The sequence below is a fragment of the Odocoileus virginianus genome, chromosome 12 (genome assembly GCF_023699985.2).
Source record: "Odocoileus virginianus isolate 20LAN1187 ecotype Illinois chromosome 12, Ovbor_1.2, whole genome shotgun sequence".
NCBI classification, from domain to species: domain Eukaryota; kingdom Metazoa; phylum Chordata; class Mammalia; order Artiodactyla; family Cervidae; genus Odocoileus; species Odocoileus virginianus.
In genome coordinates this window covers 37,924,435-38,068,613 of record NC_069685.1, presented here as the reverse complement: position 1 = coordinate 38,068,613, position 144,179 = coordinate 37,924,435, and the positions used below count along the sequence as shown (strand labels likewise).

At 38.1% G+C, this 144,179-nt stretch overlaps 1 protein-coding gene across 2 annotated transcripts; it reads right to left on the bottom strand.

The window, feature by feature from the left end:
• Positions 1-76,863: 76,863 nt before the first annotated feature.
• Positions 76,864-143,909, bottom strand: GASK1B (golgi associated kinase 1B). 2 transcript variants are annotated; one of them, XM_070474935.1, is made up of 5 exons: positions 143,711-143,909; positions 141,371-142,514; positions 119,448-119,662; positions 83,897-84,123; positions 76,864-80,718 (listed from the first exon to the last, which is right to left on the bottom strand). In XM_070474935.1, exons 2-5 carry the CDS (start codon positions 142,278-142,280, stop codon positions 80,511-80,513), a joined length of 1,560 nt encoding a protein of 519 aa, XP_070331036.1. In that variant the 5' UTR covers positions 142,281-142,514; positions 143,711-143,909; the 3' UTR covers positions 76,864-80,510. The 2 variants fall into 2 exon arrangements, with proteins under 2 accessions (XP_070331036.1, XP_070331035.1); XM_070474934.1 differs by lacking the exon at positions 143,711-143,909 and adding an exon at positions 143,218-143,460.
• Positions 143,910-144,179: the final 270 nt, after the last annotated feature.

Sequence of the window (144,179 nt, the reverse complement as noted above, 5' to 3'; positions counted from 1 at the left end):
CATGTCCATTGAGTCATAATGCCATCGAACCATCTCATGCTCTGTCAACCCCTTATTCTTCGCCTTTCATCTTTCCCAACATCAGGGCCTTTTCTAATGAATCAGCTCTTTGTTTTAGGTGGCCCAAGTATTGAAGCTTCAGCTTCTGCATCAGTCTTTGTGATGAATATTCAAGATTGATTTCCTTTAGGATTGATTGGTTGGATCTCCTTGCAGTCCAAGGGACTCTCGAGTCTTCTCCAACACCACAGTTTGGAAGCACCAGTTCTTCGGTGCTCAGCCTGCTTTCTGGTCCAACTCTCACATCCATACATGACTACGGGAAAAACCATAGCTTTGACTATATGAACATTTGTCATCAAAGTAATGTGTCTGCTTTTCAATACGCTGTCTAGGTGTGTCTACACTTGCTTTTCTTCCAAGGTGCAAGCATCTTTTAATTTCATGGCTGCAGTTACCACCTTTAGTGATTTTGGAGCCCAAGAAAATAAAAAGCCTGTCACTCTTTCCATTTTTTCCCTATCTATTTGCCATGAAGTAATGTAAAGTAATGCTCAAAATTCTCCAAGCCAGGCTTCAGCAATACGTGAACCAAGAACTTCCAGATGTTCAAGCTGGTTTTAGAAAAGGCAGAGGAACCAGAGATCAAATTGCCAACATCCGCTGGGTCATCAAAAAAGCAAGAGAGTTCCAGAAAAACATCTATTTCTGCTTTATTGACTATGCCAAAGCCTTCGACTGTGTGGATCACAATAAACTGTGGAAAATTCTGAAAGAGATGGGAATACCAGACCACCTGACCTGCCTCTTGAGAAACCTGTATGCAGGTGAGGAAGCAACAGTTAGAACTGGACATGGAACAACAGACTGGTTCCAAATAGGAAAAGGAGTGCATCAAGGCTGCATATTGTCACCCTACGTATTTAACTTATATGCAGAGTACATCATGAGAAATGCTGGACTGGAAGAAGCACAAGCTGGAATCAAGATTGCTGGGAGAAATATCAATAACCTCAGATATGCAGATGACACCACCCTTATGGCAGAGAGTGAAGAGGAACTGAAAAGCCTCTTGATGAACGTGAAAGAGGAGAGTGAAAAAGTTGGCTTAAAGTTTAACATTCAGAAAACTAAGATCATGGCATCTGATCCCATCACCTCATGGGAAATAGATGGGGAGACAGTGGAAATAGTGTCAGACTTTATTTTTGGGGGCTCCAAAATCACTGCAAATGGTGATTGTAGCCATGAAATTAAAAGATGCTTACTCCTTGGAAGGAAAGTTATGAACAACCTAGACAGCATATTAAAAAATAGAGACATTACTTTGCCAACAGAAGTCCATCTACTCAAGGTTATGGTTTTTCCAGTGGTCATGTATGGATGTGAGAGTTGGACTGTGAAGAAAGCTGAGCACTGAAAAATTGATGCTTTTGAACTGCGGTGTTGGAGAAGACTCTTGAGAGTCCCTTGGACTGCAAGGAGATCCAACCAGTCCATCCTAAAGGAGAACAGTCCTGGGTGTTCATTGGAAGGCCTGATATTGAAGCTGAAACTCCAGTACTTTGGCCACCTCATGTGAAGAGTTGGCTCATTGGAAAAGACCCTGATGCTGGGAATGATTGAAGATGGGAGGAGAAGGGGACGACAGAGGATGAGATGGCTGGATGGCATCACCGATTCAATGGGCATGAGTCTGAGTAAACTCCGGGAATTTATGATGGGCAGGGAGGCCTGGCGCCCTGCGATTCATGGGGTCGCAAAGAGTCGGACATGACTGAGCGACTGAACTGAACTGAACTGAACTGAATGTGACCAAATGCCATGATCCTAGTTTTTCAAATTTTGAGTTTTAAGCCAGGTTTTTCACTCCCTTCTTTCACCTTAATTAAGAGGTTCTTTAGTTCCTCTTCACTTTCTGCCATAAGGATAGTGTATATACCCTGCAGAATGTACCCTGCAGAAACACCTGAAATGATTTTTACATAGGAAATTATTTTCTTGCTATACTTATCTGTTAGCAAATAATCCAGTGACAACTAGGCATACCTATCTAAAGGAAACAGATTAAATATACTATAGGATAATTACATATGTGAAGATTTTTTTAACTGAAGATTTTTAATACCCTGGTATGGAAAATTCTCCAAGATACATAGATAAGGAAAAGGAAAAAAACAAAAACATAGTAAAGATACATGACAGTATCATATACTTTATTTAGGGACATAATGAAATACATTTGTATTTGCCTATATTTGCATAGAGAGACACTAGAAAGTTATACAAGAACATATAAAACATGTTTCCTAAAGAAATTCAATTGAACAAGTTGTTCAATGCAGGGCAGTCAGGGACAGGAGTGATGAATACCTACATGTATATCTTTGGTATATCATTTGGATTTTTTAATTCCATGAATGTACTACAAACTTTAAAATTTTTTTATTTCAATATGTATAAAATATTTTCTCAAACCTTAGAATATTATAGGATTAGTACACAGCAAGTACTTAATGAATATTTGTTGAGTACATTAGAATAAAAACGATCTGTTCCATAAACAAATGGAAGGAAGAAAAGAAAGGTTAAGGAGAAGTAGATAAGCAAGAGAGGGAGGGAGGGATAAATTCCACTTGACTTTTGTGTTCACACTTTCTATTTTTATTTGAGGTTAATTTTAAACATAACATTTGTTGTCTTATCAGTAAGCATTTCATCTGAGGGCCAACAAAGTTTGTTTAAGCAATGCTGTTCAAACCAAGACACATTATATCCTTTTATGAATACATATTGTGAAAGTATGAGATCCTGCTCAATATATATACCCACTATGCATATAAATATGTTAAGTGCTTCATTAGAAAGAAAATTTAAGGTGGCATGCACTATTCCTTAATTTAGAATTTTCCATCAGAATAAAACTTGACTGAAATTTTCCAAATTGGTTTCCAAGAGTTGTATTTCTGTTCAACTTGGCTGAATGTTTGATTTATCTCAGCCTCATTTTTCATGTAATGCCTTAAGAGCATATTCAAAATGCATTTCATTTTTCAGATTGGCACTATGTATGTATGTATGTAGAGAGCAGAATAATTATATTTTTATTACTAATACTAAAAATGTTACCAATGATAAAAAAAAAAAGTACATTTCAGACAGTATAATACAGTTTGAGAGATTCAAACAGTGAAAAATTAGGCATTTTGGAGAAGGTAGGGAATTTCATGTGTATCTGATCCCAGTTGTGAATCTTTGCTCAGGGTTAATTTCAATAAGTAGTTCCTGACTGAGCTGTAATCACACATTTTCAAATAACTGTTAACTGTATCTAGCCACGGATTTGGAAGGCTCTGAGTACAAAGGGTAGAAGTCTGTTCTACAGACAACACCCTGCTCAGAGAATATGCATGGAATGGTTCTAAGTATGGCAAGCAGTATGGCAACATTCAGACCCAAAGCATGAGTGTGATGGGGCGGGATGGTGGTGGGCTCTTGATATATTGTCCTACAGGATGTCATCATCACGTAGACAGGTTGACCGTGTGACTTCCTTTCTTCTCCTTTCCCACCAGGAGTGTTTACTGTGGTGTCTTGGACCTGACCAGTTATTGTACATTGGATATATGCAAGGCAAATAGCTTTTATTTTCATGTCTTTGCATTTAGAGATGCCACACCAAGACTTCACAGACACACCCCCGGCATCACCCCGTGAAGTGGAGACAAAGCACATCACCAGAGACCTGAGCTTGATGCAGTGTCTGGATTTGGCTGGTTTCCCTGAGAAATGCTAGATTGTTTTTTGTTAGAGTATAAATGATTTACAGTGTCATGTTCGTTTCTTCTGTACAGTGAAGTGAACCAGCTAAGTGTGTATGAGTCGTCGCTGAGTCATGTCTGACTCTTTGCAACCCCATGGGCTATATCCTGCCAGGCTCCTCTGTCCATGAACTTTCCCAGGCAAGAACAGTGGAGTGGGCCATTGCCCCCTCCAGGGATCTACCAGGCTCAGAGATGGACCCTGTGTCTTCTGCATCTCCCACATTGGCAGGCATCTACCGCATTACTCAGTGGTAATCTTATACCACTGAGTCACCTGAGAATCAGCTATACCTATACATATAACATACCCCCTCCCTCTTGAGCATCCCACCCTCCTCTCTAAGTCATCACAGTGCACCAAGTTAAGCGATTTGTACTATATAACAGCTTCCCACTAGCTAGCTATTTTACAATTGCTAGTGTATATATGTCAATGCTACTCTCTCCATTCACCCCATCTTCGCTTCCCCCCACTGGGTCCACATGTCCATTCTCTTGTCTGTATCTCTATTCCTGAGAAGTGTTAGATTTTTAATATTGATCTTTACCAATGAGCAAATGAGGAAAAGGTACCAAGGTCAGACTATTATTTTTCACTTAAATATCAAATAATGACACTGTGGTCCCTTATACCTTGAGGTGTCATCATGGTGGTGATACCAAGGAAAGCCAGGTATTGTTAAAATGTCCCATCTATGCAAGTTTCAGTCTATATCTGAAAAGGAATGGAGAACAGTGCATTTTCCCTGTTTATATCCAGTAGAGACAGCTATCTGCCTCCCTTTTTGAAAGAGGGAGAAAAAATATATAACTTCTACTCCTTTGAGAAGTGATGACAAGGATTCTGGATTCTTACCCTGAACTTTTGAAATGTAAATACATCTTTCCAAGGTCAGATAAACACTGAATGTCTCCTGCTTTCATGACCTAGAGATGTTGCCAAGTTCTGGACTTCATAGGTTTTGGAATGTAAATAGCTAAAGAGAGAGAGCTCTCCAGTCTTTCTGGCACCTTGGGACTTAACCTAGAATCCTAATCCAAATTGCCACCAATCTAACTCTCATAATATGTGAGGACTCACATGCTTCCAGGAAAAATAAAAGCAAACAGTTCCTATCTTTGTGTCCTATATGTTTCCTTGTCTCAGAAGGCTAGGGCTTTTTTATGGAAGCACTGAGAAATCTAGGAAGTTGTTTTCCCTCATAAGAAGGAGAATGTTTGTTTTTAAACAGGATGGAGACTATACACTCAAAATATTTGACACCAATATTCCAGGCAGGCATAATCATCAGTAGTGCTCACTAATATTTTTATTACTATTTCTGCTCTCTTCTTTCAGGCATGTGGTAAAATTGTGCTTAATTGACCTTTGAGGTTGGAATAGTTGTGTCAGCCAATAGTATAAGAGTGAGAGACTGTGTATCTTTTGCAGGTGGAAAGCTTAAAAAAATCACTCTTCCCTAAATGATAGACTCTCTGATACCCACATTCTTTAGTGAAGATGATGTGGCATAGAGCCCAAAGCATATATGTAATGAACATAAAACTAAACCCTGATTTTTAGGTCATTGAGATTTGGTGGTTGCTTGTTACACAGCATCTATGGAACTACCCTTTCTGATATGTACACATATAAAGTAATTGAAAAACACCATTGATCTAAAATTCTAGAGGTTGATGTGCTTTGAGCTGTTTTCTTCTCTGAGATATGTCACTCCCTCCCTGTAAAAGGCATGAAACGCTCAAGAATTCAATGTTACAGAGAATAGAACTCTGGTGTCAGCAACAACCCATGAACTCTGATTCATCTTCTATCAAAATATAGTAGATATTAAAGTTAACAGGATTGAATTCTGCGAGATGCTTATGTCCACTAATTTCCATGTATACATGTATATAGTATATGTTAACTTCTCTGTTAAGAAATCTGCTTAGCTTAAGAAAGTAAACATTAGTTCATCTACATGAAAAATGTGGTAACACATATCTTTAATTTTTTTAGATACGATAGAAACTGATTTCAACATACCAGAGATTGGATTTGAAGAACCCAAAGAATACTTTCATGTTTTTTTTTAATATTCTTCAAACAAGATCATTCCAAAAGAAAGGTCTAAACATTTTTTAGATAAAAAAAAATTGTTTTCTATAGTTTATTTAGTGAAGACTCTGTTTGTTTTCCACATTAATCCTTAGAATTCCTATGGGTGAGTTTTATTTACTGTCTTATGAGGTCCTACAGGAAATGAATCAAAAGAATCCTCTTGAGTAGCAAAATCCTCTTGAGTAGCTGGAATCCACAGACTATCAGGGCAATTGAAGAATAGTGCTATATTAATAAATTGTATTCATGATACAGTCTAACTGGAAGCCAGGAAATAAATTGAGTGATAAGTTTAACTTCTTATTCTCTAATCTCAGATTTTAAAATAGGTATCTTTCATTTTAAGGAACAGTTTCACTAAAGAGAACAACAGGTAATCAACCATTATACATCTGAATTTGCAGTGGAAAGAAACAGAGTTATTGCCTCTAAAATTATGCTTATTAAAGGTCTTAAGATAAAAAATGCACACAAAGTAGGCAATTATTTATATAATTCAGCACACAAAAAAGATATTTCAAAAGAGATACCCAACACCCGAATTTGAGGCTTCTCGCTTTACAATATCACTATCAACCATTATTGTGCCTTTTTTTCTTTGAAATGAAACAAACCGTTATCTTCTTCTTGACAGTATCGACAAAGTAAGTAAGTTTTGTCACTTTTACCTCCATCCAGTAATAAAAAGTTCTATGTGAGATTGTGTATGCTGTAATTTTTGGTTAAATTACTCTTTTTCAGAATCATTATTTTTATATTTTTAAATTTTTTCTGAATGCATAATACACAGTGCCTAAAAATAATTTTATTAAAATTAATGACACACACAAAAAATAAATTTTTCTACTTAGAATTGCTACCAAGTCCAAGTTCATACTACTTGCCACAAGAAAGTGTAGAAAGTCACTCAGTTGTGTTCAACTTTTTGAGACCCCATGGACTATACCATGGAATTCTCCAGGCCAGAATACTGGAGTAGATAGCCGTTCTTTTCTCCAGGGGATCTTCCCAACCCAGGGATCAAACCCAGGTCTCCTGCATTACAGGCAGATTCTTTACCATCTGAGTCACCAGGAAAGCCCGCTTGCCATAGGACAGGCCAATACATAGATGAATTGTCAGGGCAAGGAACAGAGACTTCGCTCGGGGGCCAGAAGGCTGGGGAGATGGCAGACTCATGTCCCAAAAAACCATCTTGCCTGACTTACAATTCAGACTTCTTTTATACTAACAAGGAGTAGGCAGTGTGACTGGCTATTACAAACTTCTTGGCAACAGAATCCTTTGTTCTTGCAACCATCCACATAGTTCAGGTCACCCGTTCCTGTAAAACTCCAACAAGGCAAATGTTATTCTCTGTTCTACAACTTGTTATCTCTATACGGATGGGAAAATGTATACTTTTAAAGGTCAAATTTGGGAGACAGAGTCTTGAGAATGAGCTACGTGGTGTGTTTCAGGCCATAAGCAACATTATTTCACAAAGATGCAGAGCCAGCAGGACTGAGCACAGGCAACAGGGCACAAGAGTTAGAAGGAAAAGAATGGATCCAATATGGAGTCAGACTTGTTCTAAAACAACTTTTAACAAGAATTATGACGTTTTCTAAAAGTGTTGATATATCACTTCAATAGTTTTCAGGTTTGGTTTTGGTTTGTGAATGAAGTCGCTCAGTTATGTCTGACTCTTTGCGACCCCATGGACTGTAGCCTACCAGGCTCCTCCATCCATGGGATTTTCCAGCAAGAATACTGGGGTGGGCTGCTATTTCCTTCTCCCGGGGATCTTCCCAACCCAGGGATTGAACCAGAGTCTCCTGCATTGTAGGCAGACGCTTTACCATCTGAGCCACCAGGTTTTGGTTTAAATTGGCCTTTTTTATTAATCCAGGGATTAAAGAATTCCTCTCCTCAAGAAGAGGAAAAGTAGATTTTAAAAAAATTGAAAAAATACACTTGGTCAAAGACATATCTATTCTTAGAGATGCAAATTTGGAGAAATTTTTGATTTTTTGTCTTCAATATACCATTTATTACTATCTCTAAGATCTTTATTTTAATGCAAGTCAAGACCAATTTGTCTTAACAGATACATTTAGAGGTAAAATAAGATTTAGGAATATTAATGCATTAAGTTTTTTCAGTATTTATTTCCACTTTTATTTAATCACCACAAAAACCATGTCCTGGATTAATTGAATAAAAGAGTGACATGATTGAATTCTTCTGTTTATGTCTATGTGATTAGTATCCCCTTGGTTCAGTGTTCTAAAACATCTTTACTCAGACCTAACTGGACCTGCTCTCATGCAATAGAAAGGACAACCTGCTGAAGAAGTGCTGGGTGTTGACAACTAAAAAATCATAATGTATCAAATCACATAAATATGCTACATATGTAAAAGCTATTGGATTTGGGAGTAACAAAGACAATCCGGATATTAGCATGAACCTCATCTTTAATTTTTAACTAGTCTAGCTCAGACCAAAAATATAGAAGGAGGAATTTGGTGTTTGCTCTGGAAAGATGAGGGACCGTGTACAGCAAGGATGACTGGAGACGGACAAATGAGATCCTCCCTAAAACAGCTGATCCTTCCGAATCAACTTTGCTGTTTTAAAAAAGGAAGAGAGAAAAAAAAAAACTTTCACCTTTCCGCCTGAGGCTGAGACTGACAGAAGGAAATAGCTGCCATCCTAGAAAACTCTGTTATATAGCTGTCAAAACCTAAGAAACAGCTGTTTAAACTCTAAATCATCCTCAAGAATGAGAAGGCTTGGCTAGATATATATTTAGCCATTCCAAATATGTAATTTGGAAACATTTATTTAGCCTCTTGAGGCCTCTGTTACATGATCAGAGATTAAACCAAAAAATTTATAGTACTTTAATTCTCTAAGTAGGTGTTTGGACAAAATACTCTATTAAATGTCTTTCTTAAATGAGAATTTTGATTTATAATGCATGAGGAAGCAAGGTTTTGCTTTTCTTTAGTATTTAAGCTGGACTTTTCTTTTTTGAGTCTCAGGAAAATGGGTGAGGACAGACATCAGTTTGAGGCCCAACTTGCCCAACTGTGGTTCCCACAGGAACTTTTGAGGAAGAATTCCATCCCTCATCCTGGATGCTCAGTGAATCAACTCCACCAAGAGCCCTGGGATTCTAGAGGAAGTTTTGCAATGATTCTCTGAGGTTTTGGCCCTAAAGAAGAAATCAGGAATTTTAAGAGTTTTGACATATTATGTATCATTTTGTCCCCATTCAACCGTAAGTTTAAAAAAAAAAAATGCTGTTCAGAAGAAATTTTTCCCAAATACCCGGCACTGAATGCAGCATGGAGACCTCATAAGGGACTTTTTAAAAGAGTGGCTATGCAGAGACCCATCCCTAAAATGAGCTCACAATATCTCAGTTAAGTAAAATAAATGACCAGTGTGAGTTCGATGCATGAAGCAGGTCACCCAAAGCTGGTGCTCTGGGACAAACCAGAGGGATAGGGTAGGAAGGGAGATAGAAGGGGGTTCAGGATTAGGGGGATGTACATATTCCCATGGCCAAATCATGTTGATGTGTGGCAAAAATCATTACAACATTCAGTTATCCTCCAATTAAAATTAATTAATTAATTAATTTTAAAAAAACTCAGGGGGAGGGGAGAATTTTAAGGTCATCCAACACTTTCACATTCCAGGCACCTGGGACCCCATTTCCTCATAACAAAACTGTACCCTCAACTTTCTCAGGAACTTTATATATTTTAAGTCATTCCTGGTGACATCATCCACACAGAATAGAAGGTTTATAATAAGAAAAGAGAATAAATCTGTCCTCTCATCCATCTTCTTCTCACTATTCCCTGAACCAACAACAAAACAATTTGGGTGACATTTCAGAAAAGGAATCTGACAAGGCCTGTTTCATTTTAAAACAGTAGCTATTGAAGCTATTTCCTCAGACTTAAGCATCATGATGCTATGTTGCTTTCCTTTCACGGAAGAGAGGCTAACACTGCTTGTTTGTATTTTTAATCTACCAAGTCATATCTCTGGAAAAAAAAAAAACTGTTGAAATAATGGATGTGAAAATATCTGAAATGGTGCCTGGCACTTAGAAGCCAGTGAATAAGTGTATTTTATAAAGAATAACTGACATGATTAAATTTACTTGTAAAGACAAAAACCTTTATTTAACCAATTTATACATTTTAAACTGTTGGGCTTCCCAAACCTGGGGTTACATCAAAGTCATCTGGAGACTTAAAAAACAGTACCATGTTTTGCTTAAAGCAAATGACCTTTGCCCTCATCTTCACACAAAGTCAACTCTGATTTCCGCTTGGCTGGGAAGACCAGCTGCTGAGAGTCAAGGCTTTGTAATATCATTGGAACTTTACATCCACTTCCATAAAAGAATATGAAAAAAGTGACATATTTTGCTTCTAATCCTGATGGTAAAATTATATATAACTTTTACAGTAACTCTTTCCTAAGAATTGTCTTCAAATCCTGTAGAAAATTAAAATATTTTCAAATACATTCCTCCTTGTTCCACAATTTTTTTATCTTAAATACAATTGCAATAAATTAAATGTGTTTCTATTTCCAATAATTTGTTCAGGAACAAACTACAAGTTTGCATAAAGACCTTATGAGACCCCAGCATTATTATAAACATGAACCTTAAATTATTCAGTCATTCACCTGTGAAATCTAATCTCTGAGGATGACGTTCCAACTTCAAGTATAACTCAATGAATAAAAAAATAAAATATAGCCTACCCTGAATTATATTTCATAAACTGACTACTCATCAACATTAACAATTTCACTAAGATAAATAATTATATAGAGGGGACAAAGGACATGCAATAAAAATATTTGGCATACTGGGCTTCTACTTCTCTATTAGCTTCTATATTTTTCTATGACAGAAAGTCTTCCTGTGTTATTTCAGAGATGGTCAGATGCCAGAGAGGGCTCTATGTGCTGACTGGTTTTAAGGCCACCAAACAATGATCTGTGTGATGTGATTCAAGTAGGCCAAACAGTCCGGGATGCCCTTCCAAAAACCTCGCATGTGCTGACTGATGCTAGACTCTCTGGACTGTTTTATCCCCTAGATAAGAACTTCTTAGCTGGGGTGTCTTTCAGTGTTTTAAAATACTCTATTTAAAAATACAGATGTCCAGGCCCCATCCAGAAGTACGGAATCCAAATATTGGGGGGTTGTGAAAACTTTGATCTGTACTAAATACCAAACCCTCTGTCCCTCCGACCCATGTCCTTAGCAGAACTCTCACCTAAAATCATTTTCAAGAATCTGTATTTTGGTGTGAATTACCTGGAAGCATGTCTTGAGGAGGTAAAGAAGAGAAGCATCCATCAGTACTACTGTAGGAAGACTATGATACAAATTTCAGAAAAACGTAGACTGATCTCATGTGTTAGATCTAGCAGAAATTTACAAGAAAATGAAACACTACCAGAGTTAACAAGGCCTCAGATTATCAATTTTTTACAAAGAAACTATAAAACAAGAAAGTTCCATAATAGTTTGAAAAACTTAAAAAAATTGCACACCACAGGAAAAATAAGAGTCAGTCAAAAAATTAGGAAAAGGCCCCTTGCCCAGAAATGGACAAGAATTAATATATATAGAGAGAAATATTTTACAATGCTTTGAACATTCATGAAGTACTTTCACATATTCTATATCATTTGCACATCAAAACAACCCTATTGTTTGTATAACTAGGTTTAAGTAGATTATGATTCACACTATATTAGGGATGAATAGCAGTAGTGGTAGTAGTATGTGTGTGCTCAGTCAAGTCCAACTCTTTGGAGACCCATGAACTGTAGCCTGCCAGGATTCTCTGTCCATGAAATTTTCCAGGCAAGAATACTGAAGTGGGTTGTCATTTCCTTCTCCGGGGAACCTTCCCGACCCAGGGATTGAACCCACATCTTTTGCATTTCCTGCATTGGCAGGCAGTTGTTTGTTTTTTTGGTTTTTTTTAACCAACTATACCACCTGGGAAGCTCATATTTCAGATATGGAAACTCAAAGAGGTTAACTGGGTTTGCCAAGGTCCTATCACCAGGATCTAAGAGTCTGTGCTTGAATCTGTTCGCCTAAAATCTGAATGCCAAAGAATTGATGCTTTTGAACTGTGGTGTTGGAGAAGACTCTTGAGTGTCCCTTGGACTGCAAGGAGATCCAACCAGTCCATCCTAAAGGAGATCAGTCCTGGGTGTTCATTGGAAGGACTGATGTTGAAGCTGAACCTCCAATAGTTTGGCCACTTGATGTGAAGAGCTGACTCATTTGAAAAGACCCTGATGCTGGGAAAGATTGAGGGTGGGAGAAGGGGACGACAGAGATGAGATGGTTGGATGGCATCACCGACTTGGTGGACATGAGTTTGGGTGAACTCCAGGAGTTGGTGATGGACAGGGAGGCCTGGCATGCTGTGGTTCATGGGGTCACAAAGAGTCAGACACAACTGAGCAACTGAACTGAATTGAGTGAATCACAGCATTCCCTGGAAAATAAGTAAAATTTGATCAATTAAGATAATTTTCCTGTCACTGCAATCTAACAAAATATATGAGCTATGTCTTTCTCAAAGAAAAAACATTTTTCTTGGGTCTCTCATCAAACCCAGAGGATCATCTTACTAAGTGTTTCTTAGTTAAATTCCCAACTTTTGTTAGTGGCTTCGAGAATTTTGGATTCTCTTCTGAAATTCTTTGCTATTCAAAGAACTCCCCCAGGAGTCTGAGGGTTATGTCAAACCCCCTCCTACTGCTTCCACATCATTACAGCATAAGAAACATCTATTTGACTAATGTCATTCAGTGTCCCAAATTTATCTAGGAGTTCCTTTATGTGCAATCTGTGTCTGGCAGAGGTGAGATCAAGGTCAAAGTACAATATTCACATTCCTTTTTATGTTCTGGTTTCTCTCTCTCCATCTTTTGTTCTCAACAGTCTAGTAAAATATCTATTGACTGTGTTATCTTTACAAAGAACTTTTTGTTTAATTGATTTCCTCTAAAGTTTTTCTCTTTTGTTGATTTCTACCTTGATTTTATTATTTCCATCTTCCTCTTATTGGCACTGGATTGGCTGCTCTTAGCTTTCTAACTTCTTAAGGTGAAAGCTGAGACTGTTGATCTTAGCTCTTTCTCCCTTTTTACTATAAGTATTTAAAGTTACAAATTTTCCTCTAAGCACAGACTTTTTTCTGTTGTTTATTTCCAATTTAATTCATCCATTTAAAGTTATTAAAAATTGTTTTATGACCTAGCCTGGGGTCTACCCTGGAGGATGAGTCACATGCAGTGAAACTGTACTGTTGAGTGAAAGTCCTCTATAAATTAGGTCAAGTTGAATGATAGGGTCATTTTAGTCTTCTGTATCCTTATTGCTTTTTTTTCTGGTTGCCTTGTGATTACTACAAGAGGAGTATTGAAATCTCCAACTAAGATTGTTGAGTTGTCTATTTCTCTTATGAATATATAAGATTTTCCTCAATTTATTTAGGGACTCCATTTAAATGCATTTACAGTTGTTAAATCCTCATGGCGTATTGGCTACTTTATCAATAGGAAATGTCCCTTTCTGTCTTTAGCAATATTTCTTAAAGCCAATGTTGATACTAATATAGCTACTTCAGATTATTTATAGTTTCAGTTTGAATGGTATATCATTTTGTCATCATTTGCTTTCAGTTATTTATTTCTTTGGCTATAAATAAAATATTTATTTTATAGAAAGCTTTCTTATTCACTTTAGCAATCCCTGCCTTTTGATTGAAATGCTTAGTCTATTTACATTTAAAATGATTATTGTTAGGGTTGGATTTACATTTTGCTATTTTTTTTTACACATTTCATATCTTTTTTGTTTCTCTTTATCTGCCTTCCTTTGTGATAAACAAGCATGATTAGTTTACCATATTCACTTTCTCTATTGATTTTTAGCTTTATATGTAAACACACACAGAATATTTATTCATTGACTCTATTTTTCTTCATCAACACTTTGAATATGTCATTCTATCCTGCCTGTTGGGCTCCATTGTCTCTCATAAGCAGTCAGTTCTTAATCATATTATTGACAACCATTTGTTTTATGGCTTTCAAGATTTTCTCTTTGCCTTTGTCTTTCAGCAATTTGACAATGTTTAATCGTGGTTTTTTGTGTTTATATTACTTAAGCTTATATTACTTAGGTTTCATCAGTATCTGTGATCTCTTGGATTCTATTTTCACCAAATTTGGCAAGTTTTAGCCATTACTTCATTTTTTTTTTTCCTGTTTCTTTTACTATCTCCTAGTTGGAGACAGGAGACAGCTGGGATTCATAGCTGGAATGTGTCATATTTTTCTCTTCACTATTCTTCAGTCTGTTTTCTATTGTCAAAATTGGCTATTTTTAATTGATCTAATTCATGTTCACAGTGATTCCTTATTCCACCAACTCAAATCTGTTCTTGATTTTACCATTCCATTTGTTGTAATAATTGACTCTAGATTTTATTTTCTCTATTGATATTTTATATTTACTAACTTGTTATCCTAATTTATTTTTACTCTTCAAATTGTGTCCTTTAATTCTTTGAACATATTTTAATGGCTGAATTGAAGTCTTTGCTAAATCCATTAAATTGACCCTTTCAGGAGCAGTTTCTATGGACAGCTTCTGCTTCTGGAACTGAGTATAAACCATGCTTTACTACTTCTTGGTATGTCCCATAGTTTTGTTTGAAATCATACATTTTAGATGATTTATTGTATCAGCTCTATAGAAAATCCCTTTTTATTTTTATGAGGGTTACTGTCTGGATTTAACCTCAGAATCTACCTGCTCCATGATACACAATCAGATATCTCTGCTCAGGTCTTCCATCCAATGTTTGTTTTTCAACTTTCCCCGATGTTACCTCCTGTACCTACATAACTAAGAACTGAGTTAATGCTCTGAACAAAACTTTTACTCGAATACCTCAAACACACATGGTTTCTACCCTTAGCCTGTGGTTTAGGAAATGGATTCAAATTCACAGCCTGTTCTCAAGTCTCTCCAAGCTTACTTTTGTATGCTAGCTTTCCTTTTGTGTGTTTGATAGTTCTGTTTTGTTTTGTTCTGTCAGATCTCTTCTGCACACACATAGCTCCCACTCAGCCAGTGGACATGGGAATTGCTTATTTTAGCACTTCCAAGACTCCTTCATTTCCAGAATCTACCCATGAAATGTCTGGCTGGGATGTATTTCCTGCCCATTCCCACTTGAGTCTATCACCACTATTAATCAGCAAAGTAGGGGATTTTACCTCCAACTCTAAATTGAAATTGAGTCAGTCTGCCACAGGTTTTTTCACCCAGTCAACTCTTGTGAAACTAGAGCTCTTGCTATCCAAACACAGGCTGGGGGATGGGTGAGGGGGTGAGCAGTCCAGTGATTGCCAGAGACTCCTAATGTCCTTACCCAAAGCTCTCACTGACTTTTAGCAATTAATACTTCTCAAAATGTTATCTGCTTTTGATCAATTTCCAGTGCCTTTATTGTTTTTGGCAATTTAGTATGGTTTTATAATCTGTTTGTGGAGGTGAATTGCCAATCTATTCATACAGCTATTATCCCATTGATGTGTCAATCTGCAAAAGGCAAAATCATAGAGACAAAAAATAAGTCAGTGGCTTCCAGGCACTGAAGTGGGATGGAGAAAATTCCTGACTACAAAGGAGGTACCACATAAGCTATTGGGGTGATGGAAATGTTCTAGATCTTCACTTTAATTTGGTCACATGCTACATGTATTTGTCAAAACTCATAATACTGCACAATGAATTTTACTAAAGGTAATTTATGCCTTAGGAAACTTGGTTTTACAATAACAATAATACAGTCTGTGGAGTCACACAACCCAGGTTCAATTCCCAATTCTGCCTGTGAATACAAGTGACCTAGGACAAGCTACTTAACCTCTGTTTCATATCTCAACTTTGCCTAGTAAGTATGATAATTATAATAGTTTCCTATTGCTGCCAGAACAAATTGCCATCTCCTTAGTGGTTTACAACAACACAAACATATAACTATACACTCTTGGAGTTCAGAAGCTCAAAATGGACCCCACTGGGCTAAAATTAAGGTGTTGACAGGGCTGAGTCCTTCCTGAGTCTCAAGAGGAGAATCTTCCTCCTTGCCTTTTACAGCTTCCAGGGGTTGTATGCATCATGTGGCTCTTCTTGCATCTGCAAAGTGCACAAAAGAGCATCTTCATATTTCTCTGTGACTCTGACATGCTGCCTCTTTCCTCCACATTTAATAACCTGTAAGGAAAAGAATATTACATATACATTATTTTTCAGGATATATATATATATATATATATATATATATATATATATATATAGTGTTGGCCAAAAAGTTCCTTTGTCTTTTAAATAAAAATAAACAGCATATTGTTCATTTTCACCAATAACTTTATTGAACAATGTATTCACTGTTTTGTCCCACTACCTTCTGCTATTTTTTCAGGCAACTTTGTAATTTCATCTTCCCAAAAATTTCTATCTTTTTAAACACAGTTCCAGCTGCCTTTAACAGTCTTCCAGGGAGCTGAAATGTTTTTCCACTAAGTGAATTTTGTAAAGACCAAAATAAATGTAAATTCTAATGTGCCATGTCTGGTGAATACAGCGGATGAATCAGAACTTCCCAGCCAAGCAATAGCAAGTTTTGCCTGGTCATCAAAGAAATATGTGGTCTTGCATTATTCTGATGGAACATTATAGGCTTTCTGTTGACTAATGGGTCACTTTCATCAAGTGCTGCTGTCAGTTTGTCTAAGTGGGAGCAGTACTTGTTAGAATTAATTGCTTGGTTTTCCAGCAGGAGCTCATAATAGAGGACTCCCTTCCAATCCACATACATAGCATCACCTTCTTTGGGTGAAAATCTGCCTTTAGTGTTTTGGTGGTGGTTCATTTCACTTGCTCCGTGATCTATTCCATTGAACATTGTGGTATAGTATCCACTTTTCATCACCCATCACAATTTGGTTTAAATGCAGAATGCTTTTTTTTCATGGTACATTCTCCATACACTCCACAAAATTTTTCTTTTTGTATTTCAATTGAATTTTTATCTTTCTTGATATAATAAAGCATATTATGCTGAAAATGTTGCTTTTTTATTCCATGTTCAAGATTAAAGTGGCTACATGAAATTCACCAATTTTTATGTCTTTTTTAATGCATGCTGATATGACAACTGTCACATTTAAATCATTGTGCAGTACACCTGAGACTAGCAAGACATTGTAAATCAGCTATACTTCAATAAATAAAATTCAGAAAGAAAGAACACTGGTGGTTATGCTGGGCCCACTAAATTTTCCAGCATAATGTCCTTAATTTAAGAGCTGATTAATATCATTAATTCCATCTAAAACCATGCCTCTTGCCATGTAATATTTCATGTAACACAACATATTCACAGGTTCTGGGGATTGAGAACTGGACAACCTTGGGATGCCTACTGCAGTAATAGTAGCTACCTCCTGGGTTTGTTGTGAAGATGAAGTGAGTTGTAAATGAAAACATCTAGAACCAAACCAGCACATAACAAATACTCAGTAATCATCAATTCTATCATTATTACCATTGTCACTATCCAGCTCCTGATGTTGGTGCTGGGCATGGAGTAGGCAGAGAATGTGAGAAGAGGTGGGGATGCACAGATCCACACAATCCCACCATGCACTCAGCAGAACTGAATGTGGAAATGTCAGTATAGCAACTTTCATCTCAAGGCAAGAGTAGCTATTTAGCCTGCATCCCTTTTGCCTTCTGTCCTCATGTCAGACCTATACACAAGCAGATCCCAGTACAATTTAGCTCACTGAGTGTATGAGGGAGAGAAAATTTTAAATCCTATCTAATTTCCAGATCTTCAGGCCAAGGTGAGTAAATTGCGTATCATGAACTGATTCTCAGAATTCCATAAAACTCAATGTAAATGCTGTTAATGGATCCAAAGACACAAATCCACTCTCAGGCCCTGTGAAGTCCTGTGTTAGACCCAGCAGATTGCATCATTCTCAAGCTTGTGGAGACTTGCAAACTGAAACAGGAGGAAGCTAACTATATTTCTCAAATTTCTAAGAGGGTGGTTAGAATAAAATCATTATTCTCTGTATTCATGTGTGCTCAGTCACTTCAGTCATGTCCAGCTCTTTGTGACCTATGGACTGTAGACCACCAGGCTCCTCTGTCCATGGGATTCTCCAGGCAAGAACACTGGAGTGGGTTGCCATAGCCTCCTCCAGGGAATCTTCCTAACTCAGGAATCAAACACACATTTCCTGTGTCTCCTGCATTGCAGGCAGGTTCTTTACCCACTGAGCCACCTGCGAAGCCCAATATCTGTATAAGGATATGCAAACCAGCTAATCAAAAGAGACCTAAAAGATTCAGACTTAGTTTATTCATTTCTATATTATTGCTGTTTCATGAAATAAATTTTTCAGATGGAAAAATGTATTTCTCTTGTATTTATTTATCACCCTATCATGTTAGGTAGATGCATTTTTATTTATTAATTATATAGAGCCACATCAAAGTAACTGAGTACGTTAAGGTTAATTTGGCTCAGTAAAATTGATTATTCAAAATGTATTTGGCATAAGGAAGTAACTTCTGAAAGAAATGCAAGTTCACACCAGACTAGCAAATTTTGAGGGAACATGTTATACAACTAAAACATTATACAAAAGAAAATCTATATTTTAAATGTCACATTAATACTTAAAAGATTAAGTAAAATAAATCAAGAAACTTTTTCTCTTGATAGGATATAAAAAATAAACTTATGGCAAGTAAGTGGAACTAATAAATATAAAAGTAGACTTTAATGGATTAAAAATTTTAGATTAATAGAATAAAAATACATTAAGAATAATTTTCTTTAAAACATAGAAAATATTTAAACCATTAATCATTGAAACAAGAAAAAAGTAAAATATGAATACAAAACATTGAAATGTTTTTGTGAACAGTAACCATGGACAGAGAAAACACTCGAAGAATAATGAGAGAATATTTTGCTCACTACTCTGCTCAATGACAATGAGAACTTATAGGAAATAAATTATCTGAGTATATAAATTAAAATTAAAGCCTGAAACAGTATAAAATATTGCCAGACCAATTACTCTAGAATATGTTGCTATAAAGCTATTCTTTCCAAAATTCAAATGTTCAATTTCACCAGGATTTCTACCAAACTTGTAAGGAAAAACTCACCACAATGCAATCATACTCTTCAAAAAAAAAATTAATAAAACAGGGGAAAGAATGTAAAAAGCCCAAAAACTCTTTAAGAAATAAGAATAATATATACTCGGAGCACAGAACAACAACAGAAAAGGAAAGCTGAGAACTTACTCTCAATGAATATTATAATTGTAAAAATAAAACCAGATTCCAAAAAGCAAGTTAATATAATAATACAGCTTATGAATTGTTATTTATTCTAAGAATGTAAAGATTCTTAAATGCTAGTATATATATTTCTATAAATTTGAAGATGGAGGAAACAATAAATAAAAGTCATATAAATGACCTTTATATGCACTTCTGAAAGGGCATTAACAAGAAACTAAAGTATTTGTTATCTTAGACATTTAAGTTACTTGTAAAAATCATACTTAATTAAGAAACATTAGCAGCATTTAATTGAAATAAAAATAAAACAAATATATATTTTATCATCATTTTAAATAACATTGTTTTGAAAATACTAGTTCAGTTAGATCACAGAAGAAAAGAAATATGGACATTTCAAATTTTATTATCATTATATTTAGGTTATATTATTGTTTTCTAAGGGAAAAGAATAAAGAAACAGCTGAAAAAATTATAAGCAATAAAAGCATTTACCAAATTTCAGTGAAAAATTAAATATATAGAAATCAATCATCTTCACATCACCAAATAACTGCCATTTGGAAGAGATAATTCATTTGAAATTAAACAAAAGAAGCAAAATATCTAGGGATAAACTTAAGAAACCTACAAGATGAACATAAGCAAAATTTTAAATGCTACTCAAGAATTCAAATTTAGAAAAGGCATTCTAAATTCAAATTTAGAAAAAGCAGAAGAATCAAATTGCCAGCATCCATTGGATCATAAAAAAAGCAAGAGAGTTCCAGAAAAACATCTACTTCTGCTTTATTGACTGTGCCAAAGCGTTTGACTGTGGATCTCAATAAACTAGAAAATTCTTAAAGAGATGGGAATACCAGATCACCTTACCTACCTCATGAGGAATCTGTATGCAGGTCAAGAAGCAACAGTTAGAGCCAGACATGGAACAATGGGCTAGTTCTAGATTGGGAAAGGTGTACATCAAGGCTGTATATTGTCTCCCTGTTTATTTAACTTATATACAGAGTACATCATGCAAAATGCTGGGCTGGATGAAGCACAAGCTGGAATCAAGATTGCCAGGAGAAATATCAATAACCTCAGAAATGCAAATGACACAACTCCTATGGTGGAAACTGAAGAAGAACTAAAGAGCTTCTTGTTGAAAGTGAAAGAAGAGAGTGGAAAAGCTGGCTTAAAACTCAATATTCAAAAAACTCAGATCATGGCATCTGGTCCCATCACTTTATGGCATAGAGATGGGGAAACAATGGAAACAGTGACATATTTTATTTTAGCGGGCTCCAAAATCACTGCAGATGGTGATTGCAGCCATGAAATTAAAAGACGCTTGCTCCTTGGAAGAAAAGCTATGACCAACTAAGAGAGCATATTAAAAAGCAGAGACATTACTTTGCCAACAAAAGTCCATGTAATCAAAGCTATGGTTTTTCCTATAGTCATGCATGGAATCGAGAGTTGGACTCTAAAGAAGGCTGAGCACCGAAGAATTGATGCTTTTGAACTGCGGTGTTGGAGAAGACTCTTGAGAGTCCCTTGGACTGCAAGGAGATCCAACCAGTCAATCCTAAAGAAAATCAGTCCTGAATATTTGTTGGAAGGACTGATGCTGAAAGCTAAAGCTCCAATACTTTGACCACCTGATGCAAAGAACTGACTCATTGGAAAAGATCCTGATGCTGGGAAGATTGAAGGCAGGAGAAGGGGACAACAGAGGATGAGATGGTTGGATGGCATCACTGACTCAATGGACATGAGTTTGAGCAAGTTCTGGGGGTTCATTATGGTCATTGAAGCCTGGTGTGCTGCAGTTCAAGAGGTCACAAAGAGCCTGACATAACTGAGTGATTGAACTGAAAGAATTCTAAAAGAAATGTGAACAATTGTAAAGTAAGAGTTATTGTTAAAGAGAAAGACTTCACATAATAAGATGTTAATTCTCTTCATATAACTTCTAAATTTTTTAAGATTACAATACAAAACACAATAGTCATTTCTTTGGGAACTAACACAGCTCTAAATTTCATAATGAAAATTAATAAGAATATAACACCAAAGGTATGATCCATGAAGATACATATAATAAACTGGTCTTCATTAAAATCAAAAACTTCTACTTTGCAAAAGACAATGTCAAGAGAGTGAGAAGACAAGACTCAAATGGAAGAAAACATTTTCGGAAGATATTTGATAAAGAACTGGTACACATAATATACAAAGAACTCTTGAAACTCAGCAATAAGGATACAAACAGCCTACTTAACAATTGGGCTAAAATCCTTAACAGATATCTCACCAAGGAACACATACTAATAGCAGATAAGAATACAACAAGATGCTTCTATATCATCAAGGAAATGCAAATTAAAATAATGAGGTACTACTGCATACCTATTAGAAAGGCCAAAAGCCAGAGCATTGACAACACCAAATGCTGGTGAGAGTGTGAAGCAACAGGGACTTTGATCCATTGGTGATGAGAATGCTTCTTTGTCTCATCAGGACAAAGGCTTTAGGGAGAGAAAATTACACGTGTCAGCCTTGGGGCTTAAGTTAAGATCCACTGAGGAATTCTTGACTAAGGAAAGAACCAGCAAACTTGGAGATGGGTCAGTTTGGGTGTTTTGAAATCACCAAAACATAAGCACAAAGAGAAAGTAAGTAATAGAACAAAAAAAGCATCAAAGAGCTGTGAGGCAAAGTCAAATCACCTACATACTTATAACTGGAGACTCAGCAAGAGAATAGGCAGAGTACAAGACAGAACAAATATTTGAAAATATAATGGCTATAATTTCCAAAAGTAATAAAAGATACCAAAATTGAGAGTTAAGAGGATAAGAGAACCCAAAGCAGGATACAAACTTATAAACCACATACAGAGATATCACACACAACTGCTGAAAAAGATAAGAAAATGTAGAGGGTAGCAGAGGAAGGAAAGACCCACCATGCATCAGGGGACAGTGATGAAAATTACTACTTCCTCCCATCAGAAACCATGTAAGTGAGAAGATAACCAGTGGTATCGTTAAAATTCTGAAGAAGAAAAAAAAGAAAAATCTTCTGTCCCAGGTATCTCTACCTGTAACAAATATTTCTCAGAGATGAAGTTTAAAGGCTTTTTCAAACACTGAAGTGAAAGTTGCTCATTCATGTCTGACTCTTTGCGACCCAATGTACTCTACAGTCCATGGAATTCTCCAGGCCAGAATACTGGAGTGGGCAGCCTTCCCCTTTGCCAGGGGATCTTCCCAACCCAGGGATCGAACCCAGGTCTCTCGCTTGGCAGGTGGATTCTTTACCAGCTGAGCCACCAGGGAAGCCCAAGAATACTGGAGTGGGGAGCCTATCCCTTCTCCAGGGGATCTTCCTAGCCCAGGAATTGAACCAGGGTCTCCTACACTGCAGGCGGATTCTTTACCAAATGAGCTATCAGGGAAGCCCTTCAGAGACTAAATGTGATAGGAAAAGATTGCCTGAGTGATCACTGAAGAATAGCTAGCTACCCTAGCCTTAAATGTTTTCATCAGAGCAGAAAAATGTCCCAGATCATTGGCCTAAGCTTCTACCTTTAGAAACTAGGAAAAGAAAAGCAAGTGAAATCCACAGTAAGCAAAAGGGAGAGAATAATACAAGCAGAGAATAAATCAATTATATTTAAAAGGGAAAAAAAACACTGGAAACAAATCAGTGACACCAAAAGCTGATTAAAAAGTGATTAATAAAATTAATAAAACTCTGGCCAAACTGATGAAGAAAAAAGATGTGAAAAAAACAATATCCAGATTCTACTAAAATAAAGTGAAAAGGAAAGTGCAATCATGTAACTAGATTGCACTACAAGCAACACAGACATGAAATAAAATGTGTGTAGTAGGAATACAAGTTGTCAAATTATGGAATGGAAAAAGAAAGAACCTTAAGAACTGACAGTGCTAAATGGATCAATATGGTTATATATGGAACCAAGAAGTATGAGAATAATGGTGATTATTTAAGAAACAATGTCCAAAAAATGGGAAATTTATTGAGAAAAATTGATTTGTACTGTTATTCTCATAATCACACAACTGAAATTTTGATATCTTAAGTGTATGAAAATGTGAAATGTAACACTGTAAAAGTTAAGTGTAAAAATGTATCACCTATTAAAAGGTGAAATATTGTTGAATATGAATACATCAAAATTAAGGATTTTTGCTTTACAGAGAAAGTTTGAGAGAACATATGGCCTCGGGGGATTGCAAGAAAGAAAAAAACAAAAAATTACAAGACAATGTTATCTAGAATATGAGAGTCTTTTACAAGTTTGGGAAACATAGATTGCATCCCAAGTTATAACAAAAAGGTGACATATGTGAGTAGGAAGTGAAATTTCTCAGACTGAGAACCAGATGCCGGTGTTTCAATCTCCCTAAAGAGGAGAGTGAAAAAGTTGGCTTAAAGCTCAACATTCAGAAAACTAACATCATGGCATCTGGCCCCATCACTCACGGGAAATAGATGGGGAGACAGTGGAAACAGTGTCAGACTTTAATTATTTGGGCTCCAAAATCACTGCAGATGGTGTCTGCAGCCATGAAATTAAAAGACGCTTACTCCTTGGAAGGAAAGTTATGACCAACCTAGATAGCATATTAAAAAGCAGAGACATTACTTTGCCAACAAAGGTCCATCTGGTCAAGGCTATGGTTTTTCCAGTGGTCATGTATGGATGTGAGAGTTGGACTGTGAAGAAAGCTGAGTGCCAAAAAATTGATGCTTTTGAACTGTGGTGTTGGAGAAGACTCTTAAGAGTCCCTTGGACTGCAAGGAAATCCAATCAGTCCATCCTGAAGGAGATGAGTCCTGGGTGTGCAATGGAAGGACTGATGCTGAAGCTGAAACTCCAATACTTTGGCCACCTCACGCGAAGAGTTGACTCACTGGAAAAGACCCTGATGCTGGGAGGGATTTGGGGCAGGAGGAGAAGGGGACGACAGAGGATGAGATGGCTGGATGGCATCACTGACTCGATGGACATGAGTTTGAGTAAACTCCGGGAGTTTGTGATGGACAGGGAGGCCTGGCGTGCTGCAATTCATAGGGTCACGAAGAGTCGGACACAACTGAGTGACTGAACTGAACTGAACTGAATCATCAGCGAAATGCAAAGTTAAATCATTATTTATCACTTTACATCCATCACATTAAAATAATTACAAAGCTGTATGATACCAAATGCTGAGAAGGATGTGAGAAAATAAGAACCTCCTGTGTTTCAGGCAGAACTATAACCAGGCAAAACTAATGTGAAGAAAATCTGAGAACATAGTAACTGTGAGGATGGTCCAACAATGCTAGCTCTCGATGTAGAAGAACTCATATACAGGTGTACTGAAGTGTGTGTGCATATGTTTATTACAGAATTACTTGTGATCACAAAACTTGGATACATCCTATGTGTCAATTTCTGAGGAGTAAATTAGGAAAAAGTCATAGACATGTGAAAAAAGATCATTAGGGAAAAATCATAGATGTGAAAAAAGATCATGCAGCATTTCAGAAACCAGTGCCAATGAACCACATTATAGAACAATAACAATACCATTAATGCAATTTCTAAATACACACAAGCACACTAAAAACTATTTCACAGTTTACAAAAATACACACATATTCAAGGAAAAACACCACACACACTAGTAATGGCTATGGTGGAGGAGAGTGAGGAAATGCACTTGATGATCAAAAACAAAGGAAAAGAAAAAAAAGAATAATAAGGGAGACTCATACAGACCAATAATATATTCTAGTGCACCAAATAATGTAACCTCTGTATTTGAGCTCTGTCCACACATGTATACACACACAACACCCACATACTTACACAGACATATGTACACAAAAAAAGTGAAACACAAAGCCAGAACATTTGACAACATGTTGGTATGAGAACTGGTTAAAAATATTATGGCACATTCATGCACTGGCATGTTATGAAGCTGTTAAAAATAATGAAGTGCTGATAGGAATCAATCTCAAAGGTTTACTGTTGAGGTAGCATAGCAAAGTTCCAAACTATGTGAAGAGCATGGTACCACTTGTTTTATCTAAAAGAATATATAAGTCAGTGCTTGCACATACACAGACTGGCCCTGGAAGGAGAGAGGAGAAAATGGTAATGGTGATTGTTTCCAGGGAAGATACATAGCCAACTGACAGCATTGGAATGGGAAGTTTACATATTATGGCATATCATTTACCTTAAATTCTGCAGTCTATTTGCAATTCTAATTCAAACAAGTAAATAAACAGCACTGTTAATGAAAACTTACACCAATAAAATAATTGTCTGCTTTGAAATCAGCAATAAGCTTATCATAGGCTAAATTATTGCCAAAAGTAAAAGCTAAATATTTGTGATACATATTTTGATTAAGGTGACAGATGAGAAAAACAGAAATAGGACTTCTATGAAGTCAGAAAATTTCAAAAATATCCATGCTTAATCTAAAATTTGTTACATACTCAGACACAACTGTCTTTATCCATATCTGCAACTCTGTGTTTTGATATTTGCTGTATCATGATCTTTGGAAGTAAAGCTATGCTTCTGATGAGTCAGCCTCTATTTAGAAGTCAGAATAACTAGTAGGATGGTAACAGTCCTTTTTGGGCTTCCCAGGTGGCCTAGTGGTAAGAATCTACCTGCCAAGCAAGAGATGTGGGTTTGATCCCTGGGTTGGGAGGATCCCCTGGAGAAGGAAATGACAACCCACTCCAGTATTCTGCCTGGGAAATTCCATGGACAGAGGAGTCTGGCAGGCTATAGTCCATGGTACACAAAGAGTTGGACACAACTTAGCAACTAAACAACAACAATCTCTTTTAGGGCACACACAACAGCACCTTCACATTTCAATGGTGAAGGATCCCTAGATGCTAAAAGGTTCAAAGCAGTCCCCATGAGAAATCTGTATGCAGGTCAGGAAGCAACAGTTAGAACTGGACATGGAACAACAGATTGGTTCCAAAGAGGAAAAGGAGTACGTCAAGGTTGTATATTGTCACCCTACTTATTTAACTAATATGCAGAGTACATCATGAGAAACGCTGGGCTGGAAGAAGTAAAAGCTGGAATCAAGATTGCTGGGAGAAATATCAATAACCTCAGATATGCAGATGACACCACCCTTATGGCAGAAAGTGAAGAAGAGCCTCTTGATGAAAATGAAAGAGGAGAGTGAAAAAGTTGGCTTAAAGCTCAACATTCAGAAAACTAGGATCATGGCATCTGGTCCCATCACTTCATGGCAAATAGATGGGGAAACAGTGGAAACAGTGGCTGACTTTATTTTTCTGGGCTCCAAAATCACTGCAGATGGTGACTGCAGCCATGAAATTAAAAGACGCTTGCTCCTTGGAAGGAAAGTTATGACCAACCTAGATAGCATATTAAAAAGCAGAGACATTACTTTGCCAACAAAGGTCCATCTAGTCAAGGCTGTGGTTTTTCCAGTGGTCATGCATGGATGTGAGAGTTGGGTTATAAAGAAAGCTGAGCGCCGAAGAATTGATGCTTTTGAACTGTGGTGTTGGAGAAGACTCTTGAGAGTCCCTTGGACTGCAAGGAGATCCAACCAGTCCATCCAAAAGGAGATCAGTTCTGAGTGTTCATTGGAAGAAGTGATGCTGAAGCTGAAACTCCAGTATTTTGGCCACCTCATGCAAAGAGTTGACTCATTGGAAAAGACCCTGATGCTGAGAAAGATTGAGGGCAGGAGGAGAAGGGGACGACAGAGGATGAGATGGTTGGATGGCATCACTGACTTAATGGACATGGATTTGGATGGACTCTGGGAGTTGGTGATGAACAGGGAGGCCTGACGTGCTGCGGTTCATGGGGTTGCAAAGAGTCGGACACGACTGAGTGACTGAACTGAACTGAACTGATGATAACCCGAAACACATGGATCTGCAGATGTACTGGGACCTGTCCTGTGAAAGGACCTTCCTGGTGTGAGAACCAGTTTCAATTCTTGGCTCTCTCTGGAGTACTTTTGTTCAGAGCTTCACTTTAATCTCAAAAGCCATTCACTTAAATCCTTCTTGATATGTTACTCAATGCTCTCTGATACAATTTCAGACTTCTATCAACTTGTACTCAACTTGCACTCTGAATTGTTCAACTGAGAGTAATTTCTTTCCTAAATCTCTCTATTCACCTCACTTAACTGATAGAGGCCATTCTACAAAAACTTTATAAGAACATTTTATATTTCTAGAGTTGACTCTTTAATTAGGGAAGGTATGGAAGTCTGCTTTTACTCAGGACCTGGACACTGACTTGTCTTGAACATATCATGATCTTGTTGAAACAATGATATGTGCTCTTATGAAAGAGTACAGAAAGAATAAGAAAAAAAAATGCAGAATAATGCTAATGCAGATTCATCTTTCCCCAGAGCTGGCTCCCAAAGAATTAAAAGTATTAGAAAGAGCAACTAAATATTCAGCTAAAAAATGAACATTGTCTTTAACCTTCAAATGTTAGTAAGACATTCAAATACTCCTTTGCTTAATAATTGACAAAGCAGTTGCTAACAGGACAATAACTAGAAATGTGATTTGATTTATAGAATATAGAGAAACAACACCATTAACTTCAGTAACATCTTCAAAAGTAAATACTCCCATATGTTTGGATAGATAAGTTGAAAACACAATGTTATTACCAACCTTTACATATAAGGGAAACAATAAAAATTAAAACATAGCCAGAGAAACAGGAGTGAGTAATTATTAATTTTGCTTCCACATGTAAGAGAGTTAAGACAATCTGTTGTGCTCTTTGTTTGGATTTTTTCCTTGTTGTTTATCTGTTTTATTTCATTTTATTTGGGATATAGTTATTTGACAGCATTGTGTTAGTTTCTGGTGTACAACAAAGTGGATCAACTATGTGTATACATATATCCTCTCCTTCTCGGACCCTCCTCCTTCCCATAAACCTATCCCATCCATTTAGATCATCACAGGCCACCAAGCTGAGCTCCCTGCACGATATAGCATAAATGACACTAAAAGACAGCCCACAGAAAAGTGGGAAAATATTTGCAAGCAAAACAACTGACAAGGTACTAATCTCCAAAATATATAAACAGCTCATAAAACTCAATATCAAAAAAAACCCTAACAACCCAAGCAAAAAAAATGAGCAGAAGACCTAAACAGACATTTCTTTAAAGAAGACATACAGATGACTAAGGAGTATGAAAAGAGGCTCAACATCACTAATTGTTAGAGAAATGCAGATCAAAACTACAGTGAGGCATCACCTCACACAGGTCAGAAAGGCCACCATCAAAAAATCTATAAAGAATAAACGCTGAAGAGAGTGTGGGGAAAGGGAACCCTTCTCCACTGTTTGTGGCAGTGTAGACTGATGCAGCTACTATGGAGGACAGTATGGAATTTCCTTAAAAAAAAAAATCATATGTTTGATTTTTAACTGTGATTTGTTTCAGACATCAGGAAACTTTTCCTATACAGGGACAGATAGTAAATATTTGAGACTGCGTAACCAAATTGGTCTCTGTGATAGGAACACAGCTCTGCCATTGGCGTGTCATAGACAACAGGTTAATGATTGGACATGGCTGTGTACAAATAAAGCTTTATTTACAGGAGAGAAGCCTGGCTGGATTGGTTTGCAGTGTGTGGTAATTTGCCTACCACTGATCCATGTGATAGACATAACAGATCCATAAATGTGTACTGAGAAGCAAATATAATTCAGAGTTTCAAATCTCATCAGCATGTGTCTTTTGTGACTTCATGAATTCACCTATCTAATATCTAACTTGACATCATTTTGTTACTATACATTCACCTTGCTTTCCCCTTGGATTCACATTAATGATAAATGGTAGAATTGGTGTATCCTTTAATCTTTTTTATTTCACAATTTATTTTCTGGCCTAAGGTGAAGATCTCACAAAGAAAACCATATTGTTTTTGCAAATATTTTTCATTATTCTAATACTGTTAATGGCTATCAAAAAGAATGTTGCTATGAACAAGGGGGTGATGATATCTTTTCCAGTTAGTATTTTATTTCCTTGACGTATTCCTAAAGTGGAATTGCTTGATCACATGGTAGTTCTATTTTTAGTTTTTGAGGAAACTCCATGCTGTTTTCCGCAATAACATCACAATTTATATTCCCAATAACAATGCACAAGGGTTCCTTTTCCTCCACATTTCTGTGAGCAATTGTTATTTGTTGTCCATTTTGATAATAGCTATTTTAACAGGGATGAGGTGATATCTCATTGTGGTTTTAATGTGCATTTTCCTAATGACTTGTGATGCTGAGCATTTTTTTAGAAATCAGTTGGCCTTTTATGTATCTTCTTTTGAGAGATATATATTTAGGTTCTTTGTGTATTTTTAATTTGTGTTATTTATTTTTTTGTTTTTTTTTTTCCTGCTGTGGAGTATATGAGTTATGTATAACCCCTATCAGATATCAGTTCAGTTCAGTTCAGTTGCTCAGTCATGTCCAACTCTTTGCGACTCCATGAACCACAGCTCGCCAGGCCTCCCTGTCTATCACCAACTCCCAGAGTCTACCCAAACCCATGTCCATTGAGTCGGTGATGCCATCAACCATCTCATCTTTTGTTATTCCCTTCTCCTCCTGCCCTCAATCTTTCCCAGAATCAGGGTCTTTTCAAATGAGTCAGTTCTTCGCATCAGGTAGCCAAAGTATTAGAGTTTCGGCTTCAACATCAGTCCTTCCAATAAACACCCAGGACTGATCTCCTTTAGGACGGACTGGTTAGATCTTCTTGCAGTCCCAGGGGCTCTCAAGAGTCTTCTCCAACACCACAGTTCAAAAGCATCAATTCTTCTGCACTCAGCTTTCTTTATAGTCCAACTGTCACATCCATATATGACCACTGGAAAAACCATAGCCTCGACTAGATGGACCTTTGTTGGCAAGGTAATGTCTCTGCTTTTTTTTTTTCCTTTCATTTATTTTTATTAGCTGGAGGCTAATTACTTTACAATATTGTAGTGGTTTCTGCCATATATTGACATATGCTGTCTAGGTTGGTCATAACTTTCCTTCCAAGGAATAAGCGTCTTTGAATTTCATGGCTGCAATCACCATCTGCAGTGATTTTGGAGCCCAGAAAAATAAAGTCAGCCACTGTTTCCACTGTTTCCCCATCTATTTGCCATGAAGTGATGGGGCTGGATGCCATGATCTTAGTTTTCTGAATGTTGAGCTTTAAGCCAAATTTTTCACTCTCCTCTTTCACTTTCATAAAGAGGCTCTTTAGTTCTTCACTTTCTGCCATAAGGGTGGTGTCATGTGCATATCTGAGGTTATTGATATGATTGGCAAATATTTTTTTCTCATTTCACAGACTATCTTTGCACTTTGTTGATGGTTTCTTTTCTTAAGGCTTTTTAATCCTAGCACATGTGATACATAGAAGCTGTCTAACTCATAAGATAGTGAGTAGTATTGTACATACTCAACACAAATACATGCTAGTTTTATTCTACTCTATTTCTTCACCATTTATAACAAATAGCAGTCTCTATGCTATTATTATGCAGTTACAAAAGTTTTCTCTATGACCAGTATGGCTAATGAACAGATCTAGATGGCTAAGGGATATATTTAGAGAATTTTATTAGACAGCTTATATATTGAATAATATTTATGGGAAAATATATTTTAAATAGCAGAATAACAATTTGCCTCAGTACACCATTCTTAAAACTCTGTCCCTTCTAGATGACTGCAAAATAATTGATGAAGAGCAGAAATTTCAGTCATGCTTATATAATACAATATTCCCAAGTGCCTTATTATTATTAACAAAATTTATTCTTTTAAATTCTCAGAAGCAGTTGGAGTTGCTAATAATACAGTCGACCCTTGAGCAATGCGGGAATTAGAGACACCAACCCCTGTGCAGTCCAAAATCTGAGTATAACTTAATTTACAGTCAGCCTCCACACCAAGAGTTCTAAATCCCTGGATTCAGCCAGAAAAAATCAGCACATAAGTGGATCCACGTAGTTCAAACCCATGTGCATTTTGCAGCAACAAAGATGGGCTCCCAGGGACTATAATGATGTCTACAAAATCAGATAAATTGTTAATGATAGAATCTAAATTAGAAACCAAATACTCTTCCTTTCTTGTTGGCTGTACAATCTAATTCCAGAGGTTAATAGTCCTTAGATAGTAATATCAAGACATTAATATAAATCATATCAGGTAAGACAATAATGTCAATGATATCACATAATACACACCACAAATATGGTTCTACACATAACACATCGAGCGGTCAAACTGTTCTGACCAGGGTTCTTGGCTTCCATAATCAATAGAAATTGACTAGAGGTCAGAGAAAAAATCCTGGCAAGGCTTTATTGAGGCCCCTCCTGCAGCAGGGTGGAGCAAGAACAAGCAATGTGTTCCCTTGCTTGTTCCCTGAGGGGGGTGGTGAGCTGGTCCCTTAAATGGGGGAGGGTAGGGGTGTGTCCAGGGGTCAGGCCTGAGGGGCAGGTTAGGTTGTTTGCCCACCCCTCTGGTCGTGTTGTGCAAAGAGTATGCACAGTACCCTGCTTTTGCTCCCAACACCCAGTTTTTGCTCCAGGCTCCTCAGAGGTAGCAGTTGGGCTTTTATCTTTTTGTATATTTTGGGTCCAGAATTTGCCCCAACTGCACATATGAGCAGTTACTTTTAGTCCCTCGTAGTTTCTTTGTGTTTTGTTGCTGGAGGAGAGGTGTGTTCAGGTGCAAGCTTTGCAGCGAAGGGTCCCGGATTCCAGCCTGTCCCATCTCAAGGGGTGAGGAGGAGACTTAATTCAGAAAAGCTGTATTGGGGCACAGTTTGAAAGGTCAGAGTAGAAAGGCTGTAAACATACTCAAGAAAAGATCTTTTTTTGAAAGGCCTTGCACTTCCCTGGTGGCTCAGTGGTAAAGAATCTACCTGCCAATGCAGAAGACATTGGTTCAATCCCTAGGTCAGAAAGATCCCTGGAGAAGGAAATGGCAACCCACTCCAGTATTCTTGCCTGAAAAATCCCATGGACAGGAACCTGGCTACAGTCCACGGAGTCGCAAAGAGTCCGGTAGAACTGAGCATGCAGAGAAATAAGACCTGGTTTTTAAAATACAAGGCTGACAAAAATGAGACTGGCCCTGAAGAGTGGGTGAGGACCCGAAGAGGCAGGGCTCCTCTGCCTCTATGTATCCTGGAGGGAGCTGGAGCCAGCATCGTGACTTCTCCCCAAAGGGAGCCAAGGGGGCTTGTCCTGTTCGTCCTTTCTGAAAACTCTGGGGCCTCAATCTTCTAACTGGAGAAAAGCAAAACTTGTTTACAGCTCCTACTGCCTCTTGGGCAAAGGGGCAATGCCATGGGTATCTACCTACCGCCGCCCCCCACTCCCAACCTGATTTGTTTCGTCCCAAGAAAAGACAAATAGTTTGCCATTGTTTGGGGACTTGTTCCTAACAATTAGGAATTCTTGTAAAAGCCATCTTCTCTCTCAGTAAAGAGAATCATTTCTCTTTCAAACAAGGTTTTGCATTTTCTGTGCATAACTGTTTGTTAGAAACAAGAGAAAATATTTCCTCTACATGTACAACAGGAAAACTATATGAAGAGAAAAACAAAATCTATTCTCCATGGAAAGAATTCTGGTAACAATAGAAGCTTGAGTCCTTTCCAGAAAAATTGTGTGTATGTGTGTTTTTCCCATGAACAGGGGTGACAGTTGGACACTGACCCATGTTAAATCCACTTACATTATCAGGTATTACTCAGGTCTTACAGAAAGAAAACCAGGAAAACTCAATAGGCAGAGTTCTTTATAGACACCATGATACAACATTACAAAATGCCTTTAGAAGACTATTGTCTTTCCAAAGGCTAGACTTTTAAGTAGTTCCGTGCAGCTATGTAGAATATAAAACCCAGACTTCATGTTTCAGCCTGGCTTCTGGTTTGACAATGAGGAAGTCTAAAGCCTCAGGGCTTCCCAGGTGGTGCTAGTGGTAAAGAATCCACCTGCAATGCAGGAGACGTAAGAGTAGCAGGTTCAATCCCAGGGTCAGGAAGATCCCTTGGAGAAGGGACTGGCTACCGACTCCAGTATTCTTGCATGGAAAATCCCATGGATAGAGGAGCCCAGTGATTTACAGTCCACAGGGTGGCAGAGTCTGACACTACTGAAGTGATTTAGCACACATACACAAGCCTAAAGCATCACCCTTGTTTGCCGCAACCCTACATGTGAAGCTCAAAACAGAAAATATGGCTCTGTGTGAAAGAAATAAAATGAAACTACAGAGCAAACTGTTCCTGCAACACCCAGTCCATACAGCATTCTATGTGACTCTACATGGATTGATTGATAGATTTGATATGCTGTTGATTTTCAATGTTGTATTACTTTCAAGTGTATGGCAAAATGATTCAGTTATGCACACACACATATTCTTTTTCAGATTCTTTTTCCTTATAGGTTATTACAAGCTATTGAGCTAGTGAGCATAGTACCCTGTCCAATACAGTAGGTCCTTATTGGTTATTTATTTTATACATAGTAGTGTGTATCTGGGCTTCCCTTGTGGCTCAGCTGGTAAAGAATCGGCCTGCAAAGCGGGAGACCTGGGTTCAATCTCTGGGTTGGGAAGATTCCCCTGGAGAAGGGAAAGGCTACCCTCTCCAGTATTCTGGCCTAGAGAATTCCATGGACTGTATAGTCCATGGCATTGCAAAGAGTTGGGCAGGACTGAGCGACTTTCACTTTCTTTTCACTTTCAGTAAGTATCTACTAATCCCAAACTCTTAATTAATCCCCCTTTGGTAAACATAAGTTCTCAGCGTCTGTGAGTCTGTTTTGCAAATAAGTTCATTTGTATCTTTTTTCAAGATTCTATATATAAGTGATATCACTTTACATTTGTCTTTCACTATCTGACTTATTTTACTTAGTACAACAACCTCCAGGGCCACCCATATTGCTTCAAATGGCATCATTTCATTCTTTTTATGACTGAGTGATAGTCCACATGGATTTATGTTATCACACTGTGTTGTGCTCCTCCTCACGTGGCTAGAACACCAACGACTCAAACTCACTAGTCTACACCAAATCATTCCGCTCCCCGCCACCCAAAACTACACCTTCTTTTGTTTTATACTTTTGATAATAACAGTATACTCCAAGGCTATAAAACCTTGTTGCATACTCGCCTTCCCCTGCTCATCCTCCAGGTTCAGACCATCACTGTCTACTCCTCTAGCCATGATCCTCATTCAGACTTTCAACATCTCTCACCTGGAAAATCACAATAACATCCTTATTTGGTCTGCCAATCTCTACTGTCTCCCCTTCTTATTTTCTCCTTCACACAGTGGCCACAGTCTTAGGTTTGATAATATTAATTCTCTGTTTGGAAATTCATCACTGCTAATACCATTTCCTTGGCAAATCAGGTTTGGCTTTTTCTAAGGTACTTTTAAGCAATGTAGAAGGAAAGAAGGAAAGAGGTAAAAACAAAAACACTGGAAAGAATAAAAGTATCTCAAAATCTACAAACTATGTTTACTTCAAATTTGGCCTTGTTTTTTACTTCTGTATGTTTAATGAACCTATTGTACAAAACATTCCTATTTAGGGAAATAAGAAAACATATATGTATCTGCTTATTTTTACAAAAATAACCAAGAAAATAATAAATCTGAAACTAATATAATTAGTTAGTTACAAGGGATAAAACACAGATTAGATTGAAATCAACTTTTCTGAATTTTCTAACCATACTTGGTTTTATAAGAGAATATCTTTGTTCTTATGAAGTACTTATAATATTAACAGATAAAGGAGTATGGCATAGTCTGCCTACTCTCAAATGGTTCAGATTAAAAAAAAAAAGAAACCAGTTTGTATATGTACGTGTGTGTGAGAGAAAGAGACAGACAGACAGGCAGAGTCAGAGAAAGATCAAGAGAGAAAAACCTATTTTACAAGATGTTAAAAACTGGTCAATCAAGGTCAAAGAGTCATTCTTTTTTACTGACAGAATATCTATTAATTATTGCTTCTGAGGACCAATCAGAAGACCTTCCAGGTCACAATATCTATTTCTCAATACCAAAGGACTAGGAAGCATGCTATTTCTGTGTCAGGAAAGACTGTCAATGAGTGAAATTCCTCATCTGTGACCATGGGTTTTAGCATAGGTTTAGTGAGTGGTTACTTTTTGCATATTTTCTCTTTTGTAGATGTGTATCAGACAGTTAATTCTTACTCTACTTTCAGCTTTATTGCCCAGTCTCTCATGTAGCCTGTTCTTGTGAAATGAATATTTCTGGGCTTAAATTTTCTCATCTGCCAAATAGGAACAGTTGAGTAATCACTAGATTACATCTTGAAGGTCCTTTACCCCTAAAAATCTCTTTTATATTTCACTTCCTCAATTTTCTAATTCCAAATGAATTTCATTATCTCTCGCACAGCATTTCTGTCTCCCTAGGGAAGAAAAAGCAATGCATTCATGGCCATGATTAAGGTGAAGTGAGGTTTGTTGTCATGCTTGTTCTTTCCTACATAATTTTAGCTTCTTAATTGAGCCCAGAATTGAAAGAAGCTTAGTATAATCAGGATTTCAAGAATACTAACTCATGCCTAAGATTGCTTGCATTCTTACAAATAAAATTATTGAAATAGTTGATTTGTTGCCAGTGGAATGCTTTTGATTTTTATTACTTCTTAGCAGTGGCTTTGTAGAATCACTGTTACACAGGTTTGCTGCAGCGCTAACTTGGCATCGGCTAAATATATCCAGCATCAGGAAGGAATGATGTGCAAGACCAATGTTTTATAGTTGGAAACAATTCTTCCCACTGTAACCAATGTCTGTTTGTTTTGTAAATCATTGGCTAAATTGTGTAAAAGGCAAATGTATTTCCTCTTCCCTTTCTTTCCCAAGAATCTGAAAGGAACTAAAGCAAATGAAGCTGAGAAGTAGGCTTGTGACCTCTGACAGGTACTGGGTCTAGCTGGAATTCCAGGGAGAGAGAATTGAAAGAGAAAAGGGATCACAGGCCATGTTCCAATAGTTGAAACCCTATGGGAGGTCTGTGTCCAAGGATTTGATCGTCCTTTCATCGTGACACTCACAAACACTCTCAGCCATAATAGAGAGCCTACTTTAGGGGAAAAAAAATTAATATGTAAGAATATGATAAGAAAAGCCAGGAAGATAACCTGGTGTTTACCTCCTAGGTCCCTGAGTTTGCACTGCTTGGGAACACGATGATCTCTGCCAACCCTAAGGAGGCCATCAGGAAGATGCTGGTGACAAGGACCAAGCTAACTGCTACGAAGATGACCAAGATCCCTGGTCCACTGAGCCCTGTGGACAAGCCACCACAGCCTTCGACAATCCCTCTGCAGTCCCCTGTCCCAAACATACCCCCTCCTGCCAGATCTGAGGGTCTGGAAGGAACCCAGCTGGAGGGCAAGCCCATCACCCCACTTGCCAAAGCCTCCCTTGCCCACCTTTCTCCCTGCTGGCTCTGAATCTTCCAGTTCCTCTTGGGGTGAAGCAGACCAAGCCCATCCCAAGTTCCCCAGTTTGGGGTAGCCTTTAATTTATAAAGTATACAATTACATTGATACTATTAAATAAAATCAATGTTACATATTAGAATTAGGCTAAACAGAATGGAAATCACTTTTTTTAAGTCAGTGAAAGCTCACCAACTAAAAAATAGCCTTAGTTCACTCATTCAATAAACATATATTAAGTATTTATTACATCTCAAATTCTGTGGTCCATAAGACAGGTCCCTATGCTCAGGAAGCTCACAGGTAAAACATTGAAGGAAAAATTTTATACTTTAAATACTAATTTTTTTAAATAAAAAGATATTTTAAAAAATAAAAAGGAAAGAAGTAAAAAAAAAAAGTTTAAAAAAATCAAAAAAAGAGATTAATTTTATGGTGGTTGAAATTTTTAACTTGTGTTTTGTGAAAGACAGATTTATTTAAATGATAAAAATGCCAAGAATATAATTTAAACTTTTTACCCAATTACAAGTGATATTATTCTTGAAGACCCTTTGAGAATAGCCTTGAGAACTATACTAATAATACTTTTCCTAATCATTTTTTGAGTATTATTGTTTATACTGTCCTTTACTTTGCCACTTTACAGAGAGTGTCCATGTTAAAAATCAAACATGTATTTCCAGGGATCTGCAGAATCAATACATTAGAAATTGGTCTTTTGCAGAAAATATTTTTATTTCCTGCTATAACATTCAGCTCACTTCAAGTTTTCAAGGTTCAGACACCGAGCTGGCATTGACAACATTGTTAATCTTCCCTCACAGACATTCAGGAAAATTACCAAAACAGGGTAGGAAAAAGTTAGAGTCATTTTATAAATGACTTCTATTCAAACAATATTGTCATTGTCTAAACGCCAAGGTCTCCTTGGAATTACAAAATTTTCTTGATAACAGGCCCTACTGTTTGTCAAGCAATAAGCAGTTTTGACTTTTCAAAATATGCTCTATGTGTTTTTTCCTAAGAAATTTTATCTTTGAAGGAGAAGATAGCATTATTTTAAAATTAATGCTTAATAAAATTATTTTGCTAAGATTGATTTTTAAATAAATGTAAAACCATATTGATACTTTTATATAATAATCAATGCTATATAATAGGCTGATGTAGAACAGACTCTATATTAAAAGTAGAAATCATTTTTTTAAGTCAGTTAAAACTCACCAGTTAAAATATAGCTTTAAGGAAATCTCCCTCATTAACTTTTTAAAAAAACCTTTAACTCAACCATAAAATGGCAACCCAATCAAAAATGAGGCAAAGAATCTAAATAGGCATTTCTCCGAAAAGGATTTGCAGTAGTTACTAAACACATGAAAAGATGGTCGCCTCATTAGCCATCAGGGAAATTCAAGTCAACACTGGAAGATACCCCTACCCTGCCTCCACCAGGATGACTAACATCTTCGTATAGTGTAGCCTATATGGCTTTCATATAGTGGAGCCACTTTGGAAATACATTTTTAAATTTTTATTTAAATATTAAGTTATTAGGGTTAGCATTGTCTAATACTGGTGTTAAAGTACTGCAATTAGAATTCTATTACCAAAAATATTGGAATAGCCCCATATTCCTGGATAAAATTTTAAATACATTACTAATAATAGTATAAGTTTAAATATTTAAATAAAATGAGTAGTATGAATTAGAGAAATTAAGTAAATTAAATTAGTAAAATAAATTAAATTAATAAATTAAATAAATAAAATGAATATTTTAAATGCTTGATGGAAATACTGTGGCTTTGCCCCTGCTTAGCTTCGGACACAACTGAAGTGACTTAGCAGCAGCAGCAGCAGCTTCCTTACAAGTTTGCTGTAAAGAAAATGGAAGGAAAATTAATTTCATTCCAAAAGTCGTTTACGAAGCAGGGGAACATCTTCAGCCAGATATATTGTTGACTGCATGTTTTTTGTTTTGTTTTGTTGCAGCTTCACACTGAATACAGTGTTGGAAGGAGAATGATCACTTCTGAGACAGGACATGTAACTTTCCAGTACTACCACAGAGCTGTCTGAAAGAGGACACAGAGGAATTTGCAAAAAGCAATTGCGATAGATAAAACAAAAATTAGAAGCTCATCGGTAAACTGAAAGAACCAAAACCAACAAAAGCAAATTGGGTGCTGAATTTTAGGGGGAAAGACTCTGAAATTATCCCACAAAACACACACAAAAGAAGCACACACACACACAAATGGCTCATGAAGGCATTTATTTCATTAAAATTTGCTTCATCAAAGACCACGAATCATTCACACTTAACTCATGGAGAGTTTCCATGGAGACACAAAATGCCCAACATGGAAACAACTTTTATATGTTCTTAACCCATACAATGGCCAAAACAGTCTAGAATCGTAGTGGCAGCTCAAGATAAAACAGCCACAAGCAATTCCATAGAAAAATCACTTTATTAACAATAAAGAAACAATAAATCACACTATTCTAAGGCAACAGACAGCAAATTCTGAAACATTAATGAGTTGCTGTACCAAATGACATGTCCATATTTCTTAAAGTATAGACTATTGATAAAACTGTTTCTTTCCTTTAATACATTTTGTATGAATCTCTGTGGCTGAACAAAACCAACTCTAGCTGTTGCTATGGTATGTATTCAGCACACACTTCTTACAGAAGAGTTTGTGAAGCTAAATTTATGTGAAGACATTTTTGTTTACGTGTTTGGCAATACACACAAGGGATAAAAAGTATGATTACAGGGCACAGATGAAATGCTATTTGACTCCAGTTACTCATAACCTGTGTTAAATAATCACTACTGCCCTCCACACATCCCTCCTCTTATATTTAGTGGAAAGAAAATTGCAGGGCTATTTTGTGCCACCAACATAGCCCTTCCTAGATGAGAGGATTACTACAACATCTTGCTTTATCTCTGGATTTCTCTAGCCTATTTTCCCTTTCTACATTGGAAAGAAAAGACATACTTAAAGATGGCTTCTATGAATTGACACACCACAGTTCTCTTTACTCCCAACCTGTCTCTGATGTTGTTTAGTCACCAAGTAGCATCCAACTCTTTTGCAAACCCAAGGACCGTAGCCAGACAGGCTCCTCTGTCCATGGAATTCTCCAGGCAAGAATACTAGAGTGGGTTGCCACCTCCTTCTCCATTGTCTCTAATGCTCCTGACTAAATTAAGAACTAAAATACTGCTTTATTTCCTTGTAGGAGTCTCGGTTTTAACATTATGAGTAGGTAGAACTTAATGGTTTCTTGCATGAACTTCAGAGGACTAGAATTACGAAAAAACCTTGCATTTTCCCCTCCAGTATTCTATTGTGCTAAATATAATCAGGATTGTCTATGTCTCTATCTTTATTAATTAGAAAAGTAGTGTGTTAGGGAAATTAAAATGGAAGATGTCTTGTTCAGGCCTCAGAAGCAGAACAGGCCTGTGACCTGCTTCTGATCTGCCTGGATTCCATGCCTGCCCCCAAGTACAGAAGTCAGGCAGTACTTTAGACAATGAAAGGAATGTGTCCCTGGCCTCTTCTGAGTCCCTGAGGGCCTGGCTAACCACCTCCCCCAGTGGGTCTAAGACGTCTTAAGACTCATTAGGTGAAACAAACAGCATTTAAAAAAAAAGAACAGAGCTATATTTTCAGAGGAACAAACTGATGATGATATCAGTTCATGGTCTGGTTATAAAAAGGAGCCCCCAAAACTGCAATATGAACTCTCACCCATGTGGTGGATGTACTGAACAGGACTCTTTCCCAACTGGGACTCCAGATTGCTGTTAATGAGGGACTTCCCAGTGCTATCCCAATTTGGTGATGTATATGCTGTTACTTCTCTTTATTATTTGTATTTCTGTTCTTTTAATGACTGTATATTGAACTTAAGTCAAATAATCCTCTATTAAATATTGAAATCATTTATTTGTGAGTAACGAGTGGTTTCTATTGTTAGTAAATCCTTGGAACCTAAAACAAAAGTAAAACTTTGGACAAAATACATTAATTTCAATTCTATTACTTATTACTTTGTACATATCAAATGTTGGATTTTTTAATATAAAAGCTGATCAATCATATAAAATATCTTTAATAGAGTTGTTGAATGTAGGCACATTCTTTTAATCAGTTTTGTCAATTTTCTTCATCCAAAAGATAATTATTGGGTTGAATTTTTTCTTAGAGATTGTTGTACTATCCATTGATTTCAATGACAAAGAAATTTAGGAGCAACAAAAGAAACAGTAGGGCTGCATTTTAAGAATAAGAATAAAAAGAGAATTAAAAATCATAACCAAGTGGAAAAAAAATTCATGAAAGGGAGAAGATGAAAAACAAAACCATAGAAGATGAGAAGAAAGCCCCTGATTGTGAGAATTAGAGTTGAAAATTTTAAGACTGATACAGGAAATATTTTTATTTAGATATTATATTAATATTTAATAATTGCAGGCATGTTACTTTTTAACACACCTTTTAAGACTTCTCAGGTGTAAACGCATTGCAGATGATGATTGCAGCCATGAAATTAAAAGGTGCTTACTCCTTGGAGGGAAAGTTATGGCCAACCTAGATAGCATATTAAAAAGCAGAGACATTACTTTGCCAACAATGGTCCGTCTAATCAAGACAATGGTTTTTCCAGTGGTCCTGTATGGATGTGAGATTTGGACTATAATGAAAGCTGAGCACAGAAGAATTGATGCTTTTGAACTGTGGTGTTGGAGAAGACTTGAGAGTTCCTTGGACTGCAAGGAGATCCAACCAGTCCATCCTAAAGGGGATTAGTGTTCATTGAAAGGACTGATGTTGAAGCTGAAACTCCAATATTTCAGCCACCTGATGCAAAGAACTGACCCATTTGAAAAGACCCTGATGCTGGGAAAGATTGAGGGCAGGAGGAGAAAGGGACGACAGAGGGTGAGTTCTTTGGATGGCATCACTGACTGGATGGACATGGGTTTGGGTGGACTCTGGGAACTGGTGATGGACAGGGAGGCCTGGCATGCTGCAGTTCATGGGGTCACAAAGAGTCGGACAGGACTGAGCGACTGAACTGAACTGAACTGATGCACACTGATTGCTCCAGCTCCTGTTTATTACAAATCAAGCTTCCATCAATATTTATGGACAAGTTTTTGAGTAATTTTCTGAATAAATGACTAGAAGCAAAATGGCTGGATCATGTGATTGATAGCTGTATGCTTATTAAAGATATTGCCAAATTGTTTTTTAAAGTGGTTGTATCACTTTACATTTCTGTCACCAGTTTATTGGGTCCTATTTCTCCACATCTTTGTTCACATTTGGTGTGGTCAGTCTTTTAAGTTTTTGTTATTTTTGCAGAGTCTACAGTGACATCCCATTGTGGTTTTAGTTTTCATTTGCCTGATAAAAAACGTATTTTTACCTGGAAAATCCCACGGACAGAGGAGCCTGATAGGCTACAGTCCATGGAGTTGCAAATGAGTCAGACACAACTTAGTGACTAAACAACAACAATAATTAATGAGTTAATTATTATTAACAACAATCATTTTTGTGTGTTTGCTTATTGAAAGTCACTCAGTCCTGACCAACTCTTTGCGACTCCATGGACTGTCCATGGAATTCTCCAGGCCAGAATACTGGAGTGGGTAGCCATTCCTTTCTCCAGGGAATCTTCCCAACCCAGGGATCAAACCCAAGTCTCCCACATTATGGGGAGAGTCTTTACCAGCTGAGCCTCCAGGGAAGCCCAAGAATACTGGAGTGAGTAGCCCATTCCTTCTCCAGTGAATCTTTCTGACCCAGGAGTCAAACTGGGATCTCCTGCATTGCAGGCAGATTCTTTACCATCTGAGCTACCAGGAAATCCCATTTGCTTTTTTGCTATTTGTAAATCGTCTTTTGTGAAGCGACTCTTCAGATCTTTTGCCTATTTTTATGGGTTGGTTCTTGTTTTATACTTACTGAGTTTTGAGAGAATTTTACATATTGTGTGTACAAGTCTGAATTTTCTCTTGGTATATGGCTTATTTTTTCATTCTCTTGAATGTCTTTTGAAGAGGAGTTTTTCTCTTTTATTTTTTAATATTGAAAGACCAATTTGTCAGTTTGCTCTTTTGCAGATTATGCTTTTGGTAGTGCATCGAAGATATTTTTGCTTAACACAAAATCACAAAGATTTTACCCTATGTTTACATTTAGAATTATTACCATTTTAGGTTTGATATTTATATCTATAATCCATTTTAAACTATTTTTTTATGGTATGATTAAAGGATTTTGCTTTTTGTTTTTGTATGTAAATACTCCACTGTTCCAGAATCAGTTGTTGAAAATACTATCCTTTTTTCATGGAATTTATTTCACCTTTTTAAAAAAAATCCAGTGTCCCTATACATGTGAGTCTGTGTCTGGACCTCTGTTCTTTTAATTGATCTATTTGTCTATCTCAATAGCAATGCCACATTACTCGATTGTTGTGGTTTTATTAAAGGTCTTGAAATCAGTTAGAGTTAGTCCGGTAAATTTGTTCTTTTAAAAAGTTGGCTTTTCAATAGCTTTGATATTCTAAATCCTTGGTATTTCTTTATGAATTTTAGAATCAGCTTGCCAGTATTTACAAATCACTTGCTGAGGTTTGATTGGGACGTATTTTGTGACTGAGAATATGAGTGATCTTGGTAAACCTTCCACGTGCAGTTGAAAAAAGGCATATTAGTCTGTTGTTGGGTAGAGTGTCTTATATTAAGGTTTTCATCAAGCCTAGAAATGTTTTGGCCATTATTTCTGCAGATGTTTTTCCTGACCCTACACCTCTCTCCATCAGGAACTGGAATACATGAGACTCCTTGAAGTTTTCCTACAGCCTACTGGTGTTTTCATTTAATTTTTTTTCTCTCTGCTTTTTATTTTGTATGGTTCCTGCTACCATAACTTTAAATTCACTGATTTTTTTTTCTTCTGTGATGTCTAATCTGTTGTTAGTTCCATCTAATGTATTTTTGTGTCATACTTTGAAGCTTTAGCCTCTAAAATTTTGAATTTGGTCTTTTTCTACTGAACACATTAAACATATGGAAAACAGTTGTAACTATTTCCGGGTTCATTTTTGCTAATTATAACATCTATGGCAGTTCTGGGTTGCTTTGGCTTTTCTGATTATTTTCTTCACTATGCATAATGTTTTCCAACTTCTTTGCATGGCTTCTAAGCTTCAATTCAATAACAAACATGGTATAACATATATACTCTACTATGTATAAAAATAGATAAACAACAAGGACCTACTACGAAGCACACGGAACTATACTCAGTATTTTGTAGTAACCTATAAGGAAAAATAATATGAAAAAATATATATATATTAGTTAAACACTGTACTATATACATGAGACTAACACAACATTGTAAACCAACTACACCTCTTTAAAAATTAATCTTAAAAAAATTAAGAGAAAGAAAAACTAAGAGAATAATAAGCAGTGAATTTTGCTTTTTGGGGGTTTTATTTTAGTATGCAATTAAGTACTTGGAAATAATTAAAGCTTTTTGATCTTGCCTTTCTGGTTTTTTAGGCAGCTCTAGAGAGCTGCTCAGTCTAAGACTAATAATTTCCTGCTCCTCAGGCAAGACCTACCTTGAATTATGAGTTTTTCCAGTCTGGCTACTGGAAACAGGCACTATTCCCAGGCTGTGTGCCAGTCACTGTTCCCGCTAGCAGTTTTGGTTGGTTGCTTTCTCAGGCTTGGACAGTTCATCCTTCCTCTGCACTGGCCAGTGCTCTGATGAAACCTCCAGGAGGATCTAGTCTTTAGATCTCCAGGGAGCAAACTGTGCAGCTCTCTTGTTTTGGGTTGGGGGCGAGGGGCTTCTCTGATGGCTCAGTGGTAAAGAATCCACCTGCAATACTGGAGACATGAGTTTGATCCCCAGGTCGGGAAGATGCCATGGAAGAGGAAAGGGCAACCCACTCCAGTATTCTTGGCTGGAGAATCCCATGGACAGAGGAGCTTGATGGGCTACAGTCAATAGATTTGTAGAGTCAAACACCACTGATCAACTGAGCAACACTTGTTTCCAAGGGCTCTGTCCTGGGAACTCCAGCCTCCTTTGTCTCCCCAGATGGAGACTCAGGTCCAACTGTTACAGGAGTCTCCTGGGCTCCACGTAAGTTCCCTTCTTCCCCATGGGACAACCTGGGGCACTAATGAAGGGAAATGAATAACAGGTATCACTTTCTTTGTTTCTTTTGAGGATCATTAGGCTTTGAGTCTGATAACCAGTGTCTTGCAAACTCTCTTTACATACTGTCTGGATTTTTGATTTTGTGTTTTTATCAAGCAGGAGGGTGTTTTCAGTCTCTGATACTATATCTTATGCAAAAGAGGAAATTATCCCTTACCTTAAAAAAAAAATACTAAAGGAACTAAGGAAAAAGTATGAGATAGTTAAAGAGAAAGCAGGAAAGGCTGAAACTGTCCTCTTCCTAACTTTTGATAATGTTCAGTAACTGATAGATTTCTGTTGCGGCTGCCAGAAATTATCATAAACAACACAATTTTATTATGTATATTTCTGTAGATCCAAATTCTGACACAGATCTCAGTGAGCTAAAATCAATTTCGTTCTGGAGGCTTTATGAGAGAATCCATTTCCTTGCCTTTTCCAGCTGCTAAAGACCACCCACACTCTTCAGCTCATCACTTCTTGCTCCATCTTCCAAGACAGCAAATTTGCACCTCTCTGACAGTTTTTCTGGAGTCCTAGCTCTCTCTGACCACAGCAGGGAGAGATTCTCTGCCTTTCAGGACCCTTGTAGTTACACCAGGCCACCTAGATAATCCAGCCTACTCTCAACAACCTCAAGATCCTTAACATGATCACCTCTGCCCTTTGTGTTAATCGATGCTGGCTGCAGGCATTGCAGTTTTTGATGCATCTCATCAATTTGCTGAGCATACTTCTCAGATGTAATGGTTTCACCAGGATTCAGAAAGCTGTAGTGGATCAGACCAGCAGCAGACCACCAAACAGTGGCCAGGACTTTTTTGGTGCAAGTTTGGCTTTGGGAAGTGCTTTGGAGCTTCTTTTCAGTCCAACCACTGAGCAGGTCATTGCCAGTTATATAAAACCCACTTTTCATTGCAGATCATGATCTGATCAAGAAATGGTTCTTTGTTGTTGCATAGAATAAGAGAAAATGACATTCAAAATGATGATTTTTTGATTTGCAGTCAGCTCAAGAGGCACCCATTTATAAAGCATTGTCATTTTTCAATTTGCTTCAAATGCCCAACAACTATAGGATGATCAATGTTGAGTTCTTTGGCAACTTCTTATATAGTTGTAAGAGGATCAGCTTCAATGATTGCTCTCATTTGCTTCTTGTCAACTTCTGATGGCCTGCCACTATGCTCTTCATCTTCGAGGCTCTTGTCTCCTTTGCAAAACTTGAACCACCCCTGCCCTGTACATTCTTTAGCAGTTTCTGGGCCAAATGCATCGTTGATGTTGCAAGTTGTCTCCTCTGCTTTATGACCCATTTTGAACTTAAATAAGAAAATTGCTCAAATTTGCTTTTGGTCTAACAACATTTCTATAGTCTAAAATAGATATAAAGTTAGCAATAAGTAATAAATCATTAGCAAAAAGAAAAAACATAAAGCAAGAAAAGTGCATTAAAATGATGTATAACATAACCACATTTATATAAGAATATATTCCAATATCAAATGACAAGGCTGAACAATGCAAAACCACAATTACTTCTGCATCAACCCAAATAAAATATTCACAACATTTAAGGAGTAGGAGATAGATATCTTTAGGGAAATCATTATTCTGCCTACCACAACTAAGGTTTGGTAACTTAAATTTTACTATTCTATTCATTTTAAGCAATGAGAATGAAATTCACAGAAATCTTTTTAAAAACATTCAGTCAAATTCAAAGTTTTAAGAAGAGAAATTTGCCTGTTATTCCTTTCTACTCGGTTGATGAAAAAATTAACTGGACAGACTGCTTTTCTGTACAACCCACTGGTAAACTCTCCTTTATTGACTGACAATACTGGCTTTTTCTCAGTTACCTATATTAAAATAGTGAAGTCTCACGTGCAATGAGTTATATATATAGATTGTGTGTGTGTGTGTGTGTGTATTTCTCTGTATTTTTATATTGTGTGATATACGTGTGTATGTGGCTGTGGTTATTGTTCAGTGGCTAAGTCGTGTCCAGCTCTTTAATCCCATGGACTACAGAATGCCAGGCTTCCCTGTCCTTCTCAATCTCCCAGAGTTTGCTCAAATTCATGCTCATTGAGTCAGCGCCGCTATCTAACCATCTCATCCCCTTCCACCCTCTTCTCCTTTTGCCTTCAATCTTTTCCAGCATCAGAGTCTTTTCCAGTAAGTTATATATGTGTGTGTATGTTTGTGTGTGTGTGTGTGTACATACAAACACACACGCACACACATATATATAGATATATATATTTCAGGGTTGACTCTTCCTTCTTAGCATTCACACCCAAGACTCTTCTCTAAAATTATTTTTTGTATTGGTTAATAATATTACTTTGAAACTAATTTCATCAGTAATATCAGTAATGTAACAATAGCCAATGTTTATTATGCAGTTGCCATAAGCCAAACACTTGATTTAACCTAAATAATTCCTTTGGCATATGATTTGAAGAGTTTAGAAATGAAGCAGAGAAAAAAAAAAAAAAAGAAAGAAATGAAGCAGAGAGAAGATAATTCATGTTATGTTTCTGAAATACTTTTCATGGAGGTCAGATCAAAGACAGGACAATCTGACTCCTGAGTCTGCATGTTGATACCTAATGTCACAGAATTTTAAATTCCTGGAAGACAGAGATCATGCCTAAATATTTTGTTTACTCTTTCAAAGAATCTGGTGCACTGCTTGCTAGTCCTTAAACATACAAGACTGCCTGATCAAGTAATACTTATTCCTTTTATGTCTTTAATAATTAAGCAATCTAGAAAGTTTCGGTATCCCTATGGGGCTCCCCTGATTTCCATGGGAGGCAGTGAATGAGGAAGAGGTGATGGAGTATATAACTACCACTACATGTTGGGACAACAGACAAACAATGTTACATGGTTGCTAATGAGAGCCTGTTCACCACACTTCTTTTTTTTTTTTTTTTGAGGAGCCTCATGATGGCGCATTGAAATCTGTCATTCTTTGCCTCCACAATCACACATTTGTACACCTGAATCTGGAATTCTAGGCATGATTCCTGTCTTTTCATCTTAAAATAATCAAACTTTGACATTGTTTTCACCAGAATGGCAGAAAGCAGAGAGTCACAAAGTTCAGAAACTGTTGAACCTGAGGGAAGTTGTGAAGAGCTTCTAAACATAGGAGGGAAAAAATACTCCCTTTCTGGTGATCAGTGAGAACACTGAGCTCAAGGCCAGAGTCCTCAGGTTTCTCAAAACTTGGTTTCCCTCGGTGACGAAGGAAGTATCGAGCTGGCCAAAATGTTCATTCGGGTTGCTCCGTAAGCTGTTATGAGAATATCCCAAATGAAGCTTAAAAACCCAAGCAAACTTTTTGGCCAACTCAATAGTTTAGCTGACTTCTGAGTTTTTGCTTTGTTTTTTTTTTTTTTTCCTATTTCTTGGCTTTATTTTAAGCCCATCACCCAGGACAAGATGGCTTGGAAGAAGTTTCCTACGTATACTGGTTTCCTGGGTGGCCATAACAGATGATCACAAACTGGATAAATTAATGTAACAGAAACATTGTCTCATGGTTCTGGAGGCCCTTAGTCTGCCATCAGGGTGTTCGCAGAGTTGGCTCCTCCTGAGAGCTCTGACAGGGACGCTCCTTCATGCCTCTCTGCCAGCCTCTGGTCCTAGCCAAGCATTCCTGGTTCCTTGGCTTGTGGGTAGTTCCTGCCAGTCTCTGCTTCCATCCTAATAGCATTCTCCTGTGTGTCTGCATCTGTGCCCAAGAGCCTCTCTTCATATAAGGACACCAGTCACATTAGATTATGATCCACCATCATGACCTTGTCTTAACCTGATTAAATCTACAAAGACTATTTCCAAGAAGGATCCAATTCACAGGTGCTAGAGATTAGGATTTCAACAAATCTTTTGGAGAGGACACAATTTAACCCATAATACTGCCCTACCTGTTGAAGAATTTACATGTCAAGAGTCACTTAAGCCAAGATCCTGTTTCGGTCTGATTGTTAAGACACTTTATGAAATTCATTGATTTGATCATGTATCACTTATATGTACAATCTAAAAAGAAAAGATTCAAATGAACTTATTTACAAAACAAAAGTAGACTCACAGATTTATAAAAAATTTATGGTTGCCTAAAGGGAAAGAGGAAAGGAATAAATTAGGAGTTTGGGGTTAACAGATACACACTATTATATATAAAATAGACATAACCAATAAGAACCTACTTACTGTGTAACAAAGGGAACTATACTCAATATTTTATAATAGCCTATAAGGGAAAAGCATCTGCAAAAGAATACACACACACACACATATTAATATATGTTGTTGTTGTTTAGTCATTAAGTGGTCTCTGACTCTTTTGCAACCCCAAGGACTGTAGCCCACTAGGCTCCTCTGTCCATGGGCTCTCCAGGAAAGAATACTAGGGTGGGTTGTCATTTCCTTTTCCAAGGGATCTTCCCAACCCAGGGATCGAACCCACGTCTCCTGCATTGCAGGCAGATTCTTTACCACTGAGCCACCCAGGAAGCCCATATATGTATAACTGAGTGACTTTGATGTACACTTGAATTTAACAACATTGTAAATCAATAGGTATTGATTTCAATAAATATTGAATATCAATAAATATTGAATATCAATGTAAAAATATCAATAAATATTGAATTCAATAAAAATTAAGTTAACTTAAAAGTTATTATAGAAGAAAAGAACTCAGTGTTTGGTTTCACTCTGAAGATCACTCAGGTGTCAAAGCCTTCATAGAAATCAAAGAAAATTCAAACACTGGCCATTGAAATATGAAATGTATAATCATCCATTCCATACATCATGTGTGGTAATAATACATAGTGCTACTTATGAATCATTTATCAATCACATAAAGCTTGTATTCCTTTTCCTCTTGTCCTCTGTGGATACCTCCAGGTTCACCTACATCTGATTCAACAGCTATTTAATCAGGCGGTATTTAAGGATTATTTAATACTATTTAAAGCAAAGTGATACAGATACACACAAACATATATATAGTTGTTGTGTTTTTTTACATTCTCATCTGTGTTGTGCAGAGTCACTCAGTCATGTCCAACTCTTTGAGATCCCATGGACTGTAGCCCGCCAAGCTCCTCTGTCCATGGGGATTCTTCAGGCAAGAATACTGGAGTGGGTTGCTTTGCCCTTCTCTCGGGGATCTTACCAAACCAGGGATCAAGCCCAGGTCTTCCACATCACAGGTGGATTCTTTACCAGCTGAGTTATCTGGGAAACCCACATTCTCTTCTATTTACGAGATATACAGTCTAATCCCCTGTATGGTACAGTAGGTTCTTGTTATTTATCTGTTATATATATAGTTATGTGTATCTGTTAATCCCAAACTCCTAAGTTATCTCTCCTCCTGTCTTTCTCTTTTGGTAACCATGAGTTTGTTTTCTATGTCTGTGAGTCTATTTGTTTTATAAATAAGTTCATTTGTATCATAGTTTAGATTCCATATATAAGTTATATCATACGACATTTGTCTTTCTTTGACTTACTTCACTGTGTGTACCCACATTGCTGCTAGTGGCATTGATTATTTTTATGACTGAGTAATATTCCATTGTGTGTATGTATCTCATCTTCTTTATCATTCAACCCTCAATGAACATTTAGTTTACTTCTATGTCTTGGCTATTGGAAAGAGTGCTGGTTTTAATTCAAAACTCACAAAAATACTTTTACCATAGTATCATTTCAGCTTTTCTCTCTTTTGCTCTTCATCCCTGAGTACAAACAGTGTGAAGGAGAGAGCTCCCAGTTTTGTCTCCAGGAGAGGAATTCTCCCCTCTGTCTCCCATTCTGAGGATTAAGAGTATACTGTAACAAGTCAATATGGCGAACATTTGCTGTGATCACTCTTTAATAAATAAGCTTTTAGAAAAAACCGAAACTTCACTCAGGTTCTATTCAGCTGCTTAAACTGTTTCAAAATTGGCTTCCTTCCTGAAATTATCCTAACTCTCAGCATTTCACTTTGTTCAAAAGAGCACTGAAGGGTTTGCCTGGGCAGCTGCTATTGTCTTGCTCTGAATATGAAAAAGACAGTTACACAAAGAACAATCACATTCTTAATTGATGCCCCTGAAACTGGGCAATAAAAATTCAGATTGATTTTTGGTAAGTTATGACTTCCTCCCTTCAATTCACTAATCCTTTCTCCAATTTTCATTTTCTATACAATCTGAAATCTCAGGCACTATTGTGGCTTTACAGCAGAAATAAATTTTAAAAAGAAGCATGATTAAATTTGCCTCAATTCCTTTTTTAAAACCAAAGAGGAAATATAAATTTCAAAGTGTGAAAATGTCTTTGCAGCACCAAACATATTCCTTGATTAAGTTAGGTAACCATAGTCCAAAAAAAAAAAAAAAAAAGGGAAGGGTTAAGAACCTACATGGGAGGAGGGGAAAATTCAGACAAAATTAAAGGTAAAGCCACTCAGCTAGTTACTTAGTTACTAAACTAAATATCCCTTAAAGATATTGCTAACCATAATTTTGATCAAAAGAATTAGACCAATAAATTTAAACAATATAATCAATCTACAAAATTAACTTGGAGCCCATAGCGTGTATCTTTAATGGAGAAATATGTTAACGTGTTTTTTTTTTCTTTTGGCAATAGCCAGATAATTTTATTTTCAAGCTATATAAATTCCACCAAAAGTAGCTTTGCAGACGCACATTATAGCATAACATTTAAATCAAGAACTCTAAAGTTAAGCTTCGTGGATTTAAGGCCAGACATTGCAATTTACTGGCCATATGAATATGACCTTGGACAAATTAATTAACCTTTATAGCCTTCTTCAATTCTTTTTGTCTGTGAAACAGAGGTAATAAATAGTCCCTGCCTCACAGGAATGTTGTATAGATGTAACGGAATAATGTATGTAAAGTACTTATAGTCAGGGCTCCATAGATAATTCACTATTATCTGCCTGAGAAAACCATGTCAAATAAGGTGTTTGGAGCTTAAAATATGGAAAATTAAAAATAATGGACAAAATGCAACAAGAGGTTAACAGTGGTTAATATCAGAGTAGTGTAGCTATGAGTGATTATTTTTTTCTTTTTCCACTTCTCCCAAACTTTAAATGTAATTACATTATATTTAAAGCAGAATACAATTTTATAAATTTCACTAGAGCAAATGCATTGCAATGGAAAACTTTAAGTTATTCTTAACATTTTTTAATGGAAACTTTCAGTTTCTAGAAACCAGAATCCTTCCTACCCCCACATCCACCCAACACATACACTTCTCACCACAAGATGAGACTTTCCCAAAACTTACACCCCCCCCAGAGCTGGTGCAGAGTCCTCATGGCACAGCACAGATTCAGTCAACCCTTTGCGGTTAAGAGTCATGCTTTAAATATCTCTAGAATTAGAAACTAATGTTCTGCAGAACTCAAAAAAATAGAGCTGATTCATTTGTATATGTACTGATGCAATCATATCAAAATTCTGGATTTACATTAGGCATTTCCTTGTAATGTATCATCCAAACATGATTTTACTGAAATTGATTGAATTGACCACTATTGATTGATGATCACATTAAAGAACTGGGAAAAATAAATAATTTGGGGGATGTCTTTTTTAACTAACTTATTTTTGGCTGTGCTGAGCTCTCATTGCTGTGCTTGGGGTTTCTCTAGCTGCCGCAGGCAGGGCACGCTCTCTTGAGGGGAGCACCGGCTCTACGGCGCTCAGGCTTCAGAAGTCGCAGCAAGCAGACTCAGTAGCTGTGGTTCCTGGGCCCTAGTCGCTGGTGTCTCAGTGGTGCAGGGCCTTTGCTGCCCGGGGTATGTGAGATCTTCCCATACCAAGAATTGAACCCGAGTCTCATTGGCAAGTCACATTGGCAAGTGGATTCTCAGCCACTGGACCATCAAGGAACTTCTGGGGGATGACTTTTTCAACATCAAGATTATCCATTTAAGTTCAATATTTTGAAGTCTAAGTATAGAATGCATGGTTCTAGGTGGAAAGAAAGAAGAAAAATCTGCTTTTTTTTTTTTAACAATAAGAAATTCTGAAATAATGTATGGCAGCTTATATACATAAATATAATAAATAAGACTTATACAACTACGTCCATATAAGGCACTTACTTAGAAAGCCAACTTATAACTTACCATTGACAGTGTTAGTCACTCAGTCATGTCCAACTCTTCGCAACCCTCTGGACTGTAATCTGCCAGGCTCCTCGGTCCATGGGATCATCCAGGCAAGAATTCTGGAGTGGGTTGCCAATTCCTTCTCCAGGGGATCTTTCTGACCCAGGGATGGAACTCATATCTGACTTACAATTAGTGGATTTATAAATAGTTCATTTTAAAAGTACATAAAAGCCACACATCAGTAACCTGTCAAAGCTAGTTGCTTGATTCATTATCCTATATGAGTTTTGAAACAATATTTTGTTTAAAGGGGGGAAATGTTATACAAAAAAGTGGCCAAGAGACTTTTTATAAAATTTCCTAAAAAGTTTTAAAAGATTTTATGACTGATAAGAATTTGGCCATGACTGGTGAAATTTAATCTGGATTAATTTCCTTTTGCTTCCTGGTAGCATTCTAAGAAAGTAGCGTATTTGTTCTCTTGGAATTTAAAATTGCAAAATATCTGTAGATTGTTTGCATAAGTTACTCTGGAGATGGGTGAACAGGGAAGACACTGAGGATGTTAGCAAGCAGTGTGTCCCCCGGCAAGATTCTCTAGACTTGAAACAAGGTAAAAATAAACAGCCATGATGTCATGAATTGACAAATAAGTCATAAAACAAACCGAGCAACCTGCTGGGACTTTGCCCCAAGCCTCTTCAATCTTTCAGTCTGTGAGAAGAAGGGGTGGCCATAGACACCTTTTGAAAATGTAAGTGGAGTCTTAAGCATTGGCTGCACCCCATGTCTTTTTATTTTCACCTACAGACAGGGGCCACCTCTTTATGTATCTTCCTTGAACTTCCAACAGAACCACATGAGCACCAAGTATGAGTAACCCTGAAGGCACATGTACTTAACAGGTACATTAAAATGAAGTATGAAAAAATAAAGTGCTCTTCACTTCCTGCAGAGGTTAGTGGTAGCAAAACTAAATGAAAAAGCATTCGTGAACTATTATTGCTTTGGCTATTATTTTGAAATTTTTAGAAGATCAAGTGTAGATGCCCCTGAGTAGGAAGATGAGCCAGAGGTTTTTTGCCCATCTAAGAAGCAAATTATGATTTATGAATATTTTTCACTTTCAAATATAGTGAGCAAGTTTTCCATTATTATTTGGGGATACTTTCTTTTTTATTAAAGTATAGTTAGTTTATGAAGTTATGTTAGTTTTAGGTGTACAGCAAAGTGATTCAGTTGTGCATATATATATTATATATATACTTTGTATATATATATATATAAAACATATCATATATATATTTACATGCACACACACATATATGTGTGTGTTCTTTTTCAGAGTCTTTCCCATTATAGTTATTATAAGATACTGAATCTAGTTCCCTGTGCGATACAACAGGTTCTTCTTGGTTATATCTATTTTATATATAGTAGTAGTGTGTATCTGTTAATCCCAAGCTCCTAATTGATCCCTTCCCCCATCTTTCTTCTACGGTAATCATAAAATTGTTTTCTACATCTATGAGTCTGGGTCTGTTGTGTAAATAAGTTCATTTGTATCCTATTCTAGGTTCCACAAAGAAGTGATATCATATGATATTTAACTGCAATATATTCTCATTCCCATGATATCCTTTTTTAAAAATAGGGTTTATTTGCAAAATATTGAGAAACCCATCTTCTATTCTTGGCAAATAACTTTGGCATTAGTAATGGCAGAAGCAGATGTGTATCCACACTGCTATCCAAAAAGAATAAAAGAACACACCAAGGTCAGAACTATCTGAAATCCAAATTCCAATCCGAATCCAGTAAATGGCAGATGAAGAAAGTTATAGAAAATGAGGGATGTACAAGAAAGGCAGGAACCAATGATTCTGTCCCTGGATTACACTGACCTCAGTAGAGGAGGCAAGGCAGGCTGGCAACATTCATTATGGTTAGTTTTATGAGGAGCTCCTTGCCCGGAACTGTAAAATTCCAGCAATCATTCAAACTCACTCTCGATCATGTCTGACTCTTTGCGACCCTTTGGACTGTAGCCCACCAGGCTCCTCTGTCCATGGGATTCTCCAGGCAAGAATACTGGGGTGGGTTCCATTTTCTCCTCCAGGGGATCTTCCCAACCCAGGGATCAAACCAACTGCTTTGTAATTAGGGCAAAGTCTAATTCCATCTTCGTGAAATGTTGCAGAAGATTTCCCCACTATTTGTTGAGATAATATTTTTTAAAAATATGAATAAATCCAAACCCCAATCTGCAAAACGGACTATTTACCTTGAGGAAAAAGCAACAATAGAAATTCATCAAATATCAAATTGCTGGAATTAAATGAGAGACCTTTGCTTTACAAAAGATACCCTGAAAGGAACAGTGAAGTGTGTTTCCTCTACCAGCACACATCAAAGGAAATTCCACAGAAATGTTGCTCTTTGCAGGTTTGTTTAGATATGTCTCTTAAGGACCTGGATTTAGTCAGCGGGTTAATCCTTAGCAAAAGAAAAAGTGAACCAATGTCAAAGTTATGGAAGATCAAAGTTAAAATCTACCAAGTGATTAATCTGCTCTAATGAAAAATAATTCTGGAGAAGCACTTGGAAATCCAATGCTCTGTTAAAAATCATAAACAAATGCTTCCTGACCAACTGTTGCATGGGATTTAACAGTGATTTCAGCGCTTATTGATGATCTGATATTGCTCACGTCAACTTGGCTATGAATGGGCAGTCCAGACCCAGGCTTTTTGGAGATGAGGAAGAGAAGAGTGTACTTGGAGGAAAGTGAACACATGGATTAGCCAGGACAGAAGCACAATTTGTATTTCCTGCTAGTGAGTCCAGGCAGGCAAATATCCTGACTCAGATTTCAGAGTTCCAAGAGGTGCCATCACCACTGGTCCCCGTGGCAAGGAGAAGTTCAGGGAGATGATCTTGTTTCTTCACATCTGCTGCAAAATGTGGGGGCTGAAACCCTCTGAGCCCATTAGCTGAGGCTGGGGGGCTATTGATTTTATTCTTCATACCCCTCCTTCACCCCAGACTGAAAGGAAAGCTCATTTTCTCCAGTCTCCCTGAGAAATGACTGGAGACAGTCCTTAAAACTTAGAGAAAATAAAATCTTTAACAAGGGCGCATTTCATGAAGTAAAATTTTGTCTCAAATGTGCTAATATTTTGGCTTATATGGATTGTTTAATTCCTATAATATTTAGTCTGTAATTATTTTTATTATGGAGTCACTTGATATTTTATCTCTAGTTTTCAGAGAGATCACCTAGCTCTCAATCCTAGACTTCTAAGCAGTAGAGACTTTATTTCATCCACTGCTGTAATCTCTGCAGCATGCTTCCAGCCAGGGCCATAAACAAGGCTTACTCCTGTCCTCAGCTCTCACCTCCATACTTCACTGACATTTCCTAGCCTCTTGTAACCTGGAAAGCAGATCCCATATCCATCAAGTGGACATAGTCTATTCCAAGGATCCTTGCCCAGGATTTACTTATTTACCTTTAGTCCTCACTTTGCCCAATTTTTCCAGCCCAGTTCTTTTCCGGTTATGTTTTTTGTGGCTTTTGTCCCTCCTACTGCCACTGAGTGATTAGTCAAGTACCAGAGAAGATGCAAATATCAAGTGCAGCAGTAAATAAATGACAGTGGATTGGTTGAAAGTCATCAGAGGAGACAGAATAAGAAAAGTCAAGGAAGGTATGGCGTACAGAACACAAGCCAAAGCGGTGCCTCAGGGATGTTTGATCACCCACTGAACATAGAACCAGAACCCATGATGTAAAACACAGTAGTCTAAAACTTACTGTGTAGTTTGGCCTTTATTGTTCTGAGATCCAGAAACCTACCATCATGTGAGATATTTACAGACGCTAGTTAGTGAGCAGAGCACATCCTGGGGCTTTCTATGGGATCTTCCCTGAAATAACTCCACCAACATTAAAGAAGATTACTCATTAAAGCCCCAGGAGTTTCTGTTTCTGAGAAATAAAAAAGAAAATTATGTTTCAAGTTTGACTCTTCCCTTTGCCAAATAAGGATATTCTTTCATAGAATACACTGGAAGATTGGTATGTTAGGCTCTGAGAGTCATGAAATCTTCAATCCAGTGCCAGTTAAGAAGGCTCATTAAGGAAATTATAATCAGAGTTGCTTAATTTGCATTGTTAAATATAGCTTCATAATATTAAAAGTCTGTATCATGATGATAGATAGCATATGCAAAAAGGTATAACTTACCTAATGAATCATTGCATTAACTATGATAGGAGAATAATTCAAGGTACTGTTGACTTTCCTAATGGGTTGGTCATATAATGTGCAAACAAGCTTTGAAATATTAATTATTCTTCTTCCCTCTCAAGTATAGATCTCACCCCAAGACTCAGATAGGGGGAAATAGAGGGGGAAAGTCATGGAGTATTTAAAAATTAAAAAATAATAATGTAAGAAAATTAGATTTTTCAGGTAATATAAATTTCAAGATGAATTTATTATTTTAGACCATGTTTGGTATATTGCTGCCATCTCTAATTTCTCTCCACACATTAAAAAAAAAAAATCACTCCAATTGGACTCCCACCCCCAGTACCCCAGAGACGCTTGGTTTCCTAATGAGTGGTCAGTTCTCAGACACAGTTTCTAATCTTTCTCTTTGCCATGTTTTATTTTTTCTTTTTCTTAGATTTCAGGCATGGCACTAAGATGGCTTAGTTTTCCACCTATAGTGCTACTTACTCTTTTTCAGGAGGCACCATGCCTAGTAAACACCTCAAGCTTAAATGTGCCAAAATGGACCTCTCCCCTGACCCCAATAACCATCCAGCCTGCAGTCTCCCCCATCTTGACCATTATTCATTCTACTTCTCTCAAACCCACAGGCAATCTGGTAGCCCCACCTTCAAAGTGTATCCAGCATCTCACCACTGTGATCCAAGCATCATGGTGCTTCACATACATCATTAGAGTACCCTCTCTGACCCCCTTCCTTCTGCTCTTGCCCCTGAAATGTGCTCTCCACACTCCAGCCAGAGGGAGCCTATTAAGAAAGAAGTTAGATGGTGTCATCCTTAAATCCTTCACTCTGAGTATAAGCTAAAGTACTCACAATGGCACACAAGTCTCTACGTGGCACAGCCCTTTAATTTTCTGACTCTGTTCCTTCTGACTCCCTGCATGGGGCCCTTTGCTCTGGTCACCCTGGCCTTCTTATCCTTTCCAGAATGCAGAAGGCCACTATAACCTCTGGACCTTTTCAAGGAATGTTCCCTCAGCTCGGAATGATCTTTTCCCAAAACACGTGTGACTCAGTCTCTTGTTGCTTTCAGGTATTTTCTAAATATCACCTTCCTGTTGAGGTCTTCCCAAATCACTCAGTTTAAAATGACCACCCTGCACTCCTATCTCCTGAGCTTCCTTTAATTTTTTTTCCAGTCCACTGAGATATTTCAACTTTCTAGGCAATCAGTTGCTTTTTTATCATCTGAGGCCTCCCATGAGAATGGAAGCTCCAGGAAAGTAGGGATTTATAAACTATTACTTATAAATTAGACACTCAGAAAAAAAATTTAATTAAATGATTAGCATGCAAAAATAAGGCCTCCCTGGTGGCTTAGATGGTAAAGAATCTGCCTGCAATACAGGAAACCCAGGTTCAATTCCTGGGTGAGGAAGATCCCCTGCAGAAGGAAAAGGCTACCCACTCTATTATCCTTGCCTGGAGATTCCCTTGGACAGAACAGTGTGGTACACTACAGTTTGTGGGGTCACAAAGAATCTGACATAATTGAAGCTACTATAAATTCAAAAATAACACAATTTTCTCATGAAAAACTGGTATGGTACCCCATTCACAGTCCTGATCTATCGCTCTTTCTATATATTTTTTTTTCTTTCATTTCCTCCATTTTTCTCTCATCTATTTTTCCTTCCCAGTGAGTATCCAACAGAGGATGCATCTAGAAGGTATCAGAAATACTGATCTAAAAATCCAGGGTCAGACCCACAGAAATCAACTAGGGATTCACCTGTCTTCACTCAAACATCCTCAGAAGCAGAGAATTTATGACTAGTTCTGATTGTGAGAACATTTCTTAATTGGAATGAAATTAAGCTCCTTACAACTTCCAACAAAAAGTCCTGTCTTTGTGAGGCAAGCCCTGAATGATTCTTTTCCATCTCCTACATGAAATCTCCTCAGGCATTTGAATATAGAAAATATGTCCCTATTGCTTCCAAAGTCTTCACTTCTTTTTCAAAGTACCATCCATTCCTTCTGTTAGTTACCTGGTTTAGAATTTTAAAACATAAAATTTATTCTAGGGCACCTTGTAGCACATCCTCTATGATGGAACTTGTATCAGTGGGGACCTCAAATGAGTCACCTCACTTACTCCTCACAGCAATACATCCGGGGGGGGGTGCAGCTATTTTTCATCCTCAATTTACATTTTAAGACCTGGGGTTTAGAAGAGATGGGACATTTGTCCAGGGCCCAGGGAAGGAAAGTGGTCCAGCTGGGATTTGATCTTGAGCTTTTTCCAACCCTGAAATTAGACTCTTACCTACTACACTGTGCTATCTCTTGGCAAATTGCTAAACAAATAGAGCATCCAATGTCCCTATGTTTCCTAGAGAAACATAGACTCTCTCATCTTCCTAGTTCTCACTGGGGTTTGAAATCCCAGGCCCACTGCTCACCATTTGGTGAAACTGAGCAATGTGTTTAGCTGCCCTGAGTACCATTTTTTTTCACCTGCAGCATGTGATGATGACATCTCACAAACAGAGTCTTTATGGAAATCGGCTGAACTGATGCGCTGGAGGACACTGGGCCCCTGGGATTAAATTTACCTCTGCTCCTCACTGTCTTATGTTTGTTTTTCTCTGGCAATATCTTCTCACCAGAACACATCAGGGGTCATCATTGCTCTTGCTTCACATGTGGTTATGAGACTTAAAACTGAAAATCTTTGCAAAGTGTTTGCCATGTAGAAAGAGCTAGATACATGAGTTATTAATACCACTTTCATTACATAAAACATCTGGCAACTACAAATACTAGCTATTATTAATATGAATAAAAACAGCATAGCTTTTGTGACAGAAGACAAACTAGAAACATATAACCTAAAAACATCCAGAAAGTACAAAATTAAAGTTATACCAAGAGCAATAATATTGACAATACAATTAAATGACTAAAATTGACTTACTTAAATCAAAGGCTCTTAAACTTAACAATAAAACCATAGCTATTTGCTATTTAGAGAAATTGATCTAAAGTCAAATAGTACAGATATGTCAAAAATAAGAAGACAGCAAAATATAACAAAATATTTACATTAAAATGCAAGGACATAGGAAAAAGTACACAAATTAAAGTCTCTATAGAGACTATAGGAAAAATCACTAATAATACAAAGAGGAAATTTCTAATAAAACTATATAGGCTTATGGTGGGAAGCAAAACAAAATTCTGAAAATTTTTGCAAGTTGTTTTTTCACTTAATAATGATATTAACTAACATGTATGAAATTTTCTAAGATTCTAAGATAATAGAATTTCTATATTTCTAAGAGAATATATCCTTTTCAACTACTCATGCAGTATTTACAAATTATTTTAGGATACAAAGAACATTTCAAATAAAAAAAAATGTAAAGACCGTGTTTGATTATCATAATTTTATAAAATCTGAAAAATGTTTTCATACAGTAGAGTTTATTTCTTATTACTTTAATAAAACTAAAGGAAACTTTAAATGTCAGACAAGTTACATTTCTTAAAACCAAGTGAAAGATTTTGGGCAGATGCCAAGAATCTTTAATTTGATTTGAAGTGGACAGAAGTCCTCAAGATCAAGTTTTTTATAATGAAGCAGAAGAGCTTTAGTTCTGGTGTTATATGGTCCTTGTGCCCTGGAGGAAAAATGTTATATTTAGGTAGATTTTTTTTTTTCACTTTTCACTTGCATATAGTGAAATCACACAGGAACAAATTTTTTCAGATATGAATCTCCAAAATATTCCTTTTTTTTTTTCACTGAAAAATAGTTGATTTACAATGTTGTGGTACCTTCACATGTACAGGCTAGTGATTCAGGTTTTTTGCAGATCATATTCCATTATGGTTTATGACAATATACTGGGTATAATTCCCTGTGCTATACAGTCAATCTTTGTTGGTTACTTATTTTATGGACATTACTTATTTTATGGAGAGCAGTTTGTATCTGTTAATCCCAAAGGCCTAATTTGTCCCTCTGCCCCTTGGTAACCACAAGTTTGCTCTCTATATCTGTGACTCTATTTCTGCTTTGTAAGTTCATCTGTACTGTTTTTCTAGATTCCACAAATATGTGTTAATATACGATATTTATTTTTCTCTATCTGACTTTCTTCACATTTTATGACGCTCTCTTTAAGTCCATCTAGGTCTCTGCAAATGGGATTATGTCATTCCTTTTAATGGCTGGATAATATCCCATTATACGTATCCGTCTCATGTCTTCTGAAGCCTGGTGTCTATTGCTGGGCCCCTGGGTTCTTCCTGTGCCTGGCTGCTCTGATACCCCCGATCCACCTTCTATAACTGTTGTTCACCCAGGACAGGTCTTACTGCTTCTTGTCATCTGTCCTATTCCGTTTACTGGATGCTCTACTTTTTAAAAGTATCTTCACTTTGAGAATTTGTGTCTTTGTTCAGTTTTGGAAATTTGTGGGCTTTGTCTCTTGTGTTATTACCACATCTCTCTTCCCTCTGTGCTGTCTTTTTGGAACTCCTCACAGATACGTGTGGGTCTTTTCTGTGCTATCTTTCATAATGAAGTCATCTTTCTGCTCTCTTTGACTATTCTTACTGATTTACTTTTAATCTGTGATATTTCCTCAGCTTTATCTTCCAATTTCTACAGTTTCTGTAGAGTAAGAGCCTACTGTCTGGTTTCCATCTTGTCTTATTTTATTCCTGGCCTCTTGTTCTTGCGTGCGGGTGTGTGCCCAGTCACGTCTGACTCTTTGCAGCCCCATGGACTGTAGCTCACCAGGCTCCTCTGTCCATGGGATTTTCCAGGCAAGCATATTGGAGTGGGTTGCCATTTCTACTTTGGGGGATTTTCCTAACCCAGGGATTAAACCCTCATCTTCTGAGTCTCCTGCAGCAGGCAGATTCTTAACCAACTGTGCCACTTATATATGTATACATATCAATATATACATATACATATTTAATCATGAAAATGATTTTCATTCACCACATTATTAATTTATAGTAAGTTTCACATTATTTATTGTTTCAAAGGATTAAAGCAATGATTTTCCTGTAAACTTTCAGTAAATGTGTTCTTTATATTTTAATTTAAAATTCTTTACTTCTTTGAGAGGAGCTCGTTTTTCACCGGAGTCTCAGGTACTGACTGGTTCTGAGGATGCTGCCCCAATGAAGTGTTGAGTTATTTCTTCTTTACCTCCCAAAGTTATGCCAAGGACCACCTTATATTAGTTTCTCAGCTGGGCAGTTTGGCCATCCCAGATAAAGGTCAGCCTTCAAATCTTTGGATTGGTGAAAGGAACCTTTTTCCCGACACCAGACATAGGAACTTGCTTGCTAAACATTGGGTGAGAGCTAGATATTTCATTTCCACCTTTCACTTAAGCTTCAGGTTTCTACAGCCCAGCCTTTATGAAAGAATGTTTTTCTTGAGGAGCCCTGAATCTTTTCCTTGTACAGCCCCTGCATAGTTATTAAAATTCAAGTTCCATTTTCTCTTCATGTGGTGAGTAACCTCTGTACCTCCAAAGTCAGGCGACAGCTGATATGTTTATAATAAACAACAGCTCCATGTTTATTAAATTCCACTCCTTCTTACTTTTATCATCATATAATAGAACTGTTACTTTATATTATATTTCAATACCATTGCCTAGGCATTTTCTTTTTTTTATGTTCTCAATGTTACATTCTGATAGAAAGATTTTATAAGACATTTCAATCCTAATGGAAGAAATCTGCAGTTTTTGATTTTTTTTTTGAATATTTTTTTCAATCTTGCAGGAACTGAAAGCACCTGGGTAATTTCTTCTGCTTTCATGGATTTTAAACTTCATCTATATTTTGACAATTCCCAATTATATTTCTAAGCCATTCGTTGTCAGTCAGTGGTGGTTTTACCCCCGAGGACATTTGGCAATGTCTGCAGACAGGTTGATTGTCAGAGCAAGACAGATTGTCACTGGCATGTGGCGTGTACAGGCTGGAGATAGCACTGAACATTCTACAGTCTCCAGGATGTTACCTGGGCCCAAAATCTCAAATGACACCAGTGATGAAAGGCCCTGACCAGCTCACACCTCACATCTATGTTTAACATCTCCACTCAAATGCACAATGACTTCTGTCAAACAAAAAAAATTTTTTTTTTCTTAATACACCAAAGTTGTTTCTCACTGGATCGTATCCATTTGAGTCAGGGTAACATAATGAACCTGATTACTCAGTTAGAAACCTTGTGATCATTCTTGAAAACATCATTTTCCATTTAGTAGATGGAAGATACACTTTAAACACTTTAAATTCACTGATTTTCCATCTCCACTGTTCTTATAATGGTTCACCATCTCTCATTGGAGCTACTGGGTGGCCTTTTGTCCCATCCCCCCACCTTCCACATTTGTTAGAAAAATTAAAATGGGAAAAGTCATGTTCAAGTTCAGAAACAGGAGAGCAGGACTCTGACCTGCCTGGACACTGCCTGGATTTCATGCCTGCAAGGACAGCAAATCAGATGGCACTCTAGATAAGAAATGGAGTGGGTCTTATTATTCTTGAGCGCCTGGCAGTCTGGTCAATTCTCAAAGTCTAATAAAATCCTGTGACTCACAAGGTAAAACACATAGCATTGCAAAAAGGTTAAAGTAAAACTAGAGCTGCATTTTTGCATGCAATTTTGATAATGATATCTGTTTGTGGCCTGGGATTATAAGCAGGAGACCCACAAACTGCAATTTGAAGTCTCACCCATGGGGTGGACCTGCCACTCAGGAAATTTTCCCAACTAGGACTCCAGATTGCTATTAACGAGTGACTTCCCAGAGCTGTTGAACGAATGTTGGTCGGCCCAACTTAATGATGTATGTGCTGTTACTTCTCTCTATTGTTTCTATTTCTTTTCTTTTAATGACTGCATATTTAAATTAGTTCAAACGATTGTCTATAAAAAAGTAAAACTATTTGTGTGTGTAATGAGTGATGTCTTTTATTAATGAATCCTCCAAACCTAAACCAAAAGTAAAACTTTCAAGAAAACAACATCGCCTGTCTCCCACTCATTCTCCACACGGACCCCAGAGTGATCTCACCAAGCCTGGGATGAAATCCAAACTCCTTAGCAAGGCCTTTGGGTCAGAGGTGCATGATCTTGGCCTCAGCTTTCATCATCCACCTGCAGTGTCTCTCCCTCATTTGCCATATTTCATAAGAGCTTTATCTCATTTTCTGGAGGACATGGAATATTTTTCCACTTTCAAGGTTCTGCATGTGCTGATGCTTCTGCCTGAAATGTTCTTCTTCCCATTCTTGGGGTAACTGCTTCTCAGCCCTCTGATCTCAGTCTCCACATCCCTTCCTCTGGGGGCCTTCATTTCTGCCCTAATCAGTAATACAGCTCTCTGCTCACAAATTTCACTGCAATCTTCAATGTTATTATACATATTCTTCCCTAAATATATGCTTCAAAAAGTCAAGAACCGTATCTGCTTAGTTCGCTACTTCTTTTTGGACTTGAGGATATGCCAGGTGTTCAGGAAATATTTATTGAAGGGATTAATAAATATATACCAGAAATTAACCAGGAGTGGTCACTTGTTAACACCAGCTTAATAGTTTCTGAGGATATTGAACTTAGAACAACTTCAAGTTTTTGGTGTATATGCCTGAACATATGCTATGAAATGTTATACACAGTTACTAAATAGTTGATGCATTATATAAAGTAGATACATATATGTACACTATACACTCATAAATGCATGTGTGTATACATTACATAGGGCTTCCCTGGTAGCTCAGTTGATAAAGAATCCACCTGTAATGCAGGAGACCTGGGTTCAATTCCTGGGTTGGGAAGATACCCTGGTGAAGGGATAGGCTACCTCCTTGCAATATTCTTTCCTAGAGAATCCCCATGGACAGAGGAGCCTGGCAGGCTGCAGATCATGGGGTTGCAAAGAGTCAGACATGACTGAGTGACTTAGCACAGCACAACACAGCATACATTATATAAACATGCATGTGCATATTTAATATGTATATATTTTATGCATCTGTGTGAATTAAATATATTGTTGTTGCTTGTTGCTCAGTCTCTAAGTCATGTCCAACTATTTGCAGCCCCACGAACTACAACACACCATGCTTCCCAGTCCTTCATTATCTCCCAGAGTTTGCTCAAACTCATGTCCATTGAGTCGGTGATACTATCTAACCACTTCATCCTCTGTTGCCCCCTTCTCCTCCTGCCATCAATATTTCCCAGCATCAGGATCTTTATATATACATATCTATGTATATAATATATGTAAACATAATATGCATGTTATATGTATGTATAAACATATAGTGCATTAAATCTCTATTTATATAAGCTATATGATAAAGCCTTTGGCTTTAATCTCAAAGCTAATATTAACATTGGTGAAGCTTAATGCAGCTGTGACATTGATGACATTTCTCTCACATATTCATCCATTTCCTAATATGTCGATTGTCCTGGTCCTAAATAACTCACTGATTTTCTTCTATTTTGTGAGGTCCTATACACAAAGCTTTTCAGAAGAATCACTCTATTTTTCAATCTCTGTTTGCTATGGATCAAAATTCAGCTTCCAAAAGTTCATCATTTGCATTTTTATAGCATAAGTGTTTTGCTACTTCTAGCTTCAACTGGGAGTAAGTGAAACCAGGTGCTTCAAGTCTTTTTGCAAATGACATAGAGAAAGACATGAACAAAAATAAATCAATGCTGTATGAATGCATATCTTGATAGATGGATTGATGGAGCTTTGTTTTCCAACAGTAGCCTCTTCTAAAACGGGTCTTGGACTGACCAGTTGTTCAGGTATTGCTTCTCATATTTACATATGGCATTGGAACAGATTTTGATAGCCTATTGTCTTCATAAGAAAGAACATAATATTCTAAAACAACACCTTATCTCCCACACAAAACACTGGACTGAAGCCATGGATTTCATACTGCTCTGTGCATTACAGGCTCAGATAGCCCTCCGGCTATGAGCTTTGACATGGTTTCATGCTCTTGATGAGATAGATGTCTGCTTGGAGAGTCCAGTGTGCTTAATTAAAAACCTGCTCACAACAATAAAGGGAGAGATGTCTATCTTTAACTCTCAGTCCTCCACAACCCTCAATATAAAAGTTCCAAAATTCCATATAAACCAACCAGTTAGATACTGGATTATTAAATATATGCTGGGGACTTAACATCATTTTTAAGAGTGTTATCACTCATACAAGTGGCAACAGGAATGCCAAAAAATGTTTCAATCGAAGTCATGTTAAAAAATTTTAAAATATCAATTTTGATCATGAAAATAAACTTTTCTGTATGCTTCTCAGTGAAAATAAAAATTTGTTCTCACCACAGAGCTGATTTCATATAATCTGCTAATTGTTTTTTCAATCTCTTGCTTTAAAACACACGAACTAATCAGTTGAACAAAGCTCTAACTGGCTATTATATCTACTTGCAAACTAGCAAATTCAATTTTCGACATAACAACACAAAGTAAAATGAAGTGGAATGCTGTGATTTTAAGGGGGCTTTGCCCTCCTTTGTTCTGTGAACTTCGCCAGCTTTCACACCACAGCGGTCTCACAGCCCTTTGTTCAAACTCACAACATCAAATGTAAAGAATGGCTTTACATTGTGATTTTTCTTACCCGAGGAATCCAAATGCATCAAGAAAAATGCTCATCAAGGCTTGGAACAGAAAGAGGTATTTATTTTACATGTGCCCGAGTTCTGTGTAACTCAGCATCATGGCAAATGGATTGAGATTGCAATTCTGAGCTGACATTCTCTTTGTCTCCTGTGAATCAGGAAGTCCAAACATATGGACCAAGAAGATAATGATTTTAAAGAGTAGGTATCCATTTTGGAAAATGGTCACTGTCATTTCAATATGCTTGAGTAGAACCAACATGAGATGGACACTGAAAAACTTGAGTGGCTGACCCTTTTCTCAATCCGATGGCTATTAGACAATGTTTCCACTTCAGCACCTGGCCATGGTTTCTGCAGTTTATCTCGGTGTGTATAAGTGATACAAATTTTCTCAGGGAAGTGAGTCTCTTGACAGAGTGGAGAGTCCTGGATTTACTTGTGTACACCACGTGGCCTGATTGTCACAAGCAGAGCTTGTAAAGTTGGGTGGATTTGGATATGGATCTCAGATTGTCATTTCATGACTGTTCTTGTTCTTCATTCTTTAATTTTCTCTTGTGTCAGATAGAGTGGAGAGGACTAAAGCAGATACTATGTTTTGAAGTATATCGCAGTATATATAGCAGCCTCAAAGTGTGAACCTGATATGGTAACTATCTTTTTTAAATTTTCATTTTATATTGGAGTATATTTAATTTACAATATTGTGTTAGTTTCATGTGTACAACAAAGCGATTCAGTTGTCCATTGTCTTTCAGATTCTTTTTGCATACAGGTTATTACAGAATAGTGCCCTATGCTATATAGTAGGTCTTTGTTGATTATCAATTTTATATTTGGTAATGTTTATATGGTAATCCAATCTCCTAATTTATTCTTCCCCTGCTCAATCCTCCCCATTTGGTAACTATAAATTTGTTTTCTGTGTCTGTGAGTCTGTTTCTGTTTTATAAACAAATTTATTTATGCAATTTTTTTTAGAAGCCACATATAAGTGATACATTAGTCTTTGACTTACTTCACTCAGTGCGACCATCTCTAGGTCCGTCTATGTTCCTGCAAATGGTATTATTTCATTCTTGTTATGGCTGAGTAACAGTCCACTGTACATATTTCTGCATCTTCTTTATCCAGTCTTTTTTGATGGACATTTAGGTTGCTTTCGTGTCTTGGCTATTGTAAATAAAACTGCTATGAACATTATGTTGCATGTATTTTTTGAGTTATGCTTTTCTCCAGATATATGCCTAGGAGTGGGATTACTGTAATCATATGGTAGCTCTGTTTTTAGTTTTTTATGGTGCCTCTATAGTGGTTGCCCCAAATTATATTCCCACCAACAGTGTAGGAGTGTTCCCTTCTTTCCACACCCTCTCCAGCATTTTTTCCCAGCATTTATTATTTGTAGAAATGTGATGATGGCCATTCTGACTGGTGGGTGGTTATCATTATTAAATTAGGAGATCTATGTTGTTATAACCTTCTATAACTCACAGATTATCATTTTCAAAATATAAATGAAAAATTGATACCAAATGAGCCTACATAATGACCAGTTATCCAAGTGTCCCATTCTACTCATTATTTGCCTCTTTCTTTATGTCCTGCTCTTCCCCATTGATTCAAATGGTATCCAGTACTCATTCAAGAAACTTTCAAAAAACTGAAAAATAAGACAAACAAGAGGTTTGTGAAACTGTTCATTAGACAAAGCTGATTTAGCTGTCATTGTCCCAGGCAGTAGAAACAAAGCTATGCATTTCTTAAGAGAAACAAGATGGGAGGGGAAAAAAGGGGGTAGAGTCTTTGAGGGAAGTAGGAGAACAGGACAGAATATCAAGAGCCATATCTCTGTATCTCGGAGAAAGAGGATAAATCTGAGTTAGTGGAAAAGGGAAAGAACCGCTGGAGGTTTTACATAGATGAAATGGCTGCATATGGCAGAAAAAGATTCCAATAGTCAGACATTGCCTTGAAGAGGCTTTTTACATAAAACAAAGTAGAAGGTAGCAATTCTGCAATGCACTAAAAACAAAATGGAAAGAGAATACAATTGATAAGGGAGGAATAGATCTAAGACACTGAAAGCTGTTGAAGGGGATGATGTTGCAACAGGGGGAAGCAGGCTTACAGGAACTGGCTTCTTGAACTTTGCTGTCTGGTTCCCATTACTCTTTCTCTTCAAAAAAAATGTCACCCATTCCTTTCAGGGCAGAACATTTTGCCAAATATGCTATTTAAATATTGATTTTAGAACATTTCCTTGATCTGAAAGCATGCTACCCAGATTGGCCTAAATCCAAGTTCTTTCTTTCCAGAGTCCTTGTCATGATCTATTCGAGGAGGTTTTTTGTTTTTTTTTTTTTTTACCAAAGATAAAATCGAAGAAGAACAGAGCATCAAGGGCGCAAAACACACAATTCCTAACAATAAAGTGCATTGGCTGGAGCTATCATGAAGGATAGTTGAGATATTACACAAGAGATTTTGATTCATAAACACATCTGAAAAATAACATGCCTTTTTAGTAGGAACAGTTGAAGAACAGAAAGAAAAGGCTAAAGGAACTCTAAACAAAATCAGTTTTTCTTATGTGTGAAAAAATTAGCTAATGCTTCTGATTTCTATTCTACCACATATAGACAGATATTAACCTTTACAATTTCATGATCAAAGACTTGAAGAAGAAAGCTGCTGGAAAAAAGAGTGATCCCTTATTTTCCTCTACTATATCCCAAGATCTAAGGCAGTGCTTGACACATAGTTGGCACTCAAGAAATAATTATCACATGAACAAGTCAATAAAGCCTTAAAGAAATAAAGTTAAAAAATTATCTAGTCATCACCAGTTCAAAGCTAATTATACCAGAAAATCCTAAGGTGTGGTTTAATCTCATGGTTTGGGGCACCCACATTTAAATTAAAAGCCTCAATTCTGATAATAGTAAATCACTTGGTTTTGAATCAACTGTGAAATCAGCCTTTTCATCAAGAACCGCCCCCCTAAAGAAAAAAGAAAGAAAGAAAAGCAATCTACCTCTTTATCTAGATTTATTGTCCTGTATGTCGTGTGTGTGTGTGCATGAGTGTGTGTGTCTCAATCCTTCTGAATCTTTCTCAATGATACAAACTCAGGTGACCTTCCCTGGTAAACATAGTTCCCTTTAGAGATGACTACTGGTGTAATGACTACAGGTGCACAAAATGGATCTAAGCCAGAGCAGACTATTTCTATTGCATGGTGTTTCTGGAATATCTTTTCCTGTTATCTCCCATAGCCATGACAGTTTTCTCAGAATAGTTAGTTAATCCCCTCCAAACCTTTATGGAATGGCCCACAATTATGTATGAAAACTACTTCAAAATTAGACCGATCCTGCCTCACTCTTTGATTTCTTTGAAACTAAGTAACTTCTAGAGCTTTTAGATCAGGTCTCCACATCCTCTCCCCCAACACACATTCCAGTCCACCCCAACAGACTCTTTTCTCACATGATTCTCTTCTCTAAAAACAGAAAAACTCATAAAAAAAATGGCAAGGGATAAAAGACATGATTCTTCTTCAGAAACCACTGAAATTAATGAAGAAGATGCAAAAGGGAAAGAATGATGTGTCTAGTATAAAGCTATAAGATGACCATCACCAAAAGCAGAACGCAGAGTGCAGATTTCTTTGAAAATAAACAAAAGGGTCTAAGAAACCTAACAAAGAGAAAATGGGGTTATACCACCAAAGACACTGCCATTTTGAATCAAAGGGACAGAGAAAGCAGAATAGAATGAAGGAAGGCTGTCAAACTTGCTAACTGCAAACCACAGGACTACTCAGCCTGCATGATTCTACATCACAGGACTGTGAAGCTCTTTAGTTATGAAGGTGCACTCTTCCTGAAGAAAATGGAGCGATGATGCTGAAGGTGATTCAGAGATCATCAGAGCTGATACTCTCCCCACAGGCCCGGGGGCCAGAACTAGTTCCTTCTGCTTTCACTGGGCCAGGATGCCTCCACTCACTGCCCTCCCAGACGTCACATGAGCAGGACCCTTTCAGAGAGCAACTCGGGACAGAGCTGTGGAGGTGATGCTGGCACCTCAGTGGTCCCAGGAGGTGGGACATAGAGTCAGAGAGGGTTATTCTCAAGACTTAAGAGCCAGTGAAAATCACCTTTCTAGGTTTGGGACTTGCTTGGTCCTTTTCCCTCTTCCCTTCATCCCTATATTTCCCTTTCTGAATGGTATCCTATGCTTGGCCCATCACAGTATTTTGGAAGCAGTTAACTTGCCTGGTTTCCCAGGTTCACAGCTGGAGGGGAATTTTGCTTCAGGATGAATCATAACTCAAGTCTCCTACACATGTGACTTCAATGATTTTTAAATCAAACTTTGAACTTTTGCCTTTAGAGATGATGCAGACACAATTTAAGACTTGAGGGTTGTTTGCGTGGAATTAATGCATCTTTAATGCAAAAAGGATGTGAAGTTTGAAAGGCTAGTGCTATAGACTGAATTGTGTCACACTTAAAATTCATGTGTTGAAGCCCCAATCTCATGTGATAATACTTGGAGCTGGGAATCTTTGGGAGGTTTAGAAGAGGTCGTGAGGATGGAGCCCTCATGATGGGGTTTGTTCCCTTTTAAGAAGAGACACCCAGGAGCTTGCTTCCTCTCTCTCCCCCTGCACACCCTCAAAATGCCATGTGAATACACAGCAAGGAGGTGGCCATCTGCAACCCAAGGAGAGAGCCCTCCCCAGATTCTGGCCCCACTGACACCGTGATCTTGGCCTTCCCCCTCACCAGTACTGTGAAAAGTAAATTCTTGGTCTGTGGCATTTTGTTATGGCACCTCGAGCTGCCTAATACAGAGACCACAACCCTAACCTAGATGTGCTACCTGGCAGACGAGGTTGAGATAGAGATTGGGGAACAGCAGCTGTTGCTGAGGGTGGCACATGAAAATATACAGAGACACCTGTGCTATGCAGCAATACTAGCCAGTAGACATTCTATAATGATGGAAACATCCTCCACCTGTGCTGATGACAGCAGCGTATCCATTAAAGCACCCATGGCTACTGAACATTTAAATTGTTGCTAGTGTGACTGAGGAAATACAATTTTAACTTTATTTCATTTGAATTTTACTTGAAAAATTTCAGAAACTATTTCCTACAGTCTCTGAGAAAATTCTAAAACTCTTTGAAAAACTATTTCACCTAAAAAGATTAAAAATTTTTTTAAATTGACACAGAATTAATATAGAAGCAGAAGATGAAAACTGAGCTTTCTAAAAAGGAAATTTGAAAATAAATTCATTTAGAAGAATTAAGACTAATTAGAACCAGTTAGAAATAGGGTAAATACTGCTGAGATAAAGTCAGAGATATAAAGAAAATCTTGGAGAAAATAGTAAATTTTGTGACGGAAAAATATAGAGAAAATTAAGCAAATAAGGAAAACACAATTCAGAGGCAGATTCCGTACACACATCATACATATCTCTTTATCTGAAAACCTAACAAATAGAAGCAAATAATATTCAAATATTTATTGTAAAAGTATTCCTGAAATGAAGGAAAATATAAATATGTTGATTCCTTGTTGTGTTCTAGGAAAATCTGATGTAGAATGACCAGCTTTAAGACATGTCTTGAGAAGTTATTAAAATTAAGGAATGAAGAAAAAACACAATGTGCAACAAAATTTGAAAAGCAAATCACCTACAAGTTAGAAGAATCCAGGGTGACCTCTGTAATCTTATTAGTAATGTTCAAAGCCAATTAATAGATGTGCAATGTCTACAAACCTCCAGGGGCATTTTGTTTTGAAAATAAAATATGAAATCCAAATTTCCTATCACCAGGCTATTGTTTAAATACATCAATAAAACACTGTTATTCACAAATGAGGATGTCTCTGTGAATATAGAACTCATGAATAAGTCTTTAATAATCATCTGATGAAGAAACGTGTCAGCAAAGAGATGAAGGAGGAAAAACAAAGACCTCAGGAATGCAGAAGTTATAATTGGTGGTGGGCAGGAAATCCATGCACACAAAGCAATAAGGCACCTGTGAGAGGAGGAAGCTAGAAGGTAAACAGTAAGAAGGTTAACAATGTGAGCACGATGATACATATTTCAGAAGCTGGTTCATGAAGGAAAGAAGTAGGGGAAGAGCATCTAAGAGCATGGACATCTTCATCTGTCATTGTAAAAAATCATCACATGCTTTCTAAATTTGGCTTAGAAAAAGAGCTAAATCAGAGATTTTTCTGTTGGTTGCAAGCATCAGAAAAACAATCAACCTAGATTAAGTTGAAGCAAAAAGGCAAAGGTTGAAGCAAAAAAGCAATGAAAGATACTGAGACATTTCAAGGAAAGAATTGGAAGTCATCTCCAGGGCAACAAAGGCAGCAGAAGCCACAGGACCATGGGCGCAGCTACCCATTGCCAGCTCTTCTACCATCAGCATTCTCCAGCTTACGAAGAAGAAAGCCTGCCTAAGATCTCCAGAATATTATCCATTAGTACTTTATTCCTGTTTTTTTTTCTCTTTTCCAGCTCTAAAATTCTGAGGCACATTCTCCTAGTCAGTTAGGAGTTCAATTCTGAATCAATCAATGATGACAGCAAACAAAGCTAAATAAAAAGATGTTGTTTGCCCAGTGGAAGTCACACGTACATCCCTGAACCTCTCAAATAGGGACTAGGGGCCCTGACAGAGGGGAAGTGACACAGTGGGTTGGAGGGCCCCAGAAGAAGAGGATTGGTGGATGGACAAAAGATGTAGCTTGTATTTTCTTCAAATATAATCAGAGTCATCATTTGTTTAATAGCTCTCACCATCCACTGTAGTTACCAGTGTTATTCACCAGATAGTTCATTAACCGATTCTCAAACTGCTTTGTCTGATGACTTGTAACTGCAAGTACCAGCCCTTCAGAACTTCCCTTCACTCAGGCACAGCGATGGAAACATCCAGGCTGCTCACCTGCTTGAATCTCCAGTTTTTATGAAAAGCAAAGCCTTCCTGCCAAGCCGGGATAGACATTTGCCAGAAGAAATCAAACTTAGCAGTTTCCAGCCATGGAGATTTGAAGGTACTTTGTTCCCGTGACACTACTTGGTCTATTATATTGATATTCTAACCTTTTCTTAGATCTCCTATGTGATTATGCTCTGCCCTTTGGCTGCAACTGTACCCTGGCCCAACAGTTTCTTTCTAATGCACTTCATTTCTCTTTCTCCTCACCTGCTAACAAGGAAACACCTTCCACAACGTCTGATCTTCTGTCAAGGTAGGAGAGGAGGTTCCTAGGACTGTTAGGGTCCTGAGGAGAGGATGCCTTCTTTACAGACCAGTCTTCATGTCAAAGGACACAGATACTGGCCCCAGAGACAGAAGAAGGTAAAGCACTTTTACCACCACTTAATCCAAAATGTTTTCCCTGATGTTTAATTTATTATATTGCTACCAAGTCCAAGGTCACTCTGCTCACTGTACAACAGGCCAATAAATCCAAAAGACAAGGTGTTGGGGCAAGGAATACAAAGTCAGTAGACTGAGAAGATGGCAGGCTAATGTCTCAAAACAACCATCTTATTGGGGTCTGGATTCCAGGCTCTTTATAAAACAAAGATGGGGGTAGGTGAGGAGGAAAAGTAAAAAGTTCATTAATCTTGCAAATATCTCCTGGAATGGCCAGCCTCGGGGAACGGGTATGTTAATTTCTTCCTTCCTGTAGCCATCCACAGGTGGACAGGGTTCTGAACAAAGCATTTTGGTTTAACATTCAGGCAGAGGGGTCAGGGTTCCCTGAGGCAGGCCATGATGTATAAACAGTATCCTTGTAATGAACAAAAGAAATGGGAAGCAAAGGCTAAAGTAAGAGAAACAGATACAGCATGGAGTCAGTTCTTCACTCTAATGATATGCTCCCAGATATATTTTTCACCTGAAATTTGTCTTGATGAGCCCAAGATGTCTCATCCTCATGATTTTCAAGTGGCTTATTTCTAGACCCCTTCCCCCAAACCATCAAACCTCCTGGGACTCTGATTGATGCCACAAAACAGGGCGACCCATTCTAATATGAGGAATTGGACAATCTTTATGAATGTGAGAAGACAAAAGAAAATTAAAGGTTTACCTTCTATGGAAGGGCAGGGGGGTGCTTTTTATCAATGGACTAAAGCAGTAGTTCTAAACCTTAAGGTGATAGCTTTGCCTTTCAGGGGACAGTTTGCAACATCTTGGGATATTCTTGGTTGTCACAACTTGGAGACCTGTTACTCCTAGCATCTGGAAAATAATCTGGGGCCAACATCAAGGTTTAATTAGGAATCTAAGTCCTTAATTAGGAACTTCCTACTTTGGATGGCACCATGTCACTCCTTTTTAAACATATTCTCTCTGCTTGCAACTAACAATACAGTAAGATGGAAATGACACAAATAGTACTGCCATAATTGTCAGTGAAACTCTCAGAAAAGTCCTATATTTTAACTGTCACTTGTTACCTGATTGAGAGAGAAGAAGACACTCCCTCCTAGGAGATGCTATATATTTTTCAAAATTCTCTTATGAAAGACCTAAACTTTGCAAGTTTAACTGTAAGTATTCTCACCAAGTTAGAGAGGATTTGTGAACTGCAGTTTGTTTTTTAAAGTATTATACAGTCAAAAAATAACATTGACTTCAAATTTTAGTACTCCTGAGGGCCTGAAATGAGGATATAGAACAAGATCTCTTGTTCTCCTAAACAGAAGTTGAGCCAATAACATAGAGTACTTTATGAGCCAGATAATGTCTGGTGTCCTGGAGCTAAAGAAAATGTTGGCACGTCTTGCAAAATCACAGCTGTTTCAGTCTCATTTAGTGACTGGCCACATTCCCTGCAGCCCAGTTTGCCTTTTGAAATATAGCTCAGCTAGCTATTCTGCAGCATGACAAAAAGGCCCCTGACAAGGAAGGGTTTTTATAATCTCTTTGTCTCAAAAGCTTTAAAAATCTTGACAAGCACTACTAAGAAACACACATTACTTTTTAAGAAGATGCATAGAGATTTCTTAATACATGCAAAATTGTGTATGTTTTTATCAACAAATAAAATGCACTTTTGAGACATGAGGGTAAAAAGATACCTTTCTAAGAAGAAAAAACAAAATGTTGAACTATTTTAACTATACGCAATGCTAGTATAAGAAACGATTTCTGTGACTTCTTTCATGTACAATGTGCTTTTTTAGACTGCAGAACAAAGTCTGCCTGTAACCCATCTGAGTCGGACCTTTCAAGTAGATAATCAACTAACAATTCTTAATCAATTAAAGGATGAAATGAAAATAAACTTAAGCTGTTGATCAAATGGTAGCATTCAGTTTTTTAAATTATGTGACTCTGTTTTGAAAGTTGTTAAAATTTCAAAATTTAAAATCATGACACTCAAGTAAATACAATTGTAAGACTCTACAGTCGAAAGTTTATTAAACCAAAATCTTCAAAAAGGTAAACCCGCAACCCTTATGCAAATATAAAATGAACATATTCAAAGATTTTATTAAAATAATTAATAACAAGGAAACTAGTAAGATGACACTATGATTTCAAGAGTGTTTCAAAAGCTAAATATTTACAGGCAAATGTTAGGATAAGATTGTTGGACAAATTAAAAAAAAAAAAACACCAAAAAACTGGCTAATGTCCAACAGGGTAAAAATTTGTAAAGCCATTAAGGTAGGATTGCTTTATCCACCAGACAGAAATTATTTGTATCTTCCTGGGGTAAAAATCTACAAGTTAACCTCTGCTTTAGAGCAATGTTAAACAGTCCATTCAATACAAAATCAAGTCCAGCATTGCACTGAAAGAACACTTGAAGCTGTTTCCAAGTGTCCAATACCTTTTCTGACAAGTCAAATCATCTTTCATTCATGAAAGTTCCTGATTCTTGATAACATTATTTATTCTTTAGAGAAATGCCTTCATCATCTTTATTTGACTTATGTATTAATACCATTTCCATATCATATTTTCAGACTAGTGCTCTAAATGTGCCTTATTTAATCTGTACTGGGATAAATATTAGAATTTCATAAGACAATGTATAGATGAATCTACATTTAGGTTATTTTATTTCAGTCACTGGATATAATTTACCATATATCTAAAAGCACAGTGGTATAAGCAGGCTATTACAGAAGTTTAGAGATTATAAATATTTTGAGCACAAGTCTAAGACATTTTATATTTTAATAAGTTCCCCAGGTGCCTAATAAATTTAATAAATATGAATGCTACCAAGGAAGCCTTAAATATAATGGTAAGATTCACATCAAGCAAAGAAAACCCCAAATTAGTATCTTCTTATAATTTATGATATCTGTTAAGTAATTTGCATACCACCTAAAAGAATGCTAAATGTACACCAAGGGAGGGCATAATATCATTATTAGTGATATCAAATATATGCATACACAAACACAGTCTAGTATAATTCTCGACTATTCAATTGTTTCTTTTATCACGGATAAAGGTAGCAAACGTTCCCTCAGAGTTCACTTCTGAAAAGCAGTTCACCTATAAAACAAGATAAAAACAACAACAACAACAAACACTGACAAAATTTAAAGTACACATCTTTAATTTTTAACATTTTTATGACACATTTTTAAGACATGTATTTATTTTCATAATATCAGTTTAGAAATAATCACACTAGAATAAGCTTTTGTATGTCTGCCTATGTAAACTGCTCTATTTTAAATTTATCAGATTATAAATAAACCCCATAATGTGCAATGTGAACCAAACTGCAGCATAATGAGCGCATTTGAAAGGCACAGAGTATCTCATTGTTTCAGTAAGAGAAGAGTATTACTTATTAGAATGAAAAGCCTGTCCTGAAGTCATCCATTATTCAAAAATAATATAACATGAATTATTCACTGATTCTAAAACAACATATATTGTTAAAAAGCAAAGGTGACTAAATTAAACATGTGTTCCTGGACCTGTCATTTGATACTTTGCATTTCAGAAAAACTGGAGACAAACAATGAGACCCACCAGCTGGAGGACCAAGTTGCCCAGAAGAGGCATAGGTTAGGATGCAAAATCAAAGCCACTTCTGAGGAACCTTCCAGCACCAGTATCACAAAGTTGGACAAGATGGTATATTCCATGAAAGGCATATTAAAATGCAAATATGCCACCTAGATAAGACAAGGCATAAGGCAACTTGATAAAGAATTATTTTAATGTAGAGTTTGCATCTCCAGACTTCTGTTAGGCCAATGTGTCATTAATATGCTGATTATTGAGACATAAAGTGATCTTAAAAAGGCCAAATACAGCAGGTAGAGTGGAGACTCAGCAGAGTCCACATGTACTTAGAAAGTATGGGGCAGAGGGTGGGGGAGGCGCACTCAGGGCTACAGAGGGAACGCTGAAGACAGTATGGTCTGAAGGCCAGCTTTCTAAGGGTCAGCTGAGAAGTGAGGGTGCTAAAAAGTAGGACTTGAATGTAAGCCTAGAAAAGTTATAATTAGAGGATCAAATGATGCCCTTTTCCTCTGTCTACGTTTTCTTATAATCTACATGTTATGTCACTTTGCCTCAAACGTTTGTATAAATTAAAATCTATAGACAGGTTAGCCTTTATCATACTGTCTTCAGTAGTTCTAATCTTCAGTGATTCTGAGCGACCCTTATTAGAACACAGAAAATGGGATGCACTTTAGGAATAACATGCAGAACTGAGAAATCATAGATGCTCTATGTGAACATCTATCAAACACCATGATGTAGATGCCTCCAAGGACATGCAGTGCAGTGGTAAAGAATCCACCTGCCAAGCAGGAGACATGGGCTCGATCCCTGGGTCAGGAAGATCCTTTGGAGAAGGAAATGGCAACCCACTCCACTATTATTGCCTGGAAAATTCCATGCACAGAGGAACCTGGAGGGCTACAGTCTATGGGGTCGCAGAGTCGAACACGATTTATTGACTAAACAACAGAGTTCAGAGAGAATTGTTTGAGGCTAAATATCCTCCAATTTCTTGTTTCTAGTCATGTGATTTCACTTGAGGAGAACTGATCAGAGTTGGGTTTTAACTTATTTTGCTCCTATTTTTCATATTAGAATAAGTCAAACAATATATTCAAACACACTCAATATCTGGCCCTATTGTCAAATCTGGACAATATCAATTAATTCCATTTAAATATAATTACAAAGAACAAGATTGAATATATCCACTATTATTTATGAAATAAGCAGAAATTATAGCTTATCCTTAGTAAAAATGACAAAAAATGTAAAAAGAGCATCTACCCAACCAAAAGACACTCAATAAGCGTAGTTTCACACATGCAACTTTATACCTAAAAATTGAATTTTTAAGCCACCAGATATAAGTTGAACCAAAACAGAGAGTAAAGCTACCTAATGTATAAACTTTCAGATGTAGGTTTCTATGCTGATGACAAAATGTTAATACATTTCCAAAAGGGAATGGGAGATGAGATTCTTGTGTTGAGGATCACAGAGCTGGCTGATCATTTTTAGATATAATAGAATATACACTGGGGGTTTTACAAATAAACCAACATTTCTCCTTAGAATTACTATAGAGTCTGAAGTTTCTGAAGGTTATACACCTCCATTTTCCAGTGTAGAGTTGCCTCTGGGTAGTGTTAAAACTGCTGTCTGTTCTAACAGTCAACAGAAAGATGTCCAGAACTGTTCCCATTAGTATTTGGTCAAACCAGCAAATGGCATCAAATCGGATTTATTAAAGGAATCACCACTTCTCGTTCATACTATCCTATTAACCGATGTGACAGATGCTTTAACACAACTAACTGGGATAAACATTGCAACCATTCTGTTCTCAGATGTTGAGACTCCAGGTCATGATGTTAAAGGAAAATGTAAACAGATACATTTTAGCTGTATATTTGCAAAAGCTTTTAAAGACTGCTCTTGTGCTCAGGCTCATCATATTTACTAGATTAAATTCATTTACTTTGTGTATTCATCTCCACTGCCTCATCTCTGAAAGGACTGAACCGCTAGCCAGAAGACCTCTGGTTATTCGTTCATAGGTAACACTTTGGCCCCATGTGCATTGATGTAGGTGAGCAGGATTTTGGCTCTCTGCTCTACCACATCGATCAGCTTTTCGATGCCCTGTCTACCCCCCTGACTTTCCCAGTAGACTTTATCAAGAAACAGAGACTGAAGGAGTTTCTGCCGTAAGTGCTGGCTCTTCAAAACAGAAACTGCAGATTCGGGAAACCTGAAAAGAGAAAATGATATTTCATTCTTCGTAATTACTTGGAAATACTATGCCCTGCCCAGTGGTTTGGCCAGTCACTAATCTGGTATAAATCATACTATCAGATAATACTTTGAGGATCAAAACATTTCTGTCAGTGTCTAGCTTACACTTCTCAATAATTATGTAATAGAAGAACAGATTTCAAAGGAACTGAGTTTTCTATACCACTGAGAACTTGACATACCAATGTCTTACTTAAGATCATTATATGTAGGCAGAGACAGGGACAGAATTAGCAAGAATTCTGATAATCTGGAAAAGTACTTTCCTCAAATTTAAACTCCATTGCACCCATAAGAAACCACCTTAAACTGTTGAGTAGAATCCTGTCCTCTTAAGGGTCAACATGAGATTATATGCAAGAAAATATGAGAAGTAAAAAAAAATGCTGACAATGTCAGTAAATTACTCTTCCTGAAGCAGAGTTGCATGAATGAACTTAATGAGAAATTATACAAAATACATGTAGTGTAAAGAAATAAGTCACACCAAAATGCCCAATTAAAGACTTAAATGCCTTTTGTTCAGATAATATTTCAAAAATTCTAAGAATCTGGAAACATTATATTAAACCAGAATATTAATTTGTTTTCAAATAAATTTAGCAAAACTCAAGTTTGAGGGCCAGGGTACTCTACAAGGAAGCACCTCTCCGGAAAACCTGAGGTCAATTTAGAGGGATCCTTGCTGAATTACCTAAAGAAGGGCATTATGATTTCTGCTCCTCATTTAGAAAGAATAAAGGAAGGGATACAGCACATACATTATCTAAAGGATTTAGTAAAATTTCTGGTTCAAAATTAAAAGCAACATTTTACTGAATCTCCAATTTGGCCTCTCTCCCAGCTTTCATTAAAATGCTGATAAAAGTGCAGTACAAATACTGGGATTTAAGAGTAAATTTAGTAGTTCCTTAAACACTAAAACAGAATATATATTTGTTCCAAGAGTACAGTTTGCAAGAGCTTCAGTCCTCTAAGCATCTTTTCCAAATGTCAATGGATCAAGCTGGGGATGGCACTGAAGGGGCATGAATACAGCAGTCCATATGTTCCAGCATTTCTGATGTTGCCGAGAGACCAAAGGCCAAAGAGCTGGATGTGCTTAACAAGTCTGAGTAAGTGTGGAATTAAATAATGTTAATCAGATGCTCTGAGCACCCCAAAGACATGTCCTTTAGAGTTTAGTAACCATAGTATTAATTAAGCATTTTTGCTATAGGAAGTATTAATAATCCATGATTTATTAATTCTCTGGCCCTTGAACTAACTTAGCTCTGGCAGAATGTACAAGATGAAACCTCTATATTCATGGATCTCTTTAGTGTCTAATCCTTTGCATAAAGAAAAATCAAGAAAATTACCTGACTCTGCGCTATGCTGCTTAATGGAAATATTCTATGCATAAATCTGGGTTAGTGAAATCTTCATTTTTGCTTTTGAACGTGGAAATTGCATATTCAAAGAAGATTTAACTTTAAACCCATTACTCTTTATAATGCATTTAGGGTTAAATCTCCTTTGAAAGCATAAGTAAAATGTTATTCATATTTTTATGAATGTATGAGAGAGATAGATTCTCCAGGCACTATTAATTCTAAGAGGAAATCCAGGGATTTAAGAAGACTCCATAATATCGACTTAGTAAGTGATGCCACTGGTATGTAAATTTTCCTACACATAAAATTTTCTCAGCTCAGACACTTAGCAGACACTTATATTTTACTTTCCATCCACAGAGATGTAAGAAATGGGTATTAACAGAGAAAGTCATGGCAAGAACTCATGAAAATGGATGTCCTGAAACTCATTAACTCTAGCATTGGAAATACATAAAATTCCCCATTACCTAATTCATGATGCTAGGAAGAATTATTGAAATATGCTTCAGAGTTTTGTTAACAAGAAAAATAGTAACAGCAGAAATGCCATGAGTTACTGCAGAAAAATGGCTGGACTTGGGGTTGGAGGACCTGGGTTCTACTCTCAATTTTAGACTTGCTCATGTGTCCCCAGCAATCACTCGACTTCACAAGGCTGGTGGACTGTTTCACTAGAGCACCCTCCTATTTTCAAGTCTTGGACACACACCCGTTTCTTAGTGACCCTGATTTCTGACCAAGGCTGAAAGACAATGAAGGGAACTTCCCTGGTGGTGCAGTGTATAGGAATCCACCTGCCAATTCAGGGATGCAGGTTTGATCACTGATCCCGGAAGATCCCACATGCCATGGGCAACTAAGTCCACAGACCACAACTACTGATTCTACACTCTATACCCTGCGAGCCACAACTACTGAGCCTGTGCTCCACAACAAATAACCCTCATTCACCGTAACTAGAGAAAACCCATGTGCAGCAATGGAGACCCAGTGCAACCAAAAATTAACTAATCAATTAAGAAAAAAGAAAGAAAGACAATGAATGGGTGCTTATGAAGGGGAGTCTGAAATGTAGCTTCAGTTCCAATGTTTGGGGATGAATATCTCAGACTCTACAGTGAGGTCCCTGCCACTATGGAGCATCTTAGTTTCCTTTATTTCCAAATACTTCTTGAGTGTAAGCTCAAGATACTTGTGCCCATAATCTATGTCTACAGAAGGATTTCCAAATACTCAGAAACCCTCTTACCTGAATTGAACAGCCATTATTCTTGGCTACTGTGTTCTACTCGGCAGGTTGCCTCTAACTTCCCATGTGTTTATCAAAGTCACTGAGTTTATTCTGCCCTGGGACATCCTGCCTTGTCAGTATTTGAATGTCTGTTGGTTCCCCCATCCTGCACCCTGTAACGGAACCCCTGTGACCTGCTCACCTCCACCAGGCTAGTTCCTATTCCAGAGACGCCTGCATGCTTCCAACCTCATCCCACCTGGATTTTCACACTGAGGGCCAAGCAACATGATGCCTGGGAAAGGCAGCGGGACCTCTGTAGGTTGCACAGGTTAGTTACAGTGAAACCTGGCTGCACCCTTTTTATACTTCCCTTGGGTTTGGTTCCCTTCTCTGGGCCTCCATTCCCAGATTCTCTTTAAAGGTTAAATTGATCAGACATAGGATATGAATCTTCTCAAACCTTACTAAGTATTCAATAGAAATGCAAAATCCTGCGGATGTTACTACATCAGGAAACTTACTCTCTGATGCCTTCTAAGAGTTTGAAGTTCAAGTTATCTTCACTTCTGTCAAAGAAACCCTTGTTATCTATAAAAACCAAGTGTCTTGGGTCCTGCTTTCGCTGAACAATGTGGGCTAGAACCACGGCATCCTGGTTGTCGCATTTTGAACTCTGTCCACTCTGTACACAGGCATCTTCCTTCCGAGGTCGGAACCCACAGCAATTGGTATCCAGGCGGTTATAAATCTGAAAGGGAAGACAAAAAAAAAATCCAAGATACTGAGTAAAAACAAAACTTGGGAAAGTTAGATTTCTAAAGAACAAGTACTTTCCAAGTGGCTGACTTGCCAGAATTTAATTGGGGCCAGGTTCGTTTAATTAACTGTCAGAATAAGTCCAAATTTCATATCCTTCTGGCCCAACTCCAATAACAGCTCCATAGGCAGATCATCCAAACTAAGCATCTCCACCCTTCACATTCAGAGTTCCCACTGACATCATATGTCGATGTGTGGCCAGAAGAATCTCTGATGCTACTTGGAACAGAAGATACGAATCACTGTACTTGGATACGTCCAGAAAATCTGGGCTATCTCAGTGGCTCCAAAAGTTTACTGCATTCCCTAACTCTCTGGATTTCAGTATTACAGTATAAAACTCCAAGTTATTGAGAACAAACCTATGGAAAAGATGTGATATCTGACAATGATAGCCCAATGATAATGGGAGCGCAAAGTTAGATTCTAAATGAATGAGCAGAACACTTTGGTTTATTGGGGTTTATTGTGGGAGTAGGGCTACCACCCTACAGAGGGCAGACATTAACTAGGAAAGGGAGAATTGGGTTACTTCCATATCTTTTTGGCAAGGGAAAAAATAATGTTTATTAATCATGGTAAATTAAAGCCTAGGCTAAGTAGTTAGATAAATTTAAACTCAAGTTTCTTCTTTGCAGTTCCGCAAACTTGTATAGCTCCCTTTACAATACTGAGTCTCAATTTAATTATCTGTATATCAGGAATCATACTATTAGCCTTGTACTTTTGGTGGGTTAAGGACACAAAAGTGTCTGGATACACTCCAGCCTGACCCAGGCATCTAGAAGATACTCAAAAAGTGAAAATTGTCATTACTATTGCTGAGACACACATGCACACACTGTATGAAAGGACTGACCACAAAACAAGCTTCCGAAACAAAAGGTAGTTTCTCCATTTCAGTAAAGGAAAACTGAGCTTCAGAGAGGTTAAATATTGTACCCTGCATAGAATTTTAGTAAGTAGCAAAGTTAAGATTCAGACGCAGTTGTGTTTATCTTCGAACTGCCACATTTCTCCCTAATACACCACATTGAATAGTTTGTCTAGTTGAAGATTGTACGTATGCTCAAGATTCAAAAGATGGCTTGACACAGATTGTCTTTATTTTTTAATTATTTGGGAGTACCACCCAGCACGCGGGATCTTAATTCCCCGACCAGGGATTGAACCTCTGTCTCCTGCATTGAAGCACAGAGTCTTAACTACTGGACCACTAGGGAAGTCCCCAAGCTGTCATTTCTATTTTTTTGTCATTTTAAGTCTTTTGCTCTTTTATTTACTAAACTCCCATCTCTTCTCTTCCTCCTGTTTTTTTTTTTTTTTTTTTTTTTTGCAGACCCTATAGGGCTGGTCACTCTGGGTTGTCAATTGCTAAGATAGAAATGCAGAAAGAGTAGTACCAAAATTGAGCCTACGTTGCAAAAATCCTGCATTTATTCATCCAACAAATGTTTATGTAACATCTTCTACCACCCAGTAGTGGGCCAGACACTGAGGCAAATGTCACCCAGGGCCAGCACCTCGCCCAAACCAGCACTACTTCCACAGGGAAATGAATCAGTTTAGTTTTGCCTCGCTAACACAGCAAACCCACGACCAGACAAATGACCCTCCTCTCTGCTTTCTGCAGGTAAGCGGACTTTGCATCAAAAAGCATACTTTGGGAAGCAGTGGTTATAAGAGAAGTTAGCATAAGCCAATTTTCTTTGAAATTTATATAAAAGCAGTCACATGGGATGAGGTGCTCCATGAGTCACCAGCGTCTTGGACAGTTCAGAGGGTATGGTCGGTGCTGGTCGAGAAACAGTCTACAGATCAGGGGGCCTTGGCAGAACTAGCTTCAGGCAAGCTGATCCATGGGATCATGGGCCTAACCAGGGCCTAAAATGTCACACTGGCTGTCTCCAGGGCACATAAGATCCCAGGGCTGGTTGAATGTTTCCCAAAGGTGAGCAAGAGAGCCCCAACCACATCACTGTGGTTAAATGAAAAAAGCATAAGTTGGAAACTACTAGAAAAATGAAAAATGAATTGACTCCTTTCTCCTCAATTGATTCCTTGTATGTATTATAATTGACTCCTTTCTCCTCAATTTGATTCCTTTTATGTATTATCTTGACAAATTTGAATATAAGGGAAATCAAATGATATGAAGAGGTGGTATGTGCTTGCCAGTCATTCAAGTTACCATCAAGGGGTCAGGGAGAATGTAAAAAATAACTCTTCAGGGAGCTGATTCTCATTCAGTGTCCCTTTTTTTTTATATATACAGTAGCTAATAATCCTCAAAGAGTCTCTATACCCTATTCCCATCATCATTGTATGCTTTTATCCAATTATAATGACATTATATATGGGGGAAAGCTTAATCTTATTTCACTTTGGCTACAACATTAAGGTGTGTTGTATTGGATAAGTGTGTTTGGAGCTTTACTTGTAAGGACACATCTACCAACCAGTTCTTAAATGGTGCTCTGAACCCTAAGCTCTTTCTTCATTGTTGATTTCTAGTAGCAGGAAAGGACCAAAACAAATAGCAGCATTTCTGTTGTCACTATAACAAAGCTAGGGGTATCACATATAATATTGTTTGATAACAAGCAATTTAGCATCTAAGTCCTAACCTCCGGTACTCTATAAATATTATCTTTCTGTTTTTAGACTACAAGAAAGCATTAAGGGTTAGAGGTGAAACAAAGCAACTTAGAGCATCCTTTTAAAATCATTATTGAAGTATATTATTGGAGCTTTACAAAGTTGTGTTAGTTTCTGCTGCCCAACAAAGTGAATCAACTATAGGTATACACATATCCCCTCCCTCTTGGATTTCCCTTCCACCTGCCATCCTGCCCCTCTAGGATCACAGAGCACTGAGCTGAGCACCTTGTGCTAGACAGCAGCTTCCCACGAGCTATCTATTTTACACATCATGATGTATTAGTTTGGTGCAGAAGTAATTGCAGTTTTACATTGTTGAACTTTGCCATTTGATGTTGGAATACATTCTGAAATAAATGTGGTTATGTTTATACATCATTTTAATGCACATTTCTTGCTTTATTTATTTTGTTAATGACTTATTACTTGCTGTTTATTTTATACTTATTTTAAACTACAGAAATGATGTTAGACACAAAGCAAATTCGAGTGACTTTTTTCTTCAAGTTCAAAATGGGTCATAAAGCAACAGAGACAACTTGTAACATCAACAGTGCATTTGGCCCAGGAACTGCTAACAACTCTACAGTGCAGTGAGTCAAGAAGTAGGTCAAGAAGTTCTGCAAAGGAGACAAGAGCCTTTAAGATGAGAGTGAAATGACCGGTTATCGGAAGTTGACAAGGACCAGTTGAAAGCAATCATCGAAGCTGATCCTCTTACAACTACAGAAGGAGTTACCGAAGAACTCAACAGAGACCATTCTATAGTCATTGGACATTTGAAGCAAATTGGAAAGGTGAAAAAGCTTCATAAGCGGGTGCTTCATGAGTTGATTGCAAATCAAAACAATTGTTTTGAAGTGTCTCTTCTTTTATTCTATGCAACAACAATGAATGATTTCTTGATTGAAGTGTGACATGAGACAAAAAGTGGATTCCATAAAACAACCAGTGGATGACCAGCTTAGTGGTTGGACTGACAAGAAGCTCCAAAGCACTTCCCAAAGCCAAACTTGTACTAAAAAAAGTCATGGTCACTCTTTGGTGGTCTGCTGCCGGTCTGACCCAACACAGCTTTCTGAATCTTGGTGAAATAATTACATCTGAGAAGTATGCTCAGCATCTTGATGAGGCACTGAAAGCTGCAATTCTGCAGCCAGCATTGGTCAACAGAAAGTGCCTGTTTCTTCTCCACAACACCACCAACCTGTATGTTGCACAACCAATGTTTTAAAAGTTCAGTGAATTGGGTTACGAAGTTTTGCTCATCTGCCATAGTCACCTGACCTCTCACCAACTGACTACCAATTCTTCAAGCATCTCAACAACTTTTGGCAAGGAAAGTGCTTCCACGACTAGCAGGAAACAGAAAATGCTTTCCAAGACTCCGTGGAATCTGGAAGCATGAATTTTTACACTATAGGAATAAGCAAACTTATTTCCAGTTGGCAAAAATGTATTGAGTGTAATGGTTCCTATTTGATAAATGAAGATGTGTTTGAGCCTATTTATAATGATTTCAAATTTGCAGGCCAAAATTGCAATTACTTTGGTACCAACCTAATATATGTCTCAAAGCTAGTCTCTCAAGTCATCCCACTCTCTCCTTCCCTTGCCGTGTCCACAAGTCCATTCTCTACATCTGCATCTCTATTCTTGCCTTGCAAATAGGTTCACCAGTACTGTTTTTCTAGATTCCATATATATGCCTTAATATATATTTATTTTTCTCTTTCTGACTTAGTTCACTCTGTGTGATGAGCTCTAGGTCCATCTTTTTACTGCCTTCCCAACGTGAGATTGTTTCCAATGGTGTATGTTTTTCCCCTCAACGGTATATTTTTAAAGCATTTTGTCTGATCCAATTTGAATCATTCAACAGCCTATGATGATTTCACCACTTCCCTGTCAGACTGTTGTGCCCTTCAAGTCTCATAGACCCTGTTATTGAAAGTAGGTGTGTGATTTCAGCCTATCTTCTCTTCAAAAAATGTTTATCGCTACTTTTATTCAGATAATGTATGTACTTGGTGAGTATATCACCACTTTTCAAATGGGGTATGTGTGTGTGTGTGTGTGTGTGTGTGTGTGTACACATACAGAGAATCACACTGTAAGGCTTCAAATAATTGCTTTACTTTGTTTTTCTTAGCCTCCCCTATAGTAAACTATGTCTTTGTTTACTTGCCTTGTCTCCTAAGGGCCTAAGCAGCTCTTAAATATCACTCCCTAGGTCTTCCCAGAATTGTGTTTATGGGCTCTCTTTCAAATTGACATTCAATATATCCAAAATAATCTGACCACAAAATCATTATCCACTCCTTTAAATTAAGTGTAATTTTGCATGGCATTTAATTGAGTTATATCTTGAATATATTTCTGCTTACTTTGAGTAGAGTTCACCTATTTTTTAAGACCTAACAAAGCATATTCTAGACATCTATGTATCCATAATATGGTTTTAATATATTCACTTGTCTAGAGCACACAGTAAAACAATCATTTCATTTAACTATCACATGATCAAAATTGCGGGAAGAAAGATCAATAACCTCAGATGCAGATGATACTACACTTAAGGGAGAAAGCAAAGAGGAACTAAAGTGCCTCTTGATGAAGGTGAAAGAGGAAAAAACTGGCTGAAAACTCAACATTCAAAAACTAAGATCATGGCATCTGGTCCCATCACTTCATGGCAAATAGATGGGGAAACAATGGAAACAGTGAGAGACTATTTTCTTGGACTTCAAAATCACTGTGGACAGTGAATGCAGCCATGAAATTAAAAGGCACTTACTCCTTGGAAGAAAAGCTATAACAAACCTAGATAGCACATTAAAAAGCAGAAACATTACTTTGCCAACAAAGGTCTGTATTGTCAAACCTATGGTTTTTCCAGTAGTCATGTATGGATGTGAGAGTTGGACCATAAAGACGGTTGAGCACCGATGAACTGATGCTTTTGAACTGCGGTGTTGGAGAAGACTCTTGAGAGTCCTTTGCATTGCAAGGAGATCAAAACAGTCTATCATAAAGGAGATCAGTACTGAATATTCATTGGAAGGACTGATGCTGAAGCTGAAGCTCCAATACTTTGGCCACCTGACTCGAAGAACTGACTCATTTGAAAAGACCCTGATGCTGGGAGGGATTGTGGGCAGGAGGAGAAGGGGACGACAGAGGACGAGATGATTGGATGGCATCACTGATGTGATGGACATGAGTTTTAGCAAGCTCCAAGAGATGGTGAGAGACAGGGAAGTCTGGCCTACTGCAGTCCATGGGATCACAAAGAGTCGGACATGATGGAGCAACTGAACAACAATCACATGATCAAGCACCACAGTTACCAACTTCCTGTCTATGTTTTTAGATAATAATCCTACAAAAAAGCCAGTTTGGGAGGAAATTTTGTTAGTTAAGCAGTTACATGTTGATCACCATTGCAGCAGCTTGTTCAAATTCATACCTTCTCACTTCTTAAAACAAGGAAAGTCTTTTGCAAAATCGATCTTCTGAAGACATCTGAAGATTCATGACAATCATTATTTTCCATAAAATTACTCTTTCCTCTTTTAGAAAAATATATATTTTCAATGTTTACCTAATTAAAATTATACTCAGAAAATCCAGGTGTTCCAGCCAAATATTTTATTGGTGGGGGTATTTTTAGATATCTGGCCTTTCTGAAGTTTCTTTTTCTAATCCCATTTTCCTTTTGGTGGTATAAGTTTTGTCTGTAAGAAAAAGTATCTATGAGTGACTCAAGCTATGTGTGCAGAGTCCAAACAAGGAAGTCTTAGCTGCCCTGACTAGCTCTCTAAGACCCAGAAGAAATCTGCAGAAATCCAGTCATTTCCCAGTCTTCTGCATCCCACCCATCCTAGCTGTGTCTTCAAAACGTGGGTCTGTCCATAGAATTGTGGGAGTTTCTTATCTCTATTTCCTCAAAGTAAAACAGTTAAATGACTAATTTTACTGTGTGAACAAAGGCAATTAAAATATTCCAAACATGTTAATATTAATAATGAAAAACATAATAGCATTCATTGATCGTGTGTTTTGTATGTGCCAGGAATTGTACACTGAAATCTTTATATAGATTATTCAATCTTCATAGCAACCTTAAGACTTAGGTGCTACCAAGAACCCCATTTTATAAATGAGGACACTGCTGTGCAGACAGGCTAGCTGATGACTCAGGGTCCCTCAGCTCATATGTGATGAAACTCAGGATTCTAAAGCAGGTGTCCACCCCTTCAAAGTGCATCTCTTATCTACCCTGAGTGTATCTCCTAGGGACAGCCTTCAAAGCTGGTGTTATAGAAAGACAAGTGCGTTTGTACAGAAGGTTAAATGATCCTACTTGCAATAACGACTGGTCACAAGGTTTCTGCAGAAACACAATGAAAAGCAAAGGCACAATTCATGTAGAAAAGGATATTACAGTTGGGATTTAAGAGCTAGATAGTATTAGCTAAAAAACAGGCAAAGGCATGAAGGTAGGAAATCAAAAGACATTTTAGAGAACTTGAGGGTATGTTAGATGGTCACTTCTCAAATGATCTACAGTGAAAAACCTGGTATTTTTGTCTTTTCCCTTCCCAGGCTTCACATTCCATGTGGACTGTTGCTTTATTAAAAGACAATAAAATAGATATTATCATATTAACTGAAATAAGACAGAGAAAGACAAATACCATCTGATGCCACTGATACATGGAATGAAAAAAAATTATATAAATGAACTTATTTACAAAAGAGAAACAGACTCACAAACATAGAAAAAAAAAAACTTATGGTTACTGAAAGGTAAAGGTGGAGGGATAAATTAAGAGCTTGAGATTTGCATATACACACTACTATACATAAAACATAACCAACAAGGTCCTACTGTTCAGTACAGAGAATTATATTCAATGTCTTGTAATGACCTATAATAGGAAAAGAATCTAAAAAAGAATTTATATCTATATATGTATAACTGAATCACTTTGCTCTACACCTGAAATTAACACAACATTGTCAATTAACTATACTTCAATAAATAAATAAATGAACATCATCACTCATAGTTAGAAGTGCTTCCATTAGATTCATCTAATCATCTCAAGAACTCAGGGAACAAGAGCTTCATAAAGACCCTATTAAGATAAATGTTCTTAGGAATGTATTCACTGCCCTTCTAATAAAACTTTTTAAAAAAAAAAAGATAATACAATAAAACAAAATAATTTATTACAAGAGAAATGAAATTTTAAAAGATACAAAATACCAACCAAATATCTTGTTAGATTCAACAGACAAAACCACTCTACCAAACGGATATCAAAGTTTCTAGACGTTCATCTGCAGTGTTTGCCTTTCTCTCTCCGTGGATGGGTCTGGACTGACCAGGTGCCTGACCACACCTGGAGCAGCAGTCTGAGTCCATTTCCTGCAGGTAAATGGAGCATGAAGCCAAGGACTCGGAGCCAGAGCGGACCAATGACCTGGTGCCTACAGGGAAAGCTGAGAAATGGATGTATCTGCAGGCTCCACCACCACCTTCTCCCACAAGGCTGGAAGAGGAGAAGCCAGGGAGACATCAGAAGACATCAGGAGACATCAGAAGAACAGGAACCGAAGGGAACCAAGGCCAGATGTGCTCAGAAGCTGGAGAGACTAAAATGAAGAGATACTTTCGAACAGAGATGAGAAACTCTCCGATCCAAAAACTTCTTTCATTCAATTCTTTTAGGTAATGTTATCACCCTATTTTTCTACCTGTCTTTCCTCACTTATTTGAAGGTTTGAGTGGGCACATGTGTGTGTGTGTGCTTCTGGTCTGTTAAGTCAATACCTCAAGCTTCTCATCATCTCTTTTCAAATTATTTGTTTTAAAAATGCCACCTTTTGGGGAGAGAGAGATAAATTGGAAATTGGGGATTAAAATATACACATTACAAGGTATAAAATAGATAAACAACAAGAGAACACAGGGAACAATAGTCAAAATTTTTTAATAACTTATAATGGAAAGTAATATGAAAAAGAACATGTGTGTAAATGCTCAGTCGCGTCAGTCATGTCTGACTCTCTGCGACCCATGGACTGTATCACCTCAGGCTCCTCTGTCCACCGGATTCTCCAGGCAAAAATACAGAAGTGGGTAGCCATGCTCTCCTCCAGGGGATTTTCCAGACCCAGGGATCAAACTCCCATTTCCTGTGTCTCCTGCATTGCAGGCAGATGTTTTACCACTGAGCTACCAGGGAAGCCCGAAAAAGAACATATATATATATATATATATATATATATAAAAAACATATATATAAAGCTGAATCACTTGGTCATACACCTGAATCATTATAAATCAAGTATACTTAAAATTTAATGCTAAAAATTATAAATAAATAAAAATTAAAAACTGCATTTTTGCATTTTTAGAGAGAAAGTTTAAATTGTGCAATAAAATATGTAAAGTGTTAGCACAGTAACTCATCCAACGCTTGGCACAGAGCAGGCACTTGATAAAATTTTATTGTTAAGAGAATTTTCATGATGGTTGATATCCCCTTTGAATCTGGCTATTTACAAAGCTCTTCCAAAACACTCTTCTTCAGGAAGAGTCAAGTAATAAAATCATGCTGGCAGAGTAAGACATGGGTCTTTGAAAAACAGCATCCAGTATTAACAAGTGGGGAAAGATGGGCAGGGAGTGAAGAACAGAGCTGCTTGTGCTCATCATCCACTCCTGGTTGGCGTCTCTATGTGGGTTCAATGTCACTATTGGACCAGAACTCTCACATCCCACAGGGAGTCCGCATGACATCCTGCTTGTAAGAGACATTTGATAAACACTTGACAAGAAGATATGATAGAGGTAACAACAGGACAGTAATTCACAGTTTTCTGGAAAATTCCTTTGAATTTCAGTGATCTCATTTGACATCTCATTTGTTTTTAGAAAATGTATGAGAATCACTAACATTATCATCCCCACCCAAGAAAGAAACACAAACAGATGGGCTTATTCATTCATCAGCTAATAATTCACATTGGGAAATCCTTGTACTTGGGTTTGTCTTGATGTCGATCAATACATGGTTGCCATGTCATCAGTGGAGACATATTTGGATCCTGTGGTCTAATGGATGTGTGGATTTCTACCAGATCATAGAGAAGGGCAACTTCAGACAAACCCCACGGCCCCCACAGTACCTGTGATCACAGACCTGGCCTGATGCCTTAGGAACTCGACAAAGCAAAAGCAAAAGCAGAGGTTCTCACCAGCTTGCATCTGTCTTGCAGAGGAACTCTCACCTCAGAAAAGAATAGGTTTCATTTTTGTTCTGTGTTACCATGGCAACAGGTAGCCTGTTAAATGAGTATGCATGCAAATGCCCCCAGAGCAGCTTACGAACAGTGAGGAAAGTAAAAATCATTTACAGTACATATATCTAACTATGGGCCTGAGTTCCCCTGTGCCTTGGCCTCTGTAAACAGGCTTTACACCACCTATAATCCAGAGCTCCACATTAAACAATAACAATCATTGAGTACCAGTTCAAGACAGACTCTCCAGTTTACGTCCCACTGCTGAACCATAAGTAAAGACATAATAGTATTTTTTATATATAGAACGCTCAGTCGTGTCCGACCCTTTGTGATCCCATGGACTGTAGCCCACCAGGCTCCTCTGTCCATGGGATTCTCCAGGTAAGAATACTGGAATGGGTTGCCATTTCCTTCTCCAGGGGATCTTCCCAACCCAGGGGTTGAACCCGGGTCTCCCACATTGTAGGCAGACGCTTTAACCTCTGAGCCACCAGGGAAGCCTTTTTTTTTAATTTTTTATATATAAGTAAAGCTATTTTTAATGCTACAATATATTTGGATCTGTTTCTATAGATAGAATAATTTTGTTTGTTTGTTTTTGTTTTGACCATGCCACATTGCACGTGGGATCTTAGTTCCCAGACCAGGGACGGAACCCGCGCCCCCTGCAGTGGAAGCACTGAGTCTTAATCTCTGGGCCTCTAGGGAAGTCTCGACAGATGTAATATTTTGAATTCATGTAACTCTGAATAAATACCAGAAATCAAACATCATCCTGCCACAGAAAGACTCTGGAAAGAGTCACAGGGAAGTGACAATCTATTTTTAAAGAAAAGAAAATTCACATTCTGTAATCTGCACAAGCAGGGCTGCATGAAAATAGCCTCTATCAAAGGCACACCCACTTTTCTGTAAGGATTTCTAAAGAGCACTCGGACCAAGAGAAACAATAATTTTTACATTTTATCAAGTTCTCATTTATAGAATGGATTTATATGAAGCAAATAAATTTAAAACAGCAATAAAATAACCTTAATTATAAGTACTGTTTCTTAAAAATGCTTTTTTTTCCAATGAACTAAGACAGCACTTTTCATGATTTAACATTAAATAGAGTTGCCCGGTAATTTTAAAACGATGTACATTTACATCTCAGGGCAGCGACATTAAAAGCTTTTGCTTTGCTCAACTTGACATGCATTCACTTTTAGCATTTTTATGAAATTTCTATCAGTTTTATTGTACCCTATCATGTGGTATTTTATCATAAGGATAGTCACAAAAATAAGTAAAAATAAACTAAATGACTGCACTAAAACATAATTCTGATTGTGGTGACACAACTACTTTGCTTGACCAAACTTTAGTTAGTCTCCTGAATTCTCCTAAGCCTATCGGTGCACTTCCTTATAAAATTAACTTTTAGCAAGAATCTTGAAAAGTCCTTATTCTTGGAGTTAACCTGATCACACTTAATAGCTAACCTGGGTCCTCAGCTTCCACCATCCTCAAGGTGAGGTCTTGTCACCTGTCTTTAGCCAGAATCTGGTCAGGCCACTTTACGTGGAACTCCCCTTCCCCCTGATGTTTGCTCTTAGCCCTTGTCTGCCCCATGACCCCTCCTCTGCTCCTTGGCTATAAATCCCCACCTGCACTGCTGCATGGAGCCCCATCTTTCTCCCTGACTCCCTGTCAAATCCCATCACAGTGATCCCTACACCTGTCTCGATGGTCCTGGATAAAGTCTCATTCACCATCCTTAACAAGCACCATGAAATATTCTTTCTTTTACAATGATTAACACAACTTAATGTAATATATCCTAAAGATATTGAAATTCATTATTCATGGAAACTGGTTCTCTTATAAAAAGTTAATTCTGCTAGACTGATTATTCTCTGGCTATTTAAAATAAATATTGCTTGAGGGGAGGATGGTGGTTGCCAGGGGCTGTGGAGTGGGTCAAAGGAAACAAACTTTTGGTTAGAAGATGGATAATTTCTGTCTACAGCCATACCATCGTGAACACACCGGATCGCGTCTGATCTTGGAAACTAAGCAGGGTCGGGCCTGGTTAGTCTTTGGATGGGAGGAGCTGGATAAGTTCTGAGGATCAGATTATATTTAACAACAGTGTATTGTACACTTGAAATGTGCTAACAAAGTAGATCTTACACATTCTCAACATATACATACACAAAGGTTAACTCTGTGAGGTGATGAATCTGTTAATTAGCTTGACTGTGGTAAATATTTCATAACATTTATATAAATCACATCTCCAAATCACAACATTGTACACTTTAGGTATATTCAATTATATTTCTCAATTATACCTCAATAAAGCTAGAAGGGAAAAATCAGAAAAGTAAAAAATGAATTCTGCTTTAATAAATTAAACTTTAAAAAAGATTATTTTTACACATATGTATAGAATTTCCTGTTTGAAAATGGATTTGTTTTTATGCTCCTGGGTTGGCAAAAAGCTATAAAGTAAAGCCCTTTATGTAGCTTGGAAATAAAATTCAAGGCTACTGCCACAGCAATTTGTATCATACAGCTTCTAATTATTAAAATAACCCAAAAGGTTGTTGGTGGTGGTTTAGTCGCTTAACCATGTCCGACTCTTTCAACCCCATGGAGTATAGCCCACCAGGCTCTTCTGTCCATGGGATTTCAGTTATACACACATATGTGTTCTCAGTCATTCAGTCACATTTGACTCTATGGGCCCATGGACTGTACCCCACTAGGCTCCTCTGTCCATGGGATTTCCCAGGTAAGCATAGTGGAGTGCCATTTCCTTCTCCAAGGGATCTTCTTGACCCAGGGATTGAACTTGGGTCTCCTGCATTACAGGCAGATTCTTTACCAACTGAGCCAAAGGTATCATTTTTCTTTTCTCTCATATTAGCAAATAAAGAAAAAATTTCAATGAAGCTAAGGAACCTGCCCAATGAGACACAGCTATGAATGATGTGGGTTTCTACCAAATTTTACCTCTTCCACACTGCCCCCAGTGTAGAGAAGACAAGATTCCTGCTTTCTGGGAGATTCCAATCCATCATCTCTAAGTGTGACTCACTGTACATTCTCCACATTGACCACATTGGGTTTTGTGCAGTGTACATACTCTAAGTAAAGTCTGTGGGGGAAAATGAAGGAACAGATGCTGGTTCCTATTGAAGTCTGTCTGATGAAAATACTAAACTACTAAAAGACCTCTTATCAGGCCGGACCTCCATGTTTTCCTCTATCCAATATTGTGTAAAAAGCTCAGAGTCTTAAAATCAAAATCAGAGAATATTAGAATTACAAAAATGTAATGATGTTGAAGTTTTTAGAGCCTATACAAGCAAATAATTGCATGCGTGTGTGCTCAGTCATGTCCAACTCTTTGCCACCACATGGACAATAGTCCACCAGGCTCCTCTGTCTATGCAATTGTCCAGGCAAGAATACTGGAGTGGGTTGCTATTTCCTCCTCCAGGGGATTTTCCCAACCCAGGGATCAAACCCGAGTCTGCTTCATTGCAGGCAGATTCTTTACACTGAGCCACAGAGGAAGTCCATACAGGCAAAGTTAAGTTTATTTCAGAAAAATTACCCTAGAGCCACAGTGCTCCAACTTTTTTATTTTAGAACATTTTGACATTCTTAGAAGGATGGGAGCCTCAAAAGCCTCTTTGATGTGGTTATCTACCATATAGAAATTAAAACTGAAAAAAATTAAATGGCTATGCATTAACTCATTGAAATATAACAGATACACTTGTTACATGTTAACAATTTTACAAGAAATTGCTACACTTTCTAAAAATAATAAGAGAAATGGAATTGTTCTCACAAGTTAAAATAGTTTTAAAAGAAAATCTCTGCAGTGAGCTCAGCCCCTGATTCAAACAATTGAATAAGCAGTTTTCCTCAAGACAACCCCTGCACTGTGAGAAGCGGTAGAAGTGCTTTATATACACTTTCCATTTTGTTACCCAGAATATTCAAAAGATGTACATTTAAAGGTAAAGACTTAAAAACATCATCAACATACAAACACTGCTTCATCAAGGACTTTGTTGATTGAATCAGGCAGGGATTCCATGTGTCGTTTCACATGAACCCACTGGCCACAGAGAGCAGTTTGACCCTTGGGAGGTTCCGGTGCCAGCTTTGATTCATCCTAAGGCACCAACAGATTCACCCCATGATTGCAAATTTTGTAAACAACATTAAAAAAAAGCAAAACCTCTTTCAGTGTTATTATAGAAATAGTTGTGACCTCATGGAGCCCCTTGAAAGGGCCACAGAAAAGCCACTGTCCCAAACAGTCCCATTCAATGTGACCACAAACAGTAACAAATGTTAAAAGCTCTCATTATCTCTTAGTTATCTGCATCCATAAACAGCTTGAATATGGTTGGGAAGAGCCTTGTGCTAACAGAATCCTTATGGACCAGCTCTCCCCTAAGTCTCTCTGAGTCTATTCAGTTGGCCCAAATAAACCATAAATCTTTTTAAATGATTCCATAGAAAAATACAATACATATTGAGCCAGATAAGTATCTGCTTGCCCTCTCATTGTCCCTGTGGCAATACTGTTGCTGCCTTTCCATGGATTCTTATCTACTTTGTGGCATATTTATCTAGAGCTCTGAAACTTAGACCTCATAGTTTACTGGAACAGAGCAGTCAAAGATGGTTTCAAAGTGTACATTTCAATGGCATAGGATCAGTGGGGAAACTAATCCCAAAAGCTAGCTCAAATGATGCATTAAACAATCTTTGAGTCTCAAAATATTATTTACAGAATCACACAGACTTCCTCCAATCCCTGATTTCTCCAGTCCATCTATGGATACAACAAGATTTAGGGCTGATATATACTGACTATGTACTCATCAGTTTCAACACAGCCTAAAAATGCCATGGCAAGGATTGAAATATGAAAAAATGACCTGTTATTAAGGAAAATAGACCGTTCTTTTGATTAATAGCTAAATTAGAATTGACCCAGAAATGCTCAGTAGGTTGTCATTTGGTAATATGAGGTTTATGAATATAATGGATTTGACCAGACACTTCCCCTTTGATTCAGAAAGATACAATAGCAAAGACCTATGTCATCCAGTCCACATTTTATGCAAATGAGGCTTTAGCATAATCCATCCTGGAAAGTTCTGAGAATAAATGCTAGACAGTAGGTGGAAAGGATATACAAAATTCTAAAGGTTTCAAAGTCAGAGGAAGATGTCTGAGCATCTCTATGCCTTTTCAGAGGAGGCAGATGCTTTGAGACACATAGAATCATTATAGGAAGTGGGCCAGGTCAGGAAGGTCCCCTGGTATAGGAAATGGCAACCTGATCCTGTATTCCTTCCTGAAAAATCCCATAGACAGAGAAGCCTGGTGGGCTACAGTCCATGGGTTTGCAAAGAGCCAGACACAACTGTGTGATTGAACAGAGCACAGTATAGGATCTCCAGAAATACCTTCGCGTTGTAGAGGCCAGGTCACCTCTATCATGCGCTAGGCTTACTGTGACCGGGCAACTCATTCTCTTCAAAATTGTCTCCGTGAAAAATAAAATAAATAGCTGAAATTCTCTAGAGTGAGAGAATGTGGTCTCTAAAAGGTCTCCACTAGAGAAATGATGTCCAGGCCACAAACACAGATTGACAAACGTCAAGACCTTTGTACTGATTTTCTCCATCCTGCCGTGTTCTTGTGGAGAATTTTTAGCAACACAAGTACATTCCATGTGAGGGTCATAAAAAGTAAAATTGCTTGCCTTTTGAAATATAGGCCAATATAATTCTACTGTCAGTTTTCTAATCTCCCCAAGGTTTTGGGATGGCTCTACTTAAAGAGAAGGATGCTCTAACGGGTCCATTTCTGCAGATGTTACTGACTCTGTAGATGGAATTGGATGTGTGAGTCTACCAGGGAGCCTTCTGGGGAGGAATCACACTCAGAAAGGAGAGAACAATAGTTCCCAGGCCTGGGAATGACACTGAATCAAATTTGAGAGCCAAGACATAAAACCTGAAAGGATGCTTGAGGATGTCTAGCTGGAACACAGAAATCCCTCAGTCCAAGTTTGCTGAATTTAATTGAACCCTGGAAGCAGTATCCTGTACACTTAGAATTCCTAGTTTTGTTTATAAAGCAAAATTAAAAGCAAGAAGATATGCTTACAGGAAAAATAGAACAAATGGTTATAAAGCAAATTATTTAAACAGAATACTGATGAAACCAAGCAAAGCCTTTCACATAATGTTAGAGTTCAAAAGCAATAATGTGGGATTTGTCGCACTAAAACTCCAGTTCCAATCCTGGAAAAACTTCTTGGCTGCTGCCTTGTAGACCTATATTCTCAGGAATAGATCCTCCCTAATATCCACCTCCCACCTCCCTCATCCTAAAACCACAGCCTGGCTAGACCCTGCCCCTCTTGAATTGTTAAAAGTATAAGCAATAGGTAAAAAACCAGCAGTGACAAGATACAGAAAAATGCATGTACTCAACTGCATTTTCAATATGTAAAATTTTTTAAACACACAGATATCCATGTACTGTGCATGTAAAATAATTTTTTAATTGGCTGAAAAAATGTATACAAATGTCACGACAGTGATCACCTCTGGGGACAAACTGCAGGAAGGGGACATGAAGTGGTGGTCAAAGAGACTTTCACTAACTTTTACATATTTCTATCTCTAAAGAAATTCTGAAAGCCAATATGCACAAGAAGTTGACAGGATAATTCTAGAAGCTGAAAAACACATTACTTTTTCGGACCATTGTTGTTCTTTGATTTATTTTATTTTATTTTATTTTTTGTCTTGACAAGGAGATCTCAAGGAATAGAATATGAGAATAAAATCCCAGCTAGTTTCCTGAATTCTGTCAGTGGAGAACCCTGTAATTAACAAGCACCAAAGGAGGTATTGTCTGCAGCTCCCCTATGTGTGCAAAGATGCCCCTCACCCCAACCTGACCGGATGGCAGTTCCATGGACATGGTCTCCCATACTCTCATGGTTTCCTGTAGCACCAAAGCCTACCAGGAGCAACTCGACACTGCAGAAAATTCAAATATAGACCTACATGATTCCCACCACTAAAGGTTTGCAGTATTTGGAGAGTCAGGAAATCATAGCTTCCATATAAATTCAGTTTCTATAAACAGGATGGTTATAGATGATAACTATGTTAATCTGTTGAGTACTTACTCTGTATCGGTGTCTTAGTCCATTAGTCTGGTTAGTTGATAAATGAGAAGCATATATTCCTCATAGCTCTGGAGGCTGAAAGTCTGATATCATGGTGCCAGTGTGGCTGGGTTCTGGTGACAGCTCTCTTTGGGGCTAACTCCTGACTCCTCACTGAGTCTGGAGTGACAGAAGGGACTGGGTCGGGGGGACTTTGTTGGGTTTCTTCCCTAAGAGGGCTGATGCCATTCTAGGGGCTCTGTCATCAGGATCTCATCAAAGGCCTCACCTCCTAATACCACCACCTTGTTGGGGGCGGGGGGCGAGTCACATATTAATTTGGGGTGAACAAACACTCAGCTTTTGACAGCCAGGTACCATGGTAAGTACCTCATGTGAATTATTTCATGGGATTCTCATAGCAAATCTCCAATGGAAGTAAAATCATTTTCTTCTTCATATAAAGAAGAAAGTAAAGCTCTGAGCGATTATAAACTTGCCCAGGGTTACAGAGGTGACTTGGAAGAAGCTGGGATTTGAACCCAAGTCTGTTTTACATGAACACTATCTATGCTATTTTTCTGTGAATTTAGTGAATTAAAAACATGTAGGATTTTTCAAAAAATTGTATTAGACATTCAGGGGTAAAGGGGAGCTTACTCAGATTAAGTTAGTCCCAGAGACTCTGCAGAGACAGAATCTGAGCTGGACTTGGAGGGGTGAGCAGCCTGTACATCAGGCAGGAGCAGGAGCAGAGTCTTGGTGGTGAGCAGAGTAAAGAAGAGTTAGGGGCACGTTCCATCACTGACAGTTTGGAATACACCAAACTGCAAAATTCACGCACTCACACGCAGAGTTAACACAGGCAGTTAACAAACACAAACCTCCTCATTGTACTTGTTGACTGTGATGTTCTCAGCCCATGACACACAAATACTATACAAGAGAATCGTAACAGACGAGAATAAAAAGGAAGTTAGAAGCTCATGTCATGATGTTTCTAAAAAGTTACGCTAATTTTCTTCTATGTAAACCACACCTCTAGATAAACAGATGCTACATGACCTGTACTGCTTAGAACCAGATAAGAGATGAAGGGAAATTATTCCCTAAAGTAAAGAAGTATTCCAACTAATCAATAAAGAAGTAATGACAGGATTAGAACACCCTCATTTTCAATGGCTAGTGAATGCATGGATCAATACTGAGTGATCAATATACACAGTGATACTATCTTGAAAAGAAGAACCAGCTAGACTCCCACCAGCAAGTCCCCAGTGCAGTGCACCAATATCTATGAAGAAGTCTAGATAAAATCAGTTACATCTAAGTCTGATCAAGTCTCTAAGCCTGACACCTACTTACATGGAAAGAGATGATGGGAGGACAAAATAAAGTCACCAAGAAGTTAAACTGGCAATTTCCAGAGTCCAGAATTCTAAAAACAGGCAACCTAGTTTCTTCAATAAGTAGAATGAAGAGAAGAAAAGAAAAGATGAAGTGGAGTTTATTCATTAAAAGACATACCAACTGTTCACAAAGGGTAGCCTTCATTTTAATCCTGATTGGAAACAACTGTGAGATAAATGGATAGAGAGACAGATACATATACAATTTAATACATAGGCAGATGCATAGATAAATACATAGAGAGAAACAGAGAGAGATATTTAGTAGACAATTAAAAACTTGACCACTGACTGACAAGATATCTGACTGAAATTGTTGATAATTTTTTTTATGCGTGTGATAATGGTAATGCGCTTCTGTGTCTTATCTTCCAACAATGCATACTGAAATATTCACAGATGAAATATGATGTTTGGGATTTGTCTCAAATAAATGTGGGCACAGGAAATAGATAGATGGAGATGAAACAAGACCAGCCACGAGGTGACTGATTGATGTATATGGATAACAGCTACCTGAAAGCTCATTATAATGTTCTACTTTTCTATATGTTTAATTTTTCTATAATACATTTTTTCAATGCATTGGGGCATTTAAAATTCACTTTCCAATCAAATAGAAGTCTTAGGAGAATTTTTTTTTTTACAAGATGTAATACGATTAAGTGAAATAGGAGAGAGGAAATCAGCAGTGATTTGCACAATAAATTGTGCTGGGGAAGGCCAGATACCAGGAAATCACTTCAGAGTCTCATAGCATCTTGACCCATAGGGGTGAGTCTGATTCGGGTCTGGGTTGTTCCCAGCATTAATGGGAATGAAAAGAAGCAAGTGGAGTCATTCAGAACTGTCAAAGTTTAGTGCTATTGAAATACAAGTCACCAAGGAAAGGAAGATGCAAAGATGACTCAAAAATTTCAAATCTAGCTGATTTTAAAAATAGGAATGTCATGAATAGAAGAAATAGGTAAGTAGAGAAACCACATTGTTAGGGAAGGAAGTGACAAATTTGCCTCCAGACTTCAAGTTTGAGAGGCTGAAGAGACAAGTTGCCTTTATTAAAAATAAAATTTTGTCAAAATAAAAGGTTTTACTTTTACTTGTTAAAAATAAATTACATTTTAACTATACCTGTACAAAAATGATGTCCTTCATGCTCTCTCTCTGACTGGAAGGACTCATTTAAAAATAAAGTGCTATACATTCAAGTTTTATTACAAAATAAGTAAAAAAATGTATGTTAAATCTTCTTGGAATTAATATTAAAATAGCCCAAATTCTTCCTTAATAAAAATATTTTCTTAGCATGGCTTAGCCATTTTATTTATATCCTTTTCCTGCAAAAATCCCTATACTCTGGCTGCTATCAAAAAGTCTGCAAACAATAAATGCTGGAGAGGGTGTGGAGAAAAGGGAACCCTCTTACACTGTTGGTGGGAATGCAAACTAGTACAGCCACGATGCAGAACAGTGTGAAGATTCCTTTAAAAACTGAAAATAGAACTGCTACACGACCCAGCAACCCCACTGCTGGGCATACACACTGAGGAAACCAGAATTGAAAGAGACATGTGCACCCCAATGTTCATTGCAGCACTATTTACAATAGCCAGGACATGGAAGCAACCCAGATGTCCATTGGCAGATGAATGGATAAGAAAGTTGTGGTACATATACACATTGGAGTATTACTCAGCTATTAAAAGAACACATTTGAATCAGTTCTAATGAGGTGGATGAAACTGGAGCCTATTATAGAGAGTGAAGTAAGTCAGAAAGAAAAACACCTATACAGTATATTAACACATATATATGGAATTTAGAGATAGTAACAATGACCCTATATGCAAGATAGCAAAAGAGACACAGATGTAAAGAACAGAGTTTTGGACTCTGTGGGAGAAGGTGAGGGTGGGATGATTTGAGAGAAAAGTATTGAAACATGTATATTATCATATGTGAAACAGATCACCAGTCCAAGTTTGATGCATGAGACAGGGTACTCAAAGCCGGTGCAGTGGGACAACCCAGAGGGATGGGGTAGGGAGGGAGGTGGGAGGGGGGTTCAGGATGGGGGACACATGTACACCCATGGCTAAGTCAGGTCAATGTGTGGCAAAAACCACCACAATACTGTAAAGTAATTAGCCTCCAATTAAATAAATTAATTTAATTAATAAAACAAAAATCCCTATATTCTCTGATATCATCAGGAGCAAATATGCTTCTGTTACCTCACTTCCCTATCTTTACACATAAAACATAAAAAATAATAAAGCTGCTGTACGGCCCAATGGTACCACATTTTCTACACAATTTGCTCACATATTGCAAGCAGTACTCAGAAGGTTAAAACTATAGTGTCACAAGTTAATCCATAAAGTCTTCTGAGGTCTCTTCAATAAATAGTCCCTATATTATAGCATCATTAATACTAAAATAGTTTCTTCTAGTGACAGTGTGAGGATAGATACAGAAGAAACTATGTCAAAGTCAGACTTTTGAATATCAAAAGGGCAAATTTAGTTTTACAGTTTGAAAACTTATTAGTTAACCAGAATACATTTTAGTGCTTAGCACATGAGCATCTGCAAAGTTAGAAGCTTGTCATTTTTAAAGCCTAGACTGACATATTCTCCATGTCCTTTACCTTAGTAAAGTGACTCTATAGTCAAGTGAACCACTGTTGAGTTTTTAACCAACAATAAAAAGCAGGAATGTAATGTTCTCTAAATCCTCTCATCATCCTTGGCAGTCTTTGCTCCCTAGAGCCCAGCTACTGCAGCATGCCAACAGATATTGCCAAAGCTAATCCCAGATTTTCTCTGCTACTTGAAGCCAAGATAGAATCCAACGGGATCATCTCTCATTATCTGCCAGCTAATGAATCAGAACCTATATTTGCTTGTTTGGACCTACTAATAAATACATGGCCAGGGGCCATTTAGATTGGCAGTGTGCTAATTACACAAAAACAATAAAACTGACCCAAATTATGTATTTGAAATACCAGTGTCTGGGTCCCTGGATTGCTATGCCTTTTGCTGTCAGAACACCTACCTGCTTGTTAGTGTTTTTCTGCACTGACCTCCAAAGTTGGCAGCTAGGCCCTTGATCACTGAGCTGTATGGATAAAGGGGAAGGATGCTTAGAAGCCTGTCATCAAGTACCATTGAGACCACACACAGCTGGAATCTTTCTTTGCTGGGCATATACAACATTCCTACAGACTGTTTCTTTTTAATGAAGAGTAATGTTTACTCTTAATAGTCAGTTGAAATTTTTACCTTTACTTATTGTGCTGTGTGAGCTAAATCACTTCAGTAGTGTCCGACTCTTTGTGCCCCTATAGACCATAGCCCACCAGGCTCCTCTGTCCTTGAGATTCTCCAGGCAAGAATACTGGAGTGTGTTATCCATGCCCTCCTCCAGGGGATCTTCCTGATGAAGGGATCAAACCTTCATCTCTTATGTCTCCTGCATTGGCAGGCAAGTTCTTCAACACTAGCGCCATCTGAGAAGCCCTTTTTACTATCATCACACCGTTAAGAGCAAAAAATAACTCACAGAATAAAGAGCGGGGAAGAATAGGTCAGAGTTTAACACGTGCTAATTGATTCATTAAATTGACATATTAAACCATGAGCCAAGGTAAAGGAGGAGAGAGCGTGCTAGGGGCCAGGCTTACCAGTTCACACTGTTGCTACTCACCGAATCTGTGATCACAAGTTTACTACTCACAGACATCTGGGAGAAACTACCTTAATGGAAGAGGAAGTTTCCAAAGCCTCATTTCTTCCACTCGGGGAACTTTTCCCCTCTTCCAGTCCTTTGTTAGCATCCATCCCTCTGAAACTCTCCTCCTAACTCCCGTGGCTCACCTGATTTCTGCCAGTTCTTATGTTTCTATATTAAATGTCACATTCTCTGTCCATATATTTTTACCTCAAATTCCATAAGAACACATAATATCTCACTTGTTTCTACAGGTTGTTAAACTCAATTATTAGACATAATATATTCTTCTGTGATGATCTGTCTCTTCTATCTGATTTCAGGACTCTTGTGGGCACGGAAACAGTCTCAGCCTTTTATCCCAGGGCTAAACCTACCGAGTGTCTGGAACAGAAAAGATCTCATTTCAGAGTAACATATATGAACCACTATATGTGAAAGAGATAACCAAAAAGGATCTACTATACAACACAGGAAACTATACCCAATGCTCTGTAATAACCTAAATGGGAGAAAGAAACTGAAAAAGAATGGAGATTTAGATATATAAATATAAATAGATAGATATAACTGAATCACTTAGCTCCATAATCAGAAACTGACACAGCATTGTAAATCAAATATTTTCCAATATAAAATTAAATTAAATTAAAAAAGTAAAAATAAAAATTTTTTATAAAAGAGAAGAGCTCAAAAAGCATCTGTCAAATCCAACTGGAAAGAAATATGTGTGACTTATTCTGTTTATGGTGAAAGCAAACATCTCCCAACACACCTTTATGTTGGTCCTTGTCTATAGAAACACCCCTTAACTTACCAACAAATAAACAAAAAATATAAATATAGGGAGGACTTTATTAAATAGTAAAAATAGTAAACATTTTCTATTCATTTGATTTTCATTTTCTAAACATCTCATTCTCTGCCTTTAACAAAACTGTATTTCTTTACTGCAAGGCAAGTATGCTTTTATTTCTTTCACTTTTAACACTTTTAATTTCACACCTTGAATTTAATATTTTGATGTAACCAGGTAGTTTTCTTTGATCAAAAAAAAAAAAAATGCCCTGAGTAACTGTAACATTTCCAGACATGCTGCTGCTAATTGAAAGGTTATAAAGCTGAGTAAGACAGGGACTTGCCCTTGAGAAATTCACAGTTTATTAAAGAAGACAGAGTAATCAAAAATAATTAAAACTTAATAGGCTAAAATCTAAATATAAGTATGAAAGCACATGAGTAGAGAAAATGAAATGGTTTGGGAATAATTTATAATTTAATACATGAAAATAACGATAAAATACTTTAATTCTTATGTTGATATTTACCTCTACTATTATTTCTGGGTGATCAATTTCTTAATTAATATGAAATACCCACTGAGCACCTCCTGTGTTAACAAGCATTATTCTATATCCATTATGTGTATAAAAAGTATTGAATCTTCTAAATAACAATATGATTGTTATTGTTATATATAATCTATATAAACAATATGATTATTCCTATTTTACAGTTAAGGAAACCAAGACCTAGAAAAAAAATTAGTCATTGGAAATTAGAATTCAAGCTTAGCAGGCTGGTTCCAGAATCTCAGTTCCTATTATACAGACTATATTTGAGGTTAAAAAGCAAGTTTTCTACCTCCTAAATCATCTTCTGTTATTTTATTTAATCTTCTGAAAGAAATCTGACCAAATCTTGGAAACTCAAATGCTCTCTAGAATACTACTCTTTGTCATACTAATGGAGAAGAATTTTTATCCACTCAGTTCAGAACCCCACGCTTCAAGAATAAAAGGTTACTTGTGCCTCTATCACATTTTACAGACCCAGTAAAATGCCATCGCCTTTGGGAATGTAGATTTGTTAACTGGGTGAAACAGAAAGAATGTTGTGTACAGAAAATTAACAACTGTGTTCTGTATCCTCTTGTCCTTGCTGCAACATCACAGAGCAAGGGATTTCAATTTGTATCAGGCATAACTTTTCTAAGATTGCTTACAAAATCTATCCACCACAATCCAACATATTCCCAAACACCATTTAAATAAGGCATTCGACTTTAAAATAAAAATTTCAGAGCAATTGATGGGAAGCATTATTGTATAAAAGATAACTATTCATTATGGTACTCATGAAAAATGGCCAAAGCTTGTTCATTTATTTGCTCAGTAAACATTTTCAATAAACATTGTATCATGCTAAATATAAGAAGTAAAAGGATAAAATATGACCTTACAAAAAATGTAAAATTTCTCTGGCATAAAATCTACTATTGGAAAACTCAAAAGAAAACAATAAAGAAAAATTATCTGAGACATTTAGGATTGGACAATGGCTAATTTTACAGATATAAAAATGATTTTGTAAATCATTAAGAAAAAAATTATGGAATGCAATAAAAAGATCAATGATATGAACAAGCAATTCACAGAAAACAAAATGCAAATGATCAATAGATGAAAATATGATATCCTCAATCTCACTTGTAATAGAAGAACTGGAATATATATAAGACCTTATAATCCTTCATAAAAATCAGCAAAAACATTAGTTTTCCATTTACCAAAGTAGGAAAGAGAAGAAAACAGACACTCTCATACATTACTGGTAAAATTATAAAACACTGCAAAATCTAGTGAAAAATTAGCCTTTTGTCTGAGACTGGGAGTAAATAAATGTTGGATGAATTTTTTTTAAAATGTATACCCATTCTCACAGATGCCATCCTTGCGTGCGTGTGTGTGTGTGTGTGTGTGTGTGTGTGTACACATATATATATACACCAACCAGATTAACCTCTTACCAACCAGATTAACTTCTGACTTTTAGATTCAGTTCTTTTACTGGAGCCATAATTAGGAACTCTAATCTTTGTGTCTTTACTTGAACAGTTTCAGGAAAGGCTTGCTGAGATCTCATTCTCATGAATTATCAAGGGTAAGAAAGACTGCCTTCCCCACCCAAGCAGCAGAAGCAGAGGGCAGACTACAAATAGAGCTGATCTGCCAAGAGCATCAGTTCCTGCTGAGGTAGTAGCCTGATGCCTGGTGTCTCAAGCCAAAGGTGACCTTGGCTCACACAATTTGAGTGGATTGGAGGGAATCATCCAGTTAATAAACGGCCAAGCCTGAACTAACCTAAGAGTGTGAACTATCCCTGAGACAAGATGGATTGGGCAGATATCAAGGATTAGGTCACTGTGTGGATGAAAGGGTAAGTATCCTGAAGTACCTACACAATTCCAAATTTTTGACTTGGAAAACGAAGACAACCATCCACCCCCCACCCCCCACTTCACCCCCCCCCCCCCATAAAATGAAGAGGAAGAGGTATTGTAGGAAATTTATCTCTCAAGTTGGAACTCTTTGAGTCTGACTCCAGGTTCTATTGCATACCAGGTATATGATCCAGGTCATTATTTAATTTCTCTTTGCCTTGATTCCTCACCTCTAAAATGGGAATAACAATATCTACTTTATAAGGTTGGCATGAGAACTAAATAAGTGAATACTTTAGTGCTTAGGAGCAAGTCTTAGAACACTGCCATGCATATAGCACATGTTATATGACTGATAGATCATTAATAGTATTAGCTTAAGAATTTGAAATATTTATCTTTGTTGAAAACTTATTAGAGTGATACCCAGATACATCCTCACAACTACAGGCAATAGACACAGTGATGATAAAAGCTGATGTACTCATGAGACTGTGGCTCAGCTGGAATTGGTTTTTGCTGAGTCAGGGTAATGAACAGAGAGTTACAACATAACTATATTTTTTAAAAATAGCTCTCTTCCTCAATGTTCTATTGTATCTCTTATAGACAGAGAGTATAACTACTCCCCTAAATAACTGCTTCAGTTAAATGGTATATAGGCATATATCATTTTATTGTGCTCCGCAGAAAATGTGTTTTTTACAAGTTGGCTTTGTAGTAGGAAAGAACAAATCTGACTCCATATTTTACTTTAACTTTTGTATCCTATTGCTTTTGCTTCAAGTTAAGAATGTTGTCTAGAGTCATATATATACATGATAGCCCATTCTCAAGTCTCTAACTTTTAAGGGTATAATATTTTTCCATTCATATAGGGGGAAAAAGCTGCAGATAGAGAATAACATTTGTCTTGCTGGAAGTTCACAGGAACATGGTGACCTCGCCTTTAAAAATATTTTGCTGAAACCTTTGGGGGTGTTCTGGGTTTTGGAGTTTCTTTGCACGGCCCTGCAATAAGCATTTCTCTGTTCTAAACTCCAAGTTTCTGTTTGGTCTCACTGTGTATCAGTGAGACACTTGTGTATCAGACACAAGAACTTGCATTTGCTAAGTCTGTAGCAACTCTGCATTGAGCAAGTCCATTGGGCTCATTTCTCAGCAGTGTTATTTTTTTTTAATTAACCTAAGTACATTGCTTTCTTTAGACATAATGCTATAATACCCTTAAGAGATTATAATAGACTATCAAGCTAAATTTTATATGCACTGTGAAACGTAAAAAATCCTGTGTGACTGACTTTGTCATCATATTCAATTTGTTGTAGTGGCCTGAAAAAGTGTAAAAGAAAGTGTTGGTTGCTCAGCTGTGTCCAACTCTTTGTGACCCCATGACTGTAGCTCACCAGGTTCCTCTGTCCATGGAATTCTCAAGGCAAGAATACTATAGTGGATAGCCATTCCCTTCTACGGGGGATCTTCCCAACTCAAGGATTAAACCTGGGTCTCCTGCATTGTAGGTAGATTTTTTACCGTCTGAGCCACCAGAGAAGCCCAGTGGTCTGAAACCAAACCCCAAATCTCTTGTGATGTGCCTGTATTTAGGATGTCCTACATATCACAAGGACATTGCCAATCCCATGTTCTTTCATACTTTTCTTATCTTCTTTATCATTCATAGCCTATGACCCTACTCAAACTTCCTCCTTACTATTTTATGGCCAAAGGTTCTTCTTCTTTTGACCTCATAACAATAGGAACTTATATTATCTCAGTCAGCCATTTTACATGGATCTATCTTTTTGTTTTATACATTCTATTTTCCTAACTAAATAATGTTTTACAAACCAAACTTGGGGTAGGGTAGTGGGGGATAACCATTTCACATGACTTTGCTGCCCCTGCATAGTGGATGTTGCATAAATATATTTTCATTGGATGAGAACAGTTAGAGCTTCCTTCAACAGAAAGGAAAATGATAAAGAAAGAGGCTGTTGAGATTTAGTTGAAGGTTCGAAAATTAAAACAAATGTCAGATTTCTCTGGTGGTACAGTGGATAAGAATTTGCCTGCCACAGCAGGAGACATGGGTTTGATTCCTGCTCCAGGAAGATCTCATATGCCTCAGAGTAACTAATCCCAAGATCCACAGCTACTGAAGTCCTTGAATAGAGCCCATGCTCTGCAACAAGAGACGCCACCACAATGAGAAACCCATGAGGTGTAAGCCCCCACTCACCACAACTAGGGAAAGAACACACAGAGCAAACCAAGAATCAGGGCAACAACAACAAAATATCACCAGAAACAAGGCGTGCCCTCTAATCATTATTGGTTAGCTCTTCTGATCATAGGCTGCAAACCTCAAGGTCTTTCTTTTCTTGTAGATTTCACCACTACTTTCATGAACTTCGACTCCATCCTCCGCTCCCCCAAGGCATCATCACCCTCAGGACTTTCAACAACTACACCGCTCAACCCCTACAGTGAGTACCTTTACATACTTCATCCCAGAAGTCTTCATACATTATCCACTTTATTGCTACAACATTTTATCACACCAACTTCTTTCATTAAACTAAAAATAACTTGACAGTTGTTGTAAAATAATAGTGTAAAATATGAAATGCAGTTAGACAAACTTGCTGAAATCTCTATTTGGGAACTCACTAGCTAAGTAATAACAAATGAAAGAGGTAACTGTTGAGAAACAATTCTTCATGGCATTTCTGCATGTCTTATATCAAGCTTTGTTCTGCAACCTTTGTTCAAGGATGTCAATATAGCAGAAAGCATTGCAACTTACAAAGACTGTCTCCTTCTGGGATGGAAGACAGATTTTCTTCCTGACCAAATAATAAAAATAATGTCTCCTTCTGGGGCAAATGTTGGGCAGGTCTGCTAGCAGCACCTCATTAGATTGGTTTTCTACAGCAAACATTATTCTCAATGGTGAAAAAGTGAAAGCATTTCCTCTAATTTCAGGAACAAGACAAGGGTGCCCAATCTCATGACTATTATTCAACATAGTTTTGGAAGTCCTAGCCATGACAATCAGAGAAGAAAAAGAAATAAAATGGATCCAGGCTGGAAAAGAAGTAAAACTCACTGTTTCCAGACAACATGATACTATATATAGAAGACCCTAAAGATACTATCAGAAAATTACTAGAGCTAATCAGTGAATTTAGTCAAGTCACAAGATACAAAATCAATATACAGAAGTCCCTTGCATTCCTATACACTAACAATGAAAGATCAGAAAGAAATTAAGGAGTTAGTCACAATCATCATTATAACAAAAATAATAAAACACCTAGGAGTAAACCTACCTAAGGGGACAAAAAAATTGTATACAGAAAGTGTATAAGACACTGATGAAAGTAATCAAAGACAAACAGATGAAGAGATATACCATGTTCCTGTTTTGGAAGAATCAATATTGTGAAAATGACTCAACTACTCAAAGCAATCTACAGATTCATTGCAATCCCTGTCAAATTACCAATGGCATTTTTCATAGAACTTGAACAAAAAATTCCATAATTCACATGAAAATACAAAAGCTTTCAAATAGCCAAAGCAATCTTGAGAAAGAAGAATGGAACTGGAGAAATAAACCTTCCTGACTTTATACTACAAAGCTATAGTCATCAACACAGAATGGTACTGGCATAAAAACAGAAATATAAACAAATGGAACAAGATGGAAAGCCCAGAGATAAATCCATGCACCTATGGGGCACCTTATCTTTCACAAAAGACACAAGAATATACAATGGAGAAAAAACAGCCTCTTCAATAAGTGGTGCTGGGAAAACTGGACAGCTACATGTAAAAGAAAGAAATTAGAACACTTCCTAAAACTATACACAAAGATAAACTCAAAATGTATTAAAGACCTCAGTGTAAGAGCAGAAACTATAAAACTCTTGGAGGAAAACATAGGCAGAACACTCTTTGACCTCAAGATCCTCTATGAACAACTCCCTAGAATAATGGAAATAAAAACAAAAATAAACAAATGGGACCTAACTCAACTTAAAATCTTTTGTACAGCAAAAGAAAGCATAAATAAGATGAAAAGACAACACTCTAAATAGGAGAAATTAATAGCAAATGAAACAACTGACAAATAATTAATTTCCAAAATATACAAGCAGCTCATGCAGCTCAATATCAGAAAAACAACACAATAAAAAAAATGGGCAGAAGATCTAAACAGACATGTCTCCAAAGAAGATATATAGATGGCCAATAAACAAAATGCTGAGCATTGCTTATTATTAGAGGAATGCAAGTCAAAACTACAATGAGGTATCACCTCAAACCAATCCAAATGTGCTTAGTTGCTCAGTAGTGTCTGACTCTGCAACGCTTTGGACGGTAGCCTGTCAGGCTCCTCTGTCCATGGGATCTCCCAGGCAAGAATACTAGAGTGTGCTGCCATTTCCTTCTCCAGGGGATCTTCTCCACCCAGGGATTGAACGAGTGTCTTCTGCATTGCATGTGGATTCTTTACCTGATGAGCCATCAGAATGGCCATCATCAAAAACATCTACAAACAATAAATGCTGGAGAGGATGTAGAGAAAATGGTGCAAGAACTTTCTATTGGTGGGAATGTAAATTGATACAGCCACTATGGAGAACAATAAGGAGATTTCTTTAAAAACTAGGAATAAAACTACCATATGACTGAGCAATCCCACTACTGGGCATATGCCCTAAGAAAACCACAATTCTAAAAGACACATGTACCTTGATGTTCACTCTAGCACTATTTTCAATAGTCATGACATGGAAGCAACCTAGATTTCCATCAACAGATGAATGGATAAAGAAGCCATAGTACATATAATGGAATATTACTCAGCCATGAAAGGAACAAATTTTAGTCAGTTCTAGTGAGGTGGATGAACCTAGAGCCTGTTATACAGACTGAAGCAAGTCAGAAAGAGAAAAACAAATATCATATATTAACATATATGGAATCTAGAAAAATGGTACTATTGAACCTTTCTGCAGGGCAGGAATAGAGATGCAGACATAGAGAACAGACTTGTGGACACAGCAGGGGAAGGAGAAGGTGGGACAAATTGAGAGAGCAGTTATTGAAACATATGCATTACCATATACAAAATAAATAGCTAGTGGGAAATTGCTGTTTAACAAAAGGAGCTCAACCTGATCCTCTAAAAACCTAGACATGTGGGATGGGGTGCAGGGTGGGAGGAAGATTCAAGAGGGAGGGGACATATGTATACTTAGAGTTGACTCACATTTTTGTATGGCAGAAACCAACACAACATTGTAAAGCAATTATTCTCCAATTAAAAATAAAAAAATAAATATGCTGCATTTATACATATTAATTATGAACCATCAGAAAGAGAAAACAATCACTTTTACAATTATATCAAAAAGAATAAATTAGCTAGAAATAAACCTGATCAAAGAAGAAAAAGGTCTGTACTCTGAAAACTATGAGATTGAAGATGACAAAACAAATGGAAGGATATTTTGTGCCCATAGATTGGAAGAATCAATATTTGTTAAAATGACTATACTACTCAAGCAATCTACACATTCAGTGCAATCCCTGTCAAAACACCAATGGCATTTATCACAGGACTAGAGCAAATAACTCCAAAATTTGTATGAAAACAGAAAAGAGCCAAAGCAATCTTGAGAAAGAAGGAAAAAAAAGCTAGAGTTGTCACCGTCCCTGATTTCAAGCTATACTACAAAACTACAGTAATCAAAGCAGTACAGTACTGGCATAGAAACAAAGATATAGATCAATGGAATAGAAGAGAGAGCCCCAAAATAACCCCAAGTTTATATGGCCAATGAATCTACAACAAAGCAGGCAAGAATATACAGTGGGGAAAGACAGCCTCTTCAATAAGTGGTCATGGGAAAACTGTACTGCTGTGTACAATAGAATCAATCTGGACTACTTTCTCATACCATATGAAAAAATAAAGTCAAAAATGGATTAAAGACCTAAATATAAGGCCTGAAACCATAAATCTAGGAGAGAATATTGACAGTATGCTCTTTGACATCTGTCTTAACAATTTTTTTTTCTGGGATCTATCTCCTCAGGCAAGGGGAACAAAAAGAAAGATAAACAAATGGGACTACCAAACCTAAAAGCTTTTACACAGCAAGGTAAACTGTCAACAAAAGGAAGGCCACCTTCTGAATGGGAAAATATATTTGCAAACTATATATCTATTAAGGGGTTAATATTAAAAATATACAAAGAATTCATACAATTTAACATCAAAAAACAACTAAAAAATGGGCATAGAATATGAATAGACATTTTTCCCAAAGAAGACATACAGATGGCCAACAGGCATATGAGAAGATGCTGAACATCACTAATCACTCGGGAAATATAAAACCACAGGAAAAAAAATCAGCAAAGAAAGGGACTTCCCTGCAGTCCAGTGGTTAAGACCACACTTCCACTGTAATGGGTGAGGGTTCAATCCCTAGTCAGGGAACTAAGATCCTGCATACCAACTACTCTGCTCCCCCCCCCAAAATCAGCAAATAACCACAAGGAGATACTACCTTGTGCCTGTCAGAATAACTATTATCAAAAGATAAGAAATTTTTGGCAAGAATGTGGAGAAAAAGGGAAACCTTGTGCAATATTGATGGGCATACAGATCAGTGCATCTGGTCCCATCACTTCATGGCAAATAGATGGGCAAACAATGAAACCAGTGACAGACTTTATTTTCTTAAGCTCCAAAATCACTGCAGATGGTGACTGCAGCCATGAAATTAAAAGCTACTTGCTCCTTAGAAGAAAAGTTATGACAAACCTAGACAGTTTACTAAAAAGCAGGGATATTACTTTGCCAACAAAGGTCTATCTAGTCAAAGCTATGGTTTTTCCAGTAGTCATGTATGGATGTGAGAGTTGGACTATAAAGAAAGCTGAGCACCGAAGAATTGATGCTTTTGAACTATGGTATTGGAGAAGACTCTTGAGAATCCCTTGGACTGCAAGGAGATCAAACCAGTTAATCTTAAGGGAAATCAGTCCTAAATATTCATTGGAAGGACAGAAGCTAAAGCTGAAACTCCAGTCCTTTGGCCACCTGATGAGAAGAACTGACTCATTTGAAAAGACCCTGATGCTGGGAAATATTGAAGGCAGGAGGAGAAGGGAACAACAGAGGATAAGATAGTTGGATGGCCTCACCAACTCATATGGGCATGAGTTTGAGCAAGCTCCGGGAGTTGGTGATTGACAGGGAAGCCTGGTGTGTTGCAGTCCATGGTGTCACAGAATCAGACACGACTGAGCACCAAACTGAACTGAACTGATGGAGGTTCCTCAAAAACTTAAAAATATAACTGCTATATGATCTACTAATTTCACTTCTATGTATTTACCTGAAGAAAACATAAATTTGAAAAGATCTATGCACACCATCGTTCATTGCAACATTATTTACAATAACCAAGATGTGGAAGCAACTTGTGTCCATCCATAGATAAATGGATAAAGATGTGAGATATCTGTATATATGTTATATATATAAAACTTCTCAGCCATAAAAAAGTGAAAACTTGCCATTTGTGACAACGTGGATGATCTAGATGGCATTATGCTAAATAAAATAAGTCAGATGAAAACAAACACCATATTTATATGTGCAATCTAAAAAATAAACAAAAAATCAAAACAAAAGGAAAACTGACTTCTAAATGTTGAGGGAAAAAAATGGGTGGTTGCCAGAGAGGAGGGAGATTGACAGGTGAAATAAGTGACAGGGATTAAGAAATACAAACCTCCAGTTATAAAATAAACAAGTCACAAGGATGTAACATACAGCATAAGGAATATAATTAATAATATTATAATGACTTTGTATGGGGACAGATGAATGTTAGCTTTATCACAGTGCTCATTTCACAATGTCTGCAAATGTTAATTCACTGTGGAGTATGCCTGAAACCAGCATAATGTTGTACATCATTTCATTTTTCAGTTAAAAAAAATGAAATAAGACTGGAGGTTTTCTTAGAAGGTACAAAAACCCACTGTGTGCAGCATTCAGTGAGGCCATTCCGTAACTCCCCAGCGGGCCTTGAGGGCAGAGGAACATGGGTAATGAAGTCATTTGTCTCTCATCTGGGAGTCCTTTGTCTTCTGCTAACATCTACAGCTGGCTAACCTGTTAGCCTACAAGCAGAGTAAGACCTCAGACACTTCCCAGTTCTCAATAATAACCTCTTTATGCCTCAGTGACTTTACTTGTACAATGGAGAGAAGGTGTCTACCTCACAGAGAGAGTATGCTAATAAATGGAATAATAAGATTATACCTATACGGAGCCTGGCCTGAGCCTCACAGCTATACAGTTCATCAGTATCTGGTGCTTCCTGATGGCCTCCTCCCCAAACCAAGTGGCTGCTCCCAGCTCAGTTCTCACTGGTGGCTCTGAGGCATGGACACCAGAGATCATCTCTCCTCGAAAGTTCCTAATCCCTTTCCTGTGGCTCTCACCAAACTGGGTTTCTTTCTATACTTTTTTTTGTGTGTGTGTGGCCACATGGCATCTTGATTGCTGCTTGGGCTTCCCCTAATTGCAGTGAGCAGGGGCTACTCTCTAGGTGCAGTGCACAAGATTCTCATTGCAGTGGCTTCTCTTATTGTGGACCATGGGCTCTAAGGGAACGGGGGCTTCAGTAGTTGTAGCGTGTAGGCCCAGATGCTCTGAGCATGTGGGATCTTCCTGGACCAGGGATCAAACTCATGTCCCCTGCATTGGCAGGCAGATTCATAACCACCAGATCACCAGGGAAGCCCCTCTTCCTACATTTTTGTCCCTCTCTAGTTCCTTGCTGAAAAGGCACACACACATACATATGCACACACAAAATTAACAAAAGGAGAATGTTTTGCAGATGTCCTAAGGTAGTCCTAAATTGCCACAAAATACTAATTAACAATACAACAACAGAAAGGCAGCTTTTCTAAAGTGGAAGAAGAGGAAGGCAGTAATTGGAATGAGGGGACAGGAAGAGTCATGAGATCCTCATCAGAAGGAGATAAAAGTTATAAGAAACCTATAAAACATCTAATCATGCAGCTATGTAGATGGTCAATATTTATTATTCTCCAATGTCAATCTTGATGTATTTACAAAGAATTACTGGAAAGAAAACAGGAAATGGTGACTGTAAGATAAGTGACCAAGGGACTAGTGAAACAGTGTGGAAAAATAGAAAGAAGACAAACTTCTACTACCACCAGATCCCAGGATTCCAGCCCAGTTTTGAGCAGTTGTGACAACTTGGGTGAGTTACTTAACCTCATCAAACTTCAGTTTACTTACCTCCCAAGTGCTGTGAGACTGCCTACCTTGAAAAGCCACTGATGGGTTATCATAATAAATTGTATCTATGATAGGTATGATGATTCCAGTAGTAACGTACTGAAGATTTACCTATTCAGAAATTAATAAAAGGGCTAAGGGACATTTCTGAATATTTCCTAAAGGATATAATGTCTTATGACGTTGTACCAGGCTTGACAAATACAACATTATAGAATTTAAACTACACTTTCATAAAAACCCAAAAGGTGCAGAAACTTCCTAACTGTAGACTGCCATAGCTCAGTGTTAGTCTCAGGTAACTACTTACTTGATTGAATAAACTTACCTGTAACAAAAAATCAAAGAGGGCCATCTTGGACCACTCGTGGTGATGTATTTCAGTACAGCCCCATTCAGGCTTGGGTACTCGACCATTCTGCCAGCACTTCTGTTTCAGCAACTGTTGGTAAGTTCCCCAAGTGAGCTTAACAGAAGAGTGGGTCTCATTATTTGTTGGAGACAAAGATGGATCCCAGAGGATGAAAGGACATGGGCGGCCATCTATAAAAGCAAAAAAAAAAAAAAGAAGAGAAAAAAACAGTTAGCAAGTTACTGACTCTGTGTGTGCCCTTGGATGTCATTCACTCTTCCACAGCTTTACACTCTCATCTGTCATGTGCTAGAGTTGGATTAGGTGACATTTATGGTCCCTTTGTCTTCTGAATAATTTAATATTCATATACCTTTATGATGCTTCCTGATAACAGTCTTATACGATGGAAAGTTACTGTTAGACAAGGAAAGAAAAGGATTAAAAAAAAAAAGATACTTTATAGATGTGGCAGGAATAGGCCTGTAACCACCAATAACAACACCCTCTGGTTAATGTGGTTTTATTCCACATCTAAAAGCAGCCACCATGAAAAAGGAAAGAATCCAGACATTTATAATTGTCTATTCAGTGTCTGAGTGGAGCTGCACTCTATTTGTAATAACAACTGTCTGATTTTCTGAGGCCACAGTATGATGTCAGGAAGAAAAAGAATTTTTAGAAGTTGCAAATTTAAAAGTGAAATTGTATGTTTCACACTAGTCACTATAATCTCCAAAGAAAGAAAAAGGAAGTAAGAGGTTTAGAGGTGTTTGGGGTGTTTTTTTTTTTTTTCTTTTCTGATGGAACAATGGCACTGCTGGTAAATGATCATTTATTCACATAAAACCGCATAAAGTATATTTAAGCAAATATCATTTTTTTCCATTTCCAGTGCATAGAATATATTTCAAAGAAAATGTCACTTGAATGTTTTTGTCTCAGTTTTGATAGTTTAGAAATTTCACTGCTAAACTGTACATTAAATGATACTGCAGACTTAAAACCAAAAGTATCTCTCTCAAGCCTCCATGTCTGTCAAATAAAGTCACTCAAAGAGGATGATGAGCAGCTTTGCTTGTAACTTAAAAATCAGAATGATCTCTTGGGAAAAAAATAAATAAATAAAGTAAGTCACAAAGATCTGAAAAACCCCATTTAACTCATTCTTAACAAGCCTGAACAACAGAAGCCTCTGAAACTATGGCTGGAATGTCAAGACACATCACAGGAATTTTTAAAGCTTTTTCAAATAACCTGAGAGGTTCTCAATCTATAACTGTTTTTGTTAAAGATTTATTTTCCCACCCTGCTTGTTTGCCTTCATTTAGAGTTCTTATCTCTGGTCTTTAAGGCAAGGACAGTCACTCTTCTAACCATTCTTCAATTTGGTGTTCCAGGGACCTCAATAATATTAATAACATTCACTTAATCATTCTAAGCACCTACATTCCACTTTTGTTCAAAAAAAAAAAACTTTCTCCTTTTAGCCTTGCAATTTAGGCCAGGGCATGTAGAAAATCCTTTAGACTGTGGAAAATAGGTCATAGTCACTGATGTACAATTAAAAGAAAAATAAAGAAAGAGGAACCATCACTAAAGAACTTAATTGTTATCTCACTCCTTTTTATTTCTTTTACTGTCCTAAATGATTTGGTGCTACTGGGACCTAATTATCTTCTTAGATGCTAGATAAATATAATGTTAAATGTATATGCTCCAAATACTATGTCAATTTAAAAAATAATAACAATAAATTTCATGTAGAAGCAGTCAATCCTAAAGGAAATCAACACTGAGCATTCACTGGAAGGATTGAAGCACCAATACTTTGGCCACCTGATGCAAAGAGCCGACTCGTTGGAAAAGACCCTGATGCTAGGAAAGATTGAAGGTAAAAGGAGAAGGGGGTGGCAGAGGATGAGATAGTTGGATAACATCACCAACTAAATGGACATGAATTTGAGCAAACTCTGGGAGACAGTGGAGGACAGATGAGCCTGGCATGCTTCAGTCCATGGGATAGCAAAGAGTCAGACATGACTTAGTAACCAAACAACAATAACAACAGGAGCAGTCCATCATGTAGTGGGAGATACGAATAAACCAGTGTAACGAAACACACGTAAGAGACACAGCATAGCTATCAAAGATATTTTTTGTTGTTCAGTCACTAAGTCATGTCCAACTCTTTGGGACCCCATGGACTGCAGCCCACTGGGATCCTCTATCCATGGATTTCCCAGGCAAGAATATTGGAGTGGGTTGCCATTTCCTTCTCCAAAGGATCTTCCCAACCCAGGGATCAAACTTGCGTCTTCTGCATGTGTTTCCTGCATTGCAGGCGGATTCTTTACCACTGAGCCACCAGGGAAGCTTACAAAGATATGGACTTGGAAATATTAACACCAAGAGGCTCTATCAGTCGATATCTTTGGAACAAAGTGATACACAGCTAGCGCTTTGCATTCTCAGGGCTAGAAAGTACTCAAGGAGAGTCAAAATCCAACACTGAACTCCAACAAAGCAAATCAATGTACAAGAAAGACAAACCAGCAGTCTCCTCAGCACACGAGGCCCTCAGAGAAAGGAGGAAATGATGCACATAAACAGTTAACAATTTCTGCATTGCTTTTTCCTTTGCTTTGGAAATATTTGTTTCACTTTTTTAAAAAGTAAATCTATTCATCTTAGGAATGTGGAAAAACATTAAAATGTATAGCTAAAAGATAACATCTTACTATATATAGGAAACACTAAAGTTTCCACCAAAAAAAAAAATAAAAAACTGTTGGAACTAATAAATGAATTTAGTAAAGTTACAGGATACAAGATTGATATATAGATATCTATTGCTCTTCTATATACTCAAAATGAACTCTCAGAAAGAGAAATTAAGGAAACAATCACATTTACAATCATATCAAAAAGAATAAAATTCCTAAGAATAAACTTAATCAAGGAGGTAAAAATTCTATTTACTGAAAAATATAAAACACTAATGAAGGAATTTGAAAATTACATCAGTACAAAAAATGGAAAGATATCCCACACTCTTGGATTGCTGCTGCTGCTGGTAAGTCGCGTCAGTTGTATCTGACTCTGTGCGACCCCATAGACGACAGCCCACCAGGCTCCACAGTCCCTGGGATTCTCCAGGAAAGAACACTGGAGTGGGTTGCCATTTCCTTCTCCAGTGCATGAAAGTGAAAAGTGAAAGTGAAGTCGCTCAGTCGTGTCAGACTCTTAGCCACCCCATGGACTGCAGCCTACCAGGCTTCTCCATCCATGGGATTTTCCAGGCAAGAGTACTGGAGTGGGTTGCCATTGCCTTCTTGGAATAATTAATATTGTTAAAATGGCCATACTACCCAAAGCCATATACAGATTTACTATAATCTCTATCAAAATATCCATGATACTTTTCACAGAACTAGAACAAATAATCCTAAAATTTATGAAACCCCAAAGACCCCAAATTATCAAAGCAATCCTGAGGGAAAAAGAACAGAGCCAAAGGAATCATGCTCTCTTGACTTCAAACAATACTGCAAAGCTATAGTGATCAAGATAGTATAGTACGGCACAAAATCAGACACACAGATCAATGGGACAGAACAGAGAACGGAGATGTAAATTCACACACATATAGTCAATCTACAACAAAGGAGGCAAGAATATTCAATGAAGAAAATACAGTCTCTTCATTAAGTGGTGCTGGAAAAATTGGACAGCTACATGTTGAAAGAATGAGATCAGATGTTTCCTCATACCATGTGCAATAAACTCAAAATGAATTAAAGACCTAACTATAAGACCTGAAACCATAAAACTCCTAGAAGAAAACACAGACAGAATATCCTTTGACATAAATCATAGCAATATTTTTTTGAGCCAGCTCCTAAGAGAAAAGAAATAAAAGCAAAAATAAACAAATGAGACCTAATTAAACTTAAAAACATTTACACAGCAAAGGAAACCATAAACAAAACAGAAAGAAAAACTATTGAATGGAAGAAAATATTTGTAAATGAAATGACTGACAAGGGGCTAATATCCAACATACATAAACAGCTCATACAATTCAATATCAGAAAAACAAAGAAAGCTTTAAAAAATGAGAATACATGAATAAACATTTTTCCAAAGAAAACTTACAGATGGCCAATAGATTATGAAAGGATACTTAACCTGCTATTCATTGGAGAAATGCAAATCAAATCACAATGAGATATCACCTCACATCTGTCAGAATGGTTAACATAATAAAGAATACAAATAGTGAATCTCCACACTGTTCTCCATAGTAACTATATTAATTTATATTCCCATCAACAATGCAAGAGAGTTAGAATTACCTTATGACCCAACAATTCCAATACTGGGCATACACCCTGAGAAAACCATAACTGAAAGAGACACATGCACCCCAGTGTTTGTAGCACCAGTTTTTACAATAGCTAGGACATGGAAGCAACCTAGACGTCCATCAACAGATGAACTGTGGTATATAGATAGATAGATATAGATACACACACAATGAAATATTACTAAAATATCAGCTATAAAAAAGAACACATTCAAGTCAGTCCTAATGAAGTAGACAAACCTAGAGTCTATTCTACAGGGTGAAGTAAGAAAGCAAAAGGCAAATTTTTGTATATTAACACATGTGTATGAAATCTAAAAAGATGGTACTGATGAACCTATTTGTGGGGCAGCAATGGAGAGGCAGACATAGAGAACAGACTTGTGGACACAGCGAGGGAAGAGAGGGTGGGACAATTGAGAGAAGAGTATGGACACATATATCACCATATGTGAAAGAGTAAGTCAGAATTTGCTGTGTGGGCCAGGGAGATCTGCTCCGTGACCACCTAAAGGGGTAGGATGGAGTGAGAGATGGGAGGGGGTGGTCCGGAGGGAGGGGACATAGGTATCCGTGTGGCTGAATCACGTTAATGTATGGCAGAAACCGACACAATATTGTAAAGCAATGATCCTCCAATAACAAAAAAGAACACAACTAACAAAAAAGAACACAACTAACAAAAGCTGCAGAGAGTAGAGGAAAGGGAACCCTCCTACCCTGTTACAAACAAGGCAAATTGGTGCAGCCTCTGTGGGTAACAATACAGAGGCTTCTCAAAAAACGAAATTCAGAGCTACCATATGATCCAGCAATTACAATGCTGGGCATATATCTGTAGGAAATAAAAATACTAATTATAAAAGATACATGCATCCCAATCTTTGCAGCAGCACTGTTGACAATTGCTAAGATACAGAAACGACCTATGTGTCCATCAACAAAAGAATGGATAACAAAGACGTGTGTGTGTGTGTGTGTGTGTGTGTGTGTGTGTGTATACACATTCAGTGAATACTACCCGGTAATAAGAGTGAAATTCTGCCATTTGCAACAACATGGATGAACCTGAAGAGTATGATGCTTAGTGAAATAAGTCAGACAGAGAAAGACAAATACTCTTGTTATCACACACTTGTGGAATTTAAAAAATAAAACAAATCAAATGATATAACAAGACAGAAACGGATTCACAGACATAAAGGACAAACTAGTAGTTACCAGTGGAGGAAGGGGAGTGGGAGGGGCAAGACAGGGGCAGTGGATTAAGAGGCACAAAGTGCTATGCATAAAAACAAAGAAACCACAAAAACACAACATACAGCCCAAGAAAATATAACCATGATTTTTAATAACTTCAAATGGAGTATAAAACTACAGAAACATTGAACCACTATACTACACATGAAACTAATATTCTAATCAACTATAATAATAAGAAATATATATATATACAGCCAGAAAACAACAATCATCTAAAATCTCCTATCCTTGTAATTGTATATTTACATCAGATATTTTCCCATGTCTTTCTTTCGCACCTGAAGTAAATTGTTTTTAGAAATTTAAGGAATAGAGCTTGTGGTTAGCAGACTCTGGAACCCAAGAGACTTTCTGAATTCTGGTCACATTACTTCTTAGCTTTCTGATGTTAGACAAGTTACATAATCTCTTCAAACCTTGCTTTCACCCTCTGTAAAATGTGGGCAATACTGTACCTTCCAAAACTAACTGCATTAGGGTTACTGGGATCATGCATTTAAAGTTCTCAGCATGGTGCCTCACATATATGCATATCCTAGAAAGGTTTTGCTTTCACTATTATTACATGTATGCATTATACAATCACATAATTCATCAACCTTTCCTTAGCCCTTATTTGTTTATTGAGCATCTACTATATCTCAAGTGCTGCTCTAGGCCTAAAGCATACATACACACATACACACATGCATACATGTCAGGTTTTCAGTTGTTTGGTTTTTGTTTTGTTTTTTGTGGCTGTTTGGCTTTCATAGAACTTACATTTCCACCAGGGGAAAGACACAAAAATCATACAAGGATAATAAACTATTTGGAATCGTCTTACATATATAGTTTGTCAGAACTGTTTCACTAAATGTTATATTGCAAACATGTCTCTTACAATTAAATATTCTTAAGTATTACCACTTAAACTGTGATATCTAGCCCCGTGGTCAGATGGTGACTGAGGGTCATACAATGTCCACTAGCAGATGCTCAACTCCATTGTGACACAAAAGCAGTGAAAACAATACATACACAAAGGGTGGTGACTAAGTTCCAATAAAACTTTATTAGACACTGATGTATATATTTTATATATGTCTTAAATGTCATAGTAATATTATTATGATGATGATTTTTTTTGACCATTTAAAAATTGTAGAAACAACTGGTAGCTCACGAAACACAAAAATGGGCTGTGGGCTATCTCTCACCCACAGACTGTAGTGAATCAATTATTACCATTTCAGTCTATGAGTATATTGCATTTCATTTTCCATTTCTCCTTTTTAAACCTTAAATTTTTCTGAATGATACATTTGCTATTAAATCATTTTAAAAATTGTTCTCAAATGGCCACAGGGAGCTTTCAGCAGATAGGAATAATTGGTTTTCAGTTAGTATCAACTGTTTTCCTCCACATCCATCTCCCATTAGCAAATATTCTGACTGTCACAGAAAGAGGTTCTGTCCTGCCCTGCCTGACATCAGTCACCACGGGAAAGGGGCTTCCAGAAAGCAGGGCCAGCACCACTTCTGAGAGTTGGTAAGCCACCTCGTCTTCCTCCCAACAAACAGGTCTTGCAGAGTATTTGTGCACATTGCCCTCCCGTGAGGTAGTGACAGCTGCCAGGATGGCCCCAGAGCTCAGAACTGGGAGCAGCTACTGCGAGGAGAACTCCACTTTGTCTAAAATATGGCTGATAACAGCATTAAATGAACTTTGATAGGTCTGAAGGCATGACAGAAAAATAGTCTCTGAAAGCAGGAAATGGGTTAAAGCAACTTACCTGAAGTGCCTCAGAGATGAGCTGCATTCATCTCTTCACATTCGAGTTTGTCAAAATGATGCAGCACTGAGCTCTCTAGAGAAATTTTACAGTGAAGAAATAAAATTCTAACTGTCAGAGTGGGGGGGAAGTGGGGTTTTAGAAGATATGTGGGTGCTCACGTAAACTAAAGGTTATACAGCTGTCTTTTAAAAAAATGAGACTTGCCAGGAAAACTTATTTTTTCCAAAATCTGAATAGTTCCCCTGAATTTTTATGTTCTCCCAAGTCTGTTCTTTATTCAAAAGCACAAAGAAGACATTCTTTTGAGAAGATGAATGTGAAAATCCACTAAGAATGAATGTTATACACAGCCTCCTCTACCCTAATTTACTAAGTGCCCTTCACCTTGAACTGGTGACCAGTCTTGGTGAACTACAGGTGGAGTTGTCAGTCTGCATCTATCACTGGACAAAAATAAGTAAAACTCCCTGAACTCTGAAATCAGAAGCCTTTTTTTATCACATGGGCCAAGTTCCAAGACTTCTTGTGAACAAGACAGAAAGGAAAGAAGCAGTTCAGCTTAGAGCCTTTCATTAAAAATAACTCCAAAATCCATTAAGGAAAACCAAGACCCACCAAAACTTGAGGCTCATCTCTGTTACAGGAAACAAATTTTGCCCAGGACCATTTCAACTGTCTGATGCACTGAAGGAAAATTTGAACGTTGTAAAACTCTAATCTGCTAAAAGCAAGTGTTGAAGGGGTGTACCTCCCATGAGAGGGTATCAGGTATCTGGTTGTTAATGAATGATCTGCTCTATTTTTCTACAGTGCCTTTCATAGTAGGGTTCTGGTGATTAAAAGTATTAGACAGAAGTGAAAAAAGCAGGCAGGACCTCTTGGCTTAGTGTTGATGAACATGGACAAGTTAGTCAATGTGAAAGAGGGTAAATAAGAATGCAAGATTCTGATGGCCTTGGGGGAGAGGGTAGGGACAGAGAATTAGATACTCAGGCTTTTAAACATCCTCTTACTCCAAAAGTATGTATTTACCACTGCCCCTTAATTTCTGGACCCATTTTGTCCCTTTGTTTTTGATAGAAAGGGTTCAAAGTGAAGCATACCAAAAATGGAGGCCCTACCAGATCCCAGTCCAAACAAGACCCAGGCTGTAGCTAGGAATTCAGTAGAATCAGGCAAACACGTGTGTAATGATGATCAGGTTACATGTCTGCCAGTTGAAGAATGTTCTGAAGGGAGTGAATGAAGGACTAAAATAAAGGCTGAGCTCTCAGTGCAAAGACAAGCAAAACAAAAAACTCCAGAATTAGGCTGTAGCCTTTGATAAGGAGAACCTTCTCTGAAGAAGACCTGAGCATGTGGATGGGGTCAAGAAAGAAGTCACAGCTATTGCTTGCACCCTTTTTTTTTTTTTTTGGCTATGTTGGGTCTTCATCGTAGCATGCAAGATCATTAATTGCGGCATGTGGGATCTAGTTCCCTGACCAGGGATAGAACCCAGGTCCCCTACATTGGGAATGCAGTCTTAGCCATGGGACCACCAGGGAAGTCCCAGGGTTCCACTCTTGACAATATCTCTGGTCTCCATAGGACTGGAGCCCAGTCCTCCAGCCACCCTGACTGAGGCACTGAGTGTCCCAAGAGGTAAAAAGACCATCTTCCAAACCTGTCTGGCAGGGCGGTATGAGATCCAGACAGACACTGAAACACAGCACTGTCACATATTAGAAAGAACCAATTGATATTAGGTTTTTATGATTTTAAAAGGGGAAGACAACAGAGAGGCAGAATTCCACATCTTTTATATGTTAAGAATCTATGCAGACAGTCAAGCCCTGAATATAAGAGCTTGTTTTAGGAATCCGATTTCTGGGTGATTTAGTTCTTGCAACAACAAAAAAAAAATAAATGCATTTAGTTACTTTTCTAACTGTTTCACTAGGTTTCTTGAGGTTGAACTGAGTTTAAATAATCTACACATTTCCTCAAGCATTAGCTAACCGTAAGGCACTTGTGACTTCCTCCACCACAGACAACTCAAACAATCCAAACCATCAGTTCCACTTTAAAACATGTCCTTCTTTGTTCTGAAGCTTTGACTCATGGACAGGAACTTCTGCTTTCGAGGTCTGACCAGGACTTCCGCTATGAAAATGGAAACTTCCAGACTCTTCCTGCCTCAATATTCCACTTTGAAAAACAGGAACCGACCTCAGCTTCAGAGGATCATGAGGATGGGATCACTGCCAGGCCCCACAGACAATCACATTTTGCCGATAAAGTGTTGGTCACATCTGGGTGATGCAGTCCTGGGTCATTTAGTGTTTGCTAATGTAGATGAAGAAGCCATGAACTCTTGACTGGAGTAAGCTTCCTGCAGTCCAAAGCTCATCGCATCACTTCTCTTCTTCAGACCCATCAATGATTCCCCAAGGTTTGTGGGATGAAGTCCATGTCCTTCCATTACACAAACCCAGTCATTCTCCACTCTCCCCCTCCAACTGCTAATCTCCTTTTCCCAGAACTGTTTTCCAGGCACATGCTCTCTCCATCTTTCTACACCCACCCATCTCTCACTTCACCCACAGTCTGACATTACTGCTTCTACATCTTTTTGCAATACTCCTAACTATCCCCCTAAATACACATCCCTCCCTGTGCCTGCAGGGTTCCCCAAAAATATCTCCATTAGGGTCTTTACCTGACCACTTTTGTAGGATGGGTTTCCTTAGCCACCTCCCGTCTTCCAAGCTCGGAACTCTTGAGAACAGGGACTCATCACCAATCACCTTTGGTTCTCCAGCTCCTGACATAATGTCTAGACCACGCATTCAAATATGCTGATGAATAAATGAGTGAATTTTTCAGAATCCCCCACTTTCCATCTCCAGCCTGTAGGTTCTAATCAATGGTCCATGGCCCCTGAATAAACACTTGGTTGATGTGACCTCCTAGTAAGTGGTGATTTCACTGTACTCAGAAAGTGAAGAGGAACTAAAGAGCCTCTTGATGAGGCAGAAGAAGAGAGTGAAAAAGCTGGCTTAAAATTCAACATTCAAAAAACGAAGATCATGGTATCAGTCCCATCACTTCATGGGAAATAGATGGGGAAACAATGAAACAGTGACAGACTTTATCTTTTAGGGCTCCAACATCACTGCCGATGGTGACTGCAGTCATGAAATTAAAAGACCCTTGCTCCTTGGAAGAAAAGCTATGACACACCTAGATAGCATATTAAGAAGCAGAGACATTACTTTGTCGCCAAAGTCTGTATAGTCAAAGCTTTGGTTTTTCCAGTAGTCATGTATGGATATGAAAGTCAGACCATAAAGAAAGCTGAGTGCTGAGGAAATGATGCTTCAACTGTGGTGTTGAAGAAGACTCTTGAGAGTCCCTTGGACAGCAGGAGATCAAACTAGTCAATCCTAAATGAAATCAGTCCTGAATATTCATTGGAAGGACTGACACTGATGCTGAAGCTCCAATACTCTTGGCCACCTGTTGTGAAGAGCTGACTCATTGGAAAAAACCCTGATGCTGGGAAAGATTGAGGGCAGGAGGAAAAGGGGACGACAGAAGATGAGATGGTTGGATGGCCTCACCGACTCAATAGACATGAGTTTGAGCAAACTCTGGGAGGTGGTGAAGGACAGGGAAGCCTGGTGTGCTGCAGTCCATGGGGTTGCAAAGAATCAGACACAACTGAGGGACTGAACAACAACAGTATAAATGGATCAAAAAGAATCAGAGGGCCTTGAGGAGTAGAAGTGGAGACGTCCAGGGGTTTCCAGGCCCTCATTCTACCACCCAGCCCCACATCTCCATAATTCTCTGAGACTGGGAATGATAAAGATAGGAGTGGTGCAGACACACTGCCTCACTCCTTGTGACCCAAAATCAGCATCTTGAGAAGGGGACAGTTAAGGCATCCTGGCTCCACTCGGGAATCATACTGAAAGGCCATGGAGGTAGCAGGTTCTGGTGTGGATGGTGATTACCTGGGAAGGCCCAGCCCACACCCTCTGAGAATCCATTAAGGTGAGAGGATAATGGTGAAGGCTCATACAGTGATAAGGACGAGGCTGGGCCCCAGCCCCACTGCACACGACCTGCTAGCCTTTGGAGGACATGTTTACTCTCTGAGCCTCGTTTTCCCCACAGGAAACCTGTTCAAGACTAACTGGTGTGTGGAGCTGTCATACAATTTGGTGAGATGATGAAGGTAAAGTGTCTCACATTCCACAAACAGGAAAGACTGGGATCATCCACCATCCACCCGAAGTACTTTCATTAAATGACAACACGAAGGGTCTGTTTATTTAGTTCATGTAAACATCAATTTAGAGAAACAAACTAAGAAAATCTAAGGAGACATTATCACAAAGAGCTGAATTAGCTTAGAAACCAAATGAAAATAGCAGATAGCCATCACTGAGTGTCCTTTTGGGAGGGGTGGTACTGTTATATATATTTTATCCACATCAGCTCACACAATGCTCACACCTCGATGAGGTTAGTACCATTACCAATATCATGATACTCTTAAAAAAATAAGGTAGAAAAAGATTAAGTCATTTCTCCCAGACCACACAACTTTCAGGTGGTAGAACCCAGCTTCAAATTCAGGGAGTCTAGACTGCCAGTCATTATGAGCTGAACTGTGTTCCTCCAAAATTCACATGCTGAAGTCCCAACCCCAGCACCACAGAAGGTGACTGCATTTGGAGAAAGGCCTTTAAAGAGGCAATTAAGAGTGGTCTAAATGCAATATGACTCATGTCCTTAGAAGAAGAGATTTGGGGACTTCCCGAGTGGCTCAGCTGGTAAACATTCCACCTGAAATGCAGGAGAAATGTTCGATTCCTAGGTTGGAAAGATCCTCTGGAGAAGGAAACGGCTACCCACTCCAGTACTCTGGGCTGCCTGGAGAATTCCATGGACTGTATAGTCCATGGGGTCGCAAAGAGTCGGACACCACTGAGCGACTTTCACTTTGACTGATGGTCCAGTGGTTAAGGCTTTTCCTTCCAGAGCAGGGGATGCAGGTTCAATCCCTGTTCAGGGAGCTAAGACCCACATGCCTCTTGGCCAAAAAACCAAAACATAAAACAGAAGCAATAGTGCAACAAACTTAAAGACCTTTAAAAAAAAAAAAAAACTGTGCACATAAAAAAAAATCCTAAAAAAATTTTTTTGAAAAATTTTAATTTTTTTTTAATAAAAGAAAAAAAGGAGATTTGGACACAGTAAGGGAATGCCAGGAGCCCAGGATCACACAGTTAAGCTCATAGGAGGACACAGTGAGAAGGTGGCTGTCTACAAGCCAGGGAAGAGGCCTCAAAGAAACCAAACCAGCCGACACCTTCAGCTGGAACTTCCAGCCTCCAGAACTGTGAGAAATAAAGGTTTAAGCCATCAAGTCTGTGGTATTTTGTGGTATCAGCCCTAGCAAACAGATATGCCAGTCTACGCTGTGAACCGCAAAGCTATTTGAATTAAAAACTCTACAGCTTCTTCCTCATGTTTAGAGTCACAAATAGAAAGTACATGCTACAAATTACAACCAAACTCAACTGAAATGTCAGTATTTGCCCATTAACTGAGATCGGCACCTGTGTAGTCCTTAACCCACCTAGAGACGGCAACAGATTCAGTCCCAACAGAAAGGTCATGACCTTCGGCTCAGGCTCATGCTGATTGAATCTTGAAATCAGGAGTCATACGAAGTACCCCTCCAGGCTATGAGCTGTCATGTGGTCCAACAATGTCAGCTCCATGGGGACAGCAGTTCTTGACTGTTCTGTCCACTGATATAGCCCCCAATGAAGAGTGGCTGGCACATAGCAGGTGCTCAATAAATATTTCTTAAAAGAAGAAAAGATAATGTGATGCTGAAGAAGGAAACAGATTTCATGGAACTGAGAAACATGCCATTTTCAGGCTGTGAGCACTGTGGCAACTATTAGCCACTGACCCTTCTATCCCAGCTTCATGGGAGGTCCAGGGGCACCTTCCAGAAGAACAGCAGAGAAGGCTCCCAGGTTCCCCTACTTGGCCAATGAAAGTATGTAATGAGCAAACAAGAAAATAGCAGAGCCTAGCGCTGCTTGGAGCCCATGCTCAGTAAACCTGTGTGTGAAGCTTACCAACTCAATTTGATTGCTAAAGAAATAAAACCCTCAAGGCTTTTCTGATGAAGAACACAACGTGTTTTCCTTCCAGCTCCTCAAAAATAAGACATGATTCCTACACTCTTGAGTTAATATTTTAAGAAAGTTTGCACCCGTGTCCAAGATTTCTAAGATTTTGAAGTCGGGGTGTTTCCAAGTTGTATGGGCATCTGGGTGATTCTTATAACTCCCTGCAAAACACCTCTGTCCTTACCTGAGAGCTTGAGACAACAAGAATTGTGCAGCTGCGATCTCCCTGCCCTGGCAGTCTCACTATCAGCCAGAAACTCACAACACTGATCACATGGACTCAAGAGGAGAGTGGAAAACACACAGCATATTTCTCCTGCTTTATGATAAGACGAGGCAGTACAGGCAGAGAACAGTGAGCAACTTGGGATTTATAATGAATTTCAATGGAAGTGGTGGGGTGCTTGTAGTTCGTCATCCACGCAGACTTGCACAGAGTTCCTGGGAAGAAGCTACCTTAATTCAGTCTGACATCTCTGTGGCAGGCAGTAAAGCAGCATCCTAAAAATAAAGCAAACATAATGCATCTTCCATGCTAGGCATGAAAAATAGTAGGATGCTTAAAAGCTACCAAAATGGTAGCCCTTGGGATTCATTTGTGGAGCTGAGCAGGCTGCCACAAAGGTTGGCCAAGCTGCTAAGTGGAGGATCACAGGGGCTGCTGGGTTCCTCTGCTCTTTACATGGACATAATCTGCTTTGTCTTGCCTTAGATACATATTTGAAATATTTTGTTAAAAACTTATCTAAATGTATCAACACCACACAGCATCTGGTGACCTCTGTCCTGGTTGATGGCTCTCCCAAGGACAGTTTGGCAGAAAACATACTAATATGTTCAGTCGCATTTACATACAAGAAATTGTTTATGGCAAAACAAAAAGATCTGGGAGGCATTAGCTTGTACTTAAACAACAATAATCCTTGTAGCACAGACTGGTTCCAAATAGGAAAAGGAGTGCATCAAGGCTGTATATTGTCACCCTGCTTATTTAACTTATATGCAGAGTACATCATGAGAAACGCTGGGCTGGAAAAAGCACAAGCTGGAATCAAGATTGCCGGGAGAATTATCGATAACCTCAGATATGCAGATGACACCACCCTTATGGCAGAAAGTGAACTAAAGAGCCTCTTGATGAAAGTGAAAGAGGAGAGTGAAAAAGTTGGCTTAAAGCTTAACATTCAGAAAACTAAGATCATGACATCTGGTCCCATCACTTCATGAGAAATAGATGGGGAGACAGTGGAAACAGTGTCAGACTTCATTTTGGGGGGCTCCAAAATCACTGCAGATGGTGATTGCAGCCATGAAATTAAAAGACGCTTGCTCCTTGGAAGGAAAGTTATGACCAACCTAGATAGCATATTAAAAAGCAGAGACATTACTTTGCCAACAAAGGTCCGCCTGGTCAAGGCTATGGTTTTTCCAGTGGTCATGTATGGATGTGAGAGTTGGACTGTGAAGAAAGCTGAGCACTGAAGAAGTGATACTTTTGAACTGTGGTGTTGGAGAAGACTCTTGAAAGTCCCTTGGACTGCAAGGAGATCCAACCAGTCCATCCTGAAGGAGATCAGTCCCGGGTGTTCATTGGAAGGACTGATGCTGAAGATGAAACTCCAATACTTTGGCCACCTGATGCAAAGAGCTGACTCATTGGAAAAGACCCTGATGCTGGCAGGGATTGGGGATAGAGGATGAGATGGCTGGATGACATCACCGACTCGATGGACATGAGTTTGGGTAAACTCCGGGAGTTGGTGATGGACAGGGAGGCCTGGCATGCTGCGATTCATGGGGTCGCAAAGAGTCGGACGTGACTGAGCGACTGAACTGAACTGAACTGAACCCTTGTAGCTGTGTTTAGAGTAGTATGGTCATACTTCCCTTGAGTGAAAATTGTATCAATATTAAATGGTTGAGTTGAAAAAATAGGTTAAATAGAAAGGCTGGCATAATGGTTAGTCAGAAGTCATCAGGTTAAAATTTGCACATTGCTGTCAGTATCTCATGATTATATCAAATTATGTTTGAGTGGTATTGTGGGTAAGAGAAACAACATGGGAGACTTTAGCATGAGACAGATCTGGGTACAAATTCCACTTCCACTGCTCACTAGCTATGTATCCTCGTGCAAATATACACCTTACCACGTCTCAGGATTCCCATATATAAAGTATTAATACTGTCTGCTGTGTGAAATTCTTTAGTAATTCAACAGATAAATGACATCAAATGCAGTATAGATGTTCTGTGATACATAACACTAGATTCTTTATAGACTCACAACTAAAAAAATATTTCATTATTGCAAACATGCATTTTTTTTACAAAGCCTCTGATGCTATATTTCAATTAAGTTTTGTATTTCCCACATAGGTATCATAGGATGGGATTCTGGCCCAGTGGTTATGGCTAGACTTTTTAGGATGGTCCCCTCCTGACCCTCCCTACCTAATTACAACCTTATGCTTCCCCAAGTACACACTTCTTATTTTCTAGGATATATTTGGAGTGACATCTGTCAGAAAATGGTTCAGTACACCATTCAGGGCCAGTATACCTGCTAATTTCACATTTATATATTTTGGGATTCAAGGAGAAACATCTAGAATTCATCAAGTTGTACAACCAAGAACTTGCCCCAGATTAACCTTAGCCAGTGGCTCTGGGATGACAGGATCACCTCTGTCAGTTTTACAAAAAGACAAAGAAACACCTGGAGATGAGCTTTATCACTGGGACATTATGTCTTTGGACTGAATGGGCAGAAAGCTTCATCTGAGGGGCTGCAACAGGCACATCATTCAATCACAGCCTCTGATGCTCTTTTACATCTCCCTTTGCATCTTATGGACCCTTTTTACAGCAGGGTAATTTATATGACTATGAGCAAACGTATTTAATTACACTAGGCCTCTCCTTCCAGGTCCACAAAATGTCTCTCATAGAGTACCTGTCATAAAAGTTTAGGAGGATTTAATGAGATAATAGGCACATGGTACTTACAACAGTGCCTGATACGTGGTGACATTCAATATTATTCTTGCTATGGTTACAGTGTTGTCTCCTTAAGAAATAAAACAGCCCGTATTTGTGCATCAGCATGCAAGTCATCAGCGTCTTGTTGTGTCAGATAACTGACTAATGAGTACATGAATAGGTTGTGGTGATGGGGAAAGAAGACACAGTTAATTAAGGCCCCTGAAATGATTTGGTGAGGAAAGCAGATGATAAACAGGAAGTTACAAGACAAGTGCTTGAATTCTTCCTGGAAAATAAACTCATTGTATGACCTTGAGCTGCCTTCTTCTTATCTTTCTTTCTTCTCAAAATTGAAGAAGGTGTCTCCTGCATAGGTTTCTTTGAAAGATTAACTGAGATAAGCAAAATATCTGTATTCACCACACAAGACAGACTAGCCGTGTTCTTGTCACCAAGCATAAATTCATCTTCACAAACATTCATCAAAAGTCAGAGAAGAAAAACAACACTTAGGGCAGATTACTTATAGGACTGTCTCCCTAACCACTCTCCCAGATATTAAAAGCTTTACTCCCAGACCAAGCCAGATCATCAGAAAAATACATACCTGAGTTCCACTGTTCCTCCTACAGAGAACTCATTATCAAATTACATTACAGAATGAGGTTGCTATCCAGGTGGCTCAGTGGTATGAGGCCACATACATGACGGTATGAAGCCACCACACCATTGTATGATGTCACCATACATTACGGTATGGGCTTCCCGGGTGGCCCAGTAGTAAAGACTCTGCCTGCCAGCAGGAGACACTGGTTCCATCTTTGGGTTGGGAAGATCCCCTGGAGGAGGAAATGGCAACCCACTCCAATACTCTTGCCTGGGAAACCCCATGGACGGAGGAGCCTGGCGGCTTACAGTCCATGTGGTTGCAAAGAGTTGGATACAACTAAGTGACTGAGCACATGAGGTTGCAGACCATATTATATTGATTGGACTCACAAGAATAAGCTCCATAAACCTTATTATTTGCATAATTCAGAGGCTGCCAAGGACATTTTTCATTACCCTTTCCAAAGAGCTATTTATAAGATACTGCAGCAGAAAGACCAGCCTGGATTTAGGGCAAAAAAATGGCAGCAGTTGTCCTGAGTTTTGAAAGCCTGAAGCAAATATAGATTTACTATTTAGAGTCAATGGAACAGTCCAAAAGTTCATTCTTACATTTATTCAAAAATATTTATTGAGCACCTACTGTGTGCCAGACTCTCCACTGCGATCCAGAAACACAGTGATGAGCAAGACAGGAGATATCTCCACCTTCACAGATGTAGAGCCTAGTGGGAAGGAAGAGATGATCCACCAAGCAATTGTAGTTACAAAGCAGTGACACAGAATGAGCCAGAAGCAGATGCTGGGTACCTAGATGAGATCTATCACCAACTTAGGTAGATGCGGAGGCTCAAATAAAGCTAAGCTTGGACCACGAGAGGACTAGGAGGACCCCAGAGGGAAGATACACATATCTGTGGAAATCAAGGGGAGAAAGATACAAGTCAGGAAAAGGCTAGAGGTAGGTACTAGGAAACTAAGACTATGGATCCCTTACCGCAACCAGAACTGATCTATGTATGTTCTTTACATCAGTACAATGTCTCCATGAATAGAATTATATTGTGCAGAGTGCTCATAACTATATCTAAATTAGGTCCTAGCCTCCTGGGGAAACTGGCCTGATTTTATGACTCTCAATAACTACATTCTAGGAGAAAGAATCAAAGAAAGAACAAAGAAAGTTCTGGTATTACCTGAAATATGATCTTTGCTATTTAATCAATCACATAGAGTCATGTCAGTGCAACCTTGACAGTTTCTTTCCATAACCACTTACTCCTGAAAGGAGAGGGGAACATCAGTCTATATTGGGATTATAAATGCCTCCTTCAAATTGAATGCAACTGCCTTCTTCATTCACAAAGATGCTGGATATTTGGAGAACATAATTAAATACCTTAGAGGTATCCTGGCACCAAGAAGTTTCACTGAGCAAGCAGGACACCTGGGTTTCAGTCCTAGTCCTGTCACATAAAGAAATTATGTATCCAGAGAAAACTAATTCAAAAAGACATGTGCACCCCAGTGTTCATAGCGGCAGTATAATAGTCAAGACATGGAAGCAATCTAAATGTTCATCAACAGAGGAATGGATAAAGAAGATGTGGCACATATATACAATGGAATATTTATTAACCATAAAAAAGACTGAAATAACACCATTTGCTGCAATATGGATGGACCTAGAGATTATCGTACTAAGTATAATAAGTCAGATAGAGAAAGACAAATATATAATACCACTTAGATGTGAAAACACCAAAAAAATGATACAAATGAACTTACTTACGAAACAGAAATAGATTCACAGACATAGAGAGCAAATTTATGGTTACCAAAGAGCAAGGCATAAATTAAGAGTTTGGGATTAACAGATACACACTACTATATAGAAAACAGATAACCAACAAGGACCTACTGTATAGCACAGTCTATTTTGTATATTCAAAATCCTTTAATAAACTATAATGGAAATGAATCTGAAAAGAATCTTTATATCAGTACAGTGTCTCCATGAATAGAATTATATTGTGCAGAGTGCTCATATATGTGTATAAAAAGAACATATATGTGTATGTATAACTGAATCACTTGGCTGTACACCCAACACTATCACAACACTGTAAACCAACTACACTTCAATTAAAACAAATAAGACGACAGATGAGGCTTGGAGGCTATACTCAGTGAACTTGGTATCTCACGTGCTTAGTGTAGTAATACACACAGCCAATATTGACTGAGGGTTTTGGCAAAGGAAATGGCAACCCACTCCAGCATTTTTGCTTGGAGAATTCCGTGGACTGAGGAGCCTGGTGGACTACAGTCCATGGGGTCGCAAACAGTCGGACACAACCCAGTGACACACTCACACACACACACACACTCTGAAGGTTTTCTATGGATTAATGAACAATAGCTTCTTGAGGAGGGTATTGTTTCATGGAGGGTCACATGACTGGTAAATTCAAACTCAGGTGGTCTGGCTGAAGAGCCCAGGCTTCTAACTCTACTTCACTCTCCCAACTCCATCCAGCATTTTCCCAGGGAAGCTGGAAGGACGGATCAGACTACGGTTCCTCGGGATACATTCGAGCATGCATCACCTCTTCTCAAGGGCCTTTACAATGTGAAGTGAACACCAAGAGAGCCTTCCGGGGGTTCCCTCTGTGCTGCTGGCCCAGGAGAGCCTCAGTGTGTGCCTGCTGTCTCTGTCTCTGCGCCCTCCCGGATCTCCCTTCTCTCCAGGATGCTCCTGTCTGGAGGAAGTGATACAGCCACCTAAGCCCAAAGGCTAAGAGCTGATGTCATGAAGTTTGCTGGACCTGTGCTCAAAACTGAGCTTAGCCATGAATACAAGGCCAATTGCTTTGCCTAAATAAGCCTGGTTATTCTCATCTACAAAGTGGAAATAATAATAGTACCTACCTGCTAGCACTGTTGTGAGAAACATAGGAATCAAGGTGTAAATGGACTATATGTCTCAATTTGTGCAGTGTTTAGCAAATAGCAAGCACCCACTAGAAATGAGCTTTTACCAATGTTTGACTGAATGTTAGAGAGGCTTTCTCACATTGGCCTCATCCTGGTGAGACTCTGTGAACTTGAGAAATGGAAACACACCTGTGAATCTGAAGCACTTAGCCATGAACCAAGATGAGTAGGGAATGACCAGTCTTTCTAAGCAAATCACAGGTAGTTCAAGAAGTACCCATTCTAAGGCTAAGATACTCCTAAAGTCATTAAAATGCAGTTTGGCTTTTGACCACTCCCACGGCTTTAATGCATTCCAGTCCATACTCCACAGGGCCTGGGATGAAATGCTTTTATGGTGACAGGAAGGGGCTTCCCACGTGACTCTAGTGGTAAAGAACCCGCCTGCCAATGCAGGAGACATAAGTGATGCCGGTTCAATCCCTGAGTTGAGAAGATAACCTGGAGGAGGGCATGACAACCCACTCCAGTATTCTTGCCTGGAGAATCCCATGGAGCCTGGCGGGCTCCATGGTGTCCATGGGGTTGCAAAGCGTCGACACAACTGAAGCGACTGAGCTCGTACTCACATGGCGACAGGAAGTAAAGAAACAGCCTTTGAGCTTAGAATCTCTTTGGGGTTCTTTTTAGCCTCTTGGACTAGCCTGGATTGAGCTAGTGCCAACTTCTGGGATCACTGTGCTTTCAAATACAAGCAAGGGACCTACCCTACTTTGTCCGAGCACTCCGGAATTGCCTCAGGCATCGGAGAAAATTCTTTCTGTGGCATGAACATGGCCACACACCAGTCCTGGCCACCTGCAACCGAAGCAACTGGCTCTACAACCTGGAACTTGACAAAATGTTTATCACCGGAAGGCATCTGGACACTCAGGTTCCATAAACCATAGTCATGGACTTGGAGAAACCACCAGCTGATTAGTGTATCTACAAAACAAATCACCTCTCTTGACCTCATTAGCTTTGTAAATGAAAGCAGTTAAATCCACCTTTGTGAAAAATGAAGGTGTTGAATCTAACATGATCTGGTTCTGGGCCTCTTAAAAAGATTCCATCTGCAGAAAAAAGATAACCCACTCTCCCCTTACTTTTATTTACTTTTGTTTTGTTTTGTTTTGTTTTCTTCCCAATTATTTTTATTAGTTGGAGGCTGAGACACAGATGTATAGAACAGACTTTTGGACTCTATGGAAGAAGGCGAGGGTGGGATGATCTGAGAGAACAGCATCGAAACATGTATACTATCAAGTGTGAAACAGTTCCCCTTACTTTTAAAAACTTCCCATGCATAACATTCTAGTTACTTCCATAGTAGTATCCTATTTAATAATATGTCTGACTGCCCGCAAGTTCTTTTCTTCCACCCCAGCTTCCACTCCTCATCACTGAAATTGCCACTGGCTTTAATTAGGTTTAATAAACCTCTGGGAAGCAAGGTCAGGGAAACAGAGAGCTCAGATTACCGTGGTGGGGGCTTTCTCTTGCCTGTGGAGGACAGCCTCTCCCCAGCACTCTTGCATCCTCCCAAAGCTGGGAAAATCAAGGACGCCAACCACGTGGATAGACACGCTGCTGCTGCTATCCAAATGGGAACCGTGGGTGGAGAAAATCATTTAGAAAAAGAGAGGGAGGCAAAAGAGAAAATCAAGCCCAATCCCCAACAGCTGCAAAGAACGAAGCCTGGGAAAGGGTTACCTTGGATGAACTCAGACTTCCTGCTCACAGAGGGCAGGGTCCGGTTGAGTCCCAGGATCCTGTCCAGGTGGAAGGCAAACACCTCGCTCATGTCCAGAGACTGCTTGAGCAGCCCGCAGGGGCTGGGACCGCAGGCAGGCACCGAGGGCCGGGTAGTCCCCTCCAGCACCAGCAGGCGTGCTCCGCTCCTGGACTGGGTCGGCTGGAGACCCGCCACGGCGCCGTTGGCCAGCAGGCGCATCTGGCCTATGTCTTCTTTGCTCAGCCAGGACGGGGCGCTCTCGCTGTAGATCCGGATGTTGCTCTCCCCGGCCAGGGGCAGCTGCACATCGGCGGCCCCACCTCGCGCTCCCGGACCCTGGATCCACCTCCAGGGTCGCTCCCCAGCCTTGGCCAGGTTTGCCCCTGGGACGTGCCCGGGCACTCCAGGATCCGCTGCCCTTGCAGCTACCTGAGGCCGAAGGGATGGTCCCACCAAAGCCTCGGGCCCCGGGACTCTAGAAGCCACCGCATACTTTTTCCTGCGCTTCGGTTTCACTGTGCCACGGATGTTAGCTGGCTTGCTGCGCTTCGAGCGCAGGGTGATGTACACCACGTTGGGCTGCAGCGTGGTGCCATTGCCCTGGGACTCGGGAGGGGCCAGCGTGCCATCCAGGGGTATCTCAGGGAAGGGGGCCTCGGTGGCAGCCCGGCTCCGGTGCGGCCCCTTTCCTGCCGGCCTTGCGTGCTGGACAGAGGCGCGCCCCACCTGACTGACCAGGAAGCCCAGGTAGATGGCGCAGGCGGTGCCCAGCAGGAGGTTCCTCCGCGTCCTGGGGCGCCGGCTGCTCCAGAGTTTCCGCACCCTCGGGCCGCACAAGGAGCAGAGGAACCAGTTTATGAGCTGCCCTGGCTTGTCCCGACAGCTCATTTCTCCGCCGTGTCCACATGCTGAACAGAGTTTAAACTCGGCCGTTGGTGCCTGCTGACATGAAGCATGGTTTTCTGAACGCAGCTGTCGCCTCCGCTCAGGTGTCTAAGTGGTCTCCAGGGGGTCGAGGTGGAAGTTCGGCGTCGGTGATGGAGCCGGGAGGGCTTCTGACACTGGCCACAACAAACCTTTTACACCCTCATCAGTCTCCCCAAGGAGAAGTCTGACTAGTTCCTGGGAATGAATGGAAACAGTGCACTGAGTCAGTTTCAAACTCCCGTTCAGTTCCTCCACAAGAGGAAATTTAAAAAACGGGACGCTTTCCTTTCATTACTGTCCCCACTAAATGATTTTTTAAATGGAGTTAAAAAATAAACAAGATAGATGTATACATTTGATATTCAGTTGCAATTAGTGAAAACAAACTACCAAAATCCAAGACTGTTTTATAACTTGTAGCTAGAGTCTTTTAATTTGATCCTGAAGGAAAAGCGTTAAAATTGGACAAATCCAGGCTTCTCTCTTTGAAATTAAAAAATGTTTTAAGAAAAGCAACAAAGGGTTGTAAAAATCTATAGCTATCTTCTATTTATTTTTATAAGCCTTGCATTAATTAACTGGGCAGAAGCACCAAGTATTAACATTCAAATTCAAAAATATATTCTCTTAATCTGATGGTACAATCTTTTCTTCATAATATATTTCATTATCTTACATTAAGGGTCATTATACTATAAAACCATACATGCTCACGTATCTTGGAAGTAATTGCATTTATTCAGTTACACACACACAAACATAAACACAAAACATGCATCTAACTGCTTTTTAGTCCTTTTCTTTCCACCAAATTCAGCTGAAAGAAAACCCAAAGCTCTCTAGCTGTCTTTTTTCACATTATTAAAAAGAAGAAGAACTGGTAAGCAACGTTACTTACACAGCTGGCCCCGTGCTTGGCTCCAGGAAGAATGTAATCTCTGACTCTAATGCAAAGAACTTTTAAAGGCTGAGGCATGTAAGTAGAACATATTTCATGGTCAAGAGTGTTCCACATTTCAAATATTTCAGCTCAGCTTTAAAAGTTCCCTTGAAAACTACTGATTGCAAAGCAAAACGGATACTTGTTAACTGGCTGCTGACAACCCACTTTTAAGACATGTGAGGGTTTTTTTTTTTAATATTAAAAAAAAGAACTTTAATTTTAAATTCTGAAAAAAACAAATGCCGTCCAGAAGCAGTTTTCATTCAAATATTTCTCCACTTATTTTTAACCCCCGGGAGCCCTCTAGTGTCCTGTTTAGAAACAGACTCTTGGAATTCAAAGGCATTTGAGAGCATTTGCTTAGCAGCAGTAGAATAAAGGCCTCCTGAGATGAATGCCATCACCCCAGAGGCCTGGGATTAGAGCATCAGAGTTCCCAGGGACTCACCTTTTCATCCTGGCTGTGTCCAGAGTCACACTGATCTCCCACCTCTTCTGAGAAGTGGCCTAGAAATCCATTAAAAGGTAAGAAAGGGTTAATGCAAATGAGGATTAAAATAGAACAGGCAAATAGGAGTACACATGGGTAGGAAGAGACATTTACAGCATGCCATTGTACAGTACAACTGTTCACAAAAACAAAGTTGTGGAATCTCTCTGATTGGAGGTATTTAAAAAACAGGTTAGTGATTGGTTTAGGTGGTTTGTGTGTCCTGGCACAGAGGCAAGGGTTGATGACCTCTGGGTCTCACTTAGACTTACTGTTTTTGCTTCTACAGCAAATAGGATCTAGAAGGCAAACAGGCAGGCACAGTGGAAGCAGACAGGGAATGACTCCCCCGCGGAAAAGAAGTTGTGATATGGGGGTGGGAGAAATTAGAGTATTGTCTGTAATCCTAAAAAGACTACATTTGACG

Excerpts from the sequence above, each read along its gene's own strand:
- GASK1B (XM_070474935.1), bottom strand. The coding sequence starts at position 142,280 with ATGAGCTGTCGGGACAAGCCAGGGCAGCTCATAAACTGGTTCCTCTGC. Across the intron at positions 84,124-119,447 it reads TCTTTGATTTTTTGTTACAG|ATTTATAACCGCCTGGATAC; the intron begins GTAAGTTTATTC and ends CTTCCCTTTCAG. Across the intron at positions 80,719-83,896 it reads CTCTTAGAAGGCATCAGAGA|GTTTCCCGAATCTGCAGTTT; the intron begins GTAAGTTTCCTG and ends TTCTCTTTTCAG.